Below are 144,179 nucleotides of genomic sequence, written 5' to 3' on the forward strand. Positions count from 1 at the left end.
TGTAAGAGCCGCATATATTACGCTGTTTTTATGGAAGAAAAACGGACGTTGCGACATGTAGAGAACGCCAAAAGCAGTGCTTTTACGGCCCGCCCCCAATATTATTGTCCGGGTGGAAATCGGGAGAAATCCGGGAGGGGCACTGAACTTCGGGAGTCTCCTGGGAAAATTGGGAGGGTTGACGAGTATGAGTATTAGCAGTGAATGTGGTGTTTCAGCGGCGGGCCAGCTCTAATGTTAATTTGATATTGCCTAAAGGGCCAAATGAAATTACACGGCGGGCCAAATTTGGCCTGGGGGCCGGAGTTTGACACCCATGGTGTAGAGCATAGGATCGTTAACCATTCAGCTAAATCATACCTTAATTTCCACGGACAGAAAAAGTTAAACATATGGCATATTGTACTGTACAAAATGTGTCGTTTTTTTTTTTTTTAAGAAAAACATACTTAATTTTAGTGGGGGGCGGTACAGCTCGGTTGGTAGATTGGCCGTGCCAGCAACTTGAGGGTTCCAGGTTCGATCCCCGCTTCTGCCATCCTAGTCACTGCCGTCGTGTCCTTAGGCAAGACACTTGACCCACCTGCTCACATTGCCACCCACACTGGTTTAAAAATGTAACTTAGATATTGGGTTCACTATGTAAAGTGCTTTGAGTCACTAGAGAAAAGCGCTATATAAATATAATTCACTTCACTTCACTAGTGTAACTAAGGCCCCAGATAACTTTTTTTCTGTTGACCTATGCTGTATTTGGACATTAAAGTAATATTGTTGCTGGATCCAGGTCCAAATTTCGACAATTTAGTCTGTAGTATTGCATTGTTTGGTAAAACAATGCAGAGCGGCGGTCTACTACAGGCTGAGCACTGGTACCAGAACAAGCACTTGAATTTTTGTTTCTGTGCTTATGTTTCACTTGAGAGTATAGGTTAAAGGCTGGTATTGCTAAGATTCAGTGATGGGCAGTAACAAGCTACATGTAGCTAAGCTACGTACCTTAACTACATTTCCCAGTAGCTTGGCGGTAGTTTAGCTACTTTTTGAAAGAGTAGCTTAGCTATTTTTAGAGCCATGTATAGAGGTAGCTTACATCAAGGCTACAAGCTACAACAAGAGAAAATAAAAAATTGATGGATGAAGAAGAATGCTCTAATCCTGAATTGTTTACCCTGTAAACCAAAATCTGTCAGGACTTTGACTTGGATTTGTTTTGCTTCTTCGATGCAGAAAATATTTGGAACGAGCCAGGCGTGAATGTGAGTACATGATCAATTTATTTATATACTAGGCTGACCATACGTCCTCTTTTCCCCGGACATGTCCTATTCGGACACGTACTATTTTGCGGCGTGTTTTTTAAAATGCGTCAAATGTCCGGCATTCGGAATTAGGGTTGCGTGTATTTTCAATGTAGGTCCAGCGTTAAGTTACCGTATATAAATATGTATATCAGGGATCGGAAACCTTTACCACTCAAAGAGCCATTTTTACCCGTTTCACAAATTAAAGAAGACAATGGGAGCCGCATCCATTCTCGCGAATATCTGCTGGTGGTCACCCAGATAACAAGAATAAGGGCGTGATATGAAGCCATTGCCTTTGACGCCTTCTACAACATGTACAAACAGCTTGCCAGTCCAGTAACATGTTGGATGTGGTTTCTGCAGATACACTTACGAGATTGCAAGGCATACTGGGTGATACAGGTTACACTAAAGGTTGTGCTATAAACAACTTTAACACGCGTACTAATATGCGCCACACTGTGAACCCACACCAAACAAAAATGACAAACACATTTCGGGAGAACATCCTCACAGTAACACATTATAAACGCAACATAACAATTACCCAGATACATACATAAAATACATATATAGCTTTGATGTAGCAAGCTGTTTCCCATAGAATTTAGCTACATTTAATTGAAATTAACTTTTAGCTTAGTTTACTACATTTTCAAAGTAGTTTGCCTATTACTGCTAAGATTATACTTAAAGGTAAGTAAACAGAACACATCTAATGAATCTTCAAACAGCGCAAGGGTGATTGTCTTCAGTGTACAGATTTTACAGTTTTTGCCCCTTACTACCTTTCAGGTATTTAACTCAATTTCCTACAGTTGTGGATGCAGAGGAAACAACTTGCTTGTGTTTGAGACACAACAAAGTGGTAAGTCTTTAATCAGGTCCCAAAAACAAGGCTTTTTTTCTTGTTGCTATTTATTGTTCTTCTTAGTAGTGGCTTGAAAGGAAAAACTATTTTGCAGATATACAACTTTTCACAAAACACAACATTTTAGAAAACAGAACAACATGACGGTGAACATGACAAAACACAGCGACATTTCACATTGCGTAAATGGTAGTGACAACAGTTTTTTTCTCTGATGAGAGAGAACCCTTGCTAAGATTTGAAATGATGTGATTGGTGGGTTCACTGCCAGTCAAGAAATGATGTGTGAATGGCAGCAACACAGACATATAGACACTGCAAAGCACTTTTCGAAGTTTGCCAGACTGGGCGGTCTCAGGATAAGTTCAGCTCTTCTTTTGTAACCCATTTTATTATCGTAAAAATAAAGTGTTTATCACCATTTGGTTTCCATTACCATTTCATATGGTGATGACAATATATTTTCAATTGGTATCCCTTTGATGAAGACGTCCCATTCCAAGACACTGGCTTGCTAAGTGTTTATTTTTGTTAAAACCTAATGTGGTTCTGCGTCAATCGGAGGCAATGTGTTGGTTTAACTTTTGCTTTGTTTCTGCCTGCAGAGAGGTTCATGCCAGTCCACGGTGAACTCCTGATCAACATGTGCGATCCTCAAGCAGAAGCACAAATGTTCATGTCAAGTGCCCTCTTCAACTAAGTGTGGCCATGTCGCAAATTTTTCCAGGATTTATAATTCCTTCCACCATGAATGACCCTTCACATATTGTTTTTTTTTTTCATTTCTTGCCTCTGCTTTTTAGGTGCACCTGACAGGTTATTTGATCGATTCAATTTGTTCAAAAAGATAATATAAATGCAAAAACTGTTTCTTTGGCCTGGTTTATTTACTATATGCAGTTTCTAATTGTAAAATCAATGAAAACCAACTGTAATTTCTCATGTTGCTGTATTTTTTTTTTTACACAGAAATCACAGCTACCAATAATTTACAGTAAAGTTGAATGTTGCAATAAAAAAAAACAAAAAAAAAACTTTACAGTTGTACTGTGTTTACGCAGATCAGATTTACAGTGTGCTATTTTTAATATGAATTTATGTTAACAGGTTTATATTAAATTATTTATAAAGCAGTTTACTGTCAATCGTTTTACTATTTTTTTAGACTGAATTACTGTAGACAGGTTTCCAACATCCATCTATCTTCACACATCTGTGTTCATCATGTTTATTTATCGCAAGCAAAAATGGTCATTTTTCTTCAAATTAGCTAACTCCCCAATAACACACCGCAATGGTTCATACAAACCCTGTTTCCATATCCATCCATCCATTTCCTACCGCTTATTCCCTTTCGGGGTCGCGGGGGGCGCTGGCGCCTATCTCAGCTACAATCGGGCAGAAGGCGGGGTACACCCTGGACAAGTTGCCACCTCATCGCAGGGCCAACACAGACAGACAATTTGAGTTGGGAAATTGTGTTAGATGTAAATATAAACGGAATACAATGATTTGCAAATCTTTTTCAACCCATATTCAATTGAATGCACTACAAAGACAACATATTTGATGTTCAAACTCATACACTTAATTTTTTTTTTTGCAAAAAGTAATTAATTTATAATTTCATGGCTGCAACACGTGCCATAGTAGTTGGGAAAGGACATTTTCACCACTGTGTTACATCACTTATTCTTTTAACAACACTCAATAAATGTTTGGGAACTGAGGAAACTAATTGTTGAAGCTTTGAAAGTGGAATTCTTTCCCATTCTTGTTTTATGTAGAGCTTTAGTCGTTCAACAGTCCGGGGTATCTGCTGTCGTATTTTACGCTTCATAATGCGCCACACATTTTCGATGGGAGACAGGTCTGGACTGCAGGCAGGCCAGGAAAGTAACCACACTCTTTTACTACGAAACCACGCTGTTGTAACACGTGGCTTGGCATTGTCTTGCTGAAATAAGCATGGACGTCCATGATAATGTTGCTTGGATAACAACATATGTTACTCCGAAACCTGTATGGACCTTTCAGCATTAATGGTGCCTACACAAATGTGTAAGTTAGCCATGCCTTTGGCACTAATACACCCTTATACCATCCCAGATGCTGGCTTTTGAACGTTGCGCCTATAACAATCCGGATGGTTATTTTCCTCTTTGTTCCGGAGGACACCACGTCCATCCATCCATCCATTTTCTACCACAGTTTCCAAATATAATTTGAAATGTGGACTCGTCAGACCACAGAACACTTTTCCACTTTGCATCAGTCCATCTTAGATGAGCTCGGACCCAGCAAAGCCAGCTCCGTTCCTGGGTGTTGTTGATAAATGGGTTTTGCTTTGCATAGTAGAGTTTTAACTTGCACTTACAGATGTAACAACCAACTGTAGTTACTGACAGTGATTTTATTAAGTGTTCCTGAGCCCATGTGGTGATATCCTTTACACACTGATGTCGGTTTTTGATGCAGTACCGCCTAACGGATCAACGGTCCGTAATATCATTGCTTACGTGCATTGATTTCTCCAGATTCTCTGAACCTTTCAATGATTTTACGGACCGTAGATGGTAAAATACCTAAATTCCTTGCAATAGCTCGTTGAAAAATATTATTCTAAAACTGTTCGACAATTTTCTTACAATTTGGTGACCCTCACCTCATCCTTGTTTGTGAATGACTTAGCATTTCATGGAAGCTGCTTTTATACCCAATCATGGCACCCACCTCTTCCCAGTTAGTCTGCACACCTGTGGGATGTTCCAAATAAGTGTTTGATGAGCATTTCTCAACTTTATCAGTATTCATTGCCACCTTTCCCAACTTCTTTGTCACGTATTGCTGGCATCAAATTCTAAAGTTAATGATTATTTGCAAAAGAAAAAAAATGTTTATCAGTTTCAACATCAAATATGTTGTCTTTGTAGCATATTCAAATGAATATGGGTTGAAAATGATTTGCAAATCATTGTATTCTCTTTAGATTTACATCTACCACAATTTCCCAACTCATATGGAAACGGGGTTTGTACATTGGAACTGTATTTTTTTAAGGGGAATTCTTGGCAACCACAGCTGCCAGTATTCTACTGTGAATACAGATGTTTTTTTGTAAACAGGTTAACAAAATATCTGTAATTTTCATATTATTTTACGTTCAGCAAAACTGTTATCAACTGTAAGATTAATGGATTCAACATGAATATACCACAATGTCCTACTTATTTTCTACATTGAATTCCTGGCAACCACAGCTGCCAGTATTTTACCGTAAATTCTATGTTGTTTTTTAAGCAGGTTTACAACATATTGTTTCTTTAGAATTTTACCATAAGCAAAATCAGTTATCAACTATAAAATTAACGGATTCAACATCAACATACCGTTATGTCCTATACACTGTGACCGACATTTTTATAGTGAATTCTTGGGAACTCCACCTGCCAGTATTTTACCATATATTCAACTGATTTTTTTTTTAACAGAGCAGAATATCATACATGAACATGTTCTGAAATATTTTACTGTCCATTCATCCATTTTCTACAAATATACATAATTTATTAATGCAACCATGTGCGGTCAGAATTAATTTGGTGACTATTCTGCTTTGGATTTGGATTTACGCTCAATACAAATACTCTCCTTTCCCACTTGTTTACCTCCCCTTTAACCCTTTATATGAAGTGAACTCGGGGCCCTCCCTATGATATCCAGGGAGAAGAAAAATGTCCAGCATTACACTCTTCCTGCTAAAAACGATGGCAGAAAACAAACCAAGAGAAGCTTACAGATGTAAATCATTAGCTTAATAATTGATTTCATAAAAATGACTCCCATAGTTTTGTTCATTCGTTGTTAATACTTGTAAATATTGGCAATTTTTTAATTGCTGTGTATAGTTAAAATGATTGTTTCATTATATACTGCAAAAGTAGCTGTAACTATATATAACTGGATTTATCAATGTAGTTTGGAGAATGCATATATTTTTAAGTGTTCTTTCGTTATCCATAGTCATGTTTAAAGCAGCTAATATTTTCCCATGTGTACACTTTGGGTTTTTACCTTATGTTCGTTAGTAAACTCTGTGTTTCAACTTGAAAGCGCAGTGCTGTCCGCGTAGGAATATAACATACTCCCTTCCTGTGGAGAAGGCCTTATCTGTTTAAAACAACAGCTATATTTCTTTCTGGGCGGGAGGGGCTTTTTTCGCACTGAATAAGCTGACTCTTTTTGTTTGATTTTAAACCGCTTAATGCTGCTGCTATTGTGGCAGTGTAAGGGCTGGTCTCCTAAAGCTTTAGTAAAACTTGGCCAAGTACTGTTCTGTCTCGGTGGTCCTTCTTTCTCAACATATATGTCATCCAAAAGAACATGGGATTGACCAGTGTGTTTTATTTCCTGTGAGTTAGACTGGTCAAGCACAGTAGTAGAAAAACTAAACAGCACAGCAATATAGACTATGTTTTTAATTGTCTATTTTAACCCCTCGTTACAACAAGTCAGCAAAGTGGTTGAAGCTACCGTAAGTTATTGCTTTTGAACACCGTGTTTCTTGTATTTTGCCTTATCAGTAATATAACATGATACATGTTTGTTAAAAGTCTGTACGTTACATTCACCCTTTGCATTGTGTCTGAGACCAATGTGTAACGGCATTATTGGGGGCCACGCATCAATGATCCGCTCTAAGAAATGACAATAAAAATATCTGTTTTATTCTTGCTGTAGACAGGCGAAAGAAAATAAGAATCCAAGCACAGCCCAACTGCTCGTACGATGGTATCTTCAAGTAAACATTTGATCAATCTGCTATTCGTCACTGCCAGCAAACGGTGAGGGTTAACGTTGAAATACTTGAGCGATGTCCGAATTCGTAGAAGCGTAATTTCAACATTGTGCCATGGCACCAGATTCTAAAGCCAAGGGGCAAAGGGGTTAAAGGGAGAATTCAGATTTAGCCTAAGACTTAGTTCCTTGCGGAGCTTTGGGAAGCAACAGCAGACCTCCATTTCAGTCTGTCCATAGCAAGACTCATCGCCTTTTCCCAGTTCATTCTCATGGACTCCAAATCATTTGTGATGGTTCTCTTCCATCTGGTTTGAGTCCTGTCCCTTTAACATTGTCAGTCGATATTTCTTTACAATGGTGCTAAGAGGATTTTGTTTAGTTCTCTGTAGCACCTCTTTGTTTGGGATTGTACTTTTGTATCTTACCATGTGATCAAAACGTTCCTGAGGCGTCTTTGATGAACAACATTGATATTTTGGGACAGTGCCTCTGTCATATTCCATGCCTCACTGGCATATATGGCTACTGGGATGATTATGATTTTACTTTTTAATGTGATGGATCTGGATGTCCGGATCATATTAAGTCTTTGAAAGACAGCTCTAGCTTTTCCCAACCTGCCGGAAATGTCAAATCCTGTGTTTCATTTATTGGAGAGAATGCTCCCCATGTAATTAAAGCTCTGTACATTTTCTGCAGTTGTATTAAACTCTTGCAAGTTGGGAGGGTGTTCGTCCTCTACTGACATGACTTCACTTTTCAGGGCTGATCCCGAGGCCCACCACAGCTGCCATGTCATCTTCTGCCAAGCCATCTTCGAAATCCAGGTCAGGTATTTGGGTGTCATGCCAGTTAATTCCAAAGCTTAGTTTGTTCAGGGCTTTGTGCATCACAAAATCTACGGTGAATAGGACGAGCAGGGGTGTTACTATGCATCCCTGACATACGCCTGAGAAAATGATGAAGTGTTCTGTGTGACTAGCGGCAGTTCTGACAACAGCAGGACTTAGTCTACAAACTTTTGAAGAAAATTATTTTTGTGAAATTCCATTTTTGCTATGCTCCATACTGAGTCCCCAGGTACAGTGTCAAAGGCCTTTTAAAGGTCTACTAAGATCATGTGTAGTTCCATGTTATTATCAATCATGTTCCTGAGAGTTAGAAATTGTTTGGTGCATGACCTTCTCCTGCGGCAACCACCATCTTTGAGTCGGTTTAATAGTACTGTACAAAAAAACATGGATAATAGTATAAATACCATCACAAATAATTATTAATTCAATAATTATATATATGAAATTAACATATTTGCCAGTATTTGTACAATTCTGGAACAGCTTTCAATCATCAATTTAACAGATTTAATTTTTTGGTGTGAAAAGTGATAAAGATTTAAACACCAATGCCCTTTGTAAAATGATACATTTATGTTTTGCTTTTTTTTTAATCCATCCATCCATTTTCTACCGCTTATTCCCTTTCGGGGTCGCGGGGGGCGCTGAGGTGGCGACTTGTCCAGGGTGTACCCCGCCTTCCGCCCGATTGTAGCTTTTTTTTTAATATCAAAAAAATTATATTGTATTATAAACTTGCACTATTTGGGGTTGTAGCATGAATAAACTTATTTTTCTTATGTTTAATAATGTGACATATCTAAAGTATGTAAAAGATGACTTGTTGTATGAAACTGTTACTGGATAGAAGAGTGTGTATCAACATTCACAGGGTGGTGTTTTATTCTAAAAGTTGACTACTGGAAATGTCATTTGAAAGGTGGAAAGAAAAACTCCCACTCAGAGTTCCTCGTGCTCAGCAGCGAATCCTCTTGCAAGCTGATGGGGTGCAGTTATTCATGTTTGCGCCTCCTCTCCTGATAGATGTGTTCAGTGAAAGGTCTGCAAATACAGCAGAACAAACATATTACAGGACAATAAATCAAAGATCTGAACACTGTACCATGCCGTACCAGGACCCAGGTCCATGAACCATGAAGTACGTGTGAGTTTATGTATGTTTGTACAATATATACGACATGGAGACATATGTAATATGCTATTGCCTCTGCTGCACACATATATTGCTTCTGATTTAAGGACTTATAAGCAATACAATACCTGCTGATGACAGTAAGAATTAGCTGCTGTTTTATCACACTCACTGACCACTACATTAAGTACATTTGCACAATAGTGAGATATACGGTAGTATACTGAGAGGATTTCGTAATTGTGTGTCCATGCAGCTAAACCAAATGCATAAGGCTTGTTTTGCTGCGTTGTAATGGGTGTTATTTTGGATTTTGTATTGTTAGGATGCAGACCCACGCTAATAAACAACAGATTCGATTTACTACACACTTACACTGAAGTTAGAATGAATGCGCTTACATGCTGCAGACATGTCTACAAGTGCTGAATGGGTCAAAATGTGATAAAGAAAATACCTCCAACATAATAAGTGTTCTCTCACTACTTATATAAGAACTAACTTACGCAGTCTCAGTTGTTTGCGTATTCAAAAGTACCATTGAGTACCTATTTTATTCTTTATGTTAAAACTACATGCTGTAGGTTTTAGAATAGAGTGTAAGAACTGTTTTAAGAGCATCGGAAGTAGGGGTGTTAAAAACAAACAAAAAAACACACACACACACACACTGTTATTCATACATACAAACGTCCATACATTGGTACCTACGCTCCCACATACATACACAAATACATTACATACCTACATACTCCAAATCCGTCCATCCATGCGCACATTCACGGTACAAACATACACATACTGTACATATACATTCACTGTACAAACAAACATACATATACTGTACATATACATTCACTGTACAAACATTCATATACACATTCTGTTCACATACAAGTACATATACATACATACACTCATGCACATAATCATGTTTCATCAAACATATATCAACGTTGTAGCCCTAGGGTAAACTGGGTAACTCAAGGCATATTGACAGAGCTTAACCCATTGTTACTATAACAATCTACAAGATTAATATAGGTTGCCTCTCTCTCTTCCCTTTCATCTTTCGGTATTCCTCCTTTTTTTAAAATTTTTTATTTCATTTATTTATTTATTTTTTCATTATCTTTCTAGCTATCATTATGTATACGTATTGTTGCATTTGAACAACTGGATTGTTGATAATATAGGTAAACTATTGGTTTTGTTCATGATCAATAGCGCTTTTACTATTGGTATTTGTATTGCTCCAGTTTTAGTGTAAAAATGCTCATTGTCATTACTATATTATTTATTTCACTAACTGCTTATTTGCTATCACTTTTACGATCATATTTGTATATATTGTATGTGCTGGTGTTGTTCTATTGTTGTTGTTGTTATTGTTGTATTTTCTGTTGTTTTTGTCTCTCTGTCTAATACCCCTCTTATCCCCACAATTTCCCCCTCTGTCTTCCTTTTTTTCTCTTTCCATCCCCTCCTGCTCCGGCCCGGCTGCACCAAATGATAATATAAATACATTTAATAAAGTCAAATTCAAATAAGGCAACAAGAGAAGTATCCTACACTTCTCTTTTGTAAAGGAAATCTGAACAGCCGATATGGGCATCTACATCAACTATATGATTTGCCTGAGAAGATGGACAGGACAAAAAGAAAAAAACAAAAAAAAACAAATCCCAATCCAAATCGCAATACTTATTTATTCAAGTTTAAAATTATTCATAATGTTCAAAAATAGATACAAAAAAAACCTTTTTTTTTAAGAGTCAACTTTTAAATATAATTTTTTTTAGGCCAACTATGCGCTTACTCACTGTGCGTATACTATGCTGTATGATTTTGAGAAAAAACGATTCACCATTTTTCTTTCCAAAATTGCAATTGCGATTTTTATACACTTTTGAAAATAGTGGCTCCATGCAGACAGAATCAGAGCTTTTGTTGACATCGTGCTCTTAAACTGAATAAATGATAGATTAAACTATAGAATGTTTATAATGTAATGTAAACATAATACATAATAATGCATCTAACCTTTTAAAATTACTTTTAGTTTTATTTCCCATTACGGTAGAATTGTTTACCATTGTACTGTAATGGGAAGGTAAAAATAATGTTGTTATCCTAAATAAATATACAAACAAAAAATAAAATGGACTCATTTCTTTGAGCCAAAATTCCACTTAAATTAGTATTAAATAACATCTTGAAGTTATTTTTTTTCTAGTTGTAAAAGCGAGGTCGGACATTGTCTTTTTGTCAGTTGCATCACGTGATCACAGCATTTTTGCTCGTTCGTCCGTGTTGATGCGTGTATTCAAAGCTGAAATATTCCAACAACGGGAAATTTTGCTTTGTAATCTTACTGTTCTACTCCTTTGCAGCGAGTCGTGAGTAGGCAGGTGTGTCTATACAAGCTTCCTGTGTGTCTGTAAAGTTGGCGCCCTGCTCTAGTCTTCTCCCAAAGAAACAAAAACACTGGATGACTAAAATGAGTGCTAACTGCGTTCAGTTAATTCTACTGTTAAATAAAAGCATTCATTTGCTGAGAGTGATGCACAGAGTGGGATGTCTTTCTCCCTGTTTGAAGCAAGGGAGAATTCCGAAGCTCAATAATTCTGACTGTCAAACATCAATCCACCTCTTGAGATCACATAGTCACATTAATTAAACCCTCGATGTCAATTGGATGTCCATTAATTTTGCAGCCCTAGTGTACACGTCAACAGCCAAAAGGAGCTTTTGGAACTTGTAACTAGGGATGAGCAATATGGCCTAAAATCTATAATACAACCATTTCAAAACGGGTCACAAAGGCCCCTAATTTAGTTGCTGACATACACGGTAAGATATTAAGTCATTTCAGGTTATAATATTTCTTCAAACCTATTATTAATCTTCTTGTTAATTTACTGCTACAAGCTTGTTACTTTCTGTTGTTCCTACACATACTGCTGTTAGAATGTAATATATTCGTCTTTTGTTGGGTTACTAGGCCATATACATCGATCCGATACCAATTGGTTACATACTGATCCTAATACCTTGGATTTACAAGATCAATAGATGTGTGAAAGGGTTCTTCTTCAAACCCAAAAATTTGGATGAAAAAAATGGCGAGTCGAAGAAAATAACTTAAAGACGTTTATTCTTGCGTTCAAACAGTGGAAAAATATAAAAATGGCAAAAAATGTGTAAGTGTGAAACCCAAAAGTACAAAAGTGAAGTTGGCACGTTGTGTAATTTGTAAATAAAAACAGAATACAATAATTTGCAAATCCTTTTCAACTTATATTCAATTGAATAGACTGCAAAGACAAGATACTTAATGTTCGAACTGAAAAACCTATTTTATTTAATGGCAGCAACACATTGCGAAAAAGTTGGCACAGGGTAATTTTTACCACTGTGTGACATGGCTTTTCCTTTTAACACTCAGTAAAGGTTTGGGAACTGAGGAGACCAATTTTTGGAGCCTTTCAGGTGGAATTTTTTCCCATTGTTGCTTGATGTACAGCTTAAGTTGTTCAACAGTCCGGGGTCTCCGTTGTAGTGTTTAAAGGCTTCATAATGCGTCAGACATTCTCAATGGGAGACAAATCTGGACTACAGGGAGGCCAGTCTAGTTCCCGCACACTTTTTTTACGAAGCCACGCTGTTGTGACTCGTGGCTTGGCATTGTCTTGCTGAAATAAGCAGGGGCGTTCATGAAAAAGACGTTGCTTGAATGGCAACATATGTTGCTCCAAAACCTGTATGCACCTTTCAGCAATAATGGTGCCTTCACAGATGTGTAAGTTACCCATGGCTTGGGCACTAAGCCCCCATACCATCACAGATATTGGCTTTTGAACTCTATGTAACAAGATCTGATAACTCAGTTACAGCTCTTTTTATTACCTATTCTGTGTTATATATTGCAGAATTGCACTAAGAAAAATTCCTAGTTTGTGAACTCGTTCTCAAACAATGGCCATAAAAACTATTATGCCTAAAAAAGACCGGATGGTTCTTTTCCTCTTTAGTCCAGAGGACACGACGTCCACAGTTTCCAAAAACTATTTGAAATGTGGACTCGTCGGACCACAGAACACTTTTCCACTTTGCATCAGTCCATTTTAGATGAGCTCGGGCACAGCAAAACCGGCGGCATTTCTGGGTGTTGTTGACAAATGGCTTTCGCTTTGCATATTAGAATTCTAACTTGCTCTTACATATGTAGCAACAAACTGTAGTTTCTGAAAGTGGTTTTCTGAAGTGTTCCTGAGCCCATGTAGTGATATCCTTTACACACTGATGTTGCTTTTTGATGCAGTACTGCCTGAGGGATCGAAAGTCATGTGTGATTTCTCCAGATTCTTGGAACCCTTTGATGATATTACGGACCGTAGATAGTGAAATCCCTAAATTCCTTGCAGTAGCTGGTTGAGAAATATTGTTTTTAAACTGTTTGACAATTTGCTCACGGATTTGTTCACAAAGTGGTGACCCTCGCCTCATCCTTGTTTGTGAATGACTGAGCATTTCATGGAAGCTGCTTTTATACCCAATCATGGCATCCACCTTTTACCAATTGTATTTAGAAGAAGTATTTACAAAAAATAAACAGTACTTCATATACTGTATAGTTTTGAATGTGTATTACCCTTTGCTGTAAAAGTTTCTAAAATGCCATACAAATATTTACTGGCCCAAAAAAGCCACTCACCACAATGCTCCCTTAAATGCCGGGCAAAGGCTTCTTTTACATTCTAGACTCTCACCCTGAAGCATATAAATGAGGGCTGTCACATGATTATTTTTTTACCCACATTAATTACACTCTTGAATTTTGATTAATCATGAAAAATCACAGGTAATTATTTGCTTGCATGAATAACTTGTGCTTTAGAAAATACCCCAATATTTGCACACACATGCAATTTTGTGGTCAGAATATCATACAGGAATGTTTAACATTTTTTTTTTACGGAATTGTAAGTCAATGACTTGCTCAAAAATGGTGACAGTAAGTATAGTAAGAATTAAGTGCTAATTGTGAAAGTCTTTACAATAATGTAGAAAACAAGGTACAGATGTACAAATAACAGGAAATGCAGCACACACATAAACAACTTAACATAATGCATTAAATCAGCATTCACTCATATTTAGTTTAACTCAGGAGTCGGCAACCCAAAATGTTGAAAGAGTCATACTGGACCAAAAATACAAAAAAACAAATCTGTCTGGAGAGGCGGAGTAAGTGTTAAACTTGAAGTAAGCGTCTATAGTAGCTATATTAGCCTACTATCAAAATGTCTATGTGTCGCAGGCTGACACAAATCTTTGTTGAACGCAATTTTAAAATGTAATATTTATTCTACATATTTTTTTATAACATTGGAAAACATTAGTAAAATGGAGGCTTCTCAGAAGGTGAGATAGCTCCTGGTAATGACTGGCTTAGAATGGCCAAATGTACAGATGTGTGTGTCCAAGTTAAAGGAAACAGCAGGCTGTCTTCTTCTAATGGATTTATTAGTCTTTGGCAAGCTAGGTAACATTTGCTGTGGTCTGGAACAACATGGCACACAAACAACTATAAGAAATGCAGCCAATATTACATACAGATAATGTGTCATGAGACATGCAAATGTAATTTAAATTACACAGAGGACATAAGTAAAGGAAATTGAATGAGGCATATTGGGGCAATATGTACATACAGCTAACATAAATACAACGGCAGTGACTAGGATGGCGGAAGTGGGGATCGAACCTGGAACCCTCAAGTTGATGGCACGGTCACTCTACCAAACGAGCTATGCCGCTCCTGCTCACTATGCCCCTCACTTCCCAGGGGGTGATCAAGGGGATGGGTCAAATTTTGGGTGATTTAACCCCGAATTCCAACCCTTAAACTTGATGTGCGCTCTATATAAAAACGTTTGTCGCTGCAATACCAACAAGTTACCTCAGTTTTATCAAAAATTTTGTTTTGAAGCGAAATAGGCTGCCTCACATTGCGATCACAGACTGTCTAACAATGCGCGCGCCTTCATGATTAAGCATTAACCCGAATGTGATTAATCTTCATTCATTTTTTTAGTCATATGTGTTAGCGTTGACAACCCTAATAAAAACAACACAAAATCACCAATTGAGCATAAAATAAACTAAAGTCACTCACAATCTGCTTACTTCAAAATGTATTAACATTAATAAAAATAGAGCAAAACAAAATTTGAAATGTATAGTGACAAAAAATGTCATCCTGTAAAATAATATATTGCAGACAGAAAAAATAGTTGTCAGTGTCACTATATTATTTAAGGACAAAATTGCAATAAGAAACATATGTTTAATGTACCCATAGTTTTTTTTTTTTATATAAAGCCAAAAATTGAATTTTTTGTGTTCCCCTTTATTAAGAAAAGTACCAAAAAGTACCCAAAAGTATCAAAATACCAAAATGTAACACAACATGAAGAGGATATGAATACTTTTAGATATTTAGGGAAAGTAAATGGAACCAATTATTTTATTTTTAATTATGATCATGATTTCTGGTTATGTTAGGCCAGCAGAGAAGGCTTCGCTGGCCCTGACAGCACACCACTGATATGTGTCAACGTTGACAGCCCTAATAAAAACAACACAAAATCACCAATTCATCTTAAAATAAACTAAATACACTAATAATCTGCGTCCTTCAAAAAGTATTAACATTAATAAAAATAGAGGAAAACAAATTTGAAATGTATGGTGACAAAAAATGTCATCCAGTAGAATAATATATTGCAGGCGAAAAAAAATAGTTGTCAGTTATGCTGGCGTCACTGAAATGCGAGCGATGACGTCAGCTCAGTTTGACTGCGGCAACCACGCAAAAATACTTTTACGTTTCACCAGAAATGTGAATTATGGATAATGAAGACAGAGGCATCAAGTGTGCACCCTCAATGCTATGTCAGGTTAAATGAACAGTGCGCGGTCATCGGACTGAATGTGTGTGCATATACCTGTATGTGGTGCGGTGTGATAAATGTACAGTATGTGTGTCACCTGCAGTTGGTGACAGACATAGTCACTCCGTCACAGAAAGATTCATATTTTTTTATCCCAATTACAATCTAACAAAAACACACCATGGCGGTGTACCACTATCTATTAAATATTTAAACTATGTACTACTATTGACTAAGATTTAAATCCTATGGCCTTCTCCCTTAAAGCCCTCCTGTGTCCAGGGTCCTAATAACTGAGTTTGTAAACAATAACAAAAATGACAAAATATTTTTTGATAGCAAAAAAAATATATATATATATAACAGGGGTCGGCAACCTTTACCACTCAAAGAGCCACTTTGACCCGTTTCACAAAATAAAGAAGACAATGGGAGCCACAAAACTCTTGAAATTTAAAATGAAATAATACAGCGTACAAAGTTTTGTTTTGCACTGTGCTATGTGTATACCAGGGGTGTTAGACACGTGGCCCGCACCTTGATAAGAACATTTAATGTTAGTGCGGCCCGCGACTTTTTATATGAATGCCGCTTGACCGCATTACCCTTGTCAACCCTGCCAAGTTTTTCGGGAGTATCCCGAATTCTTAAAGCAACTTTTCTCGCGATTATCTGCTGATGGTCACCCATATATCAAAACTAAGGGCGAGATATGAAGCCATTGCTTTTGACACCTTCTACAACATGTACAAACGGCTTGCCAGCCCAGTAACATGTCGTATGTGGCTTCCGCAGATACACATACTCGACTGCAAGGCATAGTTGTTCAACAGCCATGCAGGTTACACTGAAGGTTGCGATATAAACAACTTTGACACTCTTACTAATATGCGCCACACTGTGATCCCACACCAAACAAGAATTGACAAACACATTTCGGGAGAACATCCTCACAGTAACACAACATAAACGGAACAGAACAAATACCCACAATCCCATGCATCCGTGACTATTCCTGGCTATATTATACACCCCCCCCCCCCCCCCCCCGACAACGTGATTGGGCAAGTCATTTCCTGTCTAAATGAGGCCACCCTAAATGACATCAAATGACGTGGCAGTTTAAATGAAGGGTCAATATGAACAACTAAAAATGGAACTGTGTGTGTAAAACGTAATCACCACAAGGCAAAAAAGATAGCATTATCGTATACAACTTACCCCTCAAATCCGATTGCAATCTTGTAGACCAGCGCTACAATTGCAGTCAGGAGAAGACCCACAGGACTTGCACCTCTGGTGGGGAAAAACAAGCCAGACAAGTACATTAAGTTATAAGTAAAGTTAAAGTACCACTGATAGTCACACAAACACGCACGTACGCGCACGCACGCACACACACACACACACACACACATGAGGTGTGGTGAAATTACCCTGCATTTGACCCATCCCCTTGTTCCACCCCCTGGGAGGTGAGAGGAGCAGTGAGCAGCAGCAGTGGTTGTGCTCGGGAATCATTTTGGTGATTTTTCCCCCCAATTCCAACCCTTGATGCTGACTGCCAAGCAGGGAGGTAATGAGTTCCATTAGGCCGGGATTTGAACTCACAACCTACCGATCTCAGGGCAGACACTCTAACCACAAGGCCGCTGAGCAGGTGAAAAAAAGTAGGGCCATATTTGCATTTTTTTCCCCTCGACATCTTGGCCCGCGTCAACATGCAGTTTTTTTTTTACGAATGTAGCGATCGACATTTTTGGCTTCCGATCCCAATCAGATTGTTGACTCAGATCCGATCCGATTTAGAGTCCCGAGCCAGTACTTTGCCAATGGAATATAGAACTGAGAATGTTTAATCTCAAGAAACTGAAGTAGATAAAATAAAACATTTCTAAAAAGATTATGTCTTAGGCCTGGGAGATTTATCGATATATTCAAGTTTTTTGTTGGAGAGGATTTCAAATATTTAAATCTATTTTTTTCTCCTCTTGCTCTGGCATGGTTTTTGCCCCTCAGGAGCTTCTGTAGGATGTGCTGTCTCCTTACTTCCTTAGCGGCACACATAGACAAACACGGCTAATGCTAACGCTAACAAGAGCGAGACGTTTGTTCCAAAGAAAATAAAATTGTTGTCAGTACTTTGGTTTTGCGGCAACTAGCATCAAACAAATGACTGCACGTTGCAAGGTTTGTTTCAAAAAGGCATCAGCACAACAAACTTGGTCCAGCATCTGAAACCGAAGCCTCCAGCCGGGTGCAGAAAGTACAACTCTTTATGAAGTGAGCAAACCACAACAACACAAAACTACAGGCTAAAAATCACTTTACTATGGTGGAATTATTTCCACCAGGTATGTATGATGATACCATGTATGATGAAAAAGACGCAGTGTATGTATGAGGCAGTGACGTGCAGTCAGGGTAGAAAAAAAAAACGTAAAAAGCAAAAAAAATGTAAAAAGAAAATATAAAAAGAAAAAATAATTAAACCCCCCAAAAATGTAAAAATATATATATTTTTTTTAATTGTTATATGTATCCAGTGATTATACTATGAAGTTATTTTCCATTTAACTTCACCAGTTTTAGATTATTTTTATTCAAAATCGCTGAATTTTCCCGTTCAAATACTGAGTAGAGACTTGCGGTGAGTTACAGCCAGCTGAGCCTCCCCGTCACCATGGCAATGACTCGGCTAACTGCTGGCCTGCTGTGCAGTGAGACCGTATTGCTATATAAATTATATTATACATTTCCATAGTTTAGTTAGCTGGGGTATATAATGTACAGTGTATTTTGTCAACAACTGTATGGGCTTCACGGTGGCAGAGGGGTTAGTGCGTCTGCCTCACAATACGAAGGTCCTGCAGTCCTGGGTTCAAATCCAGGCTCGGGATCTTTCTGTGTGGAGTTTGCATGTTCTCCCCGTGAATGCGTGGGTTCCCTCCGGGTACTCCGGCTTCCTCCCACTTCCAAAGACATGCACCTGGGGATAGGTTGATTGGCCCTAGTGTGTGAATGTGAGTGTGAATGTTGTCTGTCTATCTGTGTTGGCCCTGCGATGAGGTAGCGACTTGCCCAGGGTGTACCACGCCTTCCGCCCGATTGTAGCTGAGATAGGCGCCAGCGCCCCCGAAAGGGAATCAGCGGTAGAAACTGGATGGATGGATGGATGTGTGTAACGTATTTCTTGTGCTGGGCAATCATAAAACGGCTCCGAAGACAGAATACAGTATGTGAGGCACCTGTTCTCTGGCCTCCTGGTGGTAGAGGGCGCTACTGATCCCAGAGATCATTCTTGCATTACTCGGCGAGGCCTGGGGACATCTGAAGACGGTATGTTTTAAAGTTGTCGTTTGCCTGCATATGGTAAAAACAACCGTCCAACATTTTACAACTTATTGTAAACTTATAGGTGCCGACCATCAGGGCCGAGCTGCGACGAAAGAGTGTGTCGATGTTGGCAAGTGAATTTGTTTGCTAATCGTAGCTACTAGCCGTACCCATGTATTTTCTATGGGCGGTTAGCATCGGGTTTTAATCCTGTTTCCTCCAATGTTTCTGATCCGATTTATTTTATATTTATTTTTTATTTTGGGTACTTAAATACGGTGACTGAGTATTGTGGCGTTTTAAGGCCATCTGCATTTTTTATGCTACAGTACAACCTGCCCATAAACTAAACTTTCTGTACAAACTGCCATATCCACAACGCCAACCCGTGTGGCTGTATGAACTGCGAATGCACATATGGACTGTGATCAGTCTCATATGGCTCCTATAAACTTGAAAAACTTTTGATATTACTTATTATGAATTATCTGAACTAAACCAACATTGTTTGTTGAGATTCCTTTCTGTTTCTTTCTTTTGTTTTGAATGGCCATTCCTATTAATGTTTGTCCACTAGTTGTTGCACTGTATATGTTTAAATAACACCAGTATCATCTAAAGTATTTAATTGTGTCTGTCCTACTCTCTCCGAGTCGTAATCTTGACTTCTGATTAGCCCAAATATTGAGAACTTCTACTATACTAGCTAAAGTACCTGCTACATTAAGTTAAAGTACCAATGATTGTCACACACACTAGGTGTGGTGAAATTTGTCCTCTGCATTTGACCCATCCCCTTGTTCACCCCCTGGGAGGTGAGGGGAGCATTGAGCAGTAGCGGCAGGGAATATTTTTTGGTGATTCAACCCCCAATTCCAACCCTTGATGCTGAGTGCCCGGCAGGGAAGAATGCTGGTACGAGCTTTTAAACGTAACCCGTTAACTGCTGCCAATCAAATGGTGAATAAGATACTCTATAGGGTTCATATGTTTATAAATCTGACTGTGATGAAGTCAGTGGCTCACCAGCCATGAACCTCACCGCACGTCACTGGTATGAGGATACTACGTATGATGAGAAAGAAGCACCATGTGTAGAGCGATCACTAAAGCAGATGCTCTGCACACCACCATGTTGTGTGAAGGAAAAAGGCTGAGTTTACTTATCCATTTACTAAAAACAAACTATAGTCAATGTTTTACTTCATTATTTATTTGGATACAATGTTTAATACGACATTTGTTATTCAAGACTGACGTTTGCGCTTTAATAATCTCAATGTTGGAGATCATTTATTGGCATGCAAAATGTGCAAAGCTACATTTTTATTTTTTTTAACAAAATTAGTCTATTCAAGCAGAATTGTGCTACTGAATTAATTATTCGAAAATTATCTAAATTAAATTACAATTTATATCTGGTCTAAAAAAACAACAACATTATACAAATTAGGATTTTGCCAAGAGTAAGGTGAAGTGTAAAACTACTAGTTTTTGATTCAATAAAATAAATACTTGTTGTGAATTTTCTTTTATCATTTGGATTCAATGGTTTCTTTAAAAAGTAGGGGAAATAAATCGTAAATGGCATTTTTTTGTGAAAAAGTCAGGGATTTCATTTTTAAGCGATGTAGCCCAGACCTATTGCTTATATTCCGACAAGTGATTTCTTCCCGGAAATGGAAACCAGTGGTGGTCAACCAAGCTAAGAAGGCTGTTGTGCAGCAAGCAGCGTGCACAATATCTGAGTACACAAGGGGCCTCGATTTTTCTGCAAAAAGCGGATATGAGCAAAAAAATCTCACTATGCAATAGAATTTGAACCCTATACATTATCCAAATAAAAATACAAATACAAATTGTTGAATGATATCAAAGATTATTTGTCGGTGCAGTTCCAAAACATTTTGAACTATACACGACAAAACAGATGAAAATTTGGAAAAGTATGGAGGTCTACAACTTCTTTGTGTGTTGCTGGATCAATGATGTTGGTATCAAGACCCTCCTGGGTGAATACGCATCATTTTTTCTCGGGTAAGGCTGTATTTTATGATTTAACTTTGCATCTTCAGCCATATTTGTTGCTGCACGTACCGTTTACGGGTATACATGTTTTTCCCCGTCTTAATCAAATCATAACTATAGATGTCAACATTGTGTATGTGCTGAAAGATTCATTTATGATTGCTAAAGCTGAACTCTTTTAGGTTTTGCTCACACTTGATTTATTTTATTTAGACTCACCTACTGGGTGCTTTACAGAACAATTGACTTAATAAATACAAATAATATCAAGATAATACTTAAAAAGTAAACACTAAACGTTAAAAGTATATTAAACAAACCTTTAACGGAGTGGTCACTGCAAAATTTTGAATTCTTCGCTTTTGCGAAACTTTGTCTTGCTCGGCCCCAAAACCAGACAAGATTTGTGTGGAGGAGTTAGCCAAATTCCCTGTTGTTGTATGTGCAAACCCGGTGAAGAACTATAGGAAACATTTGACCTCTGTAATTGCAAACACAGGCTTCTGCACTAAAGAATTAACACTGATGTTCTCATGTGTGCAAATACTTATGAACCCCAGTAACATACAAATTAATCATTAAAAAAATCCTACAATGTGATTTTCATATACATATATATATATATATATACACATACATACATACATATATATATGTATATGTTTATATATATATATATATATATATATATATATATATATATATATATATATATATATATATATATATAAACATATACATATATATACAGGACTGTCTCAGCAAATTTGAATATTATGATAAAGTCCATTATTTTGTGTAATGCAACTAAAAACATGAAAATGTCATACATTCTGGATTCATTACATATCAATTGAAATATTGCAAGCCTTTATTATTTTAATATTGCTGATTATGGCATACAGATTAACAAAACTCAAATATCCTACCTCAAAAAATTAGTATCTTTCCTCAGACCAAGTACAAAAAAAGATTTATAACAGCAAAACAAAATCAAACATTTGAAAATGTCAATTAATGTACTCAGTACTTGGTTGGGAATCCTTTTGCATGGATTACTGCATCAATACGGCGTGGCATGGAGGCAATCGGCCTGTGACATTGCTGAGGTGTTATGGATGCCCAGGATGCTTCAATAGCGGCCTTTAGCTCATTTGCATTATTGGGTCTGGTGTCCTTCAGCTTCTTCTTCACAATAACCCACAAATTCTCTATGAAGTTCAGGTCAGGGAAGTTGGCGGGCCAATGGAGGACAGTAATGCTGTGGTCAGTACACCAGTTACTGCTGGTTTTGGCACTGTGGACAGGTGCCAGATCATGCTGGAAAATGAAATCATCATCTCTATAGAGCTTTTCAACAGATACAGCTTCAATAGCCGTATTCCCATGGACAAGCCACTCCTGAACTCTAGACAATGGAAGTTCCCTCAGTCAGCAATGGTTTGAGGAGCCATTTCTGTCATGATCCGTGGTCCTGATCATGTTTTTGTGGTATTTCTGTTTGTTTGGACTCCCTTTGTTGTTTGTGCACCTTATGAGTTAGTTTCGTCACCATGGTTACTTGATTTTCACCTTCCGTGCACGCACACCTGTTACTCATCAGAGACTCTATTTAAGCCTATCTTTGTTCTCACTCGTTCTGCCTTCATTGTGTTTGCTGCATGCAACCTATCGACGTTAGTTTTCTGCCTAGTCTCGAGTTTTTGCCAGTGTTTTGACCACGTTAGTCTTGTTAGTTTTCTGTGCTAAGTGGTTAGCCTTAGCTTCTACGTGTGACCGGCACGCATACGCTTTTTTTTGTCATATGAGTTTTATGAGTCACTGTAAATAAATCATTTCCTACCACACGTCTTGGTCCGGAGCCGTCCGTTCTGCATTCCGGGAGAACAATCCTGCATAAAGATGCGACCCCCATGTGACAATATCAGCTGCTGGTTTTGGTCCACTGTGTTTCATCAAGTCCAGAGTACATCCTTTCATCTGTTGTAAAGCTCTATGGAGATGATGATTTAATTTTCCAGCATGATCTGGCACCTGCTCACAGTGCCACAACCAGCAGTAACTGGTGTACTGACCATGGCATTACTGTCCTCGATTGGCCTGCCAACTCCCCTGACCTAAACCCCATAGAGAATTTGTGGGGTATTGTGAAGAAGGAGCTGAAAGACACCAGACCCAATAATGCAAATGAGCTGAAGGCCACTATTGAAGCATCCTGGGCATCCATAACACCTCAGCAATGCCACAGGCCGATTGCCTCCATGCCACGCCGCATTGATGCAGTAATCCATGCAAAAGGATTCCCAACAAAGTACTGAGTGCATTAATTGACATTTTCAAATGTTTGAGATAGTATTTTTGAGTTTTGTTAAGCTGTATGCCATAATCAGCAATATTAAAATAATAAAAGGCTTGCAATATTTCAGTTGATGTGTAATGAATCCAGAATGTATGGCATTTCATGATTTTAGTTGCATTACGGAAAATAAAGGACTTTATCACCCATCCATCCATCCATTTTCTACCGCTTATTCCCTTTCGGGGGCGCTGGCGGCTATCTCAGCTACAATCGGGCGGAAGGCGGGGTACACCCTGGACAAGTCGCCACCTCATCGCAGGGCCAACACAGATTGACAGAGAACATTCACACTCACATTCACGCACTAGGGCCAATTTAGTGTTGCCAATCAACCTATCCCCAGGTGCATGTCTTTGGAAGTGGGAGGAAGCCGGAGTACCCAGAGGGAACCCACGCATTCACGGGGAGAACATGCAAACTCCACACAGAAAGATCCTCTTATATATATATATATATATATATATATATATATATTCTTTTTTTCTACCGCTTGTCCCTTTGTGTCGCCTGGGTGCTGGAGCCTTTCCCAGCTGCATTTGTATTCATAAATAATAATAATAATTTAAAAAATTACAATAATCATACTTTTACTTGTAGTCCATTTACTGTCACACATGGTAATACCTGTGGAAATAAATTACAAATCAGAAATAGGCAACACAAGAACATTGTGGTGGTCATTATTTGCTTGGATTAGCATTAGCAGCTGTCATGAATTAATTCAATCAATGTACGACATGTCTAACCATGTGGTCTGGAGACCAAAGCAAAATGCAATACAATACAGTGACCTACATATTCCTGGTTCAGAAGGTGGCCCACTGACACATTTATCAGTGATGAATAGAAAATTCCCACATAAAAGCCCCACTGAGACGTCGTACGTATAATAAAGGTAAACACCATTGAGCCTACTTGTGTAGCAGCTGCATATGCAGGAAAACCCATCCATTAGACCGTGATGTGGATTAATGCACATTGTAAAGGCTGTTGCGTAAACCTCAACAAATTAGATAAACATCTTAAGCCATATCAACTAATACGGCACTATGCATGACAAAACGATACAAACAAACAGAATTACACTTCATACAGTCGGGCAATTAGCTGAATTGCTGATGAAACTTATAGAACTGACCTAGTTAGCCAGACGAGACAGTGATGGTGACACATGGAGGACAAAACATGGTTCTAACGACTCAATCATGCTGTACCATTAATCAGAATTTCAGATTGTTAAATGAGTCAATGCAATTGGTCCTTGGCAAAATGCATAAATTGTGCACATACTTCATCTTTTTGTATATACATATATAGTATATATATGTTTATATACACAAAGTATATATATGTATGCATATATACACAAAGTATATATATACATATTTCTATTTTTTTTTTATATTACTGAGGGATCTCTCCTGAAGGAAGTGCTATCCATCTATCTTAGTGCAATCAATCAATCAATCAATCAATCAATCAGTTTAGTTATATACCCCTAAATCAAGAGTGTCTCTAAGGACTGCACAAGCCACAACGAAATCCACATCAGGGGAAGAGTACAGTTTTTTTTTCAGCACATAGGCTGGTATCAGACTGATATCCGATATCAATATCAGGTCCAGAAGCCCCTTTGGAGCTTGAAAGAGCTCAGTATGAATATGTATTACATTTAAGAAGCCACCCATGTATTTTAATTTTTATGCTTTGCTGCCCATAATTATTTAGAAACGTTTTTATTTTGTATTTATTTTGGACAATACCTCAGGGTAGGACACGCTTGCTTGCAGACCTAACAGTACAGTATTTTACCTAAAAACATTGCATCGCGGCTACAGACCTACAGACATGACGACAGACGTATGTTTTTTAAATGCATTGTAAATAGTATTAAATAAATGCGATCAAAAGTCTGCTTACAATTTTTTCCTTACCCACTAAATAAATACAGTTTCTCCGTGTGTTTCCGCTAAAAATTTTTCTTTTCTTTTCTTAGTTTATTTCGAACATGACATACCTACAACCTTATACATCAGGCAATTTCATCATTTTACAATACACAATACATCATGTCCGAAAAGGAGTAGGAGGAAGCAAAGCTTATCTAATCCTACCCCTTTCCCACGCCAGAGCGCCCACAAATAAATACATTCACTCACTACCCGGGTAATTTGTGTTCCTTTCGGAGTTTCTCCTAGCAAGGTGGGACTTTTCCAATCAACCAGGAACCTTTTCGGGGGTGGGCTGTGCTGTCGAACGCTGATTGGTTGAACACAGTTGGGGGCGTTCCTAAAACTTCTCTTCCAAACACGACCACCATCGGAATATACACAGCGACTTGTTCATTTATTACTTCTTGTATATTTCTATCAAAACAAACTAAACAACAGAGAGAAAGAATAACAGCAGAAACTTTCGACATGTAAGAACCTTTGCGGAGCATCTTTGTGCTGAAGAACGCTGATCAGTGAAACTTTCGTGCAGTGTTTTTACTCAGCCAGAGTTTTTAAACTATATGCAGTTTATTGTTTATTATTTTTACAAACCTTATTTCAATACATGCATCTACGAGAAGTGGGAAGACTCTTTTAAACGTATTTACGGAGTATGAAGTATGAAGCCGCACCCGAAGAGGCGACCTCAATGACTGTTGGACATTGCGGACAAAAGCTTGACTTTTTATGAACAATTCCGTACAATTCATTTCACAAATCATTTTGTTTTGTATATGACTGTCTTGTATTTAATTTACTTACTTTTTAGTAAAATAACTGTGACATAATATTGTCTGTTTATTGATGTGGTATCAGTGTAGAAATATAGAAAACCACTCTTCCATACATACGTCATCAGCCTGCTTTGTACAAACTACCCTGTACTGTGAAATGCGGTGGAAACGCAAACCACATACATCTACAGGAACCTATAGACCAGTGGTTCTTAACCTTGTTGGAGGTACCGAACCCCACCAGTTTCATTTGCGCATTCACCAAACCCTTCTTTAGTGAAAAATATGTATTTATATTTTTTCAAATTCAAGACAAAGTAATAAGTTTTTTTACCGGTGCACAAAATGAACCATTCATGAACATCACCTTGTTCAAAGAACAAAACCAACAGTGCATGAACTCACAAAAAATTACACACCTGCAAATCGGTGTGACTTCTGCTGTTGCCGTATCCATAACACGCCGAAAAGAAGACATTTTTATTTACACGATTGATTGATTGATTGAAACTTCTATTAGTAGATTGCACAGAACAGTACATTTTCCGTACAATTGACCATTAAATGGTAACACCAGAATACGTTTTTCAACTTTTTTAAGTCGGTGTCCACGTTAATCAATTCATGGTACATGATGAGTCGGGTGTGTCTCAACCTTCGCGGCGGAGGGCCTGCCGAACCCCTGAGGCCGACTCACCGAACCCCTAGGGTTCGATCGAACCCAGGTTAAGAACCACTGCTATAGATCCAGGAACCAGCTGGTTCCAGGAACCAACACATTTGGTGGAAAAGGCCTGAATGGAGCCTGTAGGAGCAGTTTTATTTTGCCAGTAAAGCCCTTAAAAATCATTCAAACACCTCCATTAAGGTTTTATATACATGATGTAAGTATACAAGTAATATAGTAACAGGCATATTTATAATATTTAATATTTTGCTTATTTAAGCATACGCAGCACATTCATTTAAAAAACGCATCACAGCATTCCCTTTTTTCCCTTCATCACTGATTATTGACAAACATATACTTCATGAGAGCCAGTGATTCCCGGGCGCGGCACCGATCCTGCCCACTGCTCCCCTCACTTCCCAGGGGGTGATCAAGGGGATGGGTCAAATACAGAGGACAAATTTCACAACACCTAGTGTGTGTGTGACAATCATTGGTACTTTAACTTTAACTTTAACCAACAAACATCACATAATAAAACATCACTTACTAGGCAATGTCTGCTGTCATTAGGATGCCGACTGATAGAATATTGTTATATTCCTATTTAGATGAATAATGACTCATAATCCTTGTTGCAGAAAAGGGGAGTGGAACCAAGCGTCTTTTCTTGTCGTTCTCACAATTGCTGGGTCTAAATTGTCTGTCAAATCCAAGTAAGAGGCATGGTTTATGACGTAGTGTATAGTTTGACGAGCAAGGAAACGAGGAAGCCGCTGAGCAGTCAATAATCTCAATATTGACACGAAAGCTTGTGATCATGGCGCCGCTATAAATATTTCGTCTGCATTAGCGCTTATAATAACAATATCACTAATACTTTGATAATATTCAAGAAAATTCACAAAATGTAAATGGAGTAAATGGAGAATTTTTGACGGTTTTTGGATGTTTTTTTTAATTGGATTTTATTGGCGGAATAGAATATCTCCCATTGGCTTCGCTGTAAGCGGACTTTTATTTATGAGTTAGAACGCAGTTAGTTCCCCTTAAAATTTCTACCCTTGCAACTTCCCCGCATACTGAGGTAGAATGTGTCTCTGAGCAGTGCTTAAATGCTCACGTCAACTGTCTAATTAAAACCTTTTTGTTTATTGTGTAGACATAGCAATAACAACAAAGTGTCCCAATATATCAACACTTTATTGCACAAACGACACAATTGTCACCATAGCTTAGACATACTTCCGATTCTTGTCAACAGTACTAGGCCTTCTTAGTTATGTAGTACATAAACATTTACTTCCAAGTTGACATTAATTTATACATTTATTCAAACTTTACTTATATAGGGTAATGTAATTAAGAACATATCTACATTTGCAACGCTGACCAAGCAAAGAGGCAGCATTTACATGAAAAATATGTTAAAGTGTGACAATAATTTATCATCTTAACTCATTTACCAACAATTCACAAATGCTCTTGACATGCGGGGGTAAACGTGTTGGAACATAAATGAATGTTTAAGTGAGATAAACACTTTTCAGACTTGTTATTGACAGTGCAGATAGCAGACAATAAGGAAGTTTCTTTATTCTAGCCATAATTATTTTTAGTATTACCATAGTTACAACTACTGTGATCAGGTGGCGACTTGTCCAAGGCGTACCCCGCCTTCCGCCCGAATGCAGCTGAGATAGGCTCCAGCACCCCCCGCGACTCCGAAAAGGGACACTCGGTACAAAAATGAATGGAATGAAGTAAAGTTATATTATAATTATAGGCGCCAGCGCCCCCTGCGACCCCGAAAGGGAATAAGCGGTAGAAAATTGGATGGATGGATTAAAACGGTACAGCAATTTGACAACAAGCTCTGATTAAATGATTTTACAGCCATCTAGTCTCTGTTTTGAAGTCACTGAGTGGTATAAAACGAAACAACATCAATACAGTATTTGTTTTCCAATTTTTTTGTTAAAAACTTGTTCTTTTTGAGGTTAGGTTACAAGGTAAACTGAACAATTGATAACAAATTAATAAAATCATAAGTTAATAAAATTGTATTGACACAAAGCATGCATACAAAAATCATAACTGTTTATGCAACTTTTTGAGAAAGCTTCCGCGAATGTAGGTATTTTTAGCCGTAACAATCACAAAAAAAGGCAGCTAAATCCTGACCGGACTAATAAATGTCTTTTGAAATGGTACTTAAAATATGCCTGACCAGTAAAATAAGTTTTGATTGTAGCAACAGTTTCACCCTGGATCACAGTATTTCTAATATAATAACAAGTGTTGTTTAGAACAGAGTAAATGGTAAATGGGTTGTACTTGTACTTTTCTACCCCTTTTTAAGGAGCCCAAAGCACTTTGACAGTGTTTCCACATTCGCCCATTCACACACACATTCACACACTGATGGCGGGAGCTGCCATGCAAGGCGCTCACCAGGACCCATCAGGAGGAAGGGTGAAGTGTCTTGCCCAAGGACACAACGGACATGACTAGGATAGTAGAAGGTGGGGATTGAACCAACAACCCTCAGATTGCTGGCACAGCCACTCTACCAACTTCGCCACGCCGTCCCCTAGAGTGCACCAACCTTATAAACTCTCCTGTATATGGACAAGATACAACCTTAAACTGAAGGATAATATCTGTACAAGTAAAATGATACGGATGTAACTATGTACTGATGTATAGATTGTCCCCAGCAAAATAAAATATACAAATTCATAGACTTATGTAATTAGGGAAAACCCCTAGCAATTGCAAGCTTTGTATTAGCCTTGGGTTGCGTTGTCCATGGAAAAACAATCAGGAAACACATAGGTCGTCATAGCCTTGCATGCGCGCAGTGAGGAGAGAGGTCAGGGATGCAGGAATAAGTACATGAAACAAGACTTTGCTAGGAGCAAATAGGACCCTTTTTCTAAAGTCAGTGTTCTATTTTTTCCATTCCACAAGCAGACCACATGACAATGGCTCATAATGTAACTGAAGGGCAAAACTCATTGGATTAATCACTTTGTTTATGTTATGGTGATAAGAGCATTAAAACATCTCACTGTAACTGAAGTGCGGGGGCACGGGTCTTTTTTATGTCTTGATCACGCTGCAAGACAGATAGATGGCTTATGTGGTTTTTATTTGTATTAAAACCCCAACTTTAATGAAGGACCATAATATGTGCTAACCAATTTGATACTGGAAGCTAATTTATCAAACTCCATTCTTCCTCGAAGACAAGTGGGGTCAAAAATAACCCCAAGCAGTTCCTATGGAACCTTTTATGAACCTTTAATTCTTAGCAACTCTGACTGTCCCACTTATACATCTGACGTCAGAAGTCCCACCACCCAGGAAGGGGGAATATCTGATCCACTAAAGACTGTAGGACAACGGAAAGCTAATGAGGTAATTCCAAATACTGTAAGATCTGCACGTTTTACATTGTTAAGGGGGACTCTATATATGTAAAAATAATGGCAGGTGCATCATACATGTTAACTATGTTTAACCCACAAGTTTTGTGTTTTGTCTTTCAATATTTGTGTGAGTCAAATGTGTAGTAAACTCTGAACTGCTTCTCCTGCCAACGTGGCCATTAAACACAACTAGTCACGTGACTCTCCTACCAGCATGGCCATCAAAAACAACTAGTCACGTTTCTCTCCTGCCAGTTTGATGGCCAGTAGTATCAGATGTGAACAATGACATCAGATGTGTAAGTGGGACAGTATTGACTATCAAAGTTGCATCAGATGTGAGAGATGACATCAAATGTGTAAGTAGGACAGTCTGAGTTGCAAAGAATTAAGGGTTCATAGAAGATTCCATAGGAACTACTCGTGGTCTTTTTTGACCCCACTTGTGGAATAAGTGGTGGTTATGATGCAGCCATCCATCCATTTCCTACCACTTATTACCTCAATTTCTTAAAATTTATGAAAAAAATAATATACATTTGCAAATGGCTTCAAGTCACAAACGTGTTTTTTTGAGAAATACCTGGAATATGAATTAATGACAACTTTTCATTTTAAAGATTTTGAAAAAAAAAGACACCCATGGGGTCATTTATGAGGTATGCATTTAGGGGTTTAGAGGTTTTGCCCGTGTTGAAAGGATAGTAAGTTGTAAGGATAGTAAGCAGTAACGTTAGCAGTTAGGTGGTTAAGCCCCGCCTCTTTTCACGCTTCCAATCCCACCTACCTCCGTTCTTAATAGAAGATGCCCTCAGACACATTCTATCAAAATAATTAGTTTTGTCACAATTGTGAGGGGCATCACTATGGTCTAAAATCCAGTTTTGAAAAAAGTACATTTTTGGTATTTTGATATAGGTATTATATTTATACTAAGTTCATATATGACATACAACAATAAGTCATGTTTATTTGGACCGTCAATTGTGTTGCTCTTGTGGTCATATCAATACAAATAGTAGATTGTGGGTCTATTAGTACATTAATACTAGTGTTGGGACTAACGCGTTACAAAGTATTGCGTTACTTTGGGACGGCGTGGCGCAGTGGAATAGTGGCCGTGCGCAACCCGAGGGTCCCTGGTTCAATCCCCACCTAGTACCAACCTCGTCACGTCCGTTGTGTCCTTGAGCAAGACACTTCATCCTTGCTCCTGATGGGTGCTGGTTAGCGCCTTGCATGGCAGCTCCCTCCATCAGTGTGTGAATGTGTGTGTGAATGGGTAAATGTGGAAGTAGTGTCAAAAGCGCTTTGAGTACCTTGAAGGTAGAAAAGCGCTATACAAGTACAACCCATTTATCATTTACTGTAACGCCGTTATTCTCGGCGGTAACAAGTAGTCTAACGTGTTCTGTTTTATATTCAGTAACTCAGTTACGGTTACTACATGATGCGTTCCTGCGTTATTTCACGTTATTTTTTATATAGTATCGGCTAGAAACTGAGAAGATCTGAGTGTGTTTTATTGCTGCGGTGTCGTCCTTCTGAATGTTCCTGTGTCACAAGGAAGATTTGTGCCGCGCGCTGTGTTCGTGTGTGTGTGTGTGTGTGGGGGGGGGGGGGGGGGTGTCTGTGTTTACTAACAAGACATCATGGTGGGGCCGAAGCCGAGTTTCTTAACATGGAGGTATTCTCACTTCTTTGGTCGAGCACAAAGAAAAGAACATTTTACAATCCCCAAAGAGGGCACTTTAAGTTGAAGATTACTTCTATGTGTAGAAATCTTTATTTATAATTTAATCACTTGTTTATTTTTCAACAAGTTTTTAGTTATTTTTATATCTTTTTTTCCAAATAGTTCAAGAAAGACCACTACAAATGTGCAATATTTTGCACAGTTATACAATTTAATAAACCAGAAACTGATGACATAGTGCTTTATTTTACTTTTTTATCTCTTTTTTTCATCCAAAAATGTTTTGCTCTGATTAGGGGGTACTTGAATTAAAAAAATGTTCACAGGGGGTACATCACTGAAAAAAGGTTGAGAACCACTGTGCTAGAAGACATGCAGGCTATTTCTACAGTGGAGCCACCCGATTTCAGGCAAGCTGGACACAGTGGACAGTGAGTACATAAACATGGAAAGCAAGCTAAATAAATCACTCACCTCATCATTCATCACTGAAGGTACACACTCTGTCAATTATCTTACATACTCTTTCATTCTAGACTTTTAGAGTGTTGGATTATCACATCACTCTAAATGTATAGACTATAAAGTTCACAAACATAAAGAGGGATCGTAGTGGGCCAGGCCAATCTTTCCTTTTCTCTAAACTAAAACTGGGGAAATGCGTAGGGTCTTCTGGGCTTCACTGAATACATGGTTTTATTTCACAATTCCTTAAGAGAAACACACGCCTAACCAGGCGTGTGTATAGCAGTATGTGTGCTGTATATAGTGACATGACATATAATCATGTCATGTGTGCCTTCCTTGGATGAAGCCAGGTTTACAGCTATGTTGTGACATGTTGTTATGTTGCAGCTATTTAAAATAGTTTTGTCAATATGTTCTGGCCTGAAATAAATTGGCCCTTTGAAACACATCTTTGTCTTTGTGTGTTGTATGTAGACCACGTTGCTTAGCAGAGTTCAGTGATACAAATGCATGTCAAGTTGATCAACAGATTGTATTATTCTCCAGTGCAATAACAGTACTGAAATGAAGGCTAAAAGGGCATTAATGGGAGCCTGAAATAAAAAGAAAAAAAGAAAAAAAAGTAACTAAATAGTTACTTTTCACAGTAGCGCATTACTTTTTGGTGTAAGTAACTGAGTTAGTAACGGAGTTACTTTTGAAATAAAGTAACTAGTAACTGTAACTAGTTACTGGTTTTCAGTAACCAACCCAACACTGATTCATACACACTGACCACCAAACTTTATAGTTTTCTGCTGTTTTTGATAGATTAAAAGAATGGATTTCATATATTACATATAGTGCTTGTTAGAGGACCTAAAATACTGTACACTCTACGAAAAAAACTTATTTGACTGGCTTCAACAAAAAGCGAGGACAATGAATCAGCATTAAGAAATATTATTTAGGCTCTATCCCAAAAAGGTTCCTAATTTAGGCTAGTACTGGGCACCGTCAAGACCATTACCATAATGGCTGACCTATAATAATTCTCTGTAATAGACACCATACCACACTAATGGGACACAGTATTTTGCCTGAAGTAATGGTCTGCACAAAAGACATATCTAACTACAAAATGAATGACATCATGGCACGCATTCAGCTCCCACCCTATTTATTTAACAGCACGAGTCCAGCTCGTGTTCGTGTATGCAGTGAGTCTAAGAGCCTCAAATGTGTGTCATCTAATATCCCATCCAGGTTGCACAGTGGGCTAGAAGTGGCATAATGTGTATGCAAGTCTGGCACAGCGAGGGTCTGAAGAAGTGGTTAAAGTCTCCACACCACCAGGCTCCAACTTTTATGCATACATTTTATGTAATTTTTTTTTCCTGATGGGATTCTCTGAGATATGGTTACACTTAAATAAACTACTGCCCTGCTGGAAGCATTGCAAATACTGTAATAGAGCTGCAAAAATGTGATCGTCTTGGTTAGATCCTCTCTCCTCGAGTGGAAACCTACTTTGAAGACCTGTAACAGCCTCACAACAGCCGAATAAACAACATCACGACTGTGTCTAAAAGTATTAGGGCTGCACGGTTTAGAGAATGACAAAAAACTATTTGCGATTGTTCTCTCCAAAATTGGAATTTGAGTTGCGATTTTTGTATTTTATACATATAAATGCATAAAACTGAGAAAATAGGGAGTCCATCAACATATTCTTGTCTCAATGTCCCACATATTAGAACAATATGCATTAATTTACTTTCGAAAATATTTGGTTTTAGACTCAGAGCTTTTGTCTACATCATGCTTTTAAACTGAAAAAAATAACCCAAAAAACTGTACAGTGTGTAACTTAATCCTAATATATAATAATAAAACAAATAACAAGGTACCGTATTTTTTGGACTATAAGTCGCAGTTTTTTTTCATAGTTTGGCCGGGGGTGCGACATATACTTTGGAGATACATATACTTTGGAGCGACTTATGTGTGAAATTATTCGCACATTACTGTAAAATCCATCCATCCATCCATTTTCTACCGCTTATTCCCTTTCGGGGTCGCGGGGGGCGCTGGCGCCTATCTCAGCTACAATCGGGCGGAAGGCGGGGTACACCCTGGACAAGTCGCCAGCTCATCGCAGGGCCAACACAGATAGACAGACAACATTCACACTCACATTCACACACTAGGGCCAATTTAGTGTAAAATATCAAATAATATTATTTATCTCATTCGTGGAAGAGACGAACAAATGTCAGCAATCGTCACACACACGTCAGCAAACGCCACACACACATCAACAAATAAGAATTTGGCGGGGGAGGGTCATGGCAGAAGTTCATTGTGGGTCATGGAATGCTAACTGCTATATGCTATGTGCTACTGCCGTAGCTATTAAAATAGATAATTTCATCGTTGGCGGTAACTTATAAAAACTGAGAGGGGCTGAACAAAAATGGCACCGAAAAGAAAATTATGTACTGCAGATTACACAATATCAACGAATACTATTTATCTCATTCGCGGAAGAGACAAAGAAAATGTCAGCAATCGTCACACAGACGTCAACCAATAAGAATTTGGCGGGGGAGGGTCATGGCAGAAGTGCATTGTGGGTCATGGGATGCTAACTGCTATATGCTACTACCGCAGCTATTAAAATGGATCATTTCAACGTTGGCGGGAACTTATAAAAACTGGGAAGGGCTGAACAAAAATGGCAACGAAAAAGAAATCATGTACTGCAGATTACAAGCTGGACGTAGTTTAATATGCAGCAGAAAACGACAAGAGGAAGTGGCGCATATCTTTGGAGTTGGCAGAGTTGTTTAGAAGCAACATGGAAGAAAATGTCATCGGATTTATCGATTAGGAGTGACAGATTGTTTGGTAAATGTATAGCATGTTCTATATGTTATAGTTATTTGAATGACTCCTACCATAATATATTACGTCAACATACCTCTTGCGGGTATTCAATGCATTAACTAAAACCTTGATGTAGATGAATCGTGTAGCCCTAAAAAGTATGCTTCATGGAAGACTGCATCCTGGCCGTAGAGGTCATTTTTAGGGCCTCAAAATGGGAGGTTGGGGTGTGAGCGAACTGAGAACAAAACCAACCTTCCACCTAGGGCTGCACGATTAATCAACATCGAATCCGAATTGAGGTTTGAATTAGTGCAAAAATGTAACTGCAAGGGGTGGAGATTTTTTGTCTTTTACCCCCACTGTCACCGCCATTTGACTGACCGACATGTTCGCCAACCAGAATTGATGCCTTGCGACTTTTGAATGCTGGCCAATCAAAAGTGTTTACAGGAAACAGCAAGTTTGTGTCTGCTGAAGTGGAGGCAGTCAGTATGTTAATAACAATCCCCACTTATTTGAATCTTGCAAAAAGTTTTGATGATTGAACTTCAGAAGCTCTGATGACTCAAAATGATGGAGAGAAGTTGACATCAGAGAAGTTTGGCAGTTAAATTGGGTTTGAGAAAACAGAAGAGCTGCAAATGCGAAGTTTGTCGTCGTATCTTTGCCAAATACAGAAGAAACAACACTAACATTTATTAACAGTAAAAGAATCACCACCGACAACAGTGGGAGCCTAACCTACTTTGAAACGGGTGGAAGACACAAACAGGTTACGACAAGTGGCCAAGAAAGGTACGACAAGTGGCCAAGAAAGGTGCAAGCAAACATAAATTACAGCAGCATTTGCATCAATGATACCTTGTGAAAATAGCTCATGTTTGTTCTGATGGTATTGTATAATGATTTATTGATGAGAGTTAATGCAGAATCAGTCATACTTCTGTTAATATACAGTCAGAGGCCTAAATGTATGTACCTAAACTGTTTCAGGCTTATTAGATCGTGTTTATTTGTTTAAGCTGCCCAAGTTTACATGCATGCAATGATTTTATCCCATATGTCTTATTGTGCCATTGTCTGGGGACAGGCCAAGAAAATGTGTAGTGAAGCCTCTGTTGTCGTTATATAAACAAACACTAAAGACATTTGATCAAAAACCGATTAAGCCAATCATGGCCTTATTACTCAAAAATATAACAAGATGAGTTTTGATAATTTTATAAAAGTGGGTTAGCCCCTGATGTGATGTGTCAAAAAATACAAAGATACAATAGTGAAGGTTTGCAGACTCGAGCTGCAGTCGATGGGAGCTGTAGGGTGTAAACATGCCGAACTGCTCTGGATCAGTCTGCGTTCTCAGTGAAGGCCTCACCTTTGTGGAACTCTTTGCCACTGGAGTTAAAGTCACAGTTGGACATTAAACCTTTCTCCACAAAACTGAAAAAAGTGGCTTAAGGAAAATCAGAAGCGTGAGCACGAGAAATTGATTTTATTAGGATATTATTATTGTACTTGTCTTAATCTTTTGTATGTTTCAAACTTTTCTCAACTTTTTTTTTTTAAAGCCTTACAAGGGACTAGGGTTTCAAATTAGCATGTGGCTAGAAATCTTATGTACTTTGACATCGGTTACCTGTGGGTAGCAATATTTAATTGTACTGTCCCCGTCAAAACAAATAAATAAATAATACTTAAGTTCCAATGTCTAATGATAGGCATATCTGTAAAAGCACCTCTTGATCTATTAAGGAACTACGCAATCTGTCATTTTTGTGGGTCATTTGCAAAAAGATTAAATATACAGCTCAAATATGAATTATTTTTGACCTATTTACATCGTAGAGACGTCACTCAAATTTGAGATGGAATGAAAAAATAATCGAACAAAAATTGAGCAAAACCATTCACAGTGAGAGGGAAAGGAAGGCAACAACATTTTGTACAAGGTCTGAGGAAAGTGGGTGCGATGCAAATGCTTTTAGTGGCTGAATGCTCATCAACCCTGCAGCACTTAACATAACAATGCAAGTGCTCCCAGTTTCCATGGAAACATATTTTCGAACCCTTTAAGAAGGAAGGCAAGTGCAGAAAACATTTTTATTTGCAGACCATCATCAGAGCCATCCACATTACCTCCCATTTTGTAGAGAGCAATTTGACGCCAATGTGTCACTTCATTAACAATTTCACACTTAATGGATTGTGACTAATCATGGAAAGCAGCGGTTGTTGCTTAATACAACATGTTGTGTTTGGTCACACACTTAAAAGCGCTCTTTTTTTATTTAAAATTAAAAAAAAGCAAACACTTACACAAGTGCCAAGCCAAGGTAGTTGGAGGTGCTGCCCCAGTACATAGGATTATCTATGAAGCTGAAAGGAAAGCCGGTCACCTTGTCATCCATCAGAATACCAAAGTAGTCACCTTGAGAATACAATATATACAGGTGTCAATACAGTCATGTGATGTCACTATGTCAAACTTTGGAAATATACTGTGTAATAATAATAATAACAATAATAATACATTTGCAATTTAAAAGATAACTATAAAACAACAACAGATTAAATCAACACATAAATTAAGGACAGCAAAGTGAGGGTGCAATTTTGAACAGGTGGGTTTTGAGTCTTGATTTAAAGGTATAAAACCAGTCGATATTATGAATGTCAGATGTTAGAGAATCTTAGAGATTAGGAGCTTTCAGTCACTCTGCTACCAAACTTAGAAACTTTGTGGTGCTGTGGCGGGCAGAAGACACAGCAAGGAGGATGCAAGAGGACAATCCAGAGAAGTGTGCTGGAGGAGGTCAGACAAATAACGAGGAGTGATGACGTTGATGGCTTTGAAGTTACACAGAAGAATTTTGCAGTTCATTCTTAGCCTGCAGGGTTTCTGCATGATGTGATGGATAAGGGGCTTTCGGCTATGATTCAGGCAGGAGTTACGGACCAGTTGGAGCTCGTAGAGGAACCTTGGGTAGGGCAAATAGGAGGAATGTGCAGTAATCATTGCGGGAAGTGACCAGACTGTGAACAAGGATGGAGGTAGCATGGACAGTAAGAGAGGGGAGTAATCAGGTAATTTTGCGAAGATGGAAATAAGCAGAGCAGGTGATGTTATTAATATGAGATTTAAATGACAGTGAGCTAGTCAAGATGACACTCTTAACATGAGGGAAGGGGGAGACGCAGAGGTTGTCAATAGTTTGGTAAAATAATCAAATTTCAAAGTCAACAGTTTCTCACTATTAGGACAATTTCAGTTTTATCACTGTTCAATGTAAGGAAGTTTAAGTGAATCAGTCTGTTACTACAGCTAAGCAGAAGGTGAGGGAGGTTAGTGGATGTTGAATTCACTGAAGACTAAAGGGGGTGAGGTAGGTAATGAAAAAAGTGCCCCAGGACAGATCCATGGGACACACCTGTTGTGACTGCAGAGTGGTCACACTTGAAAGATGTAAGCCGTACGAAGTGAAAGTGCCTGTAAGATGAAATGAGTGAAACTTGTCCAGGGAAGTGTTAATGATGCCAATGGATGAGAGTCTGTTAAAGAAGATTGGATGAGAGATGGGTCAAATGCTGCACTGTTCTAGGAAGATGAGGACGGATCAGCAGCAGTCAGAAGGTTGTTGGTGATTTTTAATTGGGCAGTTTATGTACTGTGATGAGGAGAAGACTGGACTGGTAGGGTTTACAGGGGGACTTCTGGGTGAGTAGGTGAAGTTGTAGTTGGGAGGTGAATTTTGGAGATGCAAGTTAAATGGGACAAATATTATTGTAATTTTTGGTATCGGAACCAGGTCTTTTCAAAATTTGAGAAACAGCTTCTGTCTGGAAATGTGTCGGAACAATGCCGGAAGGTGAAGAGTGAATGATGACGAAAATGAGGAAAAGCAGAGAGTAGAGGCATTATTTGACTAGGGTTGGTAAGGACAGGGGCTCAAACGAACATGTGGACAATTTGGATTTATGAATGAGGTTGGAGATTTCTGACAGAGTGGGTAGTACAAAACTTGAAAGAGAAAGGAATCATAAAGTAAAATGTGAATTAGTTTTTCTGTAAAAAGAGCATGATTGAATGGCAAGTGTCAATTTAGTACAGCCTGGGGGAAAGAGTCTTGTGGTTGAAGAATGTTGTTAAACAGTGAAAACAGCGTTTTAGTGTTGCCATTGTTAGAATTTTATAAGGTTGGGGTACTAATGGGATTTGGTTTGAGTGATATAGTCCTTGCTAAGAGAGGGAAGTGTTGGGTGCTATTCCTTGTGAATGTTGAAACCAGTTCTATAGTCGCTGAAATTAGCGCCATTTTGTCTTCTATGTACGGAGTTCATTTTTGTAATGTGTTACCTGTTCAGCGGGAATTGAGAGATTGGACGGGAATTAAATATTGTCAATATAGGGGTAGAAGTTGTCGATGTTAATGTCCTTGATATTCTAAAATGTGATGATACGAGGAGACTTGATTTTAGAGGCGAGGACGGTGGTGAATGAAAGGAGAATATGGTGAGTAACATGAAGTTTTTCAGCGAAGGCAGTGAGACAGGAACAACAAATTACATAAAAAATATGCTCTTTTATGTGTGTCAGAAAGTTAATGCATTATTGTAAAACTGTCCAAGGATGATAAAAAGGGAGCCTTGGTTTTTACTTTTGCAAAAAAGCTCTTTATTTTTCACAAATGTTTGCGAGATTGTGAGCTTATTTTTTGGCTACGTATCTGTTGCATTATACATGATACGCCATAGTCGAGGACAGGAGCATATATAGATATATAATACAATTTGATATACTTGCCATTTTTTACAATAGATTTCTATGGCTTTCTATTTCTAGTCTAAAAGTTATGTATTCAGATTTTGTGAAATATTACATACACAAATACACATATGTATGCTTTTGGTGCAATTTTCCATGCCTAAACCACTGTTAATGCTAATTACTTGTGCAATAGGGCTATGTGCTATGATAACAAGTCGTTAATTTACTAGGCCAAGAGGGAAGTGTATTTTTTCTTCCTTAAGCACATTTATTATACACAACAATTTAGCACACATGTACTTAAGCACTAACACTTTTCCATCTTACGCATATTATCTACATACCTCATTTCCATATGAGTTGGGAAATTGTGTTAGATGTAATTATAAACGGAATACAATGATTTGCAAATCCTTTTCAACCCATATTCAGTTGGATATGCTACAAAGACAACATATTTGATGTTCAAATTGATAAACAATTTTTTTTTGTGCAAATAATCTTTAACTTTAGAATTTGACAAAGAAGTTGGGAAAGGTGGCAATAAATACTGATAAAGTTGAGGAATGCTCATCAAACACTTATTTGGAACATCCCACAGGTGTGCAGGCTGATTGGGAACAGGTGAGTGCCGTGATTGGGTATAAAAACAGCTTCCCAAAAAATGCTCAGTCTTTCACAAGAAAGGATGGGGCGAGGTACACCCCTTTCAATCCAATCAAATCCACTTTATTTATATAGTACATTTCAAAGTTTCCAAAGTGCTGCACAACAATATTAAAAACAACATTCACACTTTGTCCACAACTGCATGAGCAAATAGTCAAACAGTTTAGGAACAACATTTCTCAAGTCAAGTCAAGTCAGCTTTATTTAAATGGGTTGCACTTGTATAGCGCTTTTCTACCTTCAAGGTACTCAAAGCGCTTTGACACTACTTCCACATTTACCCATTCACACACACATTCACACACTGATGAAGGGAGCTGCCATGCAAGGCGCCAACCAGCACCCATCAGGAGCAAGGGTGAAGTCTCTTGCTCAGGACACAACGAACGTGACGAGGTTGGTAATAGGTGGCGATTGAACCAGGGACCCTCGGGTTGCGCACGGCCACTCTTCCACTGCGCCACGCCGTCCCAATTTGTCAATTTCTTTACATGTAAGACATACAAAGGTATCGAAATTATGTTTCTCACTCTCCCATGCGTAGACAAAAAGAAAAGAAAACACAACAGTAAAGTGTAACGTGAATATGTCTACCTACTAAAGTGACAATGTATATAGTTCCTGTTGTTTTTAAATAGGATATGGCTGTAAACAATGAGTGTTTCATCAGTAGTGCAAATACTTGTGATATACACCACATGGGCTCAGGAACACTTCAGAAAACCACTGTCACTAAATACAGTTTGTCGCTATGTCTGTAAGTGCAAGTTAAAGCTCTACTATGCAAAGCGAAAGCCATTTATCAACAACATCCAGAAATGCCACCTGCTTCTCTGGGCCCGAGATCATCTAGGATGGACTGATGCAAAGTGGAAAAGTGTTCTGTGGTCTGACAAGTCCACATTTCAAATTGTTTTTGGAAATATTCGACATCAGGTCATCTGGACCAACGGAGAAGCGAACCATCCAGACTGTTATCGACGCAAAGTTCAAAAGCCAGCACCTGCGATGGTATGGAGGTGCACTAGTGCCCAAGGCATGGGTAACTTATACATCTGTGAAGGCACCATTAACGCTGAAAAGTACATACAGGTTTTGGAACAACATATGCTGCCATCTAGGCGCAATCTTTTTCATGGACGCCCCTGCTTATTTCAGCAAGACAATGCCAAGCCACATTCAGCACGTGTTACAACACCGTGGCTTCGTAAAAAAAGAGTGCGGGTACTTTCCTGGCCCGCCTGCAGTCCAGACCTGTCTCCCATCGAAAATGTGTGGCGCAATATGAAGCGTAAACTACGACAGTGGAGACCCTGGACTGTTGAACGACTGAAGCTCTACATAAAACAAGAATGGGAAAGAATTCCACTTTCAAAGCTTCAACAATTAGTTTCCTCAGTTCCCAAACGTTTTTTGAGTGTTGTTGAAAGAAAAGGTGATGTAACACAGTGGTGAACATGCCCTTTCAAAACTACTTTGGCATGTGTTGCAGCCATGAAATTCTAAGTTAATAATTATTTGCAAAAAAAAAAAAAAGTTTATGAGTTTGAACATCAAATATCTTGTCTTTGTAGTGCATTCAATTGAATATGGGTTGAAAATGATTTGCAAATCATTGTATTCCGTTTATATTTACATCCAACACAATTTCCCAACTCATTTGGAAACATGGTTTGTACTATGGGGACTTTATTCTTGACCTGTCTTGAGCTGCGATCATGCAGCATAGCAGCAAACTACTGTTATATGGGTGTTTTTATTTTTTTAATATTATATCTAAATCTGTGTTTTTTATTGTACAGTTTGTGTCTGATGTTAACTTTTTATGGACCTTGTTGTATTTACCATCACTCTGCCAAGGACTGCAGTTGGAAATTAGCCTTTGGTTAAAAGCTGGCACATTTACATTTTACATGTTAATTAAAGTGCATGTAACAAAGACATAGCAAACATAAAAAATGTTAACTTCATATCAGGAGTTGTTTTATACAAACTAATTGGTTTGTTAAAGTGGGACATGCAACAGATACATCGGAGAATATGCAGCTCTTTATAAATGATTTAACGTTTCGGAGTCGCCGAGTAGCAAATTCGTCACTGACCTGTACTGGTTTTAGGACCGGTGGTTTGGGACTATTGGTTTAGTGGACCAAAATTTACTTACACGGAGAGTTAGCCAAACTGGCTAAACTGGCTAATACCCTGTGATCGGTAGTCCGTCAGGTGTTTTAACAAGGTGCGAAACATGTGTTTTATGTGCGCACAAATGTTACTTTGCCGATTTAATCTGGCAACCCTTTTGCAGAGATTCACTTCCCACTGAAAGGAAGTCAGTGGTGCAAAAATTGGCCAGCAGTAGAACTTCGATTATTTTCTTGACATGCAGGAAGTATCTACTTGTATATATTTTAGTGTACTATTTTCTATCACCATAAAATATCAGAGGTAGTGGATATTGACAAGACTGGGTCAAGTAATCAATGTTGAACTTTGAGCGGCAATAATATAACAGGAATTCGACAAAAAGTTACTTTTTTTTTTATCCTTGGAAGGAATTCAATCTACAGAAGAGGGTAAATATTACATGATAAAGTATCAGTGGAATGGAAAAACAAGTTACCTCTATATTGAAGGTATTGTAATAAATATCTGATTTATAACAACAAAATACTTACTAAGTTTGCGATTAAATAAACATGATCAGAATAGTATCAATCGCACAGATATTTCCGAGCCAATTTGAGAGATAATGAACAAGCCAGTCACGTGATCCTTGAAGTAGCGTTGAGAACCTCAGACCTTTCCCCCAACAACAACATTCAGACTTTGTGAGAGCCAACAACAAATACTTTGGAAAAAATTATGATTCAGAGCCTTATATTTTTGATCCTGAATATAAGGAGGGTGAGCTACAAGTTTTAAAAGCTGACTGCTGGACAGATCCAACCTAAGTGAAACAATATGTGGCAATGGAAGTATTGCTAAGTGCTAAACAAGAAATACAAACTACGAATATAACAAAATGATCACTTACTGTACAATGTCTGCTCTCACAGCGATGACGACTAACAGGATTTTAAATTATTTCTGTTTAGATGAAGAAATATTCATTATTGACACAAAGGGTTAAAAGTAAAAGTTGCTGCAGACACCGTCTTTGGTTGACCTTTTTTCTCCGGCATACATTGAATGTCACAGATGAATAACGTCTAGATTCATAGCTAAATCCTCCTATTCATCAGATGAGAGGCATGATTTATAATCTAGTTTGACAAGGCGAGACGCAATGTAGATCCAACAGGACATCGCCAGCTCAATGCTGCAGCACAAGATAGGAGTTAGCTCTCCGTTATGAATCCACTAAAAATCGTTTGTTTGCGTTAGCGCTTATAATAAAAACGGTGTCACCATTTAGTTAGCATTCAGGTCACAATATGTAAATAAAGTATTGTTGATGGGATTTGGATGGATATTTAGGGTGTTGTGTGGGCAAAATAAAGAGTCCACATTGACTCAATTGTTAGCTGACTTTTTATTCATTTATTGTATTTATCTATGCTGTAGAATGCATTACAAAAAAAAACACATGTGCTTTATGTTTTACATAGGGTTTGTAATTGATAGACAGCACATTTCTTTGTAATTTTTGCATATTTCCAGTGTGACTGATCTTCTGACATGGTCAGAGTACACAAGCGTTCCCATCCTGACGTCATCCGACCCCGAGTCTACGGAAATTTCTGAAGACATTCGGAGGGGAATATTCAAAATGGCCGTCTGAAATTGTGGAATTTTGGGATGTTTAGATAGTATATTTACATACTTTGTGGATTGTAAATACAATTGGATATGGTTTAATGGATACAACGAAACACAATTAAGTACATCAAGTCAACTTGTTTTTCCACTCTACTGGTACTTTCAAGGGGGGACTGCACCTTTTTTTAAATGTTGTCTATCATTTACAATCATTATGAAAGACATGACGATGGATGTATTTTTACAAAATGCATCCTAACTTGTAAATAAATGTAAATAAAAGTCCACTAATAACGGAGTCAATTGGAAGTAATATATTGCACCCATAAATTCCTCTACAAAAAAAAATTCCATAAAGCGCCAATATAATTCCATTTTTATTTTGTGACTTGAATATTAACCAAATATAAGCGATATTGGTATTATATGCGCTAACACAGAAAAACTACTTTTAGTGGCGCCGTGATCAGAGGGAGCTAACAGCTTGTGCTGCTGTATTGACATCAGCGGCTGCAGTGAGCTGCTTTCACGCCTCTGATCTCGAAAGTTTATTCTCGATCATAAATAATGTCTCTCACCTGGATAGTAGAAGGATGAAGACATAATCTGAAGATTTGGTCAACATTGGCATCTAATTTAGATCCAGAAATGGTGAGAAAAACCCAAAAAGAAGCTTGGACAGCAATTGGTTCCACCCTCTTTTTTCTTTGCCAGTGATTCTTCATCTAAACGAGACTATAATAACATTCTATCAGTCGGTATAGTAATGACAGCAGACCTTGTACAGTAAGGTATTGTTTATTATGTTCGTTGGTTCTCTTGAAAGTCTGCAGTGAGTAATAATCAGTGATGGTGAAAAAAAAAAAAGAGAACGTTGTGATGCGCTTTTAAAATTAACTCACCGGCAAATGCTTAAAATGACCAAAATAAGTAAATATTACATTTTATGAATGTGCCTGTTGCTACGTTACATACAGTATATACTTACAGCGTGTATATAAAACCTTGATGGAGGAGTTTGGATATTTTTTAGACCACTTTATAGGCAGAATAAAGCGACTCTTACTGTATATGCTCCATTGTAAGCCGACTTTTGATCGCATTTATTCAATATTTAGAATACATAAAAACAGCAAAAACATACGTGTTCTTGTGTTACATAATATTGAGAATGATAGACAAAATTCTAAATAAAGTGCAGTTCCCCTTTAAGTTTTTTAAGGCAACTGTTTACTGCATTCTCAGCACCATGTCATGCTGGCCAGATATTGTGGGCCCACGCACACAAACCCATGGCCTTGTTTTCTGTTAAAGAGAGGCTGTTGTCCTCAAAGTTACGTAACAATTGCAATGGTGCACACTTAGTGAAAACCCTGCAGGTACGAATTGAAGAAATTATACTAACAAATGTGTTTACTTTTGAGTTGGGAAAAAAACCCAAACACCATAACAATGGTGGTCTAGTGTTAGCTTGTCAAAGTGACACAATTAAAAGCTAAATTAAACTTTATTGTACATTATTGTTTGGAAAAAGGGCAACCTGGTTTTACTTAAATGTGCATGGTAGCATCAGTAGTAACGATTATCAGTAAGTTCTGATAAGAGTCTGGACCCAGCGGCAGGTGGCCGGCACATTATTGCCCTGTGTAATTGGATTGCCTTTGTTTCTGCTCCATCACTTTGACTCATCAGGTCACCGTGACTGCAGGTACTTAATATCGAGCAAAAAAGGTGCATGGAATCAACACGTTTTTCCCCCAAAGGCCCGTGTGTGCCCAAAGTAGGAGGTATTTCCATGCATGATTTTCCCTCTGTGGTTAATTTAATTGAAAATATTTGTACTATTACTGTGCAGGTGACATTCATAAGGTAGGGGGTTCTATTTTACAATGATATAAAGATTTCACCATGCATATTATTGTTTTACTAACTTAATTTTAATGCAGCAATTACATTTATTAGTCATGTAACAGGATTTGAAAATACACTAAATACATATAGTAGAAGCATTGGGTCCTGAAAAAGTTATCTTGACATACAGTTTCTAAATATTGTTGCAAAAAAGAAAGGCAAAATATAAGATTGAAAACTGGAGATCTAACTGCTTTTGATACTTACCAAGGAATGTTCCTGTGAATCCAAGAGCTAGAAAGCTGCTGACCACCAGCAGAGAACCCAATACGATGAAAAATACACCAAAGTAGAACACTTCTGGCCTGTCCAACAACTCCCACCTGGCTCGGGTCTTCATCACCACAGTCATGCTGCAAGAAAAAAAGGGTCTCGCTGTCATTGGAATAGGATTGGATAGTTTAGCTGAGATAGGCACCAGCGCCCCCCGCGATCCCAAAGGGAATAATCGATAGAAAATGGATGGATGGAAAGTCTTTATATATCCTGCGGTGACAATGTGACAATGTTAATGTGTTATTTTAAGCAAGATTTTAAGTGATATTGGAGTGGCACCTGCAGGAAAATTCAAAAAGCAAAGGAGTTTAATGTTAAGAAATGAAATGTTAAGAAATTTAAGAGGAATCCGTCAAGGTCTTATAAGGACGATTAAAAGAAAAGCTGATGTGAATAACAATGGAACATGACTGTCAGGGAGGGACTCGCATGGCTGCGGTAGTTTTGACCTCCAAGATGCAGGAGACAGGAGGACGATGTGCAGGTAAGAGTCTTTTAATTCTTACAAATAGCTCAAGGAGGTGCAGCAGGGAAGTGCACGAAAGCGTAAGCAGTCTACAAGAAACAAGATAGTATGTGACATTGAGACACAAAAACAATCCTCGAGCCCTCACGAAAGGGCGAGGCAGGCATTTATGGAAGCCAGCTGATTGACAACCACTACCAGGTGTGGCCAGGCTGCCAATCAGAGGCAGGTGAGGGGAAAGAGCGCTGAGAGAGACAAGCAGGAAGAAGGAACCAAACATAAGAGCGCTACACAGGAAATAAATGAACTAAGGGAGCATAACCAGACGTAAATGTGACGGATCGTCATAATGACTGTAGTCAAATTGTATGAAAACATATTTAATAAGAGGCAGACAATTCGCTCATGAGTACAACACATTGTGAGCTTGATTGATTAATTTCCATTAAATGGAGTGAGAGGACATACAAAGTGCCAATAAATAGAAAGCTGCTCTACTGACATACCTAAATACAAATGAGGCCTTGCTTTTCTAAGTATTAGCATTACTGAACACTGTCACGATCATTACATTTTTCCTTTAATAAATATGTAGCCCACATATTTTTGGGGTCTATTTAGGTAATGCAATGCAGGTGTAAGGCTAAGGCTTTTTAGAAATTATGACTGGGTAGGAATGGGTTTGGAATTTGGTGCCATTATAGGTAAAGTATTAACTAAAATTCGTAAAATCAGATGGTACCAATTTTCAAGGTTGCATGTGACGTAACAACTGGTCACAGACTGGACAGCACTGTTATCATTATCAGCTCATTATTACATGTTGAAAATATCCATCCAGTTATTCATTTTGTACTGCTTGTCCCTTTCGGGGTCGCGGGAATGAACCCAGGATAGCTCAGGACCTTCGTATTGTGAGGCACATGCACTAACCCCTGTCTCACCGTGCTGCCCATGTTGAAAATATATATTTTATTATTAAATAAATTCCCACATGTACACAGACAAAAGTACCAAACATTGGAACAGTGAGTACCTATACAGATTCGCTGGTGCCGGGAAATGGTACTGTTTTGGTTGAAATGTGAAAGGTACCCATCCCAATGACTGAACCTTATATATTATACCAGGGAATATGAATAATACTTTTCTTTACATTAGTTTTATTTCCTGCGATGAGGTGGCGACTTGTCCAGGATGTACCCCGCCTACCGCCCGAATGCAGCTGAGAGAGAGGCTCCAGCACCACCCGCGACCCAGAAAGGGACAAGTGGTAGGAAATGGATGGATGGATTCTTTTATTTCACTTGTGAAATTGTATAAGTATAAGAGCTGTCAGTAACTTGCTCAAAGATAAACTGCGCCTGAGCCCATTGTTGGGCCATAAGCGGCCCCAAGAGGTCTGCCAAAAATATATTTTTCTCAGCTGTGGTCCAAATGTACCGCAGTGGTACTCAGTTGTTATTCCACTTTTCCACTACTTGTAACGGTAATGACATTATCATACAAACCGAAGAATCTGGAGCTTAAGTTACAGGGAAGCACTCAAAATATGACCAAAGTGGTGAAACAATACTTTAATTTGGATTTATGTAGTTAAACATTTATTTATTTTAGCACTGCATAATTGAATATACATTTATTTTTCATTAGTTTTATCAGTCTCTTCCTTTGCTGTAAATTTGATAAGTATTTTTTTTGTAATCAGCCTGACCTAAGTCTTGAAAATAATATTTGTGATTAACATGTGGTTTCATATCATTTGACAAGGTTTATCCTTTTAAACTGCATGTAGGTTAGATATAATTATTGAATACGATAAAAAACAACAGTAAGAATACTAATGAGGTGTTAATATCAGGAAAAGTTGGGCCCCAAGGCCAAAAAGGTTAAGAACCCCAGACTTATGTCATCACTAGCGGTTTAACATAACATATACATTTTTACAATGTATATATCTGTCATATTTACTAATTGTAGTGAATAATAATTTTTGTCAGCCTGAAGAATTAGTCTTGCGTTTATTATGTCACTCACCGCTGTCCGTCCAGAGAAGCAACAAAAAATGTGTAGTCATGTTAGTGTTACTGTATACTGTAATATACATTAATTGACAGTTTAGCGACATGTTAGTTGCCAAACCTTGCCAATTCGCTAATATTAGGTAATTATATTTTGGGAAGTTAGCGACCTCTGAGCAGCCACTTAAAGGTTGCAAACAGCCTCTGCAATGCTAGTTAGTATCGTATGGGAGATGTATCCCTGATTGTGTAATAGTACACGCTTCTGCCTTTCATAAAAAGCAAGGCTTGCAAAATCTTTCATTTGAAGCTGACTAATATGAGAGTTCAAAAGGTATGCTGGGGTCTTGGGTGGTGTTTGTCTGAATGCCATGCACTTTTAGTCAGTCAAGATGGATCCAAATCAAAACCAGGCTTGTGGTTATTAAGAAAAAACTGGGTTAGGAGGTCTGCGCTGTGACTCTTATGGTGTTGTTGCTTTGTTATAAAAGATGCACAAAAAAGGAATGTATTGGGCCCAGATGTCAGACAGAAAAAAAAAAAATGCTAAACTGTGCGTTAAGTAAGCTGGGGCGGCAGGACGTACTGCTGCGTTTCAGAATAAGAAAAGGGAAATGGGAGGTGTGGGCAGGAGGGTTAGTAGGTGTGAAGGCTGATTTCTGAATAGGGTTTTATTGATAGAAAAACAGCATGGTTTTACAGTATTTTCAGCAAACTAAAGCTCATGCAATTTATGTTAATTCTGGGATAATTGTTCCTTCTCTTACATGTTTTTGTAGATTCTCAGTCATCCTGCTCATGGTCAACAGCGAGGGTTAAATCAAAGCAACTGGACTCTTGTTTCTTTAAGCCATTTTACCTTTCATCCAAAAAGCTTCTTCGGGGTAGAGCTTCCCCATTGAAGCACCTGGGGGTGGTCACTAGGGGTAGACTGGGGCAAAAATGTGGCCTTCAATTATTGGTCTAGACTGGAACACCACAGTCTACATACACTGTGCCAAAAAAAATGTATTGGCTCTGGCGTGTTGTGTCTGTAGCTTAATGTCCCCAGCATAGTTACCAAAGCAAGGCAAGGCAAAACAAAATAAATAATAAAACAACCATCCGTTTGCCCATTATTGATTGGCCCACTCTGTAAAAATTCCGGTACCACCAATGACCAATCAACCCCTGGTCGTTGGCCTGTCCTAAAAATAAAGTTCTGCTTCTGTGAAGACATTTGACAATATCTATTTATATTATTTTATTTTTTTATCTGTTGGATGTTTTTTGTCTATTTGTAATACATTTATGTTCTAGTTAATCCTACTATTTACAGGGCACCTTAACACCGAACCAGCGGTACACCGATGCAAGAAAACTAGGGCAGACCGGGCTATCTTGCTGGTCCCTTTCCGGCAACATAATTTGAACCACAGGTTCAGAGAGACCCACATGTCCAAACAACGTCGAAGGGACCCTTGAATCAACAATTTTTCTGTGAATTCCTCGTTCACAATTCTCTCGCCAAAATCCCTTATTCGTGGCCGCTGCATGAGGTAAGTATGTTGCCTTTGAGCGAATACCCGCTGTCTTCGTCTTCTCTTAAATCACGGCAACAGCAGTGGCTGCAATTGTAATCACAGCTCCCAAACCGTGGAATTGCAAAACGTCCATTTTCCTTAAAGTTGAGTCTCGTGGGACGAGATTTTGCGAGAATTACGGCTCATTATGCAAGACACCCTTTAATGGAAACACCTTCAAGTCGCAAATGTAATTGGTCAAAGTTTTGAAATATCGCTTTTCTTCTAAGAACATTTTTTTTTTAATTCACCAAAAGGTCTGAGAACAACAACGCAACTGGGATTCGCTCTTGCAACCCTCGCCACCCCGAAAGGGACAAGCGGTAGAACATACTGTAGATGGATTGATGGACAGTTTACACTTACTTTTGAACTGTTTAGAAATATTTTCTATCTGAAAAAGGACCACTGAGTAACTGGTCAAGACAACAGGCAGTTTTCATGGACCACAACAACCAGACACGCATTAGGACCAGTGTCTTTAAAGCGCCAGACAGAAACTCATTCCAATCTTCAATTCTATAATATTAACACATATTCACAGTAATTACGATGTGGTGAACAGGAAAGGTAAAATAATATGATCTTTAACTTTTATCCAACTAATAGATCTGCCAAAACATCCAGAAAAGAAGGGAAATAGTAAAGTCATTTAAAGTCAATAGGGACCACAGGTGTGCCACTGGTCGCGACCAGTCTCATTAGTGCCCTTAGCGGTAAGGACCACCGGTCCCAGGACAGACCACGGAATCGGCTACAAGCCTCCCTCCAAAAACGGCACAGCAGTTAATGGACACAACAGACAAAACATAAATCAAATCCTAAACACGAAAACTGACAAAAGGTCAAACTAAAAAAACTATATAAATAAAGCACAAAAGACTGTAACTAAATGAGTCCAAAAGTTGGGATTTAGGTCAGGGTATATCATTGTGCAGAACAGAGATTAAAATTAAAAGTATAGTTCTGACTCTTCCAATTCTATTTTTTAACTGTAAGACACAAAAAAAAACAAATGGGTCCATTTTAACCATAACCTATTCACATTTGTGCTTTTATTCTTATCATAAAAACATACAGAGAAGGAGGTCGACTAAGTTCATGAATGTCAGCATGGGAAGCAGTAAAGATTGCTTTTAGCAGAGAAAAGTGTCCTTTCCAGATTTGTGTATATACTAAAATGCCAGTTTCCGTTGAAGGTTTTATGTAATCTATTTTTTTCTTAACATTCTGTATTCATCATACAAAAGAGAAAGCTGAATTATAATGGTTTGTGTGTATCCCTTCAGCAGTGAAGAGCAGACAGCAGCAAGGTGATGGAAACGTTTTTTTCATTATGTCCACTTAAACGGGTACAGGCCGCATGCAGACAAAATAACTACTGACATTTTAATGAAAGGTTTTAAAGCTGCACAGACATGACCTACATTTTCAACTGATGGAGGTTCATGATAAATACGAGGCATGTATATTTGGTAACACTATTAAATTAGCAGATTTCTAGCAATAAGCATGTGCCGCAACAATATATGAAGACTAATAAACACCAACACATAATTTGTTATTCCATTAATCTTGCATGTCATGGATTGTATTAAATCATTTGTTCAAGTACTGTTTTTTCAATCAATGGGATTGCAAAAAGACCAACTATCATGTGGCCCAGTTATTTGCTCTTTTCTTTAATATCTGGGTACTGTGCCATCAAGTGGACTGTTGGTATATGTTAAATGTGTGACATATTACGATTTTTTTTCCCTACAATTAAACCACTCTCTTGTGGTCTACATAAAATGTAATGGTGGTCCTTTGGTCAAAACTATGCATTGATTATCTTTTAAAGACAATCTTCAGGCCGCTTGTTGACCGTCTTTTCAGGATGCACTGTTTGATAGGCAGTCTTATTTACGTGCCTCCACTTCAAACTGCCTCTTCTCCACACCAGTCATGTTTTAGCACTTCCATATCATGTCTACTGACAGATACTGTATATACGACATATATAAGTCAGACCTATACACTACTTTGTATTAGAAATGGCAACAACGAAGAATGCATGTACAAACCCCGTTTCCATAGGAGTTGGGAAATTGTGTTGAATGTAAATATAAACGGAATACAATGATTTGCAAATCCTTTTCAAACCATATTCAATTGAATGCACTACAAAGGCAAGATATTTGATGTTCAAATTCATAAACTTTATTTTTTTTTGCAAATAATAATTAACTTGTTTCCAAATATACTTTGAATTGTGGACTCGTCAGACCACAGAACACCTTTCCACTTTGCATCAGTCCATCTTAGATGAGCTCGGGCCCAGCGAAGCCAGCGGTGTTCCTTGGTGTTGTTGATAAATGGGTTTTAACTTGCACTTACAGATGTAGCGACCAACTGTAGTTGCTGACAGTGGTTTTATGAAGTGTTCCTGAGCCCATGTGGTGATATCCTTTGCACACTGATGCCGGTTTTTGATACAGTACCGCCTGAGGGATCAAAAGTCCGTAATACCATCGCTTACGTGCAGTGATTTCTCCAGATTCTCTGAAGTTTTTGATGATTTTACGGACCGTAGATGGTAAAATCCCTAAATTCCTTGTAATAGCTCGTTGAGAAATGTTGTTCTAAAACTGTTCGACAATTTGCTTATAAAGTGGTGACCCTCACCTCATCCTTGTTTGTGAATTACTTAGCATTTCATGGAAGCTGCTTTTATACCCAATCATGGCACCCAACTGTTCCCAATTAGCCCGCACACCTGTGGGATGTTCCATATAAGTGTTTGATGAGCATCCCTCAACATTATCAGTATTTATTACCACCTTTCCCAACTTTTTTGTCACGTGTTGCTGGCATCAAATTCTAAAGCTAATGATTATTTGCAGAAAAAAAAATGTTTATCAGTTTGAACATCAAATAAATGATAAATGATAAATGGGTTGTACTTGTATAGCGCTTTTCTACCTTCAAGGTACTCAAAGCGCTTTGACACTACTTCCACATTTACCCATTCACACACACATTCACACACTGATGGAGGGAGCTGCCATGTAAGGCGCCAACCAGCACCCATCAGGAGCAAGGGTGAAGCGTCTTGCTCAGGACACAACGGACGTGACGAGGTTAGTACTAGGTGGGATTTGAACCAGGGATCCTCGGGTTGCGCACGGCCACTCTTCCACTGCGCCACGCAAAGTTGTCTTTGTAGCATATTCAACTGAATATGGGTTGAAAAGGATTTGCAAATCATTGTATTCTGTTTATATTTACATCTAACACTATTTCCCAACTCATTTGGAAACATGGTTTGTATCTATATGTATATGTATGTATATAGTCTGCCTTACAACAAAAGAATAGAGAAAATGATTGAGCTGATTGGGTATAAGGTCGAACTATGACAGCGGACTGGTGCAAAGATCTTCGGGTAAATGTCTACCATATCTACAGAAATCCACCGATGTCCTAAATGGGAAAAACGTCACAAATCGGGCAAATTCCAACCAGCTCATTTGGAGGAAGTATGAATGAAGGCAAGATTATTTCATAAATATCTGAGCTATGCCTCCATGGTTGGATTTCGCATTTTCGGGAGTTTTGCGGATCCCAAACACACAAAAATAAGTACAATAGGTAATAAAAGCTGGTTTTGCATAATAGGTCTCCTTATAGTGACTAAATAATGTGTTTCAGTCCAGGAAAGAGGTATATGCAAAAGAGGGCTATGATTATCTTCATGAAGGAAAAAAAACAATACGTGCAGTGATACCTTGACGTACGTGTCCAAACCTAACAAGTAATTTAAGAAATAGCTTATTGTAATGCTTTAAGTTGCAAGCAAAATTTGCTATATGAGCCTCCCCACAACAATTTGGTGCAGTGATTGTCAGAACGAATCCTGTAAGAGCTATCCAAAACATCCAGTCTAACTCGGTCGCAGAAGCCTAGACCGAGAGATGCAAGAGAACTTTGTTTATAAAACCATTGGAACAGAGAAAGTGAGTGTGAAAAAGGTAAACAGCGAATGGCCCTCTTCCTATAGTACATCTGAGGCGAAGAAAATGTGAAGAAATGTGCGGAGCTGTCTTCTCTGCCGCAGCGCAGCTGCCGTGCCACACAGGTGTAGAACTGCGCTAGGACTGAGCTCCTAGACCAGCTTTCTTTAATTTCCTCAGGAAGTAAAAACGCTGCTGTGCCTTCCTAACCAGATCGTAGGTGTTGCTTCGGGTTAGGTCCTGGTTAAGGTGCACACCCAGGTGCTGAAAACTAGAGACCACTGTCAGTATCAGTCTGGTACCAGCTCTCCAGGTGCTCCATCCGCGTTGGGGATGCATCCCACTAGAGCTGCGTCCTCAAACGTAGCAATGTGATAGTATTTGGGCTGAGCAGTCATAAGTCAGCATGACAGGGGAGGTGCCGTGAAACTTGACAGTTTGTGGTTGGCTGGTAAAGATATGTTTGGATGAGTTTAGCGCAGTATTTGTGACAAAATTGGAATAGAGAGAGGTGAACCAAGAGTCTCCCACAGTAGTAACCTCTGACCTGACAATGATTATTTCCTGAATATATGGACATACTAGAGTTGTGCGGTGTACCAGTAGAAATAAAGTTTTGAGGTACCGATGAATTAAAAATGGTACTATGCTGCTTTTGAAATATACCGGTACCTTTTTTTTTTCATCTACATGATGTGCGTCACAGTGACAATGCTGGCATAGAAGCCGTGGCGCATGAGATTCAACACACGCATAAACGCGTTTTACTTGCAAACAGAAACAATGTAAAAGCAGAAGAGGGAAAATGGACGTCTTTTGGCTTTAAACCTAATGATAAAGGTGGAGATATAAACACTGAGCCGTGCTGTAAAATATAGCTAACTAGCGGCTAACATCTCTCCGTAGTGTTTAAGCAATTTTTAAATGACTAATCCTTGACTCCATGGCGACAGATAAACTGTTTCCTACAAATATCATCCTTGCAGGACAAGAAATAGATAAACATGCTTAACAACACACCGTATGAGGATACAATAGCTTACCGCTAACAGCAAGCTAGCGTTCCTCAATGTAAACAAAAGAGTGGGCCTGCACAGATACTACAATGATTACATCAAGAGTTTTTATCATCACACAATCTTTTTTTCCTTTAAAAAATTTTCATAATGTTTATAAACTCAGGAAATATGTTTCTGGACACATGAGGACTTTAAATATGACCAATGTATGACCCAGTAACCACTTGCTATCGGATCGATATCCAAATTTATGGTATCACCCAAAACCTATGTAAAGCCAACCTGACTCTTGCGAGATCCTTGTAGTTCGCTGAGCTCCACACAAGGAGGGTCTGGGATCAAAGGCATTGCAAACTCCTTCAAGATAGCAAAATATAATGAACCAATCAGGATCGCCGGGTGGGATTTCATAGTAGATGTGACGTAGCACCGTAGCGACTGTTTGATTCATACAACAATGGTGGCACGCAGCCCTCGCTGCGTTGTGTGCTGACATTGATTTTGCTATTGCAACTATTTTGTCGTATATATCGAATATTAATTCTTTAAAAGATGAACAGAGAACGGTTTTGAAGGCATTTATTGGTGGCAAGGATGTTTTAGCTCTTCTTCCGATCTGGTTTGCATTTCCCAGCGTCGCTCTCATCAGCGTCACGGGTTGATTTTGATGTGAGTGGTTGAAGTAGCACATTATTCAAGATAACGGACAAGTGGTTTATCCAATCACATACAATGATTTTTTTAGAAGGCCCCGGCTTCTGATATACATCTCCTAGTGAGAACTCCCAGATCCTTGTGTGGAGCTCAGCGAACTATACGGATCTGGCGAGAGTCAGGTTAATGTAAATCATCCAAACAACAGAATAATAACTGCTTCTTACATTTTAACGGAAGTGTAGATGGTATTTGTTAAAACAGAAAATAACCAGATATCAACATTAAATGAACAATTGGATTAATAATCCATCCATTTTCTAACGCTTTTCCCTCATATTTGTGACAAAATAATACAATGAGAAATGACACAATATGTTACCGCTTACATCAGCAGCCAAAATAAGAGCCTTTGTCACCCGTTTGCTTACTTACTACTAAGAATAAAGTTTTCTAGTATGTTCGCTGTTATTTAATGACAAAATTGTTCTAAAATTGCGATAAGAAACTTATGTTTTATAAGATTTTTTGTTTGTAAAAAGCAAGTAATGTAATTTTTTCGGAAAAACTATTGAAAAGTATCAGAAAGTATCAAAATACATTTTGGTACTGGTACCAAAATATTGGTATCGGGACAACCCTAGGACAAACTGTACATTTCTGCAAAACAGGGACATACTCCAAAATCTTGTAGAAAGTCTGCCCAGAAAAGTAAAAGCTGAGGAGTATGTGTGTTGCTAGCTGCCAGATTTTTTTTTAGAGCTCTTGTAAGAGCAGGGCCCCGAATATTGTCAGGGACATCTTGAGCCCTGTCCACATTTTTTTCAAATTGCTGCGATCAGGCCAACGGTACTAAAGCATATAAAATGCAGAACCACACGACTGAGCAAGAGTAAGAATGCTGAACTAAAGCTATAATAATAGCTATATACATAGTTATTGATTCAGTTTTCACCTTTTTAAATTATTTATCTTCAGAAACCCATTTTATTGGTATTTCAATATGTGACATTTATCAGTCATATCAATTACAGTTTCATATTACACATACTTTTAAGCTTTGTTTTGCATTGTGCCTCTTCTCGATCTCTATAGAAACACGTTCTCGTTTGGTTGTATCTAAAGATAAATGAAAAAATTAAAAAGCTTGACTTGATTTTAATACTTAAGTATACATAGCGTTTATAGGTATCATTTTTGATTATGGTCCATGACAATGACTACAATCAAAAGAAAAGTGTTCTCTACCTGTGGCTGCGATATACATTGAGGAGGAGGATGATGAAGCCAAAGAAGTAACAGGCAAGGTAGGGACTTCCAAAAATCTTGGAGAGTTTACGTGTCTTGTGCTCCCATCTTGCAACCTGAAGTAAGAAATGGAATAAATGAGACAATGTGCTTTACTCTCTCGTCCAGAGATATTAAACTACATTGTTTTGAGGGTCACATTTTCAGAAAAACTAAGGCCTGGGGGGGCCAAACTTCTCACTTCACTTTTCGTCTTATTTTGTATATTCCTGTGAACCAGCGTCTTTTACAGTATACATTTGATTATGGTCCATTCATTTTGCCAGTTAAATGAGTCTAGAATCTAGTCAAAGTTCATCTTAATGACAGCAAACTAGCAAGCTACCAGTTAAATAGCCAAATGATGAAAAATAGGGGGACCTAAAATGGAACCTTGAACAACACTACCAGTGTAACTAAAGAAGTTAAACAAATGACTACTGACTGCAACTGAAGTAAACAAGCCACAGCAACAAATTAACTCAAAAAATTGCATTACAAAAAAAATGTGTAACTGCCAAAAAGGAGATGACTGAAACGGGGACTTTGAGGAACACCTCAGTTATAGTTACCACAAGTTTGAACAACAGTGTTTGATACTTGCCAGAAAAGGATCTGCTGAAGTGTTTACTGTGGTCCAAGTTCGTATATACAACAGGAGCACTCTATAGGGTTTTTAAGAATTTTGCTGTCAAAATGTTTGTCCGACAAGTTTTGAACTAAATCTGGGAGCCAGTAGAATGTAATTCCTGGAAAGAATTTGGCCCCCGGGCCACCAGTTGACTAGAACTGCTATAGTCTGTCATATATTAAGATAAGATGCATTTTTTAAAGGATGGTTGGGTATTTTTCTTTAAAAACTCTGAATTTTAAACTTGTATTTGTTTTATCTATACACAAATGTATTAAGGCATAGTAACAACACACAACAAAAAAAAAATAATTGAAAAGAAATTAAATAGCTACTTGTATCGACAGCATTGCTGCCATCTGTAAGTAGGTGACTGTGTGTTGAGGAAGTGTGTAAATGACTGGAAGGCTGAACCAGAAAGGAAAAGATGAGTTACCATGGCAACGTATTTCTCTTTCACGGGGAGAAAAAACATAAAGTGAGAAAGAATAAGACAAAAGCAGGAGCGGAAATATAATTGAATGTGGTGATAAAAATAGGTTGAATACACAGCATGTTCAAACACTTTCAGATTGTATTATGAAGAGGAGTAATTATGTACACTGTTGTTTTTAAGTCATGTTTAGACTATAATTTTTGTCTTATGACACTAAAAGGTGCAGGTATTGCAATTAAAGATTTACAAAATGTAGCGATAAGTCCTCAAGTGTTTTAAGGGTTTGATTCCACTTTAGACCCTTGTGAATAATAAAAGTAGAGATTTGCTTATGTTATAATTACACACATTGTTTCATTCTATTACATTTTCAAATTTAACAAAAAGGGTGTACAACAACTACACAATGTAAAACATGGAAAGCTGACAATTATCCATCCAACATTGTGCTTGCAGTGTTCAACTGTGAAGGGTTTATTGGATCGTTATTGGAACCTTGAGATTGTCCAATTCCGAATTAAAGTTTTGAAGAGAAATTTGCAGACAAAAATGTTTACAGCTCATTAAAACTTGGTTTAGTGAGTCTTCAAAGATAAACTCTTTGGCATGTTGTGGCTTTTTTGCATTAGTTACTCCAAAACAAAAAATAACTGGCCTTAGGTGGGATAGTAGAGACTATAATGAGTGCAATCACCCCGTTCTTGGCAAAGTGGTTTCTTCTGAAACCTGATTTGTTATGAGTCCTATGCACATGCAAGATGTTTTCAGATTAGGTCATGTATGCACTGACCTCTGTCGCACTGCTCAGGTGTGTTATAATGGCGCAGGGGCCAGCTCCCCCTGAGGCCAGCAACCCCGTGCGAGAAAACTAATAAGAAAGCCTCGAAACAGACAGACCACTCAACGCTGACCTACGCACAGACCTCGTATACAACTGAACAAAAATAAACTGAAAATCCTTAAAGTGAACATCTGAGGATTATGCACCAATATTGTGGACGTCTCCAACCTCTGCTCAAAGAAGCCATCGATTGTCATCTTGGTAAAGATATTCTTGAACTCCCACCATTCCAGACGGGGCAGATGAGATACAGATTCCTGACTACTTACTCAGCTGTCGCAAAGATCGCACTGGGGCGGCCAGAGGCGGTACATAGACCCAGGTAGGGCCTCAGGGCCGTGTGAAATCCCTACGAGGGTCTTCAAAGAGTGAATGGCCAGTCCCCTCAGCAGTCTCTTTCAACTCCTCTTCTCTCGTGTCTTGTTTCCTGACCAATGGAAAACTGCAAGAATGATACCAATCCACAGATCCATCCAAGTACCAAGCCATATGCCTGCTCAACGTCATCAGTAAAGTGATGTAATCCTCTGTTCACAAACAGCTACAGAGATATCTCCTCCGCCATGACCGTATCTCCAATAATCAATATGGTTTCAGACCAAACAACAGCACAGCAGTCCTTACAGTATAGTCACAGACATGGAACAACATCCTCAACAAAGGTGGGGAAGTGTACGCTGCTCCTGCACTGGACATTAAGGCTGCATTCGACCAGGTTTGGCACAATGGTCTTTGTGCTAAAATCACTTCAAAGGGCGTTACTGGAAGACTGCATGTCTGGCTACAGAACTACCTTCAAGAAAGAACCATCAAGGTTGTGCTCTATGGTCAATCTTTATCACGCATCTGTACCGCAGGGATCAATTCTCAGCCCATTGCTATTCTCCATCTTCATAGATGATGTTGTGGAACAGTGTGAGAACATCATATTCCTGTATGCGGACGACTCCACCATCTTCGCACCTAAAACAACATCAAATGGACTGGAGGTAGCTGCATTGCTGGAGAACATTTGAAAGTGGGCTGACACCTGGAAGTCGAAAGTGGGCTAACACCTGTAAGGTTACTTTTGAGCCCCACAAGTACAATACTATAATCCTGTCCAGGAAGAGGAATCCATCCTGCCCAGATCTCTTCTTCAGGATCTGTGAGCAGATAGAGGTTCTGGGTGTTTGTATGGAATCTAAACTAACGTGGACCAGCCACCTGTCCAACATTTGCAAACATGCTGGTCAACGTCTCGGAGCGCTACGTAAGCTGGCCAACAAGATTGATGCTACAGGCAGGGCCAACATCTACAAGAGCCAGGTCAGGAGCATTATGGAGTACTCCTGTCTAGCCTGGTTGAATGCTGTTCAGACCACTCTCGGGCAGCTCGACATCATCCAAAAAAAGGCTCTTAAAATCATTGGCGTGGATAAACGCTGTTGCGAAAATGAAGGACAAGTATAGGCTTAGCGATTGTGAGTGTGTTCGGTGTAAATATGTTTGCAAAATCAAACAAGATAAAGATAAAGGACTCTAGAATGGATCCTAATCAACCTTCAATGATGTGAGCCCCCTTTGAGGGAAAAACAAGGAAAATTTATATCAGTACAAAGTGCTGTCATGTACATAAACCTCGAACGAAAATCAAGATTCCATTTGCTGCAATTGGGTGCATTTTAAACTATATTTTACCTTCACATTTATTCTCATCTACAAACCTCTTTTGGCTTTCTTTTTTAAACTTACAGTATATGTCCCATTTAATGTACCACAGAGACTTCAGTTTTTTAGGTAGAAACAAAATAATGGGACACAATAATGACAAAATTTACTACCATCAACAAATTTACTCTAAATTACCATCACCAGTATAGCTATATAAAATGTACACATTTATATCAATTAATATATAAAGTTAAAAAGATTACACAATCAGCTAAGGTTATAGACATGCATCACTGAAAGATGGAAAAAATATTTTTAAAGCATGTTTTTTAATGATATCCTAACGATTATTAAAGTCCAAATTTTCACAATGAGTATTTATTCACGTTTGTTTTTTTAACATTTAAAATATTTCTGATACAAATATATTTATCAAACAAAAGATACACCAAAAGACAATTACTGTTCACGTTTCAGTTGCTATTTTAAATAAAAAATATAACATGAAATTATTTGCACTTTACCTGGTAATAATAATAATAATAATAATAATAATAATAATAATAATAATAGTAATAATAATAATAATAATAATAAAATATAGTTAAATACTCATAAAAGCTTCACAAGGACAAAACAGAAGGAAAAAAAAAACAGGAGACGTTAATAAAGATTTAAAAACAGCTAAAAAAAAAAAACAGAAAAAAAACATACTGTACATACTTAAAAAACTATTTGAGGAAAAGTAAAAACAGTGAGAAGCAGAGAGGTGCAGGGAGATTTAGCTGTTGAAGGCCAGTCTGAAAATGTAAGTTTTGAGAGCAGTTTTAAAAGAAGAATGGGTTGGGGTAGTAAGTGGGTTCCAAAGGGAGGGGGCGGCAACCAAAAAATCACTTTCGCCCAAGGTCCGGTAGTTGGTCTTAGGGATTTGCAAGAGGTTGTCCTCGTCAGACCTGAGGGATCAGGAGGGCCTGTAGTGGTGAAGGAGGTAGGAGATGTAGCGGGGATTTCGGTTGTATAGGGCCTTGTAAGTGGTAAGTAAAATTTTGAAATAAATTCTATATCAAAATGGTATCCGTGAAGATCACGGAGGACTGGTGTGATGTGTGGTGCCGACCACCACCCATCATTCAGCATTCATTCACCAGTGTGAGCGGCACTGGGAGCAAGGGTGAAGTGTCCTGCCCAAGGACACAACGGCAGCGATTTGGATGGAAAGAGGAGGGGAGCGAAGCTACAGGTTTCTGGCATGGCCACTCTAACCACTATGCTATGCCGCCCCAGGTAGAGAGTTATGTGTCATCGGTGTTATAGTGAAACTGTCCAATGGGAAGAATGTGGAGGATGAAGAGAAGAGGACCAAGCACCGAGCCCTGGGTGACACTGTGGGCAACAGGGGTTGTGGCAGCACGGTAGTTATTCATGGAATTGAATTGGTGACAATCAGAGAGATAGGATTGGAACCCAGAAAGGGCAGTTCCAGTAATGCAAAGGGTGGATTTGAGGCGTGAAATGAGTATGGAATGATTAATGGTATCAAAGGCAGCACTGAGGTAGAGGAGGATGAGGATGTTGAGTCATCCGGTGTCAGAGGATAACAGAAGGTATTTGGTCACTTTGAAGAGGGCTGCATTTGGAGTGAAAACCATATTGGAACTGTTCTAGACGGTCATTAGAATCCAGGTAGGCAGTGAGTTGCTTTGGTATGACTTGTTCCAGAACCTTTGACAGAAAAGGCAAGTTGGAGATGGGCCGGTAGTTGTTAGGGGAGTGAAGGTCTAGGCCAGGGTTTTTTGAGTATGGGTGTGAATGCAGCAAGTTTTAGGGGAGAGGGAACGTGACTGGAAGAGAGAGAGGTACTTACCGTTTTAGTGATGAGGAGAGAGGGGGTGAGGCAGGCCTTTAGAAGGGTGGTGGGGAGTGAAGTATAAGTGTTTGTCCTACATGTAGTTAGTAATTAGTTGTGGACAGAAGAAGGCCGAAAGAGGCATGCAGTTTCGCGGCATGGCGTCAGGAATCAATTGTTTACACGGATCGGGTTTTGCACAACACTAATAGCAGCGATATAATAGATTTGACTTATAGTTGTGTTTATGTCAGAATCGATGACCTACTGATGGTATAATAGCAGTAGAAAATAAATGTGTCCTGTTCGCCATCTCCCTGGTGTACAAATATTACAAGTTAAAGCCACACACATTGGTTTTGGCGATTACTTCCTTTTTCCGCAAGAAAAAGCATCTGACTGGCTCGAGCTCATACCTAACTTCCACTTTCAATGTACGCCATTTAAGAGCTGTGATTGGATATATTCCGAAATATTCCCACCCTTAAACAAGACAAAATTAAATATGATCGTATTTAGTTTCTATCACCTTCTCTGTGTTGTATTTAAACTTTGTCAGTTACTTGTTTTATCATCTTAGTCGACGTGCCTTTATTTTGATTACTGATCATCTTATTTTTAATTGCTCTGATGTAAAAAAAATACATACAAATAAAATAAAATAAACAGTTTCCAGACAAGGGCGGGGCAGGGGCGGGACTGGGATGAACCAACAGCAAACGCCACAAGGAGTTGCAGTTGCACAGCAAAGCTGCGTTTGTGTAATCTTAATAATAATGCAAGTAACCCTTTTAAACACGAAAAACTTTTACTTAATAGTACTTTTAAGCCACTGTAATTGGAAGGTCAAGACCTATTAATTATCTTAAATAAAAAAAATAAAAAAAAAATGAAACAGACTTAGAATTATCGTTTGTAAAAATGTTATGTACAATTTAAAGTGCATTTTTTTCCCCATTTGCAAAAACTAGGCCAGATGATTTGTTTTATCTCTTTTTTGGTTGACGTCTCTTTCCAACAATTCGACATACAGACTTTTTTGTCCGTGTTGATGGGCTCATCTTGCTCATTCGGTTTCAAGCAGTGGTGTCAAAGTCGCAGCTCGCGGGCCAATTGCAACCCGCGAGACCATAATATGTGGCCCCATCCTTAATATGAAAGTTTAATGTTAGTGCGGCCCGCAAGTTTTACATGAATGGCACTTTACAGTGTCGTGATGGGAGCTGAACAAACTTACCAATAGCAGTTGGATATATGGCGCTCGGGGCGGTATATCAGATGGGCTTGATGCAAGCAGAGAAACATTTCTCAGTGAGTGAAAGTGACAGCATCCTTGCCATGGAAAGTTTTTGTCCAAGCCTGGCTAGAGGCCTCGTTCCTATTGGGCACACGCGGACATTCGTCTGATGCATTCACAACACTTCTAAAAAAATAGTTATGCATGTTGTTGCCCAGTGGGACATTATACGTACTGTATGTATGTCTCTCTGACAAAAGTGATGCCTACGCGGGGGATACAAGAAAAGTAAGGCACTCAATGTAGCCTAATGCAGTCTGCAGTCACATAGCAACACCTGTTCATCGGCAATAACGGTCCCCGGTAACACAGACCAATTATAGGGCCACACTGTTGATTTTGGGTCATTATTTTTTATTTGTATCGCACTATTTGCATTGCCTCACACGATGAATAATACAGTATATATATTTCTATATGTCATTTTTTTGTTTCTATGACTACACTTACAAAAACAACAGCAGCAGCACGGCAGTCACCTTGTTGCGCTTGTTATCCCATTACTGTCTACCATCTACATATGACATGGTGTTCATGTCTTTCATCGAGCGTGAAAACAAAGAAAATTGCCATCGCCATTGCTATTCGCCGAGCGCCGTGCTCCTGCTACAATAAAAAGAAGCGGAAATGACGCACATTGAGAAAATGTCTTTCTTTGAGGTGAGCTAAACTTGAAGTAACACAAAGTGGAATTAAAATATATTCAACAGCCCCAAATATTTATTTACTTATTTCCTTGTTAATTTTTTTTTTCATCTTATACTGTGTTAAAAAAAAAAACTAACAAAAATAAAGCCATTTAAGAAGATACTTTTTTTTTTTTTTTACCAAGCTTTTCTTGTGGAAAAGCTGATGCGGCCCAGGCTCACCCAGACTCTGCCCCCAGCGGCCTTCAGGCAAATTGAGTTTGAGACCCCTGTTTTAAAGCCAAAATGTCCCTGTAACATTTAGCTTTGCAATCATGTTTTTCTTTTAATTTTTCTTATCTTGCAGTAAGATTTTGCAATTTAGACAGTATACGATAAAAAATTATATACATTTGGCTTACGATATAACTTTTAATACTATTGTTATAACGTATCGTGATAATACAGCAGTGTCCAAGAATTTGACAGCGGCAAACAAACAAATACACCCTTGCTTACCAAAGCATTCTTATTTGGGGCTTTTTCCCGATTATTCACAATCTATATGAAAAACAAGAACACCCATGTTATTTTGTTTTGTATGCATTCTAACTCCTAAATAAAAGTGCGCATACAATGAAGCCAATGCTGTGAGCCAAGATGTCACTGCATGTATCAGCAACAATACTTTTTTTGTGACCTGAATATCAACCAAGTATCAGCGTTATTGTTATTACAAGAGCTAACGTTAAAGACCTACATTTAGCGGCGCTACGATCACAGAAAGGTAACTTCCTTATGCTTTGTATTGACATCATCAGCTGGTGATCTGCTTTCTGGCCTTGGAGCTTGTGAACCTTTTTTTAGATGATATATGTCCATCACCTAGATAGTAAAATGATGTGAACATAAACTGAGAAGTCGGTACACTTTGGCAGCCAACTTAGTCCCGAAAATTGGCGAAAAAGTCCAGGAAATACGTTTTGTTCCAACCTCCTTTTTTCTTGGCGAGGATTGAGTCATTCTTCATCCAAACAGTAATTTATCAACATCCTACCAGGCATCCCAATGACAGCAGACATTGTACAGTACATAAGTGATGTTTTATTGTGTTTGTTGGCTCTCATAAAGCCTGCAGTGAGTAATCAGTGATGTTGGGGAAAACAAAAGACATCGTTGTGTCGCGCTTTTGAAATTAATGTGCCGGCGAATGCTCAAAATTAACAAAATACGTAAATATTAAATGTTATCATGAATGTGCCTGTTACTACATTACATATATACTTACAGCATGTATATAAAACCATGATGGAAGTGTTTGGATGTTTTTTTATGCGCTTTATAGGCAGACTAGAGCGACTCCCGGACGCTCCATTTGAGCCCGCTTTTGGTCGTATTTATTTACAAGTTAGAGTTCATTAAAAAAAGAAAACCATATGTTATCTTACATAATGATTCTGAAGGATAAGCAACATTAAAAAAAAAAGTGCAGTTTGCCTTTAAGAGCAAAAACCAAAGGGTTTAATTCAGAGCCAATAGAAGTAAAAAATGTCAATATTAAATTGATGTTGTTAAACTGCAATGTTGTTTTTATCTAGATTATAAGTGTGATAAAAAATTTAATCATTTGTTGATGAGACCGCATGATTGACTTCTGTGAACACTAATTATTTTATTCAGGCCGGACAAACGTTTTTATTACATAAACTTTGTAATTGTGAAATAAAGACAATTGGCAAACAAATGTGTTCTTTTAAACCACTAATGGTGACATAGGCTAGCCTGTGGTGTTCTTGTTATAATTTTTGTTTTTAAAAAAATGTTACTGTTAGGACGTTGCAAACAGCACCTTTAATTGATCTATTGACTTGGCCCAATCCTCCTGAACGATATAATAAAAAATGTAAATCATCGCTTTCTTTCTTAGAATTGTGAACGCAGTAGATGCGTACACGCACACACTATGCTGATTAGTTATTCAAGAAACTTTCAATAGTCTTTTTGACGTTCTTCATTGGAGGTCCGAGAAGGACCGTTGATGGGGGTCTATTTTTAAATAGAAATACATAGAGAGACAAATTGATCAGTCATGTCAAAAACATGGCACATTCGCTCACCCCACAATATATTCATACACGACATGAAGAAAAGTGAAAAGAGAAGTCAATTAAAGTAATCGCTTCTCCTGCCAGAAGATGATTGATAGCCAGCGTGGCTTTCCAGCCATAGCAGGGATGCCAACTTGCGTTGGTCGGCGAGGCTTGCTGGGAGACAGGGGAACTGAGGAGAAATGTTGGACGTCATGTCGACAAGTGCAGACTTTAAGTAAAATGGCAGCGTTCCTGATGCAGCTTGTTATGTAAAATGAGAAAAATATTTTTTCATAGGTTTGTGTGAAATTTGTGAGATTTATTTTGTCATAAACCACTGCCTTAAACTCGCAGAGAAAGGAACATTCTATTTGATTTAATCAATAATCAACAAGATAGAATTTAGAGCATTAAACTAACAGCATATCGCTTTGCCTGATCAATGCATTCTGAATGTGTCTGGTATTCATTACATCATCTAAAATCAATAGAGAGAGAAAAAAAAGAAACCTGTGTACAAAACCCATGACAACATCTCAATCATTCTTTGTGAAACATTCGCCAAACACATTATCAAGCCCGTTCCTTTTTGTTCTTGGAGGCAAAAAAGGGATTTTAGGCTGCCACACAATCTGCCTAAGTGATTTGCAAACTCTCCAGTGAATGATGGCACACACTAAAAATACTTTGTATGTTCTGGAGACACTCAAATGATGCTCTGCTCTGCTCATCCATCAGGCCATGTACAAACCCTGTTTGCATATAAGTTGGGAAATTGTGTTAGATGTAAATATAAACGGAATACAATGATTTACAAATCCTTTTCAACCTACATTCAATTTAATGCACTACAAAGACAAGATATTTGATGTTCAAACTCATAAACTTTATTTTTTTTTGCAATTAATAATTAACTTAGAATTTCATGGCTGCAACACGTATCAAAGTAGTTGGGAAAGGGCATGTTCACCACTGTGTTACATCACCTTTTATTTTAGCAACACTCAATAAACGTTTGGGAACTGAGGAAACTAATTGTTGAAGCTTTGAAAGTGGAATTCTTTCCCATTCTTGTTTTATGTAGAGCTTCAGTCGTTCAACAGTCCGGGGTCTCCGCTGTCGTATTTTACGCTTCATAATGCGCCACACATTTTCGATGGGAGATAGGTCTGGACTGCAAGCAGGCCAGGAAAGTACCCACTCTGTTTTTTTTACGAAACCACGCTGTTGTAACACATGCTGAATGTGGCTTGGCATTGTCTTGCTGAAATAAGCAGGGGCGTCCATGAAAAAGACGGCGCTTAGATGGCAGCATATGTTGCTCCAAAACCTGTATGTACCTTTCAGCATTAATGGTGCCTTCACAGATGTATAAGTTACCCATGCCTTGGTCACTAGTGCTTCCCCATACCATCACAGATGCTGGCTTTTGAACTTTGCGTCGATAACAGTCTAGATGGTTTGCTTCTCCTTTGGTCCAGATGACCTGATGTCGAATATTTCCAAAAACAATTTGAAATGTGGACTTGTCAGACCACAGAACACTTCTCCACTTTGTATCAGTCCATCTTAGATGATCTCGGGCCCACAGAAGCCGGCGGTGTTTCTGGATGTTGTTGATGAATGGCTTTCGCTTTGCATAGTAGTGCTTTAACTTGCACTTACAGATGTAGCGACAAACTGTATTTAGTGACAGTGGTTTTCTGAAGTGTTCCTGAGCCCATATAGTGATATCCTTTAGAGATTGATGTTGGTTTTTGATACAGTGCCGTCTGAGGGATCGAAGGTCACGGTCATTCAATGTTGGTTTCCGGCCATGCCGTTTACGTGGAGTGATTTTCCAGATTCTCTGAAACTTTATTGATATTATGGACCGTAGATGTTGAAATCCCTAAATTTCTTGCAATTGCACTTTGAGAAACGTTGTTCTTAAACTGTTTGACTATTTGCTCACGCAGTTGTGGACAAAGGGGTGTAAGCATTTTTTGGGAAGCTGTTTTTATACCCAATCATGGCACCCACCTGTTCCCAATTAACCTGCACACCTGTAGGATGTTCCAAATAAGTGTTTGATGAGAATTCCTCAACTTTATCAGTATTTATTGCCACCTTTCCCAACGTCTTTGTCACGTGTTGCTGGCATCAAATTCTAAAGTTAATGATTATTTGCAGAAAAAAAAATGTTTATCAGTTTGAACATCAAATATGTTGTCTTTGTAGCATATTCAACTGAATATGGCTTGAAAATGATTTGCAAATCATTGTATTCCATTTATATTTACATCTAACACAATTTCCCAACTCATATGGAAACAGGGTTTGTAAATAGCAAAGTGCAAACAATGGGAGCTTGCAGCCCTCCAAATCCAATCAGGTCTTAGGTAACAGGCAGCTATAGCTTGCCTGTCAGAACACTTAGCTTCGAATGGTTTTGATGCTATTTACAGAAGGCGTCACCCCCTCCTCTCCACTAGAAAACATACACAGAACAGAACCAAAAACCTACAAAAACACGAGCATTAGAGATAATGTGACACTGTTCAGGAAAAACACCTCAGCTGGTAGTTGGATCCACTGTATCCATGTAGAGCTGTGTTGAACACGGAACAAATGCGAACACACGCCCGCCCAGTCAAGTCCCCATTAATTAATGTCTGGCATCTCTGTAAAATACTGAGGCCGGGGAACAAGAACATTGATCACATGCACACACTGATCAAAAGTGCCTCTATAAGACAACACTAATTGATTATTATGGAAATATGAACATTTGCACTGAACAAGATGTTACACAATTTGTTAAATGTGACATGTAAAGCGTGGCATAAATTGCAATGATGTATAAAAATTGGTGATACCAAAAAAACAGATCACGATATTTTTTCCACATAAGTATTTATTACAAAATAAATTACATTTAAGAAAATAGAATTACTACATTATGCATTGCTGAAAAGTCAGATATGAAGACAGCTGATTTTTTTAGATATTTATTTTCTATCTGGGGTTGAAAATGACAGAGTTACTGTAGAACATAATATAACAATTTCAGATGAATAAAGTTAGTGCATATTCACTGCAAGAACAAGGTCCCTGTGCGGGATCTTACTGTATACTATGTACAGACACTGCTACCATACTTTCATATGTTCTTTTACTCATAGCTCTTTATGTCTTTAGGTATGTTTTTATTAGTGTTGTCAAATGATTTTTTTTTAAATAAAAATCAGAATGAATCACATTTATGTTTGGACATGACAATCATATGTTATTAAATTGCTTGCAAATATTAAATTAACTTAAAAAAGAGCCCAATATTTGTACTCAAATATCATTTTATTGACAAATACAGGAACATTATTAAATTGTTTTACTTGAGCGTATGTCATTTATTTGTTCAAAACTTGACAACTGTCACTCTTAGATAGCGATGATTGTGACTCACGTTGCACAAGGCAGCAGGAGACAGCGTGTGGATACACGGTATTTAATATAAACAAAGACGACAAAACACTTAGGCACTTGTGCAGGCAAGTGCACGCCAAACAAACACAAATGCATTTGGGAATGCACAAACAAAACTACGACTACGTGGGAACAAACTTACTTGGAAGCCTCAAACAAGAGAACAGCATTCAACAGCATACATATGTATAACAATCTACCATCCAAGACCGCAGCACCAGCTGGCTTTAAGTAGAGATGAAACTCAGAACAGGTGCGCTAGGAGACAAAATTAAGCTGCTGCAGGACACTCAGGAAGGAAATTAAACCACGAAACAAGTGCGCAGGACAGGACCTCAACATTAAACATAGAAAAACACCAAGAAATTCAAACTAAAGCACAGCCTGATGTAACAAGCCGTGGCAATAACAGTTTTATTCTAGGTTCAATCAGGGTGTATTTTCAAGTGAAATTTGCCAGCAAGCACATCAGTCAGAGTCTCCTCACTCCTCTTTGCACTGAACTGAACTGACCACAACTGACCTGCATTGACCTGATCACTGACCATACTGCACACACACCTTTCAGATAACCATCCACGGTTCAGGTAAATGAGCATGTGCGCTCAAAACAAACGGAGTGAATGATCTGCATATATATGCTCGATTAAGGCAATATTATTTTATTAATAATCACTTGAGTTAACTTGTTATTTTTGACAGCCTTAGAGCTTTAAAGCAATTGTTATTGTGTAAATTCCATGCACATATGTCAAAGACTGGAGTTGGACTAAAAATAATATTAACTACTGAATTAATGTTAATTAAGTTATGTTGTTCGGTCCAAGTCGCTCTCCCTCCCCCAACGTTGATCTCTCGGCACTCTGACCCCGTATTTCAGCGACTGTGTCACAAACCTGGGGGTAAAGTTCGACTCAGATTTTAAATTCGAAAAACAAATCAGCAGCGTCGTTCAAAAAAGCTTTTATCAATTACGCCAAATGGCGAAAGTGAAACCGCTTCTATCAGGACATGATCTTGAGAAACTAATCCATGCCTTTATCTCGAATCGTTTAGACTACTGCAATGCCCTGTATGTAGGCATTAGCCAGGCCTCTCTCGTCCGCCTGCGGCTAGTGCAGAACTCTGCTGCTCGTCTGCTAACACAGACCCGCAGACGTGAGCACATCACCCATATATTAGCGTCCCTTCACTGGCTCCTTGTGCGTTACTGAATCAACTTTAAACTCCTTCTATTTGTTTTTAAATGTCTAAACAACCTCGCGCCAACAGATCTCTCCGACCTCCTTCCGCCTTACTGCCCCACCCGATCTCTAAGATCAGCCGATCAGCTGCTACTGACGGTCCCTGACACAAGGCGGAAGCTTAGAGGTGACAGAGCCTTCGCCGCTGCTCCTCCCAAGCTCTGGAACGACCTACCTCTGAGTGTTAGACAAGCCTTCTCTCTTCCTGTTTTTATGTCTCTCTTAAAAACATACTTTTATTCCATGGCTTTTAACACTGAGTGATATCCATCCTGCAATGGCGCCCCATCATACACCTGCTGTGAACCTGTTTTTATGTTTTATTTATTTTTTATTTATTTATTTTTTATCATGTTCTGTTTGTGTTGTGTTGTCTTTGCTCGGTTCTCGTATTACCTTTAAACCTACCCCTTGTACAGCACTTTGGTTACCCCTGTGGTAAATTTTAAATGAGCTTTATAAATAAATTTGATTCGAATGGATTAATGGAACATTATTGTAAGGGAAAAAAATGATATTACTTTATGTGCCTTTAAACAGGATTTAATGACACTTTTGTCTAAAATGTGCGTACCTAAATAACACAATTTTAACTCAATACAAGTTGGAATTTTGCAGATATTTATAAAACAAGCCTGCCTTACGTCATACTTCCTCCAATTGAGCCGTTTGGAATTTGCGACTTTTTCTAAGTTTTCAGTGCAATATGAAAAGCCCAGTATATTTAATGCATTTTAATCTTATTTTTGTGTTCTAAAATTGTTCTTTGAAAACAAAAACATCATAAAACTTTGTTAAAATAAAAAACATATCAAGATAGAACAAAATACATATTGGCAAACCAATTAATACTTATAGAAACCACAAACACACTTCCGACATGTCATCCAACAAGTTTTTATTGGATATAATACGATCAAGCTCCACTATTTATTGGTGCTAAAGTCACATGTTTCACCCGGCCAAGTCTCATGACAGAGTGAGGCCTTTTGTTTGACATGTAGTATTGACTTCATGCTGCAGGGCGCTGTTTGTGCTAATGTTGTTTTTGCTGCTAATGACTTTAGTTAAAGTTAAAGTACCAATGATTGTCACACACTCACTAGGTGTGGCGAAATTATCCTCTGCATTTGACCCGTCACCCTTGATCTTTAGCAGCCCATATTTACATTTGTTGAATTCAAACTGGACTTTTTATTGCAATTTTGCCTATTGTTCACAATCATTATGAAAGACATAACAATGGATGGATTTTTTTTTTAATGTTATGCAATCTAATTTGTAAATAAATGTAAACAAAAGTCTGGTCACAGCGTAGCCAATCTGACCTCCTCTACTTTTAAAACCCAATAAATAACCATTCAATACTCCATTTACATTTTTTGACTTGAATATTAACCATGTATTCGTGATATTGTTATTATAAGACCTAACGAAGACAAACCATTTATAGCGGCGCTGTCATCAGAAACCAATTTCGACACGATTCGACTGTCTAAATGTTTCCTGGCTTCCTTGCTCTCTGGAAGTGTGTTTTAGATCATAAATCATGCATCTCACCTGCACAAAGAAAGTCTGAAGATGTATTCCGACGAGTTGGTACACTTTGACAGCCATTTAGGACCCGGAGATGGCGAGAACGACACAAAAAGACGCATGGTCCTCCCCATACCCCATGTTGTTGTTTTTTTGAGGATTATGGGTCATTCTTCATTTAAATGGGAATATATGAACATCCCGGCAGTTGGCCTCCTAATGAGAGCAGACCTTGTACAGTAAGTGATGTTGTATTATGTTTGTTGGCTCTCATAAAGTCTGCAGTGAGTAATAATCAGTCATGAAGAAAGTGGAAGTAGTGTCAAAGCGCTTTGAGTACCTTGAAGGTAGAAAAGCGCTATACAAGTACAACCCATTTATTTATTTATCATTTATGAAGAAAAAAAAGCAAATGTAATGGGAATGAATGCATTGTGTATGCTTAAAATGATTAAAATATGTAAATATTAAACGCCCGATTGTAGCTGAGATAGGCGCCAGCGCCCCCGAAAAGGAATAAGCGGTAGAAAATGGATGGATGGATAAATGCTGTTATAAATGTGCCCGTTACTACATAAATATATACTAACAGGATGTATATAAAACCAAAATGGATGTCTTTGGATTTTTTTAAGGGCTTTATAGTTGGAATAGGGCGGCTACCATAGGCTCAATTGTTAGCGGACTTTTGATCGCATTTATTTAATATTTGGATTGCAAAGAAAAAAAAACATCTATTTTCATATCTTCCATAATTATTTTGAACGAAATTCTAAAAAAAGTGCAGTTCCCCTTTAAATCTTGGACAACTTGATTATAATGAACTTGCCACATACCCCATTACATACATAGAGTAAAAGTCATTTTGCGATATAAAAAGTTAACATTTTTATTAAAATCCTCTTTGCCCCTGCACTAGTTAGTGACTGCTCAGGTTAGTACTGTTTGACTGTCAAACAAATCGAGACAAAGCCAACAACAAAGCAACATGATACGCTTTTGCTTCTAATTCTCGCTCAATTTTGTATTTTTTGCCTGTGCATTCCGGTGTACATTATCCAGCCCCTCTGTAGGTTTCGCCCTATTTGCATATTGTGCCACAGCTTTGGAGCACTTATTTTTATTATTAAATGCTTTATTCACATCAGCTGACACTATGTAATTGCATCTTGGGGTCACGCCACTGACACAAAAAGAGAAGAATGAAACAGAATGACCTGACTACATAGGGACATCGCAATGACGCATAGTGAGTCAGAGATAGCTGTGTGGAACATGCGCTATTTAAAGGCCATATAGGCCGAGAGCCTGCAATACACGTCGAAAGAATTGAAAGAAATGATGTTGGGGGCCGGATGGCAAACTGTTCCCTATAGATTGTGTGACCTTGTGTCACGTATCCTGCACGTCCTCGATACAGGCTAAAGCTGACCCCAGCAGTTCTGACATGCTGTTCAGACGTGCAGCCACCTCGACCTCTTCTGCAGTGCCATGGCCAAGTGCAGCCGCCATCCTCTTCACCCGAAGTTACGTTTGGTAAAATCCATAGCACACCTAGCATCATTTTATTTAGCCCATGCGGCCAGCCAGTGCAGTCCTGGCTCGACATTGCTCACTAACGCAACGGCGCCAGTGACACCAGCTTGCCTAAGCTCACCCAAGCTGCTACAAAAACAGCTGAAGTTTACCCAAGCTCGTCCTTGCAGTGAGGCCAGCAGCCCAAGCTTGCTACTGCTCGCCCAAGCGCCAATACTGGTACCCCGGCTTCCCAAAGCCTGGCCCCCGCCATCACCGGCTCCCCGACTTTTGAAAGCCCGCCTACATTGCATGTACTTGAATTATCTTACTGAGATACATGTATCATTCAAATATATATCAGGAATTTACTGACAAATGTTTCCAAAAGTAAAAATTACAGATCCTAGACTCACAAAAATATTATATCATCTTAACCCATACACATAGGCCACCCCTAAAAAAGTAAGCTTTGAAAAAGATGAATTTGGTTGCAAGGAAACGCACTGTTCAAGCTGTAGCCACATAATTTATTGCAAGTGTACAGTATACTGAACAACATTTCTCCAAAGTAAACAGACCAAAACAAATTGTGAGGCCCAAAGGAATAAAACAGACATCAGACAAAAAAACATTAAAAGCATTGTCCGTGCCCATAAAGCGTACCATTGACATTCCCATGCATGAAGTATGTCTAACATGCACACAAACTGAAGTCATGTCGGTACATCCCAGGTCATATCAACCCTTCGGTCAGGGTGAATAGGGGGAAACTGAATAAAAACACAAGCCCAGAGAACAGTGGCCCAAGTTTCACTGATGTCATTAATACATACATACAGTGATATCAGTGAGACAAATCGTCCATTTAGCAGTCATCTAAGATTACACTGCTACAACTGACAATAGGTTAGGTTAGGTTAGGTTAGTTAGATTTCTGCAGGTCAAACTACAGTGTTACTTTTTTTATTTTTACTTTTATCTACACAGTATGTAAACTGTCTTAGTTGTAAAATTGTAAAAAGCCACAACAAGAAACTAGCCAGCCCTGAACACAGGGCTCAAACATTGTTGCTTGTTGTAATTGCATGTTACCTGTGCACTTCCAAACTGCACTTTAGCTACTTTGTTTTTGACATTAAAGTCACATTTTTTTGCACTACACCTGCCAATACTGCATCTTGGGGTTCAAGACCAACGTAACCTAACAGAATGATCGAGCAAAGTACGAACCTTGCAGAAATTGGGTCTGCTGTCTGGAGGCACAAATAGCTGCTAAGGAGAAAGCCCCCGATGAGAAGTTATGTGGCTTGATTGCTGCACGGATTGGTTCTTCAGCTCACTCCCATCGGCCCCTGTCGTCAGTTACAGGCGGGCGGGCAGCGTTGGCGGGACGTGAGACCCCCTAGTTCTCTGCCCGCTCCTTTAACTGTTCTTGGGACGTCTGGAGTTCGTCCCGTGAGAGGGTAGGCTATAGTCAGCTGTGCACAGCTCTCACCTCCTCCAATGAATCCACCTCATACGCTGCCACCACCATTTCTTCCTCTTCTGGTGGTCAGACGCTACCATTACTATTCCTTCCTGCTCCAGGGGGCCGCTGCCTGTCTCTCCCCTGGTGGGTTCGTCGCTTGCTTTCCCTCCTGGGACGTCATCGCCTATGGTGGGTCTTCACCAGACACCATCTACCTCTTCGTCTGTTGTGATACTATCGTGACGTCATCGCCGCTTCTTCTGAAATACGTACCCCACGCTGACCTTCCACATCTGCAACAGAGGTGCTCACCTCAAATCATGCGGGCAGCACTGGCGCGCAGTCCACGCTCACTTTCCACGCCAGCGGTACAGCGTAGACACCTCGCGTCCCTTCCAAGCACGCAGCAGACGTGCGCACCGCGTTCCTGTCCTCCACGCCTGCAGCAGAACCACACACGTGTGCCTGCCATTGACGCCTGCAGAAGATGCCACAACGCATCTACCCTTCCACACTTGGGGCAGATGCACGCACCCCGTGCTTGTCTGCCATATTGTAAGCTCAAGTAGATTTCCACTTTCCGCCGCCACCTGATTCTTCCTCACTGACTGCGGGGATTTAAAGCCTGGACTGGTAGCCGATCCTTTGTGGCAGGGGGGCAATGTCGCTACCCCCTGCCACTCCACCATCCCTTGGTTTTGAATCTTAGTTATACATCTGGAATCTATTTTTGTTTTTCTCTTATTTTCAGTGCTACTTCTTGTTTGCCTCACTACTTTTGCCCCAGCGATGTCTCCCACACTTGTCCCTGATTGGAAATCTGAGCACATCTGTTTCCGGTTGCCAATCAGGCTTCTTTATAAACCAGCCTTGCCTGCATACAGGTCTTGGTCATTGTCTCTTGTCTCTTGCATGTTCCCTGTGCACTTCCAAGCTGCACTTTAGCTACTTTGTTTTTGACAATAAAGTAATATTTACCTGTGCTACGCCTGCCATCTCTGCATCTTGGGGTTTTATAAAAAATGCACAAACAGTCAGCAGTGAGTAGCTTTCTTTGTTTAAGCATGGGGGATTGATACAAAACAAGAAAGGGACTCCTTTGCTAACTCAATGTGTCTTACGGGACAGGAGTGTATTTTGAAATGTGATGCTGGGCGTGTGATTCAAGATGGTAAAATAAACAAGTGATGATGTCAACACAAAAATATAAAATACAACAGTTTATTATATTAACCTAACAAAAAAAATTACCATGGCAACATTTTGGCAAAAATGTGTCTTTAAATAACTGAAAATAACTAACTACGACATTATTTAACCAAAGTACCACTGAACATGCAAAAGGGATCGTTTTTTTATTTGTGTTTTAAACAGTCAAAACCAATCTAATTAAGTTGTCTACATGTGTTTTAAAAATAACGTCATAATCTACATTTATTTTGTTTTTTAGGTTGTGGAGGTACACCTAATAAAGTGTATTGTGCCTCTGTTATGTGTTTTGGCTTGGGGAATAACAAGAATGTATTATAGAAATTATTCAAATTTTCCTATTATGGTTTGGTAATTATCCATATAACTATTATTGGTGTTTTTGTACATTCATTTATTAAAACTAGAGCCATTAAGAATGTTAAATGCATTTATCAGGTATAAATACAGGTGCGTATATTAAATAACTATGTGGTCACAGTAATTACCTACAAAACGTGCGACTATTGAAAACTTAAACCCAAGTTAAAGCTTTTGTCGGCTTTATGATCCTGTAACCCAACTTTTGTTGTAAAATATAAGATATTCTTGATTGACAACAGCAGATGTGGAAAGTATGAACTGATACATATGTTCCCATGGATTTAGGTCACAGTGTTTGGCAGCCTCGATGACATGGACATCAATATACATGTAGACGATCAGGTGATGTTTAATATGCTGCTGACTCCATTGGCTTCATCTCCACATATGGGGAAGCTGGGATGCATACACATGGGCGCATTTATATGTTCAACTAAAGCAGATATTTACTTGGAGGACATTGTGCATGTGCTGAAAAAAAAAAAAAGGATACAAAATAAATAGAAGAGGCATGTAAGGCCATCTGATTGCAGGTGTGCAACACAACAAGAAAGCAACACTATGAACTAAAAACACGATGTTTACCCACATCTAAGCACCAGCCCGAGGCTTTTTGTGGCCCTAAATAAGATTTTGTTTATGGCCCTATTTCGGTCTTTATTATTACCCGTGTAACACGCTGAAGGCCATAGGGCTATAGCCTAGTGCAGTGGTTCTCAAATGGGGGTACGCGTACCCCTGGGGGTACTTGAAGGTATGCAAAGGGGTACGTGAGATTCTTTTTAAATATTCTAATAATTGCAACAATTCAAAAATCCTTTATAAATATATTTATTGAATAATACTTCAACAAAATATGAATGTAAGTTCAAAAACTGTGAAAAGAAATACAACAATGCAATATTCAGTGTTGACGCCTAGATTTTTTTGTGGACATATTCCATAAATATTGATGCTAAAGATTTATTTTTTTGTGAAGAAATACTTAGATTTTAGGTTAAGGAAACCAGATGGATCTCTATTACAATCCCCAAAGAGGGCCCTTTAAGTTGATGATTACTTCTATGTGTAGAAATCTATATTTATAACTGACTCACTTGTTTATTTTTCAACAAGTTTTTGGTTATTTTTATATCTTTTTTTCCAAATAGTTCAAGAAAGACCACTACAAATGAGCAATATTTTGCACTGTTATACAATTTAATAAATCAGAAACTGATGACATAGTGCTGTATTTTACTTCTTTATCTCTTTTTTTCAACCAAAAATGCTTTGCTCCGATTAGAGGGTACCTGAATTAAAAAAATGTTCAGAGGGGTACATCACTGAAAAAGGGTTGAGAACCAATGGCCCAGTGAGTGATGTAATACCGCCGTCCCTCAACACATCAGTCTTCCCACATCCCAGACGACATCACTAGAGCTCTGGGCTCACGGTACCTTGACCTTAGACTGGCTGCTTGGTGCTCTGTGTACAAACGGCAACTGACATTTCACCTTGCTGCTGAGAGTGATACAGGTTGTGTCTGTCAGAAGAGGCCAGGTGGAGGGAGAGGGGATAGACTGATCATGATCCCAGGCTAGTGAGGCCACACATCACAAACTGCTTCTAAATAAATTACATTTCATTAATACAATTTAAATACTATTATTTAGCCTCTTGCTAATATGCTGCGATGCCATTAGCCACAGACTGTAGGTGTCACTAACAGGATAGGCTCTGCATAAAGGAACATTTCATGGGGTTTTTGGAGGCATAGGAATCAACAGGTCTGTATTTGGTATCTGATGCTAAAGGGACTAGAAAAACTGAAAGTTCCTTTTGTTGACTGCAGAGGACAGGCTTACGACAGTGGGACAAACATGAAGGGGAAAACATGGGTGATGAAGCCAATCTTCTACAAAATAATACAAGAGCTCTTTTTCGGGCTCGTACCCTGAATTTGTTTGTGGCCTATACTTCTAGGGCTTCCATGAGTTATTATAACACCTTATACTAGCTGTAGATGACGCCATTACGCAATGTGCCTAGTGATGTCAGATCGCAAAATGGCGGCGCACGGACAGAACAAACACTACATAGTCTGGCTACATTTTACAAGGAAAGAGCTACTTGTAAAATTTGCAAAGCTGCTATTTCATCAATAGGAGGCCATACCAGCAATATGCTTAAACATTTGAACATACAGCATGCAATAACTATGAAGGAGAGTCGCGTTTTTGAATCGCTCCCATCTCATCCCAGTAACACTAGCGAGTCATCCGAATACAACAAACACTAACTCACCGTCTATCATAGTAGCAGTGATAAGCAGTAACAAGCTACATGTAGCAAAGCTACGTAGCTTAACAACATTTCCCAATAGCTTGGCGGTAGCTTTGCTACTTTTTGAGTTTTAATTTAACATACTTTTTACTTTTACTTGAAACCATGTTATTCAGTAGTGCAGATTGAACAAACTCAGTGGCCTAGTAGTTAGAGTGTCCGCCCTGAGATCGGTAGGTTGTGAGTTCAAACCCAGGCCGAGTCATACCAAAGACTATAAAAATGAAACCCAGTACCTCCCTGCTTGGCACTCAGCATCAAGGGTTGGAATTGGGGGTTAAATCACCAAAATGATTCCCGGGCGCGGCACCGCTGCTGCCCACTGCTTCACTCACCTCCCACGGGGTGAACAAGGGGATGGGTCAAATGCAGAGGACAAATTTCACCACACCTAGTGTGTGTGTGACAGTCATTGGTACTTTAACTTACAAGCCGTGCTCTCTTCGCACAGAGTTATGACGATCATCTTTCCTCAGAGGAAATAACACAGAGGTGTTCTATGGTTTGTTCAGGTACCGCTGAACAGAGTAGAACAACCCACGCCAAAAGTAATTAATAATTTTAACAGACTTTATTTATCACACCCTCTTCATTTAAATAAATCTTTAAAATTCTACACTACAAACCATTATTTACATCCATCCATCCATCTTCTACCGCTTATTCCCTTTTGGGGTCGCGGGGGGCGCTGGCGCCTATCTCAGCTACAATCGGGCGGAAGGCAGGGTACACCCTGGACAAGTCGCAGGGCCAACACAGATAGACAGACAACAATCACACTCACATTCACACACTAGGGCCAATTTAGTGTTGCCAATCAACCTATCCCCAGCTGCATGTCTTTGGAGGTGGGAGGAAGCCGGAGTACCCGGAGGGAACCCACGCATTCACGGGGAGAACATGCAAACTCCACACAGGAAGATCCCGAGCCTGGATTTGAACCCAGGACTGCAGGAACTTCGTATTGTGAGGCAGACGCACTAACCCCTCTGCCACCGTGAAGCCCTTCCATTATTTACAATACATCAATAAAAGTCTAGCTATCAAAAAAGATACAACACAGGAATAAAACACTTTAGGCATTAGAAACTCAAAACATGCATACTAATGGCGTTTTTAACAGTGTGTCTATTTATTTTAGTTATGTTTTAAAAAACGTTCCACAATACTGCAATAATAATGACAATCGTGATAATTTTGGTCATATTAACCGCGATATGAAATTCTTATATCGTTACATCTCTACAGTATTGTTGCACACATCATTTCAAAATGTTTTACCATGAATTGATTACGTGGACACCGACTTAAAGGCCTACTGAAATTAGATTTTCTTATTTAAACGGGAATAGCAGGTCCATTCTATGTGTCATACTTGATCATTTCGCAATATTGCCATATTTTTGCTGAAAGGATTTAGTAGAGAAACTCGACGATAAAATTTGCCACTTTTGGTACTTCCTGAAAAAGCCTCGCTTTTACCGGAAGTCACAGACGATGACGTCACATGTTGATGGCTCCTCATATATTCACATTGATTTTAATGGGAGTTTCCAACAAAAACAGTTATTCTGACCGAGAAAACGACAATTTCCCTATTATTATGAGCGAGGATGAAAGATTCGTGTTTGAGGATATTGATAGCGACGGACTAGAAAAAAGAAAAACAAACGCGATAGCATTGGGACGTATTCCGATGTTTTTAAACACATTTACTAGGATATTTCTGGGAAATGCCTTATCTTTCTATTGTGTTGCTAGTGTTTTAGTGAGTTTAATATTACCTGATAGTCGGAGGGGTGTGTCCACGGCCGGGTGTTGACGCGCAGTGTCTCAGGGGAGTCGACGGCAGCTATGGACGGCACAAGCTCAGCTTTTATCCGGTAAGAACTGACTTATTAACCACAATTTTCACACCGAAACCTGCTGGTTGACATTTGGTCTGGATTCATGTTCGCTTGACCGCGCTGTGATCCATAGTAAATTTTCACCTCCGGGAATTTTAAACAAGGAATCACCGTGTGTTTGTGTGGTTAAAGGCTAAAGCTTCCCAACTCCATCTTTCTACTGTGACTTCTCCAATATTAATTGAACAAATTGCAAAAGATTCAGCAACACAGATGTCCAAAATACTGTGTAATTATGCTGTTAAAGCAGACGACTTTTACCTGTGTGTGTGCGTAGCTCTCACACTTCCTAAAACCCTGTGACGTCACGCGTACACGTCAACATTACACAACGTTTTCAAGACGAAACTCCCAGGAAATTTAAAATTGTAATTAAGTAAACTAAAAAAGCCGTATTGGCATGTGTTGCAATATTAATATTTCATCATTGATGTATAAACTATCAGACTGCGTGGTGGGTAGTAGTGGGTTTCAGTAGGCCTTTAAACAAGTTGAAAAACTTATTCGGGTGTTACCATTAAGTGGTCAATTGTACTATGTACTGTACTGTGCAATCTACCAATAAAAGTTTCAATCAATCAATGTCTTACACGCCTAGAAGAAAGAAAAGACATATGAATATATTTTACTTCTGTAACTAAAGAACCAGGTGCGTTGTAAACACTGTAGCTTGATTTTCTTCAGTAAAAATAAAACCACCTTGAAGTGTATTCTGCAGGCTAATCATCATACCTGCCAACCCTACCGGGACAAATTTTCTCCCGAAATTCACGCCCCCTCCAGCTCCATGCGGATCTGAGTGAGGACAGCCTGTTTTCACGTCCGCTTTCCCACAATATAAACAGCGTGTCTGCCCAATTAGGTTATAACTGTAGAATGATTGAGGGCGAGTTCTAGGTTTCTTATGTGGGTTTATTTTTAGGCAGTTTCATTAACGTCCTCCCAGCGCGGTAACAACACACAACAACAGCAGTCACGTTTTCGTCTACTGTAAAGCAGTTCGTCTGCAGTAAACACCAATGTTGTGATACTCTTAAACAGGACAATACTGCCATCTACTGTACATGCACCACAACACCTCCAAGCAACTTCAGCCCTTTACTAATATCCTCTTCCATTCACATCCCATCTCCCCGGATAGTAAATAACCTAATGTAAATAATCGAATGTATTTCTAATATTTATACTTGTTCTTATGCTATCTGAACTCACTATGTTCTCTGCTCGCTGTACATATCCTACTCACACCTACACTGTTTCAATGTCCATTTCTCTGTTGATGCAATTGTTGATGACTGAAGTACTGATATCAACCAAAGCTCCACTACCACCCCCCGGATTGTAAATAATGTAAACAATTCAATGTATATACTATGATGATTAACCTGTGTGATGACTGTATTATGCTGATAGTATATATTTGTACCATGAATTGATTAACGTGGCCCGCGACTTAAACAAGTTGAAAAACTTATTCGGGTGTTACCATTTAGTGGTCAATTGTACGGAATATGTACTGTACTGTGCAATCTACTAATAAAAGTTCCAATCAATCAATCATGCATGTGTGACAATAACATCTATGGCTTTTAGAGAGTGCAGTGTACAACTGCACACAAAACAGCTGTAAATATACTCCTCCCCTCTTAACCACATCCCCCGCCCACCCGACCACCCCGCCCAAGCCCCCACCTCCCGAAATCGGAGGTCTCAGGGTTGGCAAGTATGCTAATCTTCAGGATATTTGCGCAACAGTAAGTAGGCCTAAACTAATATTTACAAATGACTCATACAGTAGAGACCATAGAAAAGAAGCAAGACTGCTTATTTAACCATTACTTCTGTAGTCCCTGCCTGCCAATCTAGAATACAACTAGTTTCTTCATGTGACCATTTTAGTCATTTATTAGTCAACAAAAATGCTTAAAAAGGTGCCATATGTAATAATGTGGCCAGAAATGGTACTGCAATCACGGTCAAAATTCTGTAGTCCCCTCCCACTTGCCAGATACGCAGCCAAATCCGAATCCTACTCCAAGGAACTTGAAATGGCAATCAACCAGTCTTTCAATGTAGGTTTCTCTTGTTTATGCTTCTTACAAGATAGTTTACCAATCCTGTATCAGCTGCACTCTGGCAGAAGGCGGCTTACACCCTGGACAAGTCACCACCTCATCGCAGGGCCTACACAGATAGACAGACAACATTCACACTCGCATTCACACACTAGGGACTGTTTAGTGTTGCCAAACAACCTATCCCCAGGTGCATGTCTTTGGAGGAAGCCAGAGTACCCGGAGGGAACCCACGCAGTCACGGGAAGAACATGCAAACTCCACACAGAAAGACTGCAAACCCAGCCGGGCACACACACTAACCCCTTGAGATGGTCTGCAATAATAAATAGTTATTAAAAAGTGAGCAGCACGGTAGGAGAGGGGTTAGTGCATGTGTCTCACAATTTGAAGGTCCTGAGTAGTCCTGAGTTCAATCCCGGGCTCGGGATCTTTCTGTGTGGAGTTTGCATGTTCTCTCCCTGAGAGACATGCACCTAAGCATAGGTTGAATGTTGTCTGTCTATCTGTGTTGGCGCTGCGATGAGGTGGCGACTTGGCCAGGGTGTACCTGGCCTTCCGCCCGAATGCAGCTGAGATAGGCTCCAGCCCCGAAAAAGTTACAAGCGTTAGAAAATGGATGGATATTAAAAAGTGCTTTCAAGACAACTTCAAAGATGCGATGTCTGTTTATAGTTTAGTCAGCAAAATTTACACTAATTTTGGTCAACTAAAATGTTGACGATTTTTAGTCGACTAAAGTGTTGATGAATTTTAGTCGACTAAACCAATAATTTACATGACTAAAATATGACTAAAACTAAAATAAATTTTGGTCAAAAGACTGAAACTAAAACTAAATTAAAAAAACTGTTGTCGAAATTAACACTGGCCGGCGGTATGATAAAATAGAAACCTACTTGTTTAACAAGTGTCAGAATGTTCCCAAAAGAAGACAATTTCATTATGTGACATGACACCAGCATATCCAGCCTGTTTGAGACAACTGGTAAGTCGAAACCTCCTACAACAGTGACTAAAATAGCAATCTTGTTGTATTTCTCAAATGATCCTAATAAACACAAGTGTCATTTAAACACATACGAACATTGCCAACAACACCAAATAGCAGTGGAAAGTTGTAGTTATCTGTTAGATCCGGAGCTTGAAAATTACTAACTCTAATTTATTAGCAAGTAACATTTGTCTTCTACTGTATTTACATTTCCACACAACTAAACAAGCTGAAATGACCACAATCGCCCCCTGGTGTACGTGAGGCACACTGCGTATCGCCATCAGTAACATTAGAAATATCATAAAATTACAAATCCACGTGTCACTTTGAAAATGGAAGAAACTCAATTATTTCACAAATCAGACTAATTTAATGCATAGAAACATACTGACTGTAAAAAGTGACATGACGCCAGACAAAGCTGTACAAATCTTCAATGATTACTTTCAAACTACTAAAAATAACATTTATATCATGTGCTGCCATCTGTGTCAGTAGAAATGTTCACATTTCAGAGTGCAAAAATTCAACTTCTAACTAGAGAAAACATTTTGCAATAAATTGTATTTGAGCAACTACAACTGTGGTCCAAGAACCATTACCCTAAAAAAAAATCAAAAGATACTCACAAGTTACTCAATACTTGAGTAGTTTCTTCAATGAATACTTACCTACTTTTACTCAAGTAATTATTTGTATGATTACGTTTTACTTTATTTAAATGTATTTTATTACATATTATTCTAAAGGAATGGTACTCTTACTTGAGTACAATATTTGGGTACTCTACCCACTTCTGTTTAAGTAGTTGACCTGCCCAGTCAGTGAGTAGTCTATTAGAGATAAAATAGTACAAAATATACTACAATATAATAAAAAATATTGCCTTCTGCCCAAGTGCAGCTTGCATAGGCTCCAGCCACCTTGCAACCCAGAGAGGGACAAGCAGTATAAAATGGATGGATGGACGGATGGATTGATTTTCCCTTTGTTGTGATGTTTGAGTCCATTCACTTATAAAGCAGCAAAATATAAAAAGTATCTCAATGTACGTCATATCGAGCATGTTTAACACCATATGACTCAATTCATTCCCTAAAGAAAATGACACAGCGGACATAAATGTATTACTTAAAGCCTATTCTGAAACCCCCCACCCCAAGACTGGACATAAAAGGAACCGTAAAAAGGAGTATTACATCACTGAAAAAAATCATCAAACCTGCTGATTCATCACTTGCACTTTTTACAGGCTGATGCTGTTGCACTTGTTTGTAATCACCACCTTGTTCGACTCTTTTTAGTTGTCGCCCAGGGAGCCCAAATGTGTTCAAGTGTGGTTATCTCTCTAAAGCAACAATATTTGAAAACGGCACTGATGCTTTCCAATCATTAATAAATAGTTGGCACCCACATCTTGTTATCTAATGTCACTTCAACGGGACGCTGGTTGAGATGCCCGTCTGGAGGAAGTAAAACAGAACAGAATGACCACTCCTTGCATCTAATGTCAGCTTGACATCTAATGCATCTTTCCTATCTTATCTGATCTACACAAGTCTAGATTTGACTGAAGTATTTTATCATATGTGCAAAGGCTGGTACCTAGTTATCCTCTTCTCCCCACAATGTATGTTTGGCATGAAGCAAGCTGTCATTATCTGCACTGATGTACATGTTTCTAGGCAAGTTAGGTAACTATTCGTTATAAGATGAAATATGTAGATAAATTAATCCTTGAATTTGGAACAAAAGTGAAATGTATTTATTGTGCTGCAGTTGTAATTATCTGTACTAAAAAGAGGAAAATATTCCTTTAATAAATATTGTGATTTTTTTTGGGGGGGGGGGTAACAAGAAGATAGAACTAGTTTTGTACATCAAGCAATTCTCATGAAAATATGAGTTATCAATCAGGCAAAAAAATAAAAACATTTTTTTAAAAATAATGTCATATGGAACACAAAACTTTCCTGAAGGAACTTTTTAATTTTCCTGAAAGAACTCTCCTGAAGGAATCAATAAATTACTATCTATCTATATATCTATCCATCTATGAAGTACAATTGGATAGCACAAAGCTTGTCAGTAAGAGACAAAGAACATATTGTTGCCATATGCTTTAGAGCCATATGTCACGTCTAAATATGGAATGTTCCATATTTTAATGACATTGTTAGACCGAGGGCTCCACAATTAATCAATTTTAAGTCATAATTTGATTATTAAGTATGATAATGTTAAAAAAAAAAGAATACAGATAAATCATTGTTTCTCTTTACCATGTCCTGGTTTGACCTAAAAGAAGCAATTATTTCGAATATTTGTGTTATTTTAAATTTGTCCACCAATATTAAAAATTAGACACAACACCAATGAAGTGTTCAACCTCACTCCTACCAATGAGCCAAAAAAGAACAGGGAGCTGAAGGGGTTAACGGAACATGTGGAACAGAGTAAGAAGAGAAACTAGGTGAACTAATAAATGGAAGGTAGGAGGTGTGATGGAGAAGAAGGGTGACAAGAATAAATATTATCAAGTACTGAAAAGAGACTCTAAGGCATTGAGTGAAGGTGGCAAATTATCCCAAAAAATTATTGGTACAAGTTGTGGGCCTAACTTTACACCAAAGTTTGACATTGACAAATGACACCAGCCCTAAATCATCATGCTAATTAGTACTTTAAATTGCTAATTTATAATAACATATTTATATTCTATGGGCTTCCTCGAAAGCTATGAATGTAACACCCCAGAAGTCACTTTAAATCAAATGTAGTGGATATAAAGACTGTACCGGATACATGTACTATGTATTTTTGTGGTAGGTACAGTATGCACAATAACATCTACCGTATTTTTCAGATTATAAATCGCTCCGGAGTATACGTAGCACCGGCCGAAAATGCACAATAATAAAGGACAAAAACAAATGTAAGTCGCACTGGAGTATAAGTCGCATTTTTGGGGGAAATTTATTTGATAAAATCCAACACCAAGAATAGACATTTATGATAAATGATACAGTAAATGGGTTGTACTTGTATAGCGCTTTTCTACCTTTAAGGTACTCAAAGCGCTTTGACACCACTTCCACATTTACCCATTCACACACACATTCACACACTGGTGGAGGGAGCTGCCATGCAAGGCGCTAACCAGCACCCACCAGGAGCAAGGATGAAGTGTCTTGCTCAGGACACAACGGATGTGACGAGGTTGGTACTAGGTGGGGATTGAACCAGGGACCCTCGGGTTGCGCACGGCCACTCTGCCACTGCGCCACGCCATTAGAACGGCAATTTAAAATAAATAAAGAATAGTGAACAACAGGCTGAATAAGTGTACGTTATATGACGCATAAATAACCAACGGAGAAGATGCCTGGTATGTAAACGTAACATATTATGGTAAGACTCATTCAAATACCTATAACATAAATAAGATGTTATACGTTTACCAAAAAATCTGTCACTCCTCATCGCTAAATCCGATGAAATCTTCTTCCTCGATGTCGATTCTAAACAACTCTGCCAACTCCAAAGGTATGCGCCGCTTCCTCTTGTCGTTTTCTGCTGCATATTTCACTACGTCCAGCTTGTAATCTGCAGTACATGATTTCCTTTTCAGTGCCATTTTTGTTCAGCCCTTCTCAGTTTTTATAAGTTACCGCCAACGTTGAAACGATCCATTTTAATAGCTACAGCAGTAGCATATAGCATATAGCAGTTAGCATCTCATGACCCACAATGCACTTCTGCCATGACCCTCCCCCGCCAAATTCTTATTGGTTGACGTGTGTGTGACGATTGCTGACATTTTCTTCGTCTCTTCCACGAATTAGATAATTAATATTATTTGATATTTTACGGTAATGTGCTAATAATTTCACACATAAGTCGCTCCGGAGTATATGTCGCACCCCCGGCCAAACTATGAAAAAAACTGTGACTTTAATCCGAAAAATACAGTAAATGTATCTTCTGCTAAGGATAGTATACAGTATTGTGTGTATGTTTTAATTAATTTTCAATTAAAACCTGATTTAAAGATTTCAGTGTGTGTATGTAAGTACTTTTTGAGCATGGTTAACAATACAATGATTACATGAATTACCGCAATAATTGGGGTCACATGAAAATATTAAATGTTTATATTGTTAAAGGCCCAAATGAGATTTTCTTATTCAAGCGGGGATAGCAGGTCCATTCTATGTGTCATACTTGATCATTTCGCGATATTGCCATATTTTTGCTGAAAGGATTTAGTAGAGAACATCCACGATAAAGTTCGCAACTTTCGGTGTTAAGAGAAATGCCCTGCCTCTACAGGAAGTCAAATACGATGACGTCACACGTGTGGGGGCTACTCACATATTCACATTATTTTTAATGGGAGCCTCCAACAAAAAGTGTTATTCGGACCGAGAAAACAAAAATTTCCCCATTAATTTGAGCGAGGATGAAAGATTCGTGTTTTAGGATACTGACAGCGACAGACTAGAAAAAAAAAAAGATTAAAAAAAATAAGTTAAAAAAAAACGGATTCCGATGTTTTTTGAGACATTTATTAGGATAATTCTGGGAAATCCCTTAACTTTCTATTGTGTTGCTAGTGTTTTAGTAAGTTAAATAGTACCTGATAGTCGGAAGGGTGTCTCTACGGGTGTCTTGACGCGCAGTGTCTCAGGGGAGTCGACGGCAGCTATGAACGGCAACCTGCTGGTTGACATTTGGTAGGGACCCATGTTGGCTGGACCGCGCTCTGATCCATAGGAAAGTTTCACCTCCAGGAATTTTAAACAAGGAATCACCATGTGTTTGTGTTGCTAAAGGCTAAAGCTTCTCGACTCTATCTTTCTACTGTGACTTCTCTAATATTAATTGAACAGATTGCAAAAGATTCAGCAACACAGATCTCTAAAATACTGTGTATTTATGCCGTTAAAGCAGACGACTTTTAGCTGTGTGTGTGTGCAGCGCTCATATTTCCTTAAAACCTGTGACGTCTTGCGCACCGTCATAATTACAAGACGTTTTCAAGACGAAACTCCCGGGAAATTTAAAATTGTAATTTAGTAAACTAAAAAGGCCGTATTGGCATGTGTTGCAATGTTAATATTTCATCATTGATATATAAACTATCAGACTGCGTGGTGGGTAGTAGTGGGTTTCAGTCGGCCTTTTAATGCCGAGTTGTGTAGACTTGACCTTAGTAACCTTGTAGTTATATGTAGTCATCTTGTTTTTTATCAATATTTTTTAAAACAACACAATTTGTGCAAAGTACTGTACATGTTTAGCAAAATTACATATACTACTGTACAAGATAAGTTTATAATATGTTATTTTGTTATCCTTCCTCCTATAATCTACTTATTTATCTAATGTATTTATTGCTACATTCAAATTGTTATCAATGGCGATAATAGAGGTGATTATAATTACCGTACTCTTTGTTAATGATAATTGCTATTAATGCTATATTTATATATTATAGTGTAATAATGATTGTTTCCAGGACTGTATTAATACGGTTTACTTCAATAGTTTGTTTCATGAATACTGGTATCATATTTGTCAAGACTGTTTGTGCTGATGTTGCTCTGCTGTTCTTGAGTTTTTGTTGTCTCTCGTTGTCTTGTTCCACTCTCAACCCCACAATTCCCCCTAATTTCAATACACAGCAGGGGCATCGCCAGACATATTTCAGTGGGGCATGTGCCCCACTGTTGATCTGCAGTGCCCCAGTAAAAATTTCACCAATAAAAAAAAAAAAAACGCTTCAGAGTTTTAAGTCGACATAACATAGACAACAGCGCACATACTACTTAGTATGGTAATTTATTGCTACTGTATTCACTCCACTAACAATGAGCACATGGCTAATTAATATGGTAATTTATTTACGTGTGGATCGAGACTTCGGTTGAGGGAGAGAGAGAGAGAGGCTGCAAATCACTGCGTGAGGTAGGTAACGTTAGCCAACAACAATTTGTTAATTACATTATTTTGATTTTGATTTGACTCAAACTGTAACTCCTAGATGGATATCAGAAAGTTATTCGCCCGCAGCAATGAAGAAGAAGCGAGGAATAAGAGATGTAAGTGAAGTCCTAGCTAGCTAGGCAACATCATTGTCTTAAGTTGATGCTAAGTAAGCTAACGTTATTCCTTGTATCAAGACAAACATATTCATTTGCTGTACGAGCTGTCGGGGGAATTTCCAATCAACATGAAACATAATGTTGGTTATTGTCTGCTGGTTCTGCATCAATGATGATTTGGAGTAAGCATGTGTGAGTTGAGTGCTTCTCAAATGGTTTATCTTCAGGAAGGAAAACATTTTTCCATATCATCAAGTCATGAGACAATTTTTAAATCATTCAAGTTTATTTCACAGAAAAATAGCACAGTAGACTTGTCTTGTTAATCGGTGCGACTTTGACTAAAATAATATTGTTTTGTCATCAGAAAAATGGCTACAGCTAAAGCATCTGGTTTTGTTTCCAGAAAAAATAGTAACATTTCTGTATTTGTTTTCAGAAAGATGGCAAAAAATATCGGGTTTTGTTGCCCCATTTAGATTTTTTTAAAATATATTTCCATGTCTGTCCTGAGTCCTTGTTAGTCGGTTTGCCTTTTGCTAAAATATTCACTAATAGTCACTAGAAAAAAGGCTAAAATAATCTGGTTTTGTTGCCACAATTTGATATTTTTCTCCCTAAACTTTTTTTTTTTTCACGCACACATCTGACTGAAAATGACAGACAATCCACTTTTATGTCACGGCCCAGCAGTTGGGAACCACTGGTCAACTGTATAACAGTTACTGTAATATTTCCATGTTTGTCCAGAGTGATTGACCACTTTGCAAAAATGAAAAGGAGACGTTCCAGTTTACTTCTCAGAAAATGATTCCCTGAACAGACACACAACAGTTGTTCATTTATTCTACTACTGTGGCTTTATTGTTTTGTGTATATTTTAGTTTTGTGTATCTGAAATAGGATTAGCCACATTGCCATAAATGGAAATTAAATAATATAAAAGAACCCAGAGATGTAGGGGTGCTTTATTTTTTGTTTTACTTTTGTAGATGTTAAATTTGCAGATGATTACTGCAATATATATTTCAAAAAGAATGATTGCTCTTCCTTTTTGCTTTTACCAGTAGCAGTTCAGAAGTCTGGAGTAAAAAAGTGCACAAGTAGGTCAAATGCATTAGTTAATTTCAGGTAGTTAATCAAAGATCCATTCAACATAATCTGATATGGTTTCATAGTTTAAAGCACTATTTATGTATTTTTTATGATAAATAAGTGCTAAAAAATTTTTTGCTTGCGCGCTTTGCACGCTCACATGAATTATTTGTGCCCCAGTACAGTATTAGGTCTAGTGACGCCCCTGATACACAGTATGACATGAAATGCATTTTAACTAAAAAATATATATTTCTTAATTACTACTAAGAAAGACATGCTGGTTTGATTTTTTTTTTTATCCCAAAGCATGTTTGGGTACTTGTCTTTAGTTAAAAAAACGATATCAAAAAAGGTTAGACATCACATAGATAGGTATAGTAGCGTATGCAGGAAAACTTTTTATTGTATTTTTGTCTTTCTGCAGGTATCAAAATGGCAAAAGCTAAAAATAATCTATCCAGACATCATTTGTCAATGAATTTGTGCATTTTGCTAAAAAGACATGCAGCTAATGGTCTACTGCTATGCATATAAAGTGACAATTAGGAATGGTGCAGGTCGACCATGATCCTCAGCGTCAATTACCAAAGGGAAAATAATTGTCTTCACATGTACAAGGAGGGCGCTACATGTGGAAGTGTGACTGTGGGCAGCATGAGTCACCAATAAAAGGTTATTTGGAGAGGAAAGCAGCTGCTGATGGGGAGAATCAAATTTTAAAGTTATGGGCCAACGCTTATCTTGAGCTTTTTAACTAGCAAGCCAGATTATTGCAGAGTTAAACTGTAGGTTTTGGATTTAAGGTTACATTTACCTTGCTGGGAATTTGCAATTGTGTGTATTTCTCAAGTTAAAGGCTTACTGAAACCCACTACTACCCACCACGCAGTCTGATAGTTTATATATCAATGATGAAATATTAACATTGCAACACATGCCAATACGGCCTTTTTAGTTTACTAAATTGCAGTTTTAAATTTCCCGAGATTTTCGTCTTGAAAACGTCGTGTAATGATGACGTGTACGCAAGACGTCACGGGTTTTAAGGATATATGAGCGCTGCGCACACACACAGCAAAAAGTTGTCTGCTTTAACCGCATAATTACACAGTATTTTGGAGATCTGTGTTGCTGAATATTTTGCAATTTGTTCAATTAATATTGGAGAAGTCAAAGTAGAAAGATGGAGTTGGGAAGCTTAAGCCGTTAGCCACACAAACACACGGTGATTCCTTGTTTGAAATTCCTGGAGGTGAAAATTTACTATGGATCAGAGCGCGGTCAAGCGAACATGAATCATGACGGAATGTCAACCAGCAGGTTTCGGTGAGAAAATTGTGGTAAAAAGTCGCTTCTTACCGGATATCAGCTGAGCTTGTGCTGTGCATAGCTGCCGTCGACTGCCCTGAGACACTGCGCGTCAACACACCCGTGGACACACCTCTGACTATCAGGTACTATTAAACTCACTAAAACACTAGCAACACAATAGAAAGATCAGAGATTTCCCAGAATTATCCTAGTAAATGTGTCTAAAAACACCGGAATCCGTCCCAATGCAATCGCGTTTTTTCTTTGTAACTTTTTTTTTTTTTTTTTTTTTTTAGTCCGTCGCTATCAATATCCTCAAACACGAATCTTTCATCCTTGCTACAATTAATGGGGAAATTGTCGTTTTCTCGGTCCGAATGGCACTTTTTGTTGGAGGCTCCCATTAAAATCAATGTGAATATGTGAGGAGCCATTAACATGTGACGTCATCGTCTGCGACTTCCGGGAGAGGCAGGACGTTTGTCTTAGCACCGAAAGTTGCAAACTTTATCGTGGATGTTCTCTACTAAATCCTTTCAGCAAAAATATGGCAACATCGCAAAATGATCAAGTATGACACATAGAATGGACCTGCTATCTCCGTTTAAATAAAAAAATATCATTTCAGTAGGCCTTTAACTTCTACATTAAATATAATGACAGTAACGGGCAAATTTATAAATGCAAACGCATCTGGGATGAAAATGATGAGTGATGCAATGTGCATTCAATTTGGGGTGATATATGTATGTAAATCTATGTAGTGCAGAGTTTTCCCTGGAATGACAAGATACTTTGGTGGTGGGGGCGTGGTTAGGATCCTGGTCACCATGACGTCATCATATAATTTCCATAATTTGCTATGATGATAAGATATTTTTTAAAAATGTTAAAAAAATGTACATATTTTAAAACAAATCTGTGTCATCATTAATTAGTATTAACATATATTTTTAGATTTTATCGTTGGGCTATATTTTTAATCATTGCTGCTTATTGTACAATTAATTTGTTGAGAATTGTCGAGTGTCCAGAGACTTTTAGTTACTTTTTCTTTATCAAAAACGACTAGCAACAAATCTAGACTCCTTTTCTGGTGTTATTATAGAATTTAATTGTGATTAGAGACTCTACTTCTGTCCCTCAATGTCCTCAAAAAAATGCAACCTGCAGCGAGCATGACTTCACACTTGCTTTGCACTGCTGCTCAAGCTGGACTTTCTCCCTTTAAAAACCGCCACTGTCCTCTTAATATTTGCACATTTTGTAGATCGCTGACTGCGGGTGTATCTGGGATATGTTGAAGTTACGTCCACATCACAGACATTATGACTACGCTCCAGACAATCACATGCGTCTTGTTAACGTCATCACAACATCCGGTTTCGGCAGCGCTGTTCACAGTGATCAAAGTTTTTTTTCGGCGGCTAAATTTTCGGGGCATCACAGTCAATATAGTGCAAATAAAAGGCAAATAACTGCCTGCCCATCTGGCTCGCCAAAGCTTTTTATTTGGCCTGTCGAACATCACCCACATAGGCTTAATCAAACCATTCAAACTAGGGTTGATCATGTTTGCAGTACCCCCGCCACCCTGCAGGATTTCATGGCTGCAACAGGTGCCAAAGTAGTTAGGAAAGGGCATGTTCACCACTGTGTTACATCACCTTTTCTTTTAAATACACTCAGTAAACATTTGGGAACTGAGGAAACTAATTGTTGAAGCTTTGAAAGTGGAATTCTTTCCCATTCTTGTTTTATGTAGAGCTTCAGTCGTTCAACAGTCTGGGGTCTCCTCTGTCGTATTTTATGCTTCATAATGCGCCACACATTTTCGATGGGAGACAGGTCTGGACTGCAAGCAGGCCAGGGAAGTACCCACACTCTTTTTTATGAAGCCACGCAGTTGTAACACGTGCTGAATGTGGCTTGGTTTTGTCTTGCTGAAATAAGCAGGGGCGTCCATGAAAAAGATGGCGCTTGGATGGCAGCATATGTTGTTCCAAAACCTGTATGTACCTTTCAGCATTAATGGTGCCTTCACAGATGTGTAAGTTAACCATGCCTTGGGCACTAATGCACCCCCATATCATCACAGATGCTGGCTTTTGAACTTTGCGTCGTCAGTCTGGATGGTTCACTTCCCCTTTGGTCCGGATGACACGATGTCAAACATTTCCCCCAAAAAATTGAAATGTGGACTTGTCAGGCCACAGAACACTTTTCCACTTTGCATCAGTCCATCTTAAATGATCTCAGGCCCACAGAAGCCGGCGGCGTTTCTGGATGTTATTGATAAATGACTTTCGCTTTGCATAAGAGAGCTTTGTCTTGCACTTACAGATGTAGCGACAAACTGTATTTAGTGACAGTGGTTTTCTGAAGTGTTCCTGAACCCATGTGGTAATATCCTTTAGAGATTGATGTCGGTTTTTGATACAGTGCCGTCTGAGAAATCGAAGGTAACGCTCATTCCATGTTGGTTTCTGGCCATGCCGCTTACATGGAGTGATTTCTCCAGATTCTCTGAACCTTTTGATGATATTATGGACTGTAGATGTTGAAATCCTTACATTTCTTGAAATTGCACTTTGAAATAACGTTGTTCTTAAACTGTTTGACTATTTGCTCACGCAGTTGTGGGCAAAGGGGTGTACCTCGCCCCATCCTTTCTTGTGAAAGACTGAGCATTTTTTGGGAAGCTGTTTTTATACCCAATCATGGCACCCACCTGTTCCCAATTAGCCTGCACACCTGAGGGATGTTCCAAATAAGTGCTTCATGAGCATTCCTCAACTTTAACAGTATTTATTGCCATCTTTCCCAACTTCTTTGTCACATGTTGCTGGCATTAAATTTTAAAGTTAAAGATTATTTGCAAAAAAAAAAATGTTTATCAGTTTGAACATCAAATATGTTGTCTTTGTAGCATATTCAACTGAATATGGGTTGAAAATGATTTGCAAAAACTTATATTCCATTTATATTTACATATATTTACATCTAACACATTTTCCCAACTCATAGGGAAACGGGGTTTGTATTTTGTATTTGTAGTCGTATTGTTTTTTTGTCTGAGGGTAATTTTGCCGATCAAACCTTTTGAGGTTGCGGGGGGCGCTGGCGCCTTTCTCAGCTACAATCGGGCGGAAGGCGGCGTACACCCTGGACAAGTCGCCACCTCATCGCAGGGCCAACACAGATATACAGACAACATTCACACTCACATTCACACACTAGGGCCAATTTAGTGTTGCCAATCAACCTATCCCCAGGTGCATGTCTTTGAAGTGGGAGGAAGCCGGAGTACCCGGAGGGAACCCACGGGGAGAACATGCAAACTCCACACAGAAAGATCCCGAGCCTGGAATTGAACCCAGGACTGCAGGACCTTCGTATTGTGAGGCAGACACACTAACTCTTCTGCCACCGTGAAGCCTTCTTTAATACATGTAGCGCTAAATTTGACCAGTACAGGACAACAACGCTAATTGGCATAAGTCACATACAGTGTGTGCAATGTTTGGTGTGTGAATGTTGTGTAATTTCTCTATGTGTTAACATTTGTACTTTACTGTGTGACTGTATTAACACTAAACCTTCTTTTGTATTTATGTAGTTTATACAATGGACATTACACTTTTGTTATGTTTAGTTTATATTTTTAATCTTACAAACCTAAATGAATAAAGTGTAAAAAAATGTAACTAAGGAAGGAAAATAATTCAAAAGAAGGAACATCAATTCTCAACAACAACTGGAGCTTCCTTTTCTACACACGCTGGAAACGAGTAGCGAAAGCAGAATAATAAATATATTGACAGTGCAGTGTGATAACCGATGTGTTTAATTCGCAATTAAGTAAACACAATCCCAAACAAATATAGCCTGGAGAGGCACTATCTGACATAACGTCTACGCACCATAAAACAAATTAAAATGACACCCATTTAAATCTATTACAAGAAACAGGGTTGGGGTGGCAGGGGCCTGGGGGGAACAAGCGCTTTTCGCGTCGTTCTCGCCAGTTCGAGGTCCTGAAATGGCTGTCAAAGTGTCCCAACTTGGATTATATTCCCAGCCATCTGCTTTTCAGGTGAGAGGCATGATTTATGATCGAGAATAAATTTACAGGGAGCAAGGAAGTGAGGAAGCAGCAGACCACATAATGATGTAAACATAGGCACACAAGCCTGTGATCACGGCGTCGCCATAAATATTTCATATGCATTAGCGCTTGTAATAACAATATCACTAATACATCACAAAATGTAAATTTAATATTATCGTCGTTTTTTAATGGTTATTTTTCTGATTTTATGGGCAGAATAGTGGAGCTTCCATTGGCTCGGCTGTAAGCAGACTTTTATTTACGTGTATTCAATATTTAGAATGCATATATGTGTATATATATATATATATATATATATATATAAAAAATTACTTAACATGCAGTTGGCTTTTCGACCCTTGACCAAATTTTTATTAGCCCAATGCGGTCTCCAAATCAAAAAGATTCGGACAACCCCTTCTATACAGTATATCTGCATTCATACTGTAAAAACCTGCTGGTGGTAAAGTGTTGTATTTGATTTGATCTACATTTTTCCATGACCCCAAACACCCATCCGTGCCTAAAAGCGGATTATCAGAGAATGAGAAACTGTTGTTGAGTGTCTGGGGGAGCACGGAGCCAAAAGTGTTTGCACGGAAAGTAAAAACAGCTAGAATTGGGCCTGTTGTTATCATAAGATTGGCAATAAAAGTTAAAAATAACATCTGACTTTTAACTTCTTCTGAAGGCTACGGTACATCATATTACTTATTTTCAAGGTGTGGCAGCTATTATTTTGCCATGGAAGTACGCCACCATCAGTTACATTGAGGGGTGATCCCTCTTATGTGAATATTTTAAAAGGCTAAAAAATGTTTTTAAATATTTATAAAGACAAATAGTTGTGTTATTATTCGTGACTAGTGTCAACATTTCTGCTTTTTTAAACTTTAGAGGTGTTTTGCACGCTTTTCAGGGTTGACGGGATAGTACAAAGTACAGCAGCAAAGTCACTAGGTTGGCAACACTGATCCATCCTGCCACGTCTTCTTATAGTCTGGCAGAACAGGTGTGTAGTAGATGTGTTAAGACGGCTACGGGCCACCACAAATAAATGCACATATGGATAGCAATGAAATATGCTTGCATGCATAAGAGCAGAGGTGGAAAGAGTGATAGATATTGTACTTTAGGTCCTACCGATCATTCACCGCTGTTGGTACGTGGATTTTCTTGCTTTTTATTTGTATTTTTAATTGCAAAATAGTACAGTACTTGTAATTACAACTACTGCAATGTGAGTAAATAATGTGTTAGTTGTTTTCACCTTTGCACATGAGCAATCAGGTGTGAGGCCCAAATTTTTGTGTGTTCATGCTTCGTGATCTTACCGTACTTTATTCTGTGTTTTAATGTGGGTATTTTCTTTGGTTACCCGTGGGTTGTAGTAAAGGGTTATTTACATAAAAAGGCTATACTTTTTCCAACATTATTGTTGGCACGTGTGATTGGTTGATTAGTTTTGCACCCTCAAGTAGTTTCAGAGTTAAAATAAATCATACATTAAACAAATAGAATGTGTACAAAACTTTTGTTTAACCTGCCTTTTGAAGCATTTATACGATTGGCAGTATAACAGTATTATGTTGTATATAGTTACAATTTTATTTTTGCTGATTAACTCAAGTAATTTGCTGATGTTTATTATGCATAATAAAGTTATCAATGCCAGACACATTAGACATTAGGAAGAGCCTCGAAAAAGTGTGGACCTTCAAGATTTGCACAAATGTGTCTTTTTCTAAATGATTCATTGGTATTATGGTCCACACTTGGTCAGACATGATGAGGTGTGACTCAAAGTACAAATCTAAACAGTGACACTTACCACATTCCAAAAAAGGGGGTTGAAAATGATTGCAATCACAGCAATGTGGAAATTGGAGTCATGAAAGTTGATTTGTTTGAAGACTTCTTCAAATACTTTCAAGTCCATCTGAAATGACCAACAAAAATTTGCACAAAACTCCCCCCAATACATTTTTCATCATTAGACTGTTACTATAGTAATAGCCATGACATTATAGGTTTGGTGGAATTTTTTACATTTAGATTCAGTGTGTCTAAATGTCTATGTGTCTTGTTTTAATCTATTTCCTCCTCATTTTAGATTTTTGAAATGAAAAAAAAAAAACATAACAGTCAGACATTTGAAGCCAACCAACTAAGGTAAGAGACATTTTATGATGAAATATGAAGGTAAACACAAAAGTATGTAAAACCGCTAAACCCTTTGGACATGCAAATATGATTTTTTAAAGTTTGAAAATGGCCCACAGATTTTTACTTAAGTTATCCAAATGTGTTAGAAATTGCTATGACATTAAAAAGGAGTAAGATTAAATAAATTATGCTTCCTCCAAACTCCTTTCTGGACATGTTGTACTGAGAAACTGTAAAAATGACAAGTTCAATATTGTAACTCTACGCGTGTTGGAAATAAACTAAATCGATAAAGTATACACTATTGTAATTAAATAAATGATTGTATTACATTATTATAATAATAATAATAATAATTATTATTATTATTATGTATTACATGAGTGTATTAAATGTAAAACCATAAACCATACACAATTTTATTTAAATAAATACATGTATTCAATTACAATAGTGTATGGTTTATGGCTTTATTTTACTAAATGTATTTAAATCCATGATTAAATGTGTGTCAGTGCTTCTAAATATGTATTTTATTTGTCAAACTCAGCTGTCAAAATCAGTTGGCAGGGAAAACACAAATGTAGTCCAATCATTGCAAGCAAACGTGAAGGGTCGCCAATCATGTTGAAGCAGGTAACAATCTCGTAACAAATCTGCCAACTGACTTTGAAGGCTGAGTGTGTCTGAAAAAAATTAAATACTGAAGCGCTGACGAGGGCTATCTGGGACAAAATAAACAAATAAATACATTTATAAATAATTACTTTAATGTGTCGTTTGTCAAATCATTAAATACGTTATTAAATATCATTAAATCAATAATCAAAGTGTGAAATGGTTAAAATAGAATACTTAAGTCATAACATTTAAAAAAAATGGTATCATTAAATATTTAAATTTAATGTGACATCAAATAAACATTTAATAACACGTGCATGCATTTAATTATGAATATAATGACACATTTATGTAATTATCTAAATATGTCTTCATTTCATCAGAGGTTTTATATATATAAAGATATATATATATATATATATATATATATATATATAAATAAAGATATGTATATATATATATTTTTTTTATTTTTATTTTGTCCCATTAATGCAGTATATGTACTTCGCTGTTTTTTTATGATTGGTAATTGTGAAAAATGTCGACATTGTTTAAAAAAATATGTCCAGCTAAACAAATAATGGTAACACAAGCTAGCCATTGTTATTGTTGTATTTATGGTTTGAAAAATGTAACGTTAAGCAAGTTGCGAACAGCCCCTTAAAATCAGCCTGCTCCATATATTCTTAGGTTGTGTAGAAATAAAGCTGGCACATTTGCTAAGCTTAATACCGCCATTTTCCGCCTACCAGAAGACTCAGAACAGTACATTCTCAAAACGTGGACTGTTATTCAGATTTGTCAGAATTATACTTCATTCAATCTCTGCAATAATATGGCGTGATTTAATGCAGTGTGTTTAAATGTTTCTGATTGTTGTCGTATGTAGCACTTTTATTTTGAAAGCTCTAAGTCTACCAGCAGGTTTCCGGACTGTCAGGCTAATATCAGTCTGTGCTCGAAACGTAGATTTAAGCTATTATGAGGTTTTTAGCCATGTTGGTTATAGTTAGTTGTGTTCATTGTGTGTTTTACCTTCGAGTAGTCCACGTTGTTGAGGCCTCCACAACAGTCGTGTTCACGACGATACTTTAAAGCAGGATTGTAACCCGCCCCGGTATGATAGCTTGTCATTCACACCTGGGTATAATAGTGATGCGATACCAATACATGTACAATATCAAGCGGAAGATGTCCAAAATATTGATTTAAAAGGTAAAACTGTGCAGTACCCTGTGTTATGTGTCCTGTCAGCCGAGCACCCGTCCGTGCTGCATTGTGGGAAATGTAGTGTAGAGTGTTATTTTACATGTTTGAGTTGATGTTGCTATTCATTTTAGGGGGTAATAGTTTTATTTTTCAAATGTTGCACGTGAACGTTTACAAGATGCAGGATAAGGTATATATATTGTTTTTGTGTGTGTGTTTTGCTACTATCTCTATCAATGTTGATAATATATGTTTACAAAGTCATGGATGAATAAATCTTTGGGATCGATACCAGTGCAACATTATCCAACCCTTGTTTTTCTGCAGTAGGTTAGTGTTGTCAATAGTGACAACTGCTGGCAGAATTTATTTATACAGTTTGGTTGAAGTCATGTGAATAAATATTGTTTGTTTTTACATGAGATTTTAGGTATGCATTTATTGTAATTAAATGCAGGTTTACTATTTTGTCATTTGGTAAATAAATGATGCACTGAGTGAAAAAAAGAGAAAATATTTTTTTAAATTAAAGCTGAGATAGGCTCCAGCACCCCCGTGACGTCGAAAGGGACAGGCGGTAGAAAATGGATGGATGGAAAATGGTGCTTAAACTATTAAGCCTTTTTCATCCCCGCAATTTCAGTCACTTCCCGCTAATGGTTTTTATGGTGCCTATCAGTGTGTAAGAAGACCGAGCATGCTGTATTTTCAACAGCCTGTCAGATGCAGGAGCTATGCATCATGGTGTAAAATAAGCAAGCTTGACATCGAGCTGGCAGGTGACTAATATGGCAGTAATTAACCTTATAACTTTCATTATTTGCCCTTTCCTCTTTCTTTAAACTCATCCCTCATGTTGGAGTAGTTTTTCCTCTTGGGTTTCATACACAAATTCATATCTTAAAATGAATCCCAGTTTCTACTGTATATTTAAACAAATGAGATGACAAATAAAAAATAGGTTCAAGATGTCTATCAGGATTTTTTTCCTTGTACTTTGTAAACACTTTGAGTTTAAACGGTTATTGTTTGCTCAATCAATGTCATAATTTAATTACGGTGGAAGAGGGGTTAGTGCGTCTGCCTCACAATACGAAGTTCCTGCAGTCCTGGGTTCAAATCCAGGCTCGGGATCTTTCTGTGTGGAGTTTGCATGTTCTCCCCGTGAATGCGTGGGTTCCCTCTGGGTTACTGCGGCTTCCTCCCACTTCCAAAGACTTGCACCTGGGGATAGGTTGATTGGCAACACTAAATTGGCACTAGTGTGTGAATGTGAGTGTGAATGTTGTCTGTCTATCTGTGTTGGCCCTGCGATGAGGTGGCGACTTGTCCGGGGTGTACCCCGCCTTCCGCCCGATTGTAGCTGAGATAGGCGCCAGCGACCCCGAAAGGGAATAAGTGGTAGAAAATGGATGGATGGAATTCCACATACTGCTATACTAAAAGTCTCCAGTGGCCCTATTCGGACTTTATTAATGAATTCTCAGAGTTCGTTGCTGATCTAGTGACACACGCCGATAATATAATCATAATGGGGGACTTTAATATCCATATGAATACCCCATCGGACCCACCGTGCGTAGCGCTCCAGACTGTAATTGATAGCTGTGGTCTCACACAAATAATAAATGAACCCACGCATCGCAACGGTAATACGATAGACCTAGTGCTTGTCAGGGGCATCACCGTTTCCAAAGTTACGATACTCCCGTATACTAAAGTATTGTCTGATCATTACCTTATAAAATTCGAGGTTCAGACGCATGTTCGTCAAACTAATAATAATAATAACTGCTATAGCAGCCGCAACATTAATACAGCCACAACGACAACTCTTGCTGACCTACTGCCCTCGGTAATGGCACCATTCCCAAAGTATGTGGGCTCTATTGATAACCTCACTAACAACTTTAACGACGCCCTGCGCGAAACCATTGATAACATAGCACCGCTAAAGTTAAAAAAGGCTCCAAAAAAGCGCACCCCGTGGTTTACAGAAGAAACTAGAGCTCAGAAATTATTATGTAGAAAGCTGGAACGCAAATGGCGCACGACTAAACTTGAGGTGCACCATCAAGCATGGAGTGATGGTTTAATAACTTATAAACGCATGCTTACCTTAGCTAAAGCTAAATATTACTCAAATCTCATCCACCGTAATAAAAACGATCCTAAATTTTTGTTTAGTACGGTAGCATCGCTAACCCAACAAGGGACTCCTTCCAGTAGCTCAACCCACTCAGCTGATGACTTTATGCAATTCTTTAGTAAGAAAATTGAAGTCATTAGAAAGGAGATTAAAGACAATGCGTCCCAGCTACAACGGGGTTCTATTAACACTGACACGATTGTATATACGGCGGATACTGCCCTCCAAAATACTTTCTCTCGTTTTGAGGAAATAACATTAGAGGAATTGTTACAACGTGTAAATGGAATAAAACAGACAACATGTTTACTTGACCCTCTTCCTGGGAAACTGATCAAGGAGCTCTTTGTATTATTAGGTCCACCAGTGCTAAATATTATAAACTTATCACTCTCCTCGGGCACTGTTCCCCTAGCATTCAAAAAAGCGGTTATTCATCCTCTTCTTAAAAGACCTAACCTCGATCCTGACCTCATGGTAAATTACCGACCGGTGTCTCACCTTCCCTTTATTTCAAAAATCCTTGAAAAAATTGTTGCGGAGCAGTTAAATGAACACTTAGCGTCTAACAATCTATGTGAAACCTTTCAATCCGGTTTCAGGGCAAATCACTCCACGGAGACAGCCCTCGCAAAAATGACTAATGATCTATTGCTAACGATGGATTCTGATGCGTCATCTATGTTGCTGCTCCTCGTACTTAGCGCTGCTTTCGATACCGTCGATCATAATATTTTATTAGAACGTATCAAAACACGAATTGGTATGTCAGACTTAGCCCTGTCTTGGTTTAACTCTTATCTTACTGATAGGATGCAGTGTGTCTCCCATAACAATGTGACCTCGGACTACGTTAAGGTAACGTGTGGAGTTCCCCAGGGTTCGGTCCTTGGCCCTGCACTCTTCAGCATCTACATGCTGCCGCTAGGTGACATCATACGCAAATACGGTATTAGCTTTCACTGTTATGCTGATGACACCCAACTCTACATGCCCCTAAAGCTGACCAACACGCCGGATTGTAGTCAGCTGGAGGCGTGTCTTAATGAAATTAAACAATGGATGTCCGCTAACTTTTTGCAACTCAACGCCAAAAAAACGGAAATGCTGATTATCGGTCCTGCTAGACACCGAACTCTATTTAATAATACAACTCTAACATTTGACAACCAAACAATTAAACAAGGCGACACGGTAAAGAATCTGGGTGTTATCTTCGACCCAACTCTCTCCTTTGAGGCACACATTAAAAGCGTTACTAAAACGGCCTTCTTTCATCTCCGTAATATCGCTAAAATTCGCTCCATTCTGTCCACTAAAGACGCTGAGATCATTATCCATGCGTTTGTTACGTCTCGCCTCGACTACTGTAACGTATTATTTTCGGGTCTCCCCATGTCTAGCATTAAAAGATTACAGTTGGTACAAAATGCGGCTGCTAGACTTTTGACAAGAACAAGAAAGTTTGATCACATTACGCCTGTACTGGCTCACCTGCACTGGCTTCCTGTGCACTTAAGATGTGACTTTAAGGTTTTACTACTTACGTATAAAATACTACACGGTCTAGCTCCATCTTATCTTGCCGATTGTATTGTACCATATGTCCCGGCAAGAAATCTGCGTTCAAAGGACTCCGGCTTATTAGTGATTCCCAAAGCCCAAAAAAAGTCTGCGGGCTATAGAGCATTTTCCGTTCGGGCTCCAATACTCTGGAATGCCCTCCCGGTAACAGTTCGCGATGCCACCTCAGTAGAAGCATTTAAGTCTCACCTTAAAACTCATTTGTATACTCTAGCCTTTAAATAGACTCCCTTTTTAGACCAGTTGATCTGCCGTTTCTTTTCTTTTTCTTCTATGTCCCACTCTCCCGTGTGGAGGGGGTCCGGTCCGATCCGGTGGCCATGTACTGCTCGCCTGTGTATCGGCTGGGGACATCTCTGCGCTGCTGGTCCGCCTACGCTTGGGATGGTTTCCTGCTGGCTCCGCTGTGAACGGGACTCTCGCTGCTGTGTCTTGGATCCTCTTTGGACTGGACTCTCGCGACTGTGTTGTATCCATTGTGGATTGAACTTTCACAGTATCATGTTAGATCCGCTCGACATCCATTGCTTTCCTCCTCTCTAAGGTTCTCATAGTCATCGTTGTCACCGACGTCCCACTGGGTCATTATTGTCACCAATGTCCCACTGGGTGTGAGTTTTCCTACCGAGGATGTCGTGGTGGTTTGTGCAGCCCTTTGAGACACTAGTGATTTAGGGCTATATAAGTAAACATTGATTGATTGATTGATTGTATGTGGATTCAAATATTGTAATTTCAATCTTTCCTTAAGGTTATATTTCACTTTTTGTTGTTGTTTTCTTTGTTACTAGCACTGCTGAAGCTAAAAAAAAAAAAAAAAAGGTCCATAAAAGGCTTACCCCCTGGTTTGCAGAAGAAACCACAGTTCTTCAACTATCATGTAGAATGCTGGAACACAAATGGCGTGTGACTAACCAAGGTCTTCCATCAAGCATGGAGTGATAGTTTAATAATTTATAGACACAAGTTTACCTAAGATAAAACTAATTACTACTCTAATCTCATCCGTCTCAATAAAACAATCCTAAATATTAGTTCAGTACAGTAGCAACTCTAACCCAACAAAGGACTCATTCCCACTTGGCTGATGACTTTATGAAATTCTTTACGAAAAAAGTTGAACTAATTAGAAAGGAGATTAAAGATAATGCGTCCCAACTCCAACTGGGTTCAATTAACTCAGATACGAATGTACGTACAACGGATATTTGTCCTCCAAAATAATCTCTCTCTTTTTGAAGGAATAACATTAGAGGAACTGCTGCGACTTATAAATGGGACAAAACAAACATTGTGTTTACTTGACCCACTTCCTGGGAAACTTATCAAGGAGCTGTTTGTAATATTAGTACCTTCAATGCTAAATATTTTTAACTTATCACTTTCATCTGGTACTATTCCCCAAGCATACAGAACCCTAACCTCGATCCTGAATTAATGGTGAACTACCACCTTCCCTTTTATCTCAAAAATATTAAAAAAAATTATTGCACAGCAGCTAAATGAAGACTTACCGTCTAATAATCTCTGTTAACCCTTTCAGTCCAGGATCCGAGGAAAACTTAAGGGTGACAGCCCTCGCAAAAATGATTAATGATCTATTGCTAACTATGGATGCTGATGCGTCATCCGTGTTTGCTGCTAATTAATCTTAGAGCTGCTTTCGATACCGTCGGTCATAACATTCTATTAGGATTTATCAAAACAAGTTTTGGTATGTCAGTCTTGTGACATCGGAGTATGTTAAGGTAACGTGCGGAGTTCCACAGGGTTCGGTTCTTGGCCCTGCATTCTTTAGCAACTACATGCTGCCGCTAAGTTACATCATATGCAAATACAATGTTAGTTTTCACTGCTATGCAGATGACACCCAACTCTACACGCCCCTAAAGCCGACCAACACGCCAAATAGTAGTCACCTGGAGGTGTGTCTTAATTAAATTAAACAATAGATGTCCAGCAACTTTTTGCAACTCAACACTAAGAAAATGGAGATGCTGATTATCGGTCATGCTTAACACCGACACCTATTTAATAATATCACCTTAACATTTGACAACGAAACAATTACACAAAGCAACTCGGTAAAGAATCTCGGTATTATCTTCAACCCCGTTCTCTCATTTAAATCACAGATCAAGAGTGTTACTAAAACAACCTTCTTTCATCTCTGCAATATTGCAAAAATTTGTCCCATTTTGTCCATCTGCGGCGGTGATATCATTATTCATGTGTCAGTTATATCTCACATTCACACACTAGGGCCAATTTAGTGTTGCCAATCAACCTATCCCCAGGTGCATGTGTTTGGAGGTGGGAGAAAGCCGGAGTATCCGGAGGGAACCCACATTGTGTTGGCCCTGCAATGAGGTAGCGACTTGTCCAAGGTGTACACCTCCTTCCGCGCGAACGCAGCTGAGATAGAACTGAGTAGAATATATCTTTATTGTCATTGTACAACAAAATTGTATGCAAAACTAATTTAGTGCAAATTCATAACACATAAAAACATAAGAACATAGATAAATAGATAAAAATACATAAAATACATAAAAACACCAAGCACACAGCTCACATGCACAGTCATTATTGTCGTCTTGTGTTTAGCGACACAATTGCTCTCAGGTAAAAAGTGTTCTTAAATCGGTTTGTCCGGCATTTTATTTTCCTGTATCTCCTGCCTAAAGGGCCCATCCATCCATCCATCCATCATCTTCCGCTTATCCGAGGTCGGGTCGCGGGGGCAGCAGCCTAAGCAGGGAAGCCCAGACTTCCCTATCTCCAGCCACTTCGTCTAGCTCTTCCCGGGGGATCCCGAGGCGTTCCCAGGCCAGCCGGGAGACATAGTCTTTCCAACGTGTCCTGGGTCTTCCCCGTGGCCTCCTACCAGCTGGACGTGCCCTAAACACATCCCTAGGGAGGCGTTCGGGTGGCATCCTGACCAGATGCCCGAACCACCTCATCTGGCTCCTCTCGATGTGGAGGAGCAGCGGCTTTACGTTGAGCTCCTCCCGGATGGCAGAGCTTCTCACCCTATCTCTAAGGGAGAGCCCCGCCACCCGGCGGAGGAAACTCATTTCGGCCGCTTGTACCCGTGATCTTATCCTTTCGGTCATGACCCAACGCTCATGACCATAGGTGAGGATGGGAACGTAGATCGACCGGTAAATTGAGAGCTTTGCCTTCCGGCTCAGCTCCTTCTTCACCACAACGGATCGATACAACGTCCGCATTACTGAAGACGCCGCACCGATCCGCCTGTCGATCTCACGATCCACTCTTCCCCCACTCGTGAACAAGACTCCTAGGTACTTGAAATCCTCCACTTGGGGCAGGGTCTCCTCCCCAACCCGGAGATGGCACTCCACCCTTTTCCGGGCGAGAACCATGGACTCGGACTTGGAGGTGCTGATTCTCATTCCGGTCGCTTCACACTCGGCTGCGAACCGATCCAGTGAGAGCTGAAGATCCCGGCCAGATGAAGCCATCAGGACTACATCATCTGCAAAAAGCAGAGACCTAATCCCGTGGCCACCAAACCGGAACCCCTCAACGCCTTGTCTGCGCCTAGAAATTCTGTCCATAAAAGTTATGAACAGAATCGGTGACAAAGGACAGCCTTGGCGGAGTCCAACCTTCACTGGAAACGTGTCCGACTTACTGCCAGCAATGCGGACCAAGCTCTGACACTGATCATACAGGGAGCGGACTGCCACAATAAGACATTCCGATACCCCATACTCTCTGAGCACTCCCCACAGGACTTCCCGAGGGACACGGTCGAATGCCTTCTCCAAGTCCACAAAGCACATGTAGACTGGTTGGGCAAACTCCCATGCACCCTCAAGAACCCTGCCGAGAGTATAGAGCTGGTCCACAGTTCCACGACCAGGACGAAAACCACACTGTTCCTCCTGAATCCGAGGTTCGACTATCCGGCGAAGCCTCCTCTCCAGTACACCTGAATAAACCTTACCGGGAAGGCTGAGGAGTGTGATCCCACGATAGTTGGAACACACCCTCCGGTCCCCCTTCTTAAAGAGAGGGACCACCACCCCGGTCTGCCAATCCAGAGGTACCGCCCCCGATGTCCACGCGATGCTGCAGAGTCTTGTCAACCAAGACAGCCCCACAGCATCCAGAGCCTTAAGGAACTCCGGGCGGATCTCATCCACCCCCGGGGCCTTGCCGCCGAGGAGCTTTTTAACTACCTCAGCGACCTCAGCCCCAGAAATAGGAGAGTCCACTACAGATTCCCCAGGCACCGCTTCCTCAAAGAAAGACGTGTTGGTGGGATTGAGGAGGTCTTCGAAGTATTCCCTCCACCGATCCACAACATCCGCAGTCGAAGTCAGCAAAACACCATCCGCACCATACACAGTGTTGATAGTGCACTGCTTCCCCTTCCTGAGGCGCCGTATGGTGGTCCAGAATCGCTTCGAAGCCGTCCGGAGGTCGTTTTCCATGGCTTCCCCGAACTCTTCCCATGTCCGAGTTTTTGCCTCCGCGACCGCTAAAGCTGCACACCGCTTGGCCCGTCGGTACCCGTCCACTGCCTCCGGAGTCCTATGAGCCAAAAGAACCCGATAGGACTCCTTCTTCAGCTTGACGGCATCCCTCACTGCTGGTGTCCACCAACGGGTTCTGGGATTACCGCCACGACAGGCACCAACAACCTTGCGGCCACAGCTCCAATCAGCCGCCTCGACAATAGAGGTTCGGAACATGGTCCACTCGGACTCAATGTCCCGCACCTCCCTCGTGACATGTTCAAAGTTCTCCCGGAGGTGTGAATTGAAACTCTCTCTGACAGGAGACTCTGCCAGACGTTCCCAGCAGACCCTCACAATGCGCTTGGGCCTGCCAGGTCTGTCCGGCATCCTCCCCCACCATCGCAGCCAACTCACCACCAGGTGGTGATCGGTAGAAAGCTCCGCCCCTCTCTTCACCCGAGTGTCCAAAACATAAGGCCGCAAATCCGATGACACAACTACAAAGTCGATCATGGAACTGCGGCCTAGGGTGTCCTGGTGCCAAGTGCACATATGGACACCCTTATGTTTGAACATGGTGTTTGTTATCGACAAACTGTGACGAGCACAAAAGTCCAATAACAAAACACCACTCGGGTTTAGATCCGGGCGACCATTCTTCCCAATCACGCCTCTCCAGGTTTCACTGTCGTTGCCAACATGAGCGTTGAAGTCTCCCAGTAGGACAAGGGAATCACCCGGAGGAGCACTTTCCAGTACTCCCTCGAGTGTACCCAAAAAGGGTGGGTATTCTGAACTGCTGTTTGGTGCGTAAGCACAAACAACAGTCAGGACCCGTCCCCCCACCCGAAGGCGAAGGGAAGCTACCCTCTTGTCCACTGGGTTGAACTCAAACGTACAGGCTTTGAGCCGGGGGGCAACCAGAATTGCCACCCCAGCCCGTCGCCTCTCACTGCCGGCAACGCCAGAGTGGAAGAGGGTCCAGTCCCTCTCGAGAGAACTGGTTCCAGAGCCCTTGCTGTGCGTCGAGGTGAGTCCGACTATATCCAGCCGGAACTTCTCTACCTCGCGCACTAGCTCAGGCTCCTTCCCCCCCAGTGAGGTGACGTTCCACGTCCCAAGAGCTAGCTTCTGTAGCCGAGGATCGGACCGCCAAGTGCCCTGCCTTCGGCTGCCGCCCAGCTCACAATGCAACCGACCTCTATGGCCCCTCCTATGAGTGGTGAGCCCATTGGAGGGATGACCCACGTTGCCTCTTCGGGCTGTGCCCGGCCGGGCCCCATGGGAACAGGCCCGACCACCAGGCGCTCGCCATCGTGCCCCAACTCCGGGCCTGGCTCCAGAGCGGGGCCCCGGTGACCCACATCCGGGCGAGGGAAATCTGGGTTCATTTCGTTGTAATTCCATAGAAGTCTTTGAGCTGCTCTTTGTCTGATCACTCACCTAGGACCTGTTTGTCTTGGGAGACCCTACCAGGGGGCATGAAAACCCCCAGACAACATAGCTCCTAGGATCATTGGGACACGCAAACTCCTCTACCACGGTAAGGTAGCAGCTCAGAGAGGAGTGCCTCTCTGCCTAAAGGGCATCAGTTCAAAAAGTTTATGGCTCCAGCACCCCCCGCAACCCCGAAAGGGACAAGCGGTAGGAAATGTATGGATGCATAGTTACGTCTCTTCTCGATTACTGTAACATATTATTTTGGGGTCTCCCTATGTCTGGCATTAAAAGATTGCAGTTGGTTCAAAATGCGGCTGCGAGACTTTTGAACAGAACAAGAAAGTGTGATCATATTACACCGATACCGGCTCACCTGCACTGGCTTCCTGTGCACTTAAGATGAGACTTTACTACTTACCTATAAGATACTAAAAAGTCTAGAACCATCCTGTTTTGCTGATTGTATTGTACCAAAGGTCCCGGCCAGCAATCTCTGTTCAAAGAACTCCGACTTTTTAGCGATTCTCAAGAGCCCAAAAAAAAGTCTGCGGGCTCCAGCGCGTTTTCTATTCGGACTCCAGTAGTCTGGCATGGCCCACCGGTAACAGTTAGAAATGCTACCTCAGTAGAAGCATTTACGTCCCTTCTAAAAACTAATTTACACACCCTAGCCTTTAAATAGACTCCTTTTTGGACTAGTTGATCTGCTGTCTCTCTTTTCTGCTCTGTGAGGAGCCATCAACGGGTGACGTCATCGTCCGCGACTTCCGGTAAAGGCAGGGCTTTTCTGTTAGCGACCAAAAGTTGGGAACTTTATCGTGGATGTTCTCTACTAAAACCTTTCAGCAAAAATATGGCAATATAGCGAAATTGTCAAGTATGACACATAGAATGGACCTGCTATCCCCGTTTGAATAAGAAAATCTCATTTCAGTAGGCCTTTAACTGAACTGATTTTGTGTTACTGCAAAATATGCATCCAATTAAATTCAATTTGAATTTAAAAAGTATTAAACTAGTGTTTCACATACATAACAAAGTGTGATTTTTTTGTAATGGTGAGAACGATCTCAAAAGAGAATTCTGCTTTGAGCCCTGATATAGCATGGGGCACCCTCTAGTTTCAGTGCGAACAAATCCTTCGTAGCTCAGGCATTCTCTTTACATCCCAGGACACTCATATTGGAAACATGGATATTGGTAAACCTTTAATTGGTTCCACTGCACACACCAAAGTTAACGTTCCATGTCAAACTGAATATTAAGACGGATGTAATCAAAGTTCTTGCTTTGTAACATGTACTGGTCTTAAACGCCACCCCTACCATGCTTTTTACCAGGCTGTGGATTATCCCAGGAGAAACAACAGGACAATTGACCTACTGTATGCTAATGTCAGGGATGCATACAAGGTCACACCCTTCCCCCCACTAGGGGAGTCTGACCACAATCGTGTTCATTTGCAGCCAAATTACACCCCCATGGTCCAAAGACAGCCTGTTAACACTTGCTCCGTGAGGAAGTGGTCCCCTGAATTGGAAGATGCCCTCAGAGACTGCTACAACACCACAGACTGGGACGTGCTGCTTCCACAGAGTGAGGACATTGATGGGCTGACTCACTGTCTCACAGATTACCTCAACTTCTGCGTGGATGTGATCTGCCCTGCTAAGACTGTTCGGTGCTACCCTAATAACAAACCCTGGGTAACACAAGAGGTTAAATCTGTCCTCAACAATGGGAAAGCTGCCTTCAGGAGTGGAGACAGGGAGGCAATGAGAGCAGCACAGCGGGAGGTGAAACGACGTGTGAGGGAGGCTAAGGACAGCTACAGGAAGAAGCTGGAGCAGAAGCTGCAGCAGAACAACATGAGGGAGGTCCAGGAAGGTGTGAAAACCATCCTAGGCGACGAGACAAAGACCAGAGCTGTTGTGGGGACAATAGAGAGGGCCAATGAGATGAATAACTTCTTCAACCGGTTCAACCATCCCGTGTCCTCTCCAACTCCCCACTCCCCATCAGAGCCACCCCGTCTTCTGCTCCCCTCAACGCACCTCCCCCCCAGCCATGACAGCACCCCCCTCCACCACCTTTACGCAGACATTAGTCATCTTAACGGACCAGGTCAATGGTCAACTGACAAAGCTACAGCCAAGGAAAGCAGCAGGCCCAGACAAGCTGTGCCCCCGACTCCTGAAGACCTGTGCTGCAGAACTGGGTGAACCACTCCAACGGATCTTCAACCTCAGCCTGCAGCTGGGGAGAGTGCCCAGCCTCTGGAAGACGTCATGCATCGTTCCAGTTCCCAAAAAGAACTGCCCCAGTGAGCTGAACGACTACAGACCAGTGGCGCTCACCTCTCATATAATGAAGACAATGGACCGGCTCTTTCTCAGCCTCCTCAGACCACAGGTGCAACATGCCCAGGACAGCCTGCAGTTTGCGTACCAGACAGGCGTTGGTGTGGAGGATGCTATCCTTTACCTGCTGCACCGAGCCCACTCACACCTGGATAAGGGAAATGGCACTGTGAGGATCCTGTTCCTGGACTTCTCGAGTGCTTTTAATACCATTCAGCCCCGCCTCCTCCAGGACAAGCTGGACAGAATGCGAGTGGACTCCTGCCTGGTTGCCTGGATTTCAAACTACCTCACCGACAGGCCACAGTACGTCAGACTGAAGGACATCACGTCTGACACTGTGATCAGCAGCACCAGAGCACCACAGGGAACGGTAGTGGCCCCTCTTCTCTTCACCCTATACATGGCTTCTGCTACAACTCAGAGCTGTGTCACATCCAGAAGTATGCGAATGACACAGCCATTGTCGGGTGCATCAGGGACGTCAGAGAGGAGTTTCGGAGCCTGGTGATGGACTTTGCTGTCTGGTGCCACAGGAACCTCTTGCAGCTCATTCCGTCAAAGAAGGACAGCTCCAGACTGGAGAAACTGATCAGGCGGGCCGGTTCTACAATCGGAATGAAACTGGACTTACTGGTGAGGGTGGCAGAGAGGAGGACCGTGGACAAACTAGTGAGCATCCTGCTCTATCTATCTATCTATCTATCTATCTATCTATCTATCTATCTATCTATCTATCTATCTATCTATCTATCTATCTATCTATCCATCTATCTATCTATCCATCTATCTATCCATCTATCTATCTATCTATCTATCTATCTATCTATCTATCTATCTGTCAGATACATTTTACTCAGCATCTCTGGTGAGTGTGATGTATTCTATATAAATGTTCCGTCTTTTTGTCTTGTTATTAGATACTTATTGACGCTTGTTGTGTTTGGCCGAACACATGATTTACAGGCAGCTACTACAAATCAGAGACGATGTATTTGACGACAGTGAGTGAACTGGGTTTCTTGCTTTATAGTTGATAATGGTATTTATCCACAATGCACAAACAGCCTCTTTGTCTGTAAAGCCACGCCTTTTTATATTGTGTTTTTTTTTCAGGAACACTTGGACTTCATTGGTCCTTTTTCCTGCTACACACATTTGGTCAAACACATGTGACACGCACGTGCAACAGCAATCACTACAAATAAACACTGTTAATCACAGCAGCATTATTTCCCTCTACTTCCTGCTCTGTTTACAGTGAAATGGTTTCAGGAGGAAACCGGATAGAAATAACAGCATCTAGCAGGGGGCTCGTGTTTGTTCTCCGACAAATACTGCAGTTATAATGATCATTACAGGGCAAACAAAAGTTCACGTGACACAAAACCAAGGAGAGGAAATGCAATTTAATACAAACCAGAATGATTATGAAGTGCACAGATGGGTACACCTCACTGGGTTAAATATTATTTGATATATGTTTAAAAAAATGTAATATCTCTTTTAATAGAATAGCATAGCGGCACACTATTGGTACACAATAATAGTGATACGAAAATAAAACTTTAAGAGTATTACGTCGAAATCAGCCTGCAAACATGTGCATGTTAATGAGGGCTGGTGAAAATCTTATTAAGCAGTAATTTTGCAAATGATAAACGAGGCAATATTTTGGCACACAAGCACCGTCACAGTTTAACGTAGTTGTAAAAACATTGGTGTGTGCTCCTGAAAAAGAACTGCACACATTCTGACATTTGACTTGTTTGTCGCAAGGTCGCTACTTTTTAATATTTGTGGAGTAAAGCTTTTCATGAAACATTTAAAGCATGGACAGCCATTTGTTTGAAGAAGCAGAGGGGGGAAATTGATCCAACCGTGCCATGAAGACACAAAGACACACGTCATGGCTTTAGAAGGTTCACACATGCCAAATTTTTCTCTCAGTTTTCATATTCAGTTTTATAGAGGTGAACAAACCCCTTTTTTTTTGCAATGGAAAACATTATTTGTTGTGTACTTAGTCCTTTTTAATTCCCTGAGACCTCACCTGGCTTTGAAGGTAAAAATATTTTTATACTATTTTTTGACACTTTTTAAATTAGTACAAAATATTTTTGAATTATTCATCGTATGTCTTACTTCAAAGTTATAAGAAGGATTTATTACACATGTGGGCAGCACGGTGGAAGAGAGGGGTTAATGCGTCTGCCTCACAATATGAAGGTCCTGAGTAGTCCTGGGTTCAATTCTGTGTGGAGTTTGCATGTCCTCCCCGTGACTGTGTGGGTTCCCTCCGGGTACTCCGGTTTCCTCCCACTTCCAAAGACATGCACCTGGGGATAGGTTGATAGGCAACACTAAGTTGGCCCTAGTGTGTGAATGTTGTCTGTCTATCTGTGTTGGCCCTGTGATGAGGTGGCGACCTGTCCAGGGTGTACTACGCTTCCGCCCGAATGCAGCTGAGATAGGCACCAGCGCCCCCCTAGGGATTAAGCGGTATAAATGGATGGATGGATTTTACACATGTACGTTCCACCTTTTTTTATTAAAATGCAACAACAAAAACACAATTCTATTCCCCCAATTTGGTTTCTAAATTTCCAGATACTTTTTGACCCAATATGTCACAATACAATACTGTATATAAAATACACAATTAATTAACATTATATGTATATATATACATCCATCCATCTTCTTCCACTTATCTGAGGTCGGGTCGCAGGGGGAGCAGCCTAAGCAGGGAAGCCCAGACTTCCCTCTCCCCAGCCACTTCGTCTAGCTCCTCCCGGGGGATCCCGAGGCGTTCCCAGGCCAGCCGGGAGACATAGTCTTCGCAACGTGTCCTGGGTCTTCCCCGTGGCCTCCTACCGGTTGGACGTTGCCCTAAACACCTCCCTAGGGAGGCGTTCGGGTGGCATCCTGACCAGATGCCCAAACCACCTCATCTGGCCCCTCTCGATGTGGAGGAGCAGTGGCTTTACTTTGAGTTCCTCCCGGTTGGCAGAGCTTCTCACCCAATCTCTAAGGGAGAGACCGGCCACCCGGCGGAGGAAACTCATTTCGGCCGCTTGTACCCGTGATCTTATCCTTTCGGTCATGACCCAAAGCTCATGACCATAGGTGAGGATGGGAACGTAGATCGACCGGTAAATTGAGAGCTTTGCCTTCCGGCTCAGCTCCTTCTTCACCACAACGGATCGGTACAACGTCCACATTACTGAAGATGCCGCACCGATCCGGCTGTCGATCTCACGATCCACTCTTTCCCCACTCGTGAACAAGACTCCTAGGTACTTGAACTCCTCCACTTGGGGCAGGGTCTCCTCCCCAACCTGGATATGGCACTCCACCCTTTTCCGGGAGAGAACCATGGACTCGGACTGTATATATATATATATATATATATATATATATATATTTATATATATATATATATACATATGAGGGCTGTCAAACAATTACAATATTTAATCGCGATTCACCACATTTTGGTCATAGTTAACTCAAAATGTATTGCTTGTTTTTGCAGAAATATATAATTTTTCATTATTATTTAGTGTGCCTTTGACAGATAATTTTCAAGTTTTAACACCATGAACGGGCAATTAATTTATCTTAATGTGTTTTAAATGTCATGCTTTTTAAACAGCTCAACAAAGATTTAATGACAATTTAAAAAAAAAAGCTTAACGTGTGTTGGTGTCTTGCCAGATTTTGTATTTTTTAGAAATACAGAATTTGTATTCTTGCTTTAGGAGCACTTGCATTCAGAGGAGGTGCTACACTTCCATGTTTAGTTACCAGTTTCACTCATAAATAACACAAAATGTAGATTGTTACTATTATGTTTTGACTGTCAAAGATGTTTTTGTAATATCCATCCATCAGTTTTCTACTACTTTTGAGGCTGCGAGAAGCTGTAGCCTATCGCAGCTGTAATCTTTGATATTTCTACCTGAATAAATGCTTCTGGTATTCTGTACATTACATGTTGTACATGTTAATGGTCTTCAAATTTCTTCATGACAATGTTTTAACCTTTTCTATAAAATTAATAATGTGCAGCCTGCTAATCATACTGTAATCTGCTAACCATTCTGCCAGAAACCGCCACCCCCCCCTCGACCCCGCCCGATATTGCATCTTCTCATGGCGAAAAATAGTAATTTCTTGTCGGTAGAACAACTTACCATGGCTTTAAACCTGATATTTCCATAAGGTTGCCTTTTCTATGTCCATTTCTGCTCGCAAGTAGCAAGTGAAGTGCAGCCAAGTTCCCCTTCGTTTGGCACGGGCCAAGGAGCAAAAAGGACGCGTGCAAGTTAATTGCCCATTAACAAAATGTGTGCTGTATATATAAATATATATATATATATATATATATATATATATATATATATATATATATATATATATATATATATATGTATATGTATATAAATATTAGCGCTGGGCAACGATTAAAAATGTTATTCGAAGTTAATCGCACTATTTCTCTGATTAATCGCGATTAACTGTATTGTATACGCAAAGGCCAATAATGAATTCAAAAGTAGTGTGTAGTGCACCTTTATTGGAATATTCTCCCACATTAACAAAAGCGCCAAAACATTTGTTGTGCAAACACAATTTAAATCAGTCCTTGTCAAACAGTAGCAGTTAAATAGCATATTTTATGAAAATCAACTCAAAAAATGTAAATACAAACATTTAAGCTTATTGCCACTGCCAGGGTATTCAAGTTATCCTGTTTGTTATGGAAAATACATATCATCTACATACAAATCTCTGAACCACAATCATAACATCTGAACAGGCAATTTCTGAGGTAACAGCAGAAACATTTTTTTTAGCAGAGATCTTATGTTTAAAAAACCTATATTATAGGTAGTGGGCTGTTTTAGGGAATTTTTGATCAAATTATCCGTAGTACCAATATTAATAATGTTGTGTTTATTCTGCGTAGTGCACTTAAAATAATTATGACCATATCTAGGAATTGATATGATGGGAATTTTCCGATTGTTTGCTTGGTGCTTTGATAAACTGAACGCATATACATGGTACTACATTGTGATGTTATGAGCCAGGGAAAAAAAGAACTACCCTACCCAGCATGCAACAGGAGTGACGAGCATGCGCGGTAGCCCGGTATAGGTTGTGTCGCCATGACGGCATCTTGTATGTTGTGATATGCACGCTCTGAAAGCAAACGTTAAGAACTCAGCCAACACTCCTTGTCTGCATTATTCATAAATAGACAACACATATACTCCGCTGCTTCACAGGCCGCTGGATGTAGCCGGCAAAGTATTCCCATGCTAGCTAGCCGGTCTAGCAAACACGCGTCATTCAGTCCAAAACGGCCCGATATATCCACATCCAGAATTGTCTGGCGGTCGTAAGTGATCCCGGAGTGACCACGCTGTAAGCCAGCCATGAAATTTGCAGAATTGTCCGGTATTTTTGCCAAATGTTCCATCTTTACCAAGAGCCCCTCGACACCGAAGCCGATCCGGGCGACGCCATCTTGTTAAGAAAAGGCGTTAACAAAATAAAAGCATGTAAACAACATACGCAAATGTGCGATAAAATAATTGTCGGCGTTAATAGATTGATGAGTTAACTCGTAATTAACGCATTAATTTGCCCACCCCTAATAAATATATATGTATATATATATATAAATATATGTATATGTATAAATATATATATATATATATATATATATATATATATATATACTTAATGTTAAATAATTGTGTATTTTATATACAGTATTATATTATATACATATTATGTATATACATACATATACATATGCATACATATTATATATATGCATATATATATATATATCTATATTCTATATATATATACATATTATATATATGTATATATTTATATATACAAATTATATATATACATATATTTAAATGTATACATACACATACATATTATACATATATATGTATATATATACATTTAGAGAGAGAGAGAGGGAGAGATTTATATATTAGTTGTTTATGTATTTTAAAAAAGTATGTATAGTCATAATATATATACGATAGTTTTTAAATTAACAGTACATTCATGTACACTGAACGGTACTGAAAAACGATGACAAACTAAGGCAAAACAAATAGTTTTTAAGTTGAGCTGCAGAGGTTAACACAAAAGTACATAATCATCTAAAACCTACCCTGTAGGACCAAAGGCCTACAAGGGGTTGAATACCAAAAGGGAATTTGTATGCAAGAGGTCATTTAATGAGACTTCCACACATCCATTTCCACCACGTGTCCTTTTAAAACAAGTAAATAAAGTTTCTTCTACTGAACGTGGGTTGGCTCATAGAATCATACTCTGCACTGAAAGATGGTGATGTGCGTACATGGAAGAGAATGCAGTGCGTCAGGTTGGATGCAACATGGAGTTATGCTGAAAGAAATGTGGCGCTAATTTTACTGTTGGCCTTGACTTGCCATCAAAGTAGGCCTATGCGATATATAATATATAATATACATACCCTGTTTCTATATGAGTTGGGAAATCGTGTTAGATGGAAACGGAATACAATGATTTGCAAATCCTTTTCAACTCATATTCAATTGAATGTACTACAAAGACAAGATATTTGATGTTCAAATTCATAAACTTTGTTTTTTTTGCAAATAATAATTAACTTAGAATTTCATGGCTGCAACACGTGCCAAAGTAGTTGGGAAAGGGCATGTTCACCACTGTGTTACATCACCTTTTCTTTTAACAACACTCAATAAATGTTTGTGAACTGAGGAAACTCATTTTTGAAGCTTTGAAAGTGGAATTCTTTCCCCTTCTTGTTTTATGTAGAGCTTCACTCGTTCAACAGTCCGGGGTCTCCGCTGTCGTATTTTGCTTCATAATGCGCCACACATTTTCGATGGGGGACAGGTCTTGACTGCAGGTGGGCCAGGAAAGTACTCACACTCTTTTTTTACGAAGCCACACTGCTGTAACACGTGCTAAATGTGAGTTGTCATTGTCTTGCTTAAATAAGCAGGGGCGTCCATGAAAAAGACAGCGGTTAATTGTGCCTTCACAGATGTGTAAGTTACCCATGACTTGGGAACTAATGCACCTCAATACCATCACAGATGCTGGCTTTTGAACTTTGCGTCGTCATTCTGGATGGTTCGCTTCCCCTTTGGTCCGGATGACACGATGTCGAATATTTCCAAAAACAATTTGAAATGTGGACTTGTCAGACCACAGAACACTTTTCCTTTTTGCATCAGTCCATCTTGGATGATCTTTCGGGCCCAGAGAAGCCGGCGACGTTTCTGGATGTTGTTGATAAATGGCTTTTTCTTTGCATAGTAGAGCTTTAACTTGCACTTACAGATGTAGCGACAAACTGTATTTAGTAACAGTGGTTTTCTGAAGTGTTCCTGAACCCATGTGGTAATATCCTTTAGAGATTGATGTCGGTTTTTGATACAGTGCCGTTCGAGGGATCGAAGATCACGGTCATTCAATGTTGGTTTCCGACCATGCCGCTTACGTGGAGTGATTTCTCCAGATTCTCTGAACCTTTTGATGATATCATGGACCGTAGATGTTGAAATCCCTACATTTCTTGAAATTGCACTTTGAGAAACTTTGTTCTTAAACTGTTTGACTATTTGCTCATGCAGTTGTGGACAAAGGGGTGTACCTCGCACCATCCTTTCTTGTGAAAGACTGAGGATTTTTTGGGAAGCTGTTTTTATACCCAATCATGGCACCCACCTGTTCCCAATCAGCCTGCACACCTGTGGGATGTTCCAAATAAGTGTTTGATGAGCATTCCTCAAATTCATCAGTATTTATTGCCACCTTTCCCAACTTCTTTGTCACATGTTGCTGGCATCAAATTCTAAAATTAATGATTATTTGCAAAAAAAATTAAAAATGTTTATCAGTTGAACATCAAATATGTTGTCTTTGTAGCATATTCAACTGAATATGGATTGAAAAGGATTTGCAAATCATAGTATTCCATTTGTATTTACATCTAACATAATTTCCCAACTCATATGGAAACGGGGTTTGTATTATTATATATAATTATTTCGATGGACTAGACATTTTAGCAGGGCAATGCCATCAATGTGTCCCGACTCCTGACGAAAATATTGCTTCGTAACTTTACAAATACATTAGGCTAATCGACATCAGTAGAATGTGGCATAATTACTTAGTAAACCATCTTGCAAGAAGCATAAACAAAAGAAATCTACAGCGTAGGACTCTTCGATTGCTATTTGAAAATCCTTAGAGTAGGAATTGGATTCGGCTGCGTAACTGGCAACCTAGGTCATGGAGAATGGGAGGGGACTACAGAATTTTGACTGTGATTGCAGTACCATTTCTGGCCACATTATCAATCAATCAATCAATCAATGTTTATTTATATAGCCCCAAATCACAAATGTCTCAAAGGGCTGTACAAACCATTACGACTACGACATCCTCGGAAGAACCCACAAAAGGGCAATGAAAACTCACACCCAGTGGGCAGGGAGAATTCACATCCAGTGGGACGCCAGTGACAATGCTGACTATGAGAAACCTTCGAGAAGACCTCAGATGTGGGCAACCCCCCCCCCCCCCCCCCCCCCCTCTCTCTATGGGACCGAAAGCAATGGATGTCAAGCGGGTCTAACATGATTCTGTGAAAGTTCAATCCATAGTGGCTCCAAGACAGCAGCGAGAGTCCCGTCCACAGGAAACCATCCCAAGCGGAGGCGGATCAGCAGCGTAGAGATGTCCCCAACCGATACACAGGCGAGCGTCCATCCTGGGTCCCGACGAGCGGTCCATCCTGGGTCTCGACTCTGGACAGCCAGTATTTCATCCATGGTCATCGAACCGGACCCCTTCCACAAGGGAGGGGGGGACATAGGAGAAAAAAGAAAAGAAGCGGCAGATCAACTGGTCTAAAAAGGAGGTATATTTAAAGGCCAGAGTATACAGATGAGTTTTAAGGTGAGACTTAAATGCTTCTACTGAGGTAGCATCTCAAACTGTTACCGGGAGGGCATTCCAGAGTACTGGAGCCCGAACGGAAAACGCTCTATAGCCCGCAGACTTTTTTTGGGCTTTAGGAATCACTAATAAGCCGGAGTCTTTTGAACGCAGATTTCTTGCCGGGACATATGGTACAATACAATTGGCAAGATAGGATGGAGCTAGACCGTGTAGTATTTTATATGTAAGTAGTAAAACCTTAAAGTCACATCTTAAGTGCACAGGAAGCCAGTGCAGGTGAGCCAGTACAGGCGTAATATGATCAAACTTTCTTGTTCTTGTCAAAAGTCTAGCAGCCGCATTTTGTACCAACTGTAATCTTTTAATGCTAGACATGGGGAGACCCGAAAATAATACGTTACAGTAATCGAGACGAGACGTAACAAACGCATGGATAATGATCTTGGCGTCTTTAGTGGACAAAATGGAGTGAATTTTAGCGATATTACGGAGATGAAAGAAGGCCGTTTTAGTAACGCTTTTAATGTGTGACTCAAAGGAGAGAGTTAGGTCGAAGATAATACCCAGATTTTTTACCGAGTCACCTTGTTTTATTATTTGGTTGTCAAATGTTAAAGTTGCATTATTAAATAGAGGTCGGTGTCTAGCAGGATCGATAATCAGCATTTCCGTTTTTTTGGCGTTAAGTTGCAAAAAATTAGCGGACATCCATTGTTTAATTTCAATAAGACGCGCTTCCAACTGACTACAGTCCGGCGTGTTGGTCAGCTTTAGGGGCATGTAGAGTTGGGTGTCATCAGCATAGCAGTGAAAGCTAATACCGTATTTGCGTATGACGTCACCCGACGGCAGCATGTAGATGCTGAAGAGTGCAGGGCCAAGGACCGAACCCTGGGGAACTCCACACGTTACCTTAACATAGTCTGAGGTCATACTGTTATAGGAGACGCACTGCACCCTGTCGGTAAGATAAGAGTTAAACCAAGACAGGGCTCAGGGCTGAGTCTGACATAACAATTCGTGTTTTGATACGCTCTAATAAAATATTATGATTAACGGTATCGAAAGCAGCGCTAAGATCGAGGAGCAGCAACATAGATGACGCATCAGAATCCAGCGTTAGCAATAGATCATTAGTCATTTTTGCGAGGGCTGTCTCAGTAGAGTGATTTGCACTGAAACCAGATTGAAAGGTTTCACATAGATTGTTAGACGCTAAGTGTTCATTTAGCTGCTCTGCAACAATTTTTTCGAGGATTTTTGAAATAAAGGGAAGGTGAGACACCGGTCAGTAGTTTACCATGAGGTCAGGATCGAGGTTAGGTCTTCTAAGGAGAGGATGAATAACCGCTTTTTTGAATGCTAGGGGAACAGTGCCCGAGGTAAGTGATAAGTTTATAATATTTAGCACTGATGGACCTAATAATACAAAAAGCTCCTTGATAAGTTTCCCAGGAAGTGGGTCAAGTAAACATGTTGTTTGTTTTATTCCATTTACACGTTGTAACAATTCTTCTAATGTTATTTCATCAAAACGAGAGAAACTATTTTGGATATTTGCAGTACCCGCCGTATATACAGTCGTATCTGTGTTACTATAACCCAGTTGTAGCTGCGACGCATTGTCTTTTATCTCCTTTCTAATAAGTTCAATTTTCTTATTAAAGCACTTCATAAAGTCATCTGTTGGGTTAGCGATGCTACTGTACTAAACAAAAATTTTGGATCGTTTTTATTAATGCGGATGAGATTTGAGTAATAATTAGTTTTAGCTAAGGTAAGCATGCGTTTATAAGTTATTAAACTATCGCTCCATGCTTGATGGTGCACCTCAAGTTTAGTAGTGCGCCATTTGCGTTCCAGCTTTCTACGTAATAATTTCTGAGCTCTAGTTTCTTCAGTAAACCATGGCGTACGCCTTTTTGGAGCCTTTTTTAACTTCAGCGGTGATATACTATCAATGGTTTCGCGCTGGGCGTTGTTAAAGTTGTTAGTGAGGTTATCAATAGAGCCCACATACTTTGGGAATGGTGCCATTACCAAGGGCAGTAGGCCAGCAAGAGTCGTCGTTGTGGCAGCATTAATGTTGCGGCTGCTATAGCAGTTATTATTATTATTAGCTTGCCGAACATGAGTCTGAACTTCGAATTTTATAAGGTAATGATCGGACATTACTTTAGTATACGGGAGTATCATAACTTTGGAAACAGTGATACCTCTGAAAAGCACTAGGTCTATCGTATTACCGCTGCGATGCGTCGGTTCATTTATTATTTGTGTAAGACCACAGCTATCAATTATAGTCTAGAGCGCCACGCACGGTGGGTCCAATGGGGTATTCACATGGATATTAAAGTCCCACATTATAATTATATTATCGGCGTGCGTCACTAGATCAGCAACAAACTCTGAGAATTCACTAATAAAGTCCGAATAGGGCCCTAGGGGACCGTAGATAACAGCCAGGCACAGAGGCAGCGGTGTGGCAGACTTCATAGAAAGCACCTCAAACGATTTATATTTATTATTTAAGTTAGGACTAAAGTTAAAGTTTTCGTTGTATATTAGTGCGGCCCCCCCTCCCCTTTTAAGGGGACGGGCAATATGCGCATTCGTATGGTTAGGAGGGGATGCCTCATTTATCGCAAAACAGTCGTCTGGTTTAAGCCAGGTTTCGCTAAGACCGATAACGTTAAGATTGTTGTCTCTAATGACCTCATTAACTAATAACGTTTTGGGAGACAGAGATCTGATGTTTAGAAAGCCCATATTATAGGTAGTGGGCTGTTTTAAGGAGTTGTTGATAAAATTATCCGTAGTAGCAATATTAATAATGTTGCGTTTATCATGCGCAGTGTACTTAAAATAATTACGACCATATCTAGGAATTGATATGACGGGAATTTTCAGATTGTCTACTTGGTGCTGCGATAAACTGAACGCATCATAATTTGCCACCTCAGTAGAACGCATGTCTAACTCTGACGTAGTCATAGTCATAGCAGAAAAACCATTATGTGAGTTGTGTATTATTCTAAGAAAATTGCTATGTGTACAGGGATTATCCAGCCTGGCGCTGGCTAGTTCTAACTTAACTGACTCCCTACCCAGGCTAGCAGGCTCCCTAATTGCCTGTGACCGGGCTTGCTCTAGTGCAGTTAGTCAAATGTGGCTCAATGCGAAATCTATGTTCCGAGACAAGAGGATAGCGCCTTCCTGGTTAGGGTGAAGGCCGTCTCTCCTCAGCAAGCCAGGTTTGCCCCAGAAAGAGGGCCAATTATCAATAAACGTAAATCCCTGTTGTCTACAGAAGCTATCCAGCCACTTGTTAAGAGAGACTAATCTGCTATATCTCTCATCATTGCCTCTCCCAGGCAGGGGGCCAGAGACAATTACTCGATGCCTGGACATCTTTCTAGCGAGATTACAAGCCCTGGCTATGTTTCTCTTTGTAATCTCTGATTGTCTCATCCTAACGTCATTGGAGCCAACGTGTATTACTATATTCGCATAACTAGCATATCTAGTGGTGCGGTTAGCCTGTCGTACGTGTTTACTAGGCCTGTTGCGAGTAAGCTCCCTAAGATTAGCTTCAATGTCAGGTGCTCTGCCCCCGGGAATACACATAATTGTGGCTGGTTTGCTAAGCTTTATGTTTCGGGTGATGGAGTCCCCTATGACTAAAGTGTGGTGCCCGGTAGACTGGGGTGTAGGACTAGCTAAAGGGCTAAATCTGTTATGCGTCTCAACCGGTACACCGTAGCTTGTAGGCCGCTTAGGGCTGCTACAAGCTGGGCTAGTTAGCTCGCTACAGCTAACGCTAGCAGATGTGTCCGCAACATCTGAAGTTACGAAATTACACTGCTCTAACTGGCGGACACGGCTCTCTAGCAGAGCCAACCTATCCATGTGTAAAGTGCACGAAGCGCACGAAGCGCAGGAAGCCATACTCACATAAACTTTCCGTCGCTGAGTGCAGTGCCAGCTGTCTTCGGGAAGTGGTGGTCACATTACTACATATGGCACTTTTAACATCAGAATAATCTTTGAAGTCAACACAAAACGCCTTCTTTACTTTAAGCATTAAGACAGACCATCCACATTTTAAATTTTCTACCCACTGATGACCCATCTTTCTGCTCCCAGTCATCACCAGCGGTTTTGAGCTCAGCCCCACTGATGAGTGTTTTTCCCTAAGTGCCATTATAAGCGTTCCGTGTTCCGGGCATAGGTCTGTCCGGGAGTTTATTACTCAATGAAAATGTGCAGTGATGTATCAGAAAGAATCAGATAACACCATGGCGGAAATGGTCGGCACAGTGCATTTATCACAATGATGACGGCCTACAACTGTTGTCAGCTAAGTGTGATTAGCACAGATAAAAATGTCTGAAGTACACCCCGTCCACTCTTTTATTTCAAGCAATGTATGCGAAGGGTCAATGGCCATGTTGTTTACTCACACGTACAGGACACATGTAACTTCCAGTAATATTTGCACAGAAAGACTCGAGAATGTTGTGATGGTGTGCCCGTTCCCGTCAATGACTTAAAAGTAACAGCACCAAAATAATAACACAAATATGATTACAACCACGATGAAATCCCAAGATATGGTCTAAATAGTTATGCAATCATGTTTGTAGGCCAAGAACTCTCAAATACGCACGATAGCGCACATGTGTAAACAGTTTAATTTAATAAATGATAAACAAATGGTTTGGCTTTACCTTGTTTTTCAGTGCAATTATGTTCTGTAAGCCACAGAAGGTTTGATTGATTGATTGATTGATTGATACTTTTATTAGTAGATTGCACAGTACAGTACATATTCCGTACAACTGACCACTAAATGGTAACACCCGAATAAGTTTTTCAACTTGTTTAAGTCGGGGTCCACGTTAATCAATTCATGGTACAAATATATACTATCAACATAATACAGTCATCACACAAGTTAATCATCATAGTATGTACATTGAATTATTTACATTTTTTACAATCCGGGGGGTGGGATGAGGAGCTTTGATTGATATCAGAACTTCAGTCATCAACAATTGCATCAACAGAGAAATGTGGACATTGAAACAGTGTAGGTCTTATTTAGTAGGATATGTACAGCCAGCAGAGAACATAGTGAGTTCACATAGCATAAGAACAAGTATATACATTAGAAGTACATTTGAGTTGTTTATAATCCGGGGAGATGGGATGTGAATGGAGGAGGGTATTAGTAAAGTGTTGAAGTTGCCTGGAGGTGTTGTTTTAGAGCGGTTTTGAAGGAATATAGAGATGCACTTACTTTTATACCTGTTGGGAGTGCATTCCACATTGATGTGGCATAGAAAGAGAATGAGTTAAGACCTTTGTTAGATCGAAATCTGGGTTTAACGTGGTTTGTGGAGCTCCCCCTGGTGTTGTGGTTATGGCGGTCGTTAAGGAAGTAATTTGACATGTACTTCGGTATCAAGGAGGTGTAGCGGATTTTATAGACTAGGCTCAGTGCAAGTTGTTTTACTCTGTCCTCCACCCTGAGCCAGCCCACTTTGGAGAAGTGGGTTGGATTGAGGTGTGATCTGGGATGGAGGTCTAAAAGTAACCAGATTAGTTTATTCTGGGATGTTTGGAGTCTAGATTTGAGGGTTTTGGAGGTGCTGGGGTACCAGGAGGTGCAAGCGTAATCGAAGAAGGGTTGAATGAGAATTCCCGCTAGAATCCTCAAGGTGCTTTTGTTGACCAGAGAGGAGATTCTGTAGAGGAATCTTGTTCTTTGGTTGACCTTTTTGATCACCTTGGTTGCCATTTTATCACAGGAAAGATTAGCCTCTAGAATGGAACCTAGGTAGGTGATCTCATCCTTCCTGGTGATAACAATGTCACCCACTTTTATAGTGAAGTCACTGACCTTCTTAAGTTTGATATGGGACCCAAATAGGATGGATTCAGTTTTACCTAAGTGTATGGATAGCTTGTTGTCAGCGAGCCAGGTGCAAATATTGAGGAGTTCAGCACTGACGATTTGTTCCACCTGTGACTTGTCCTTGCCGGATACCAGCAGGGCCGAGTCATCCGCATACAGGAACAATTCACAATGGCATGCTGATGGCATGTCATTCACGTATATTAGGAACAGTAAAGGTCCTAGTATACTGACAGTAAAGGACCTTGTTATTTGTTGTGAACATATACTGTTATTAATGAAACCTATTTGATTACACCGATTAGTTAGTCTGACGTCCTATCGCTGACTCTGATGGACAAGATAACAGATTTTGTCATTCCTGTATGAAGTTTATGAAGACACTAAAAATCTAAAACCAATTCAACACCCAAATCAGAAAACCGACCCACTAAACAGGATCATTCCATGACAAAAATAGCTACTACACTGGAGACAAACACCAATTAACAAACAACGGGTTGGATAAATTCATATAGAAATGCAAATTATTCTCAGACAGCCACTACAGATACACAGCAAATATTTGAACATCAATGGCACAAATTAATGTAACAGAAAAAATCAGCAATGTTATACAGTATAAAGATTGCAAACGGTGTCATTCAGCAGTATTTATTGACCTACTTTTTACCCAATAATCTTACTTGCTTATTGTAGTCCATTGTATCCGATGATGACTTCCACTTCTTCTATTGGTGAGTTTTGAGGTGACTAAAAAGTCCAATACAAGAGCCACATGGTCTATTGCAAAGGGGGCATATGAAGATAGTGTTTGTTGTTGTCTTTGCTGCAGGGCCCCTCTTTTCCTCCTCTGGCGTTTCCCTTCCCTCGCTGCGCTTCTCTCCTCTACAAAATGTTGATTGGCCTGCATGACAGAGTTGCCTCCAGAGAGGGCGAACTGAGGCAGAGCTTTCCAGCTGTGTGTGCTGTATTCCACACCTCTTGAGAGTTATTTTCAGTTGGTCCTTATATCTCCGCTTTTTGCCTCTTGCGGATCTCTGGCCATGATGAAGTTGACCATACAGCCGTTGTTGCGGAAGTCTATCAACTGGCATTCTGATTGTGTGGCCGGCCCATCTTAGTTGGTACTGGAGATAATTGGCCTCCATGCTCTTGGTACCAGTTTTACTCAGGACTTCCGTGTGTGGCACACGATCAGGCCATGTCAGCCCAAGGATCCGCTGGAGACACTTGATGTGAAAGTTCTTCAGCTGTTGGATGTGGCGGCGATACAGGGCCCAAGTTTCACAGCCGTATAATAGTGTGGAGGCACAGATGGCTTGGTAGACTGCCACCTTGGTACGTATGCTGAGGTCTTTCTTCACATACACCATCTTACACAGTCTACCAAAGGAGGCTGAGGTAGAACATATTCGATTTTGAACATCATTGTCCATGCTGCAGTTTTCGGAGAGGATACGCCCAAGATATTTGAAGCCTGGGACTAATGCTAGGGGCTTATCATCGACAGGTGATGGTGGTCGAGTTGGAGGAGGGGAGTTCCACTGGCAGAGTACTTCCATCTTTACACTGTTCACAGTGAGACCCAGACTACTATAGGCCTTCACAGCAGCTGTTAGCATCGCCTGCCGAGCCTCTAATGTATGTGCCACGAAGACACAATAATCAGCATACTGTAATTCCACAATGTTCACGGTTTTGACCTTGGTAGCCGCCTGCAGCCTTCTGATGTTAAATAAACTTCCATCCAACCTGTGATCCATCAGCACACCACTGCTTCCCTCAACTTCTTTGTGCAGTAGCCAAGTGAAACTCATGAGGAAGATGTTGAATAGCACACGTGCAAGGACACAACCCTGTCCGACACCTGCGGATACCTTGAAAGGCCTAGACTGCTGTCCTCCTGTTGTTACCTGAACCATCTTCCCCTTGTGGAAACTTTGCAGGATGTTTACAAACGTCCGCGGGCAACCAAAAGGACCGCCCAGAGCAAGTCTCTGTTGACCGTATCAAAGGCCTTTGAAAGGTCCACAAACGGCATCTATAGATCTTGATGTTGCTCCCTACACTTCTCTTGTAGCTGGCGTGTTGTGAAAATCATGCCCACAGTGCTGCGATTTTCCTGAAGCCACATTGAGACTCGGGAAACAGGTGTTCTGTTTTGCTCTTTATGAGTCTTGACAGCATCACTTTGGCAAGAACCTTGCTGGCGGCACATAGGAGGGATATTCTCTACTATTGCCACAGACAGACTTCTTACCCTTTCCTTTATATATGGTTGCAACATTTGTATACCGCTATTGTTGAGGGACTGCTCTGCGCTTCCAAATATCAACAAAATTGTGGAAAATTGCTCTGGTACTCTGGTAGGAGGGATAGCCTCCCTGTTTAAGGATCTCTGCAGGGATGTCCTCCAGGCCAGGGGTCTTGTTGTTCTTAAGTGACCTAATTTCAGCCCAGACTTCAGAGAAGGTTGGTGGAAAATCCAGTTCTTCAATAGTTGGGTGGCTGGGCAGCTCATCCAGCACTGCCAGATCAGAGGTAGCAGGTTGGTTTGAAAGTGTCTGGAAGTGTTCCGCCCATCTGTCCACAACTTGTTTCTGGTCCTTTATGAGGGTTGGGCCATCAGCCGACTTTTACAGGTGAGAGAGAGGAGTTCCTGGGGCCATGGATGGTTTTCACAGCATTATAGAAGTTGTGCATGTCGTTCTTCACTGCAAAACATTCGATTTCATGAGCTTTGTCAGTCCACCAGTAATTTTTCAGTTTTCGTAGGACAAACTGTTTCTCCTTCCTTGATGTTCTCCAGTGCTGCTTTAGCCTGACATATGTAGAGTTGTTCAAGACTGCGTTATGGGCCTTGTGCTCGGTGTCCAGTACGGTTCTGATGAATTCTGAATTTTCGTTGAACCAGTCCTGATGCCTCCTACGGCTGTAGCCAATAGACTCGGCTGCAGCCTCATCGAGCTTTGAGCTAAGGCAGGTCCAGTTGTCATCAACACTGCCTTCGGGGCTCAGGAAGGGGTCGATTTCCTCCAGCTTCCCTGCAATGGAGGATCAAAGGCTATTCCGGGCCTCGTCTGCTTCTTGCCAGTTTTTCGGAGACAAACAGGGGGACGTACTGATGCTCGCAACTTGGAGATAATCATGCGGTGGTCAGTCCAGCAGTCAGTTCCTCGCATTGCATGGGTGATTTGAACGTCCTTGGTGTCCTTGTGCCTCACAATAATGTATTCCAGCAAATATCATTGCTTGGATCGTTGGTGCATCCAGGAAGCCTTGTGTTTATTTTTCTGTTGTAATATTGTGTTGGTGATTGTCAGGTCATGCTCAGCACAGAGACAGAGTAGCCTCATGCCATTGCTGTTGACCTTCCCGATACCATACTTCTCCTTCACTCCTTTCCATATGAGGTGGTTTTCCCCACCCCAAAATCACCAAGCAGCAGGATTTTGTCACTGCTAGAGATGCGCTGAAGGGCCTCATCTAGTTCCTAGTAGAAACGGTCCTTTGCCTCATTCTCGGATGTTAGAGTTGGTGCATTGGCACTAAGAAAAGTTGCGTAGCAGTGTTTTGCAAGGGGAATACGGACAGACATTAGTCTTTCACTTATGTCGGTAGGTGTTTCAGTGAAACTGGGTAGCAGGCTGTTTTTTATCGCCAAACCAACACCATGGTGATGCGGACCTTCTGTAGGGTTACCCTTCCAGAAAAAGGTATAACCCTGGCCTTCTTCCTTTAGGGATCCCTCATCCAGAAGTCTGGTCTCACTCAAGGTGGCGATGTCAATTCCATAACGTCTGAGCTCAGCATGTAACAAGCGCAGTCCTTCTTTGTGGCCTGTCAGGGTTGTTGTCTAAGGGGGTTCTGATGTTCCATGTAGCCAATTTCAGGGGAACTTGTTTACTTTTTGTTTCTCGACCGCGGTAGTGGAATGTCCCGGTAGGTGCGGTATCCTACCCGGGGTGTAAAGAGTGGGCATTGTTTAAGTCACCTTTTCTAGGCCTTCCCCTGACTTTGAGGTGAGAAGTGTGGCTCCTAAATAGAGCTGCTCAGTCATACAGGGGTCTGCCGAAATCAGCTGCCACTCAATTCCCAGCTGATAGCGACCATTATAGCTCTGATTCGCTGACGTGCAGGGATCTAACTAGAGGCTGCCAGTTCATTCTAACCTGCCCCCATTATCAGACATCCTGACGCCGTCAGACTTTGTGCTTCAGAATCCCATTGCTGTTCTGGATCAACCGAGGTCAGAAGCAGAGACCTGTGCGGTGATATATTTTAAGAGCCTCTGGGGGTGCACAGTTCCCAGCCGCACTATCTTCGCCACAAAGAGATGGAGCATAGTGGCAAGGGGGAAACCCAGGACAACCAGCACCTCTTCATAGCTGCAGGAGGCCGCCGGTACCCTCAGTCTGTGGTGGCCAGCCAACGTGTGTCTCCATCACGGTGTGTTTCTCTCAGGATGTGCTCCCTTAGCCCTTGTCTTCCTGGACTTACCCGCAAGGCAGCGGGTCGATACCCTACCTTTTAACCTGAAGTTGCAAAACTCCAGTTACCATGTGCTGCCACGAGGAGGCAAGGTGAGGGGTTTTGGTGAAGGAGAGGCTATGTACTGACCTCGGAAGGCTTACGCACTCAGCTTCGTTTCCCAGTTGGGTCGGTCAGCGGCAGGAGCTATGCTTCACATGCATCCATACATGCAACATCTCTCTAGCATGCTGCCCTAGACTCATCATTACACCTGCGAACCAGTCCCGTTAACACACACAATAGTGCAGTATGAAAACGGGGGCTAGTCTTGAACTATGTGAAAAGCCACTTAAACAGGAAGCAATAATTGAAGCTAATATACCACATATAATTAGGCTGAGGCATATTTAGCAGTATACCTCAGTGGTCAATCCTTGGAGCAAACCTGTTGAACCTGTTTTACATAAATGACATCTGTAAATCCACAAAAGACCTTAAAGTACCAGTAGAGTGGAAAAACAAGTTGCCTCTATATTGAAGCTTTTATCTTATACATATATCCAATTTATGACACCTAAAGAATTACAAAGTTTGCGAGTAAATAGACATGATCAAAATAGTATCAATCTCATGGACATTCTAGAGCAATTTTGAGAGATAATAAGCAAACCAGTCACATGATCGTGCATTGTAGAGGTAGGAACCGCAGATCCCTTCTCTACAAAGACACCTGCAGACTTAGTGGGAGCCAATAACGACTACTTTGGGACAAATTATGGTCTAGAACCTTATATTTTTGATCCTGAATATATGGAGGGTGAGCTACAACTTTTAGAAGCTCTTCTAAACAGATCCTGCTTTCGTGAAACACCACCCATTATGTAGCAGTATCGCTAAGTGCTAAACAAGAAATATAAACAACAAAGTAAGGTAAACGATAACTTACTATACGATGTCTGATCTCACTTTTAAGATGACTGACAGGATGTCAATATCTTCCCGTTTCGATGAACAATTAATCATGATGCACACAAAGGGTTAACAAGAAAGTCTCCCTGCACACATTGTCTTCAGTTGTGTGTGTTTGTCTGCATCTCCGGGTATACATTGAATGTCACAGATGAACAACTTCGAGATGTATGTCTAAATCCTCCTATTACTGGCATGATTTATAATCTGGAAAAATTTGACAAGCCAAAACGCGATGATGCAGGAGCAGCAGAACATCGCTGCCGGCTCTCAGTAAAGCAGCAGAGGGCTACTTAGCTGTCTGTATTGTCTGTACTACAATAAATAGTTTGTCTGCATTAGTGCTTAAAACAACAACATTGCTAATACTTGGTAAATATTCAGGTCCCAATATGTATAAAGAATATTTTTAGTGGGTTTTGGATGGTTATTTAGAGGGTTTTGTTGGCAAAATAGAGAGCCACCATTGATTACATTGATTTTTATGTATTTATTTATTTACGACTTAGAATGCATAACAAAAAGAAAAATATGTGTTCATGTCTTATATAAAGATTGTGAATGATAGACAGCACATCTCTGTGTAATTTTTGCGTATTTTTAGCATGACTGTTCTTCTGATATGGTCAGAGTGCAGAAGCGTTCCCATTGTGATGTATATCCCTGGAAAAAGCCGAAGGTGATCGGAGCGGAATATTCAAAACGGCTGAATTTGTGGCATTTTGTGATGTTTAAACAGTGTTTTTACATACTTTCCGGCTTGTAAATACAATTGGATATGGTTTAATGTATACTACAAAACACAAGAAAGTATATAAAGTCAACTTGTTTTTCCACTCTACTGGTATTTTGTTAGTCTTGGCACTGACTTGACTTGTGGACAAAGCGGCAGTCTTTCCTTGCAGAACTCTATCTATTTTTGTAACAAGCACAAACACTAACATCATCCACTTCTGCTAACCACTCCACTGCTTACACATGCCCCGTATTAGCTGGTATTGGAAACAGGCCCCCATATCCCCTATATAGCTGCCTGTAAATGAGTATTTAATATCCGACCTCCATAATCAGAATATACTAATCCATTTGTGTCAAAAAGGTGAAATCACGTCTGAAAAGCTTTGACAACTTGACTTTGTGTCTGTTGCCGCTTAGTTTCAAAGTGTAAAATATGATCTGCCTTGAAAACGGAGTATTTTATTTGAAAAGAAAACCGGATAATTTATTTTGTGTTTGTGTACGACTTCCTGTCAAAACACCAGCGGATTGTAGCTTAATTGAACCACCGTGCTGTGGCGACCGGCAAATATAGAAGCTTTGTGCATATTTAGCGCAGGGATCCGGAACTTATTGGTGCCGTTCTACTTGTTGCGGAAACTGATGCATTGACTTGAAGAAAAAGAGATGGCGCTGTTCTGCTGCCGTTACGCATCCAGTGATAATCAGAGGATGTCTCATTTGCATGTACTGTAATGTATTACACTGTATATAGTAGACTTTGTATGTAGTTGCAATTCCAAGACGTTAGATGCCAGCAGTGTATAGACTATTACAATTGTCTTAGTCAGGAAGTAGTCTTTGACATGAAGCTGAATGTGCCTCTTTTATTTTGTTTCTCTTACAAAGTGTTCATACTGTAAGTATTGGATGTACAAACCCTGTTTCAATATGAACTGGGAAATTGTGTTTGATGTAAATATAAATAGAATACAATGATTTGCAAATAATTTTCAACCCATATTCAGTTGAATATGCTACAAAGACAAAATATTTGATGTTCAAACTGATAAACGTTTTTTTGTTGTTGCAAATAATCATTAACTCTAGAATTTGATGCCAGCAACATGTGACAAAGAAGTTGGGAAAGGTGGCAATAAATACTGATAAAGTTGAGGAATGCTCATCAAACACTTATTTGGAACATCCCTTAGGTGTGCAGGCTAATTGGGAACAGGATGGGGCGAGGTACACCCCTTTGTCCACAACTGCGTGAGCAAATTGTCAAACAATTTAAGAACAACATTTTTCAAAGTGCAATTGCAAGAAATTTAGAGATTTCAACATCCATCCATCCATTTTCTACCGCTTATTCCCTTTTGGGGTTGCGGGGGGTACTGGTGCCTATCTCAGCTATAATCGGGCAGAAGGCAGTGTAAACCCTGGACAAGTCGCCACCTCATCGCAGGGTCAACACAGATGGACAGACAACATTCACACTCACATTCACACACTAGTGCCAATTTAGTGTTGCCAATCAACCTATCCCCAGGTGCATGTCTTTGGAGGTGGGAGGAAGCCGGAGTACCGGAGGGAACCCACGCATTCACGGGGAGGACATGCAAACTCCACACAGAAAGATCCCGAGCCCGGGATTGAACCCCAGACTACTCAGGACCTTTGTATTGTGAGGCAGACGCACGAACCGCTTTTCCACCGTGAAGCCCAATTTCAACATCTACAGTCCATAATATCATCAAAAAGTTCAGAGAACCTGGAGAAATCACTCCACGTAAGCGGCATGGCCAGAAACCAACATTGAATGAACGTGACCTTCAATCCTTCAGACGGAACCGTATCAAAAACCGACATCAATCTCTACAGGATATCACCACATGGGCTGAGGAACATTTCAGAAAACCACTGTCACTAAATACAGTTCGTGGCTACATCTGTAAGTGCAAGTTAAAGCTCTACTATGCAAAGCGAAAGCCATCTATCAACAACATCCAGAAACGCTGCCGGCTTCTCTGGGCCCGAGATCATCTAAGATGGACTGATGCAAAGTGGAAAAGTGTTCTGTGGTCTGACGAGTCAACATTTCAAATTGTTTTTGGAAATATTCGACATCGTGTCATCCGGACCAAAGGGGAAGCGAACCATCCAGACTGTTTTCGACACAAATTTCAAAAGCCAGCATCTGTGATGGTATGGGGGTGCATTAGTGCCCAAGGCATGGGTAACTTACACATCTGTGAAGGCACCATTAATGCTGAAAGGTACAGACAGGTTTTGGAACAACATATGCTGCCATTTAAGCACTGTCTTTTTCATGGATGCCCCTGCTTATTTCAGCAAGACAACGCCAAGCCACATTCAGCTTGTGTTACAACAGCGTGGCTTCGTAAAAAAAGAGTGCGTTACTTTCCTGGCCCGCCTCCAGTCCAGACCTGTCCCCCATCGAAAATGTGTGGCGCATTATGAAGCGTAAAATACGACAGCGGCAACGACTGTTGAAGGACTGAAGCTCTACATAAAACAAGAACGGGAAAGAATTCCACTTTCAAAGCTTCAACAATTAGTTTCCTCATTTCCCAAACGTTTATTGAGTGTTGTTAAAAGAAAAGGTGATGTAACACAGTGGTGAACATGCCCTTTCCCAACTACTTTGGCACGTGTTGCAGCCATGAAATTCTAAGTTAATTATTATTGTAACGACTTTGTGGCATCGTGATGCGGGTGATGCTCTTCCAATATGCAGTTCGGGCTCGGACACAGCGTAAAAAATAATGGTTTATTTAAACTAAAAACAGGCTAAGAACAGAAATACTGGTGCTAGGCAGAAAAGGCAAACCAAAAGCGCTAGTATGGCAGCTAGGGAAACAAACAGAAACACTTGCACGAGGCATAAAAGAGAAAACGAAACTACTAGCATGTGAACTAGAGAAACAACAAGCTTAGCGGTAAAAACTAGCATGTCCAAAACAGTATATTACCAGAGAAAGTAGTCCACGAAGTCATCGATTACTTGTAACACAAGTTTAACGAGGCGAGGCCGAGTAAACGAAAAAAGCAGGCTTAAATAGAGTCTCTGATGACAAACAGGTGTGCGTACAAGGCAGGTGAAAATCAAGTTACCATGGTGACAAAACAAACAAGGAAGTGCACAAAAAAAACTCAGCACCGGAAGAGTCCAAAACAATCAGAAAACCCAAAAGGGCTAAAAAACCAAAATAAGAATGTAATCCGGGAAGCGGATCACAACATGACCCCCTCCTTAAGGGACGGATCTCAGATATTTCTAAAAAGCTAGAACCCCCCCACAATAATAGAGTTCAAACGTGAAAGGAGGGCGGAGGGAGGAGAGGGCGGAAGGTGGCCAGGTCGCCTGTCCCCGAATCCACCGGGGACAAGTCAGACGGGGGTGGCGGATTGAGCGCCGCTGCCGCAAAAGTCTTGGTGGACGACCTCGAGGAAGCCACATCCGTGGCCGACGGGGAGGGGGATGCGCCCGGCGAGGAGGACGACCAGGGCACGGTCACACCCATGGCCGACGTGGAGGCGGGCGCGCCGGAGCGGGCCTTGAAGCGGGCCTTGAAGCAGCAGACGAAGAAGGTGCAGGTGCTGCAGACGATGAAGCCGGCGCTGATGCAGACGATGAAGCCAGGTCTGGAGCTTGGCGTGTCAGCCGAGGAGCAGGAACTGGTACCGATGCCAGCCGAGGTGCAGGTACTGGTGCCATTCGAGGAGCAGGTACTGGTGCCAGCCAAGGAGCAGGTACTGGTGCCAGCCGAGGAGCAGGTGCAGGTACTGGTACCAGCCGAGGATCAGGTGTTGGAGAGTGATCCAGCCTAGGGTCCGATGTTGGAGTGGGATCCAGACCGGAGTCAGGTGCTGGTGTGTGAACCAGCCAATGGTCCGGTGCTGGCGTGGGATCCAGACCGTGGTCAGGTGCTGGTGTGTGAACCAGCCTAGGACTAGGACTCGGACTACAACTAGGATTATGACTAGGGGTCAGACTAGGAATCAGACTAGGAGTCAGACTAGGACTAGGACTCCGACTAGGACTGGGACTAAGGCTAGGACTAAGACTAGGACTGGGACTAAGACTAGGAGTCAGACTAGGAATCAGACAAGGAATCGAAATAGGACTAAGACTAGGAGTCAGACTAGTAATCAGACAAGGAATCGAAATAGGACTAAGACTCGGGCTTGGACAAGGATTAAAACTTGGACTAGGACTAAGACCTGGACTAGGACCAAGACCAGGACTCGGACAAGGACTCGGATCAGGACTCGGTCCACGAGTTGGCCCACGAGTCGTTCCACCAGTCGGACCAGAAGTCGGACCAGAAGTTGGGCTAGAAGTCGGGCAAGGACTAGTGCTAGGACTATGGTTAGGGCTAGGACTATGATTTGGACTAGAACTATGACTAAGACAATGACTATGACTAAGAATGTGACAAACTACAGGAGCAATCCGTGGTGCAGCTAGCCGTGGTGCAGGTGGAGGTGGTCTAGCTGGGGGTTGAGGTTTAGCAGGCCGGAACACTGGTGGAGGAGGCCGTGCAGGAGGTTACGGCTTAGCGGGTCGAAAGACCGGTGGTGGAGGTCTTGCAGGAAGTTGCGGCTTGACTTGGCGCAGCTGTGCTACCTCCGTAGCACAGTTCCCAGTACTAGCCCCCCCCCCCCTCAAGAGGCGGATCCCAGACGTGCTCCCTGTGGCCTGAGAATGTCTCTAAGGGAGGTCAGGTGGGGGATAGACTCCTCCCCTCTCGAATGTCCAAAATGTACTCTCGAATGAGAGGAAAAAGCCACAGACTTGGGTGGGGCTAGAGGCCTTAGGGGCGGGGTCGAAGATGCAGGTGACTGAGATTGACTAGACCTGCAGTTACTGAAAATGTCCGGATAATGTTTGATAGTCTTATTAAAGTCATTAGGAAGTGGCTGACAAAAAGAACTAACCGAATGTAAAAAAAATGTCTGTCGGTGACGTCATAGGGGGGCGTAAACGGAATGACGTCATAGTGATTGACAGAGGGGCCGGAGGAGTCTTCAGAAAATAGAACAAAGGAATTGTCTGATACCTGAGGGGAGTATTGGAATGCCTGTTGCTGGCTGTGTTCTGGGGGGTGAAGTCGCAGGGTGGGAGCGTCATTGTCGCGAGGCGAAGCCTTTTTGTGCGACTTCCGCCTTCGCGGACGCGAGCAAGCTTGCTGCGAGTAGTCCTCACCGGGCCAAACGGACCAAAATCCCACCAGGTCCTCAGATCATCTCCATGTCCGGCGAACAGCGGAGCGACTCTTCTTCCATCGCTCGGAGTATGGCCCACGTTTCTCCGTCGTCAACTTTCATTGAGCCCGCAGCGAAAGAGATGTCCGCTCGCCTCGTACTGTAACGACTTCGTGGCATTGTGATGCGGGTGATGCTCTTCCAATATGCAGTTCGGGCTCGGACACAGCGTACAGGTAAGAAATAATGGTTTATTTAAACTAAAAACAGGCTAAGAACAGAAATACAGGGGCCAGGCAGAAAAGGCAAACCAAAAGCGTTAGCATGGGATTTAGGGAAACAAACAGACACACTTGCACGAGGCACAAAGGGGAAAACGAAACTACTAGCATGTGAGCTAGAGAAACAAGCTTAGCGAAAAAACTAGCAAGTCCAAAACAGTATATTACCAGAGAAAGGAGTCCACGAAGTAATCGATTGCGTGTAACGCAAGTTTAACGAGGTGAGGCCGAGTAAACGAAAAAGGCAGGCTCAAATAGAGTCTCTGATGACAAACGGGTGTGCGTACAAGGCAGGTGAAAATCAAGTTACCATGGTGACAAAATAAACAAGGAAGTGCACAAAACAAACTCAGCACCGGAAGAGTCCAAAACAATCAGAAAACCCAAAAGGACTAAAAAAACAAAATAAGAATATGATTCGGACAGCGGATCACAAAAATTATTTGAAGAAAAAAAAATAAGTTTATGAGTTTGAACATCAAATATATCGCCATTGTAGTGCATTCAATTGAATATGGGTTGAAAAGGATTTGCAAATCATTGTATTCCTTTTATATTTACATCTAACACAATTCCCCAACTCAAATGGAAACGGGGTTTGTATTACTCACCAGCTGTTTGATTGTAACATGAATCTTAACTGTATTTTTCATCACCAAATTTAGAAGTGTTGAAATTGCCATGTTAAATTCCTATTCCTAATTTTTACCATGTCTGTGTCAAGCCCAATGTAAATTAGTGTCAACATTTTGAAAATTCAACATTTACTGTACGTTAAGCGCCTTTTTCTTTCCTTGTTTGAATGGAACATTGTAATATTGCCTAGAAGCAGTCTGCATGAGCTGCTTGACTGCTTGTTTCCTGGCCAAGTGCTTGAGCCGGTGCTGAGTATGCTGCAACCGCACTTGACGTCACATGCAGCAAAGATGTTGAAATATTACACTTTTTGATTTGATGATGTGAATCAGTATCCGGTAGTACCAGCAGACTCCAGTCAGTACCTATAAGAGTACTCAATTTGGCACCCATCCCTCAAACACACCTTTACTTACAGCCTTGGCATTTGGCTCATGTTTAAAAATTAACGCTGTCTCATCCCCCTAATTAATAAACCATATTGTCGTCTCTGCTTCTCGTAACATTGCACGCCTCAATATTTTATGTTGCCCGCCACGTCATTTTATGTTTAATGCCACATCATTTTATGTGATCCGCCACAACATTTTATGTTTAATGCCACAACATTTTATGTGATCCGCCACATCATTATATGTGATCCGCCACAACAATTTATGTTTAATACCACACAATTTTATGTGGTCCGCCGCATTGCACTGCATGTTAGACACTTAAATGTTATCTGGTCATGAAAAAAGCCTTCCCAATTTTTTACATTTTGTTTATCATAAATAAATACTTAAATATCTGCTTGTCGCATTGACTTAGAATTTCAGAGCAAGTCATCCATTAATCTGTTGGTAATCCATTAATGTATAAAAAATATAATAATGCAAATTGTGTAAAAGGGCTATTTTACATTTATATTCACTTTTACAAACGACCCACTGAAGGCAGCCATAATTGCAATGTTTCCCTCAATAAAAACACATTTGACGCCGCTGATCTAGTCATTACACTTCTTAACAGTCTCTATAGACCTTGCTCTGTGCATTGGGGAAGATATAGCCTCCTGAGAACCAGTGTGGCCTCATTGTACTTTTTATTTCATCCTATTTCTTTTGTCCGAGTTGCACATTTTTAAAAATATATCAATAGCCCTGTTCTGCAAAACACTGGTTCTCAGGAGGTAAATATTAGGATTTAGAAGCTTAAAGGCCTTAGTGGTCACATGCATGGACAGCACCTTTTAGCTCTTATTTCCAAAAGTGTGTACACTACTTAATTGGACACTACTTAATTGGGGTCTTATGGCCGCTTATGTGGACATTTATACTGCCATCTGGTGGTGTCAGAAGAGTATACCATACAATGGAATTTGGAAAAATAAAAGTGTAGAAATAACAATTAGCATGTCACTAAACATGAAGTACACATTTGTGTACATATGGACTTAGTACGTCATATAAAAAGATGATTCTTAGTTTTTTATTCTAATCAAAGTCCAATAAGCCCAAATAGCAAAGAAAAAAAAAAAAAAAGCATGAAAACAAACAGCTTGAGCATTAAGAGGTTTTTAAGTCTACTTAATAGTAGTTGTTGTGTACCAAGAAAACTGCATGATGGAGAAGGGACTTCTCTTCTCAATCGTCTCACATTGTCGCAAAGAAACATGTGTCACCACCCTGTCGGAGTCTCTCATTAGCCCACCCAGGATATTAACGCCATTGTCTAATTTGCACATACTAATCTTTTGAGAATGTCAGAGGAGGCCAATTTTGCAATGACGAAAGCAGGCAAAGGGGCCTTTGTTCTGGCCAATCAGACAATTGCTGATGTCACGAGTTAAATAAGCAAAAAGTACATTTTTAAAGCAGAAGGAAAATGTCGCATGCATGTGCTGTTCTTTCCTGCGCAAATGGTTCCAATACTGATTTTAGCAAAAGTTATTTCCTAAGATCAGTGGCATATTTAAAGGGGAACATTATCACAATTTCAAAAGGGTTAAAAACAATAAAAATCAGTTCCCAGTGTCTTGTTGTATTTTTTGAAGTTTTTTTCTAAATTTTACCGGTCTCGGAATATCCCTAAATAAAGCTTTAAAGTGCCTTATTTTCGCTCTCTGCGAAGACACTGGCCATTTCCCTGTGACGTCACACAGTGCTGCCAATGTAAACAAACAATGGGAATACCACAGCAAGATATAGTTTCAATAGCTCGGATTCAAACTCGGATTTCAGCGGCTTAAGCGATTCAACAGATTACACATATATTTAAACAGATGGTTGGAGTATGAAAATATTGAAGAAGAAACTGAAGCTATTGAGCGAATAGCTATTGACGCTATTCATAGCCATAGCATGGCCGAATAGCTGTGTTAGCATCGCCGGTAAAATGTGCGGACCAAACGATCAGGACTTTCGCATCTTTTGACACTGGAGCAACTTAAATCCGTCGATTGGTAAGTGTTTTTTTCGCATTAAATGTGGGTGGGAGGAAACGTAATATAGTTGCAAATGCATCTGCATGTTATCCATATATCTCTGTACCATGTCTGCTTTAGCACCGCCGGTAAATAGCATGTTAGCATCGATTAGCGTAGCATGTTAGCATCGATTAGCTAGCAGTCAACATCAACAAAACTCACCTTTGTGATTTCATTGACTATCGTTGCAAATGCATCTGCAGGTTATCCATACATCCCTGTGCCATGTCTGCCTTAGCATCGCCGGTAAAATGTGGAGAAACTCCAGCACATTCAATAGGGGTCTGGCGGCAGACACTTTGGCATCTTCGGGCCAGTGGTGCAACTTGAATCCCTCCCTGTTAGTGTTGTTACACCCTCCGACAACACACCGGCGAGGCATGA

General features: G+C 39.9%; 1 protein-coding gene across 5 annotated transcripts; it reads right to left on the minus strand.

Annotated features, from left to right (window-relative positions):
* Positions 1-8,525: 8,525 nt before the first annotated feature.
* pemt (phosphatidylethanolamine N-methyltransferase) lies at positions 8,526-102,143 on the minus strand. Of its 5 annotated transcripts, XM_061908877.1 has the most exons (8): positions 102,071-102,143; positions 101,874-101,978; positions 99,883-99,990; positions 57,859-57,974; positions 46,825-46,970; positions 37,830-37,941; positions 17,145-17,219; positions 8,526-8,873 (listed from the first exon to the last, which is right to left on the minus strand). In XM_061908877.1, the coding sequence occupies exons 2-8, from the start codon at positions 101,970-101,972 to the stop codon at positions 8,825-8,827; spliced, it is 705 nt and encodes a 234-aa protein (XP_061764861.1). In that variant the 5' UTR covers positions 101,973-101,978; positions 102,071-102,143; the 3' UTR covers positions 8,526-8,824. The 5 variants fall into 5 exon arrangements, with proteins under 5 accessions (XP_061764861.1, XP_061764862.1, XP_061764864.1 ...); XM_061908878.1 differs by lacking the exon at positions 57,859-57,974 and adding an exon at positions 82,230-82,297 and having other exon boundaries at positions 101,874-102,124; XM_061908880.1 differs by lacking the exon at positions 17,145-17,219 and having other exon boundaries at positions 101,874-102,124.
* Between the last annotated feature and the right edge of the window lie 42,036 nt (positions 102,144-144,179).

The sequence above is a fragment of the Nerophis ophidion genome, linkage group LG08 (assembly GCF_033978795.1).
Source record: "Nerophis ophidion isolate RoL-2023_Sa linkage group LG08, RoL_Noph_v1.0, whole genome shotgun sequence".
In the NCBI taxonomy this organism is placed as follows: Eukaryota; Metazoa; Chordata; class Actinopteri; order Syngnathiformes; family Syngnathidae; genus Nerophis; species Nerophis ophidion.

Coding starts and splice junctions, on each gene's coding strand:
- pemt (XM_061908877.1), bottom strand. CDS start 101,972: ATGACAAGCTATCATACCGGGGCGGGTTACAATCCTGCTTTAAAGTAT. Junction 57,975..99,882: donor ACCCCCTTTTTTGGAATGTG/GTAAGTGTCACT, acceptor TTCTTACTTCAG/GTTGCAAGATGGGAGCACAA. Junction 17,220..37,829: donor TACCTTGGCTTGGCACTTGT/GTAAGTGTTTGC, acceptor TTTCCCCACCAG/AGGTGCAAGTCCTGTGGGTC.